The following is a 131,950-nucleotide window of genomic DNA, read 5'->3' on the forward strand; positions in this document are numbered from 1 at the left end:
AGTCAAAAATCTGGGAAAGTGAGGGGGAAAGTATCCAGAAAAGACAGAAAATAAAAAGGGATTTGAAACCTGGACGCCTACAGTTAAATTCCTAAGTACATAAGTAAACTCCAAAAACAAGTTCTAAGTTATCAGCAGAACCTATTAATTCATGTCAGTAGTAGCTGCTGGGCGGTTATTGTGATTTTTAGATCAGAACACTTCCAGGCACCTAGGAATAGATTTAGAAACCAAGTTCAGTCTCATAGACAGTGTTTCTCAACCAGTGGTACGAGCAGGGTCAGCCCGAGCCATTTGTGCACTCCTGGCCCCGGGAGCGCAGCACCGCCCCCGGGAGTGCAACACATGCACAACCCCGCCCCCAGATGTGTGGCGTCCCCCGCCCCCAGGCTCCCAGCACATATGCGGCCCCGCCCTGGGCGCACTTTTTACACCCAAAATTTTAATCACCCACCTGGCTACAATTAAGTTGTTTAAACAGATGTATTGCAACAGTAGAAAAAAATTTATGTGTCTGAAAACTGTAGGTACTGGGGGTATTTATAATTTTTTTAAAGGGGTATTTTATTTAAAAAGAAAAAGGTTGAGAAACACTGAATTAGACTAACTGATTTCCCCCACCCCCCGCCCCAACAAGTTAAGTGTTTAATAAACGATAGCAGTGACTGAAATAAAAAAAAAATCCATTCTTTCATCCCTACGAAAGAAGTGGTGTGGATCTTTTGTACACATGGCAAGTGCTGCAGATCAAAATATAGATGAGATTACCTGTCAAAGTGAAACTTGTGTACCCAGAGGCAAAAAAATCAGTGATCAGAATTGCACTGAAATGGCTCTTGTTGCATCTATGATTCAAATGGGAAAAGTGAAAGTACAATGATTTTTAAAACCTGGGAAGGTAAGCTAACTTCTAACCCACTGGCCATGGAATGGAAATGTTAATAGCAAGTATTCTAACTTTCACAAATCTTTGGGATCCTAAAGGATCAAACTGCTTTGTTAAGGGTGGGATAATCTAAGAAGAAAGAAGACAACTTTTGAGAGGACACTAGATTCTAGAATTTATGCTCCTTTCTCAGTGGTGAATGGTGAATAAAAGGACCCCTCATGCAGAAGAGAAACTTGAATTCTCTCCATTTTCTCAGATGGCACTTTGCCACTGTTTGAAAGAAACTGCATGAATAAGTGGTAGTGTGGAGGAGTGTTTCCCCTACTTGCATTGCTCCTCAATTCTACAAAAGTGACTCCCTCTGTTATGAAAAGCCGTCCTAGAGTGAAAAGTATAATGCTATGGCCTGTGGGGTTGCCAGTTCCAAACAGATCTTAGACAAAAGTCTGTCAGTAGGATAGGGTACAAAAACACACCAAATTTTACAGGTGGGGGGGGCAGGAAACAGGTCACTGCTGTTCGATTGGTTTCCCATCTGAGCCAATGAAAAGGTGACTAATGGGATCCTTGGTTTGCATAAAAGTAACAGAGGCGTTCCATATTCGAATGGCGGGAGGAGGCCTAGAAAAGGGGCGGGGAGGGGAGAAAAACTCAGTCTTCATTCAGGTCGGACACCAGTCTATATAAAGAAGAACTCCAGCGTTATCTGCGCTAATCGCGGCGAGAGAAGAGGGTCGGTCGAGATGTCTACGCGGGTGCCGAAGAAAGGTGGCAAGAAGCTGATTGGCGAGGGCGCGAAGAAAGTGGATAAAAAGCGTAAGAAGAGCCGCAAGGAGTCTTACTCCATTTACGTCTACAAGGTGCTGAAGCAGGTGCATCCAGACACGGGTATTTCTTCTAAGGCCATGAGCATCATGAATTCTTTCGTGAGCGATCTCTTCGAGCGCATTGCTGCTGAGGCGTCACGCTTGGCTTTGTACAACAAGCGATCGACCATCAGTTCGCGAGAAATCCAGACCGCCGTGCGCCTGCTGCTGCCCGGGGAGTTGGCCAAGCACGCGGTGTCGGAAGGCACAAAGGCTGTCACCAAATACACCAGCTCGAAGTAAAATGCAAAGAGGAGAGGCAATGTCGTCAACTACACTGAAACCAAAGGCCCTTTTAAGGGCCACCCACTTGTCCTTAAAAGAACTGCTCATTATGGTTGGTTAGCATCTTAATGAGCAATTTAAATGCTCATGTTTATTTTCCGGCCTGAACGACATGGAAAGAAGCCCTTAGACTTATTATTAAACGTAAATAAAAATCCACAGAAACAGGCAGGTTTTCTTATAAAAGGCGCTTATAGCCTATATGTTAATTTGTACACAAAATGCAGTGATGCCTTTAATACTAAAATAACAGGAATTCAAGCACAGCTGGGGCGGGGATAAAAACACTTGGTTAGTCGTTTGTGAATAGTGTAGACTTATGACAAGGTGTTAAACTAGCAAAAGTAAGACTTGGAGACCAAAGAATCCTCCGTTTTTCAAAACCTGGCATTATGGGGAAGCCAGCAGCCCCAAGGTTCTAAGAAAGCAAACGCAAAATCCTAAATTAAAGGGGGGGAAGGAATAACATGTAAACTAAGCTACTTTTTGTCTTTCCAAATAATCTAAAGTATCCGGGTTCTTATCTCTCGCAAACCCTTCCGGGCTTTGGGGTGGTAAACAAAACTCGCTGATAGAATGTGTTTTTCTAAATAAACGAGGCCCGTTTTCACTCTGTAAAAAAATACCTTCAGCAAACCAGGAGCTGTTGTTCGTCTGTGGAGCTAGCGGGGGAGCCCGGGCGTAAACACAGTGCTCAGGCAGCTACCTGCTTGTAAATCCATGTTTAAGGAGCAGACAACTCGGAAATTACAAGGAAGCGCGGTACAAGATCCCCTTATTGCCTTTCCAGCAGCGAGCCTGCGTGAAAACCGCCGCTAACAGAAATATACAGAGCGGCTGGTGGCTCTTGCTGGCGACTAGTATCTAATGGGAAAAGGGGCTGCATTGTGAAAATCTCTTTCCAGACCCGTGTGGAATTTGATTTTAAATTAGAGTTTCCACAGGTCCGGACACAACCCTTATTTTTCTTGTCACTTGTTTACTTCTGATTTTTCACACTTGTTCCCTTCACGGAGAAAGCCTCGTTATATTTAAAAATCTGATGGAGTATGGGGGGGGGGGGGGAGAAGACCTAAAAGCCTTGTTCTGGTTTGCTAGAGCACCGGCTATTTTTCGTTGAAATCCAGGGGAGGCTTGCTAGATCAGAAGGCAGTATTTGGGCCTCAACAATGCACAGGAAACATCAGGGCCATTATGCTTAAAGCTCTTCTGGGAATGGTTTAAGGTGGCTCTTAAAAGAGCCGTTTTGTTGTGTCGTTGCGGCGAATTAACAGACGTGTTAAGTTTTCCGCTTGGAGCAGCGAGCAGAGGAGGCCGCGGTTTTCCCCGCTCCTTTGCCTTCGGCCACGCTCCTCATTTTCCCGGGGTCCTTTTTTGGCCCCACGTGTAGGTTTTTCTTCTTGACCTTTCTAGCGTCTGGGTTGGCAGGCGGCTTGGTATCCACCTGTCTCTTTTGCTTCGGCGGCTTCTTGGTCTTGGGCAGCTGCAGAGCGAGCTGCGTTTTGCCGATCGCTGGGTCCTTGCAGAGCTTGTAGGAGCCGGGAGCCCCGGTCACTCCGGGCACCTTGCACAGGATGTTGTTGGTGACAAGCTTCTTGAGCGCCGCTTTAATGCGGCTTTTGTTCCTCTGGACGTCGACCCCCGTCGCGACCAGCTCCTTCTCGATGTCCGCCAGGGAGAAGCCCTTGCGGTTCTTGGAGAAGTCCACGCTCCACAGGATGAGCTGGGCGAAAGCCGGCCGCTGTCTTCGGGGCGGCTTCTTTTTTCTCTTTTTCTTTTGGCTGGCTGGGGCTGCAGATGCCGCGGGAGCCGCGCCCGGTTGCGCTGCATTCATCGCAACGCAAAGGGGGCGCAGTTTCTCCGGACGCCAGCAATTCCCGCTTCTTTTTCTTTAGAAGCCAATTGGCTCTTCACTGCCAGGCGCTTCAAGCGGAGCCGCTCTCGCCCCCTTACGCCACCCACTGGAAGCCAGAGCTGCTGCACGCTGCTAATATAGCCTAGACCCCGACGCAACCGAATCAACCTCCCGGCCCTCCTGCCTCTGCATCTCTGACCCTGGCTCTCCTCGAAAAGTTGTGTCTGCAACACCGAAATCCCAAGAGCCACCCGAGGCCTCCCGTTATTCCACTGCAGCCAGGCATCTTGATCCGAGCCGGAAGGATCTAGCCTTGATCCTAAAGAATGACTAATCTCTTGCTTGGGAGGAAGGTGAAGGAGGAAGAAGGAAAAAAAAAATCAGAGCTTTGCGCACACCCTCATTTCTGCGCTCAGACTGGACCAGTATTTGATTTTCTTCTGTCCACGAATGTTACATTTCCCCGCCTTATCTCTAAGGGAAAGAGAACGGAAATGAATTAACAAGTAAATCGATTTATGAAGGAATTCAATAGATGATTTGGTGCGGGGAGGAATTGTTTCTAAACGGAGCGGGTGAATTTATCCCCATGATTATCAGGGATCCAACCCCATGTTCTAGAGGTCCCTAAACTCTGGATGCCAGATGCTGGGACTAGAGGACAAGCGATAGATCACAAGGCAAGTGCCTTGTTCTGTTCATGCCTGCTGAAACACCGGGCACAGGCCTTTTCAGCTGTTTGTGTTGACAGTAGAGCGTAAATAGAGCAAAAGAAAGAAAAGAGGTTCTCTCATTGGTTTATTTAGAATCCTCATTCTCACTGGGTCAGCGGAGCTGTACTCCTATCAGCCAATCAGGATGGAGGAATTGCTCAGCTCTAGGGTTATAGTAAAAACACTGAAATATTCTATTTTGTTGAGATAAAAAAAGAATATAGAAGGTATTTTATGGCTGGTTGGGAGGAAAGGAAATTGCATAGGTAAAGTCTTGTTCATTTTGGGTGGAGCTATACGTTTTCTGTGGTTAGGCTGTATAAGCTGCTACCTGAAGAGTTGCAGAAACTTTGCCTGTTGATAATTTGGTTTGTTGTACTGAAATATCTGAGGACTAAGAACTTTTTATGGGGAGAGGAGTCCTGGGGAGCCTGAGAAGAGCCAAACTGTGCTGTGCCATCTATGGCTCTAGAAAGACTGAAGACCTGAACAAGCTGTTGAGAGGTTTTCCTCTTGTGGGGTCTTGCACTGAGTACTAAGGCAGTGTTTTATGTGAGAAAGCACCACCTAGCAACAATAATTACTAATGCCAAATATAATATCAGAGGCTACTATTGGTAGAAGGAATCAGGAACGCAGAAGTCTCCTGCTTGCTATGCAGGGTGCGGGAAGAAAGGAGGGTGCTGATGTCACGGTGCCCCTCCCCCTACCCTATGCCCCAACTACACAGAGTGGCAGGGATGGAGAGAGTTTGCTGATTGCTTTTGGGAGTGGTGCAGGGCCAGGGTGAGCCTGCCTTAGCCCCCTGCACCACCACCCAGTAGCTACCTCAGCCGTACCCAGCTGAAGCCTGCATTCCGAACCCTGGCCCCAGTCCTGAACCCCTCCTGCCCCCCAAACTGCTGCCCTAGCCCTGAGTCCCCCTGCACCCAACATTCCCCCCCCCTTGCACCTCAACTTCCTGCCCCAGACTCAGCTCAGAGCCCCTCCCACACTCCAAACCCTTTAGCCCAAGACCAGAGCCTGCATCCCCCACAACCCAGCCCTTTGCCCCCCCCCCCCAGCCTGATCGAAGTGAGTGAGGATGGGGAAGGATGGAGTAAGGGGACGGGGACGCAACTGCGTTTGGGTTTGAGGTAGATCAGGGATCGCACTTCAATTAAAAAAGGTGATCTCGTGCTTAAAAAGGCGGGAGACCCCTGCTTTGGTGCTTTCAAACGCCGCGACTTTACCAGGGCCCCAGGCCTAAAGGGGATGTCTCCCTATGGACCTGCGGCCCAAACCGATCGTTCCCAAACCAAAGGAGGCCTGATAAACGGATGCAACCGTTTCGAATCCTGCACCTTGTAGAGCCCAACCGCGTAAAATGGATTCCGCTTTGCTTTGTAGTGCTGCTGCTTCCGAGAGCGGGAAGCTAACTTTTTTCCCCGCCCTTTTTAGTGTCGTTAAAACACCCTAAACAATAAAGAAACAAGCCACGAGTGTTTGTTTGTTTGTGGAGGGTGTGCGTGGTGAAAAGCAGCTGTCCCCACCTTCCCCGCCCCCAGCAACTATCCAATCCTTCACTGCTTCCTCCAGCCAGCACACGCTAAGATGCCATCAGTTTGTCTTCTCATTGGTTTATTTAACACCCCTCCCCCGGATCCTCTTCCTTCTTCCCTCCCTCCCAGCGGGTTTTCTCCGATTACCCAACCCCGCTGTCAAAAAAAAAATCAGAGTGGAAATCAGATACATCTCACCTTTTTATAGCGATCGAAATTTTAACATCGCAATGACAAAGCTGCGACGTGTCTAGCGTAACGGGAGAGCAATGATAAAATACTACTTATACTGCTGGTAAGGGAGCTCAACTTTTATTCCGAGTCCCACTCACGATCTGTGTCCATCCTTTCAGCGAAAAATAGGGAGTTTTTACTAATCCACAACACACGCACCAAAGACACTCCCCCACCCCCAAAGCATTGCGCAGTTAAGGCTGTAAGGATTTCTTGCTTATCAAACATCCTTAAATAAATAAAATCGTTCTCTTCTATAAAACCTGTGCGTGACTCTTCAAACAATGTATTGCCCCTGAGGTAGGGCGATCCTTGCTCTCCTCTCTGAGCACAAGGTATTAGCTGGTCTTTTCACAGCTTTAAAAGTTTTACTTCTGGGCTATTGTTTAGCGGTTTTCTTAGCCACCATTAGATTCATGGAGAAAAGTGATTTTACCCACAAAAGCTTATGTTCAAATTAATCTATTAGTCTTCAAGGTGCCACAGGACTGCTCCTTGTTTGTACTCGAGACCAACAGCTAACTATACTAAGGCACCAGCTCCAATACCAGCACCAAATAGCCCTTACTGCACAATTTCCGTACCCTCTCCGCAACCACACCCAAGAATAATAGGAGAGTGTTAGTCGGTACATTCCCACAAGTAAGCCTCTTAGAACAACATAGAGCCTCGATATAGGAATATTGATGAACAAGTCTACGAGTTATCCTTTTATAGCCTTGGACTAGAAGCATTCTCCACTCTTGATTGGCTAGTCGGAGACACCTTCCCCCCCTGGAACCAATGGGAGCGAGGGTCCCTAAGAGTACCACTGAGAGACCCATGTTCTTTCATCCTTGTTTGACACTGACACGCTCCACATAAGGAAATCATGTAACGGGAAAGGTGGCTCTGAAAACTCAGTGACCAGAAAAGGAAGGCATATTTTTTACACTCAGCTAGGGACAATTCTGTCACTCATTCAGCACATCCACGTGCAGTTCATATTTATGTAGTTTAGCCATTAATTAACTTTGTTGCCATTCTAATCGTTAACTCCAATTAACTCCAATGTAACAAGTCCAAGTGCTAGAGTTTAAATTAGGTTGTTCACCCCCATTTCCCTTCCAGTCTTGCAATGAGTAATATCACAACCTGTATTTTCTCCCTCTTAAAACAATTCCGAAATCTTGCAAGAGAGAACGTCACTGAGTGAGATGGTCCTTTGGGTATTTACAGACAAATGTTGTTTAGCTAAATAGCGGGAGCTGATAGAAAATGGAGGGGAGTATTTAAAAGGGGCTACCAACCCAGATCAGAGAAATGCATTTGTAAAGGCTGTCATATAGATTATTTTAATTTTGGTGACTCTCAATGAATCGGGTGAAAAAATGCTCCTTTCATTCTTCCTGCCATTAAAACACCCCCTGCAAAAATGCGTTCTTAGAAGAAGTTTAGGAGAGACACCTGAGACTTTTAAAAATTAGCAACAAATGTAATAAATTATGATTTAATTGCTAACCATATGAACAATCAAGCATGCAACTGACAAGAGTTACCAACCTAAAAAGTATAGAAACAGTACTTCCTCCTTCCTTTATTCAAACAAAACCGCAAATTATCAAAATGGCAGCAACAACAACAAAAACTAGCTCTTGATGAAAGATTTGCTGAGGGCCTTACTAGTTATTTAAAAACTGCTAATGCCTCATCCTCTCCTATACAAGAATATAAACCAATAGAAAGATCTTTTATTCCAATAGGAATGACGTAGTTTGATTCCACTGTCTTCGCAAGCAACTAGAGAATGTGGATGTGTTTTTAAACTTTTTAAATAAGATAGTACCAGAAAAAATAAGTTAAATACTTTGCTCCTTGACTCTGCCTCGCACCCTCAGCCTGTCCCAGTAAAATCCAGAGGGGGCAGCTGTAGGGAGTATCGTTTTAATTTTACAAAAAACACGAATTCTCTTGGGAACAGAGGAGCCAAATGGGCGGGCGCAGCTCAATTTTGTGACATAAAAGACAGACACTGGTTAATATGTCGGATCACTCCAGCAGAGGAAGCAGCCCGGTGTCCTCGAGCGGGCAGGGCTAAAGAATTGTGCAAATCCGCGCTAGGCCTTGTTCAGGGGCAACACGATTGGGACAGAAGAAACACAGGCCGAGAGGGGAGGCAGCAGGGAATTGATTCGGCTGCGTCGGGCTTTGCTCTCTATCTGGTCCGGATCGGCGGCCGCCCGGCTCAGTGTGAAGGCGACGGCTCCACGTGAGGATCTCAGGGCCAGCAGCGGGGACTGATTCGCAGGGGCATGCCGGGTTCGCTTCCTCTTCCCGCGACTTCTGCAGCCTCTCGCGTAACTGGAGAGAGTCCCGCGCCCAAGAGAAGGCGGAAACCAACTCTCAGCCAGCTCATCCTCCAGGCGGCTGCTGGTGCCCCCGCCGCCAGCAGGGGCGCCTCCCTAGCCACCATCAAGAAGATGCTGGCGAAGGAAGGGTACGACGTGGGCAAAAACAAGGGCCGCATCAAAACCGTGCTCCGTTACCTACTGAGTAATGGGGCCCTGCTGCGGGTCAGCGGCAGCGGCGCCTCGGGCTCTTTCAGGCTGCAGCGGGGAAGCGGCGCCCCGAAAGCAAAGAAGAAACCAGCCGCGGTTAAGAAGCGCAAGAGCTCGGCGAAGAAAAGCACAGAGGCTCCAAAGCCCCATGACGCCCGAGGGAACATCAGCCCGGCTGCTTCAAGAGCCAAGGGGGTTAGCAGGAGTCCGGGCAAACCCAGGGGGACGGTGGCAACACGAAGAAAGCAAATATTAGATGACATTATTAAGGGCACTTTCCTTATGGAGTGAGAACTCAGAGCAGGGGGCGAAAAACAAAACGGTTCTTTTCAGGACCATCTCGCAGGGCTCATGGAAAGAGCGAATCTCTTTGCTTGCTCTCTCGCGTCCTGTTTTGTCAGGCTGCGCTTTCAGAGGTTCAGGAGAGCTATGTGTTGTGGAGTTGTCAGTGTTCAGTGGTGCAATTAATGAGGAATGCAGTTAAGTATAGGCCACGAATTCCAGCAACAGCATAAATCAGGGAGCTTTTGAAGTAGCTGTGTGGAAGGGGTTTATGGTAATTTTATTGGCTTTGTTTTTTGACTTGGGTGAAGAAGTCAAAAGAGCGCGCGTACGTGCTAACGCTCTTTCAGGGAAAGCTTTGGAGTGGCTCTTAAAAGAGCCTTTGATTTATTTATTTTTTTCCATTCAAATGACTGAATATATTTATTTCTGCCTTTTAGGACTTGCCCTCGGGAGACGTTTCCCACTGCATAAAGCATACAGACGAAGTGGCAGTGTCTCCAGATTCCTCTATCTGTTCCCCAGGCTCTTCTGGTTTCTTGCCTTTTTTCTTCACTTTTTTCCCCTTCTTGATGTTCTCAGCCTCCCGCTTCTTCGGCGACTTGGCTTGGTTCACCAGCTGAGGCGGCAACGTCGTTTCTCCGATGAGTCGGTAGGAGCCCGGGACCTTGAGCAAGATATTCATGGCCACCAGCTTCCGGAGCCCCGCTTTGATGCGGGCTTTGTTCTTCTTGACATTGACCCCCGCTGCTGCCAGCTCTTTCCTGATGACGCCCAGGGAAACCTCCCCGGACTGCTTGGAGAAATCCACGGTCTGGAGAATGTAGTGGGCGAAACCTTCGCGGTCTTTTCGAGTTGCCAGCACCTTTTTCCGCTTCGTTCTCTTGCTGGCTGGAGCCTGGGACTGGACAGCCGGCTGATCCGTGTTCATCTGGGTAGATACAAGAGGCGCTGCCGTGTTTTCTGGTTTTGCTGGCTCAGACTGTTTTCTACTTGCGACAGAGCAGCTTGAGTTGCCTCCTGAGCCTCACGGAGCCGCATACCGAAGCTAGCGGCTGCAACCAGAGCAGGGGTAATTATACTCCAGTGTCTGACGCAGCCGAATCAACCTCGTTCCATTTCCCCGCCTCTCGAGAGTCCTCAGCATAAAAACCTGCCCTTTTAACTCCAACGAAAACTTCCTAAGCCCTTCACTTTCGCGTGTTATAGTCACGGTGTGTGTGAGACTGTTTCTTTTACCAGGGTTTGGTGGGGATCAGATCAAATAAAACCATCTCTGGCGAGGAAAATATACAAAACTCTCGGGTTTGCTCCCCAACTAAGAAGAAGCGAAGAAACAACATTCGTGATCTTCCCCTTCAAATTATTGCTAAAATGTCACCGGCTATGTCTCTAGAATAAGGTTAAGAAAAGGGTTTACCCATTATGGGGTTCTAATTCCCTAACTAATACTGTAAAGAGGAGGCAGCATTGGTTCTGTTTTTGCTTGGCTTCCCTAATGAGCTAAAGAAAAGAATAAATGTTTGGATCCTTAATTTGCATATCAAGGGAACGAGATGTGATGACTAGGTGAAGAAGTGAAGTGTGAGAGCTGTACTAGCTGCAGGTTAGGCGATAGGCGGTTTCAGTCTTCTGTCAGGTCCGATATGGCCTAATAAAGGAGAACTCGGTTCGGCTAGGTGCTATTTCTCTGAAGGGAAACAGATGCAGAGAGAGTTTAGCGCTTGTATGATTAAACAACCTAGGTTTATACTTATGGGTGATGGTGTGAAAAAAGATGTTGAAAGAGTAGGAAGAAGGTTTATTCTGCAGAAGTAGGCTCATGGGGGTGCAGCCCTGTTTTCACAAGCATCCCTAACTTTATCGCGAATCATCTATCATGACTGTTCATATACAATAAGTTCGGGGGAGTCGGTCCTAAGAAAGTTGAGGCTGTAGTGTGTTTATTGCTTGAGAAAAGGGTTAAGGAGACTACATCCGGTGCACTCCGGGTTAACAGACCACTTCTAAATAAAGTTTGCTGCCTGACTGGGAGAGGGAGAAAGCAATGGATAGCAGATCCTGAAGGGCCACCCACTTTTCCATAAAAAGAGCCGCTATGTAGCGGAATCGGAATTTGTTTAAATTATGAAAGTCAGTACAGATTTGGGGTAAAATGGAAATTTTGGTTGACGGTTAAGCGTCCTTTCCCTGCAGCCGGCTCCGCTGCTTTTTGGATCGTTCTATGATGTTTTTCTTTCCAGTTCAGCCATATGCACACAGAATCAGTTCTAATGCTAGTAAGTCTGCTTATGTGTTAAATTCGGGGTACAGAAGGAGAAAATTCAGGTTTACTGTAAATATGCAGCCCACTGGGGATTTCCCTTCTAGCAGCAGCCAGTTACTGCTGGGATCTTGTCCTCAGAGAGTGATTTGGTTTGTCCTTTTTAGAGATTTTCCCCTCCATTTCTTCCCTCTCCCTGTAGTGCTAGGTGTAAATAATCTTCTTTATATAACTATCCCAGCCTAAAGTATTGTCCTCGATAATTTTGAATCCTATTGGATAATTATTGCGTAAGTCATTGTCCGTTTTAAAGGTATTAATTTTTATTATATGATTATATTGACTGTCACCTTAGTCTTATAATGTGAAACAGCAACTGTAGCACCTGAATTATCAACTTCAAATAAAAAGCTCCTCCATATTCTCATGCTGTGAACTTGACACTTGACTCATCGATAGCTACAGGCCACACTTGGAAATTATAGGTTAATACCTTTACCGCAGACGCATAAAACAACCGCGTTCTAAATTATTCACAGATATGTTTCAACAATACATACTTTAGATTTTACAGAAGACATTTTATTGTATCATATATATTTTTAGTAAAGGGAGATGCTAAATATATATCTTAAAACAAAATAATGATTTATCAAACACAGGCAACTAATTATTCTTGGTCTGTTACATTTTTTCTGTGTTTGTATTACATAGTTCCTGCAATTTTTGCTCTTCCTACGGAAATTTATTGATGTTTTGACATTTAATTAGTCAGATCACGAGAGTAGGATGCAACCTCATGTATATGTATGTGCTTACATTTAACGTCTTTTGTAATGCTCTACTATGACAGAAAACTAGAGATTTATTTTCTTTTGAAATTAGACAAATCCTGTCAGATTCCCCTAGGTGAGCATAGGAAAGCCTACGTGTGTTTCTTGTTTGTTTTTGGAAAGGCACTGCATAAAAAAGAAAGGAGGAAATAATTTCATTTCTTAATGTAGGATACCTCACTCCCCATCAATGCTGTTCCTTCGATATCTTGAGAGCAGGTACAGAAATGAAATTTTAATTTAAGATTAAACCCAAATGTTCTTGACTGTCGGGGGATAAATCGAGGATTTGTGGATTTCTGCCACCGGGCGCTTGTTCGCAGGATCAAAAACATGCAACGAATGAAAACATGTAACAGACCTAGGCTGGGAACGTCCACTTTAATTGAGCAAAAAGCCAATGGGACTTTTAAAATTAGACATAAATGGAGTTGTAGAAACACAGATTGTGAGGCGCTGGGGGAGGCAAGAGGAGGCTGATTGATTCAGTTGCGTCCGCTGCCAAGGCGCTAGGCGCGCGAGCGACGGGATGGTTGAGTCAGTTGCGTCGGGTTCTGCTCTATATAAACTCGGGCAAGGCAGCCAGACAGTTCAGTTTGGAGAGCTCCTGGAAGCGGTGGGTGTGGTTGGTTGCGTCGCAGATCCGCAGGAGGCGCCAGCGGCTGGAGGAGGCGGCGGCGAGGTGGAAGTGGCGGCGGCGGCCTGACCAGTCTTTTGCCTGTGAATGCAGCAGGGGAGAAATGCGAAAAATAACCTCGGTTTCCCACGCTTCTACAGAAGTAGCTGCAGCTACTTCTGTGGTGCCCAAGAAGAGAGGGAGGCCGTCTCTTCCAGATCTCATTCTCCGAGCTGTCTGCTTCGCCACAGCCCGTAAAGGCGCCTCTCTGGTTGCCATCAAGAAGGCGCTGTTGACGGACGGCTACGACGTGCAGAAGAACAACGGGCGCCTGAAGGCGGCGCTCAGCAATCTTGTTAGCAAAGGGCTCCTGCAGCGGGTCACGGGCAGCGGCGTCTCGGGGTCCTTCAAGCTCAGCAAGCAGCAGAAGGGAGGCGCCCTGAAAACCACGCAGAAAAAAACGGCCGTCAAAAGACCCAAACCCCAGATCGTGGCCCGGAGGACTCCGAAAAAAATTAACCTGCCGGTAGCTAGAACGGCAAAGGGAAGTAAATTGGCTGTTAAGAGACCTAAAGCGCACAGGGATCCGGCCAAACCCAAGGAGAGACCTGCAGTCCGCGGTAAAGCCGCTGTCAAGAGGCATTAATTTGAACTAACATAAAACTCAAAGGCTCTTTTAAGAGCCGCCCTCAATCTTCATTAAAGGAGCTAAGGTTCCGATGGGAGGGAATGAAAACTGCCTTGAATTTAAGATACAATGGAAGTTTGTAGCGGGGGCAATTTTACTTGGTTTTAGTCTATCCTATTCAAGAGTAGGAAGATAACATAATGTAAACAAATAGCGAACGTTGCTATGGGGCAATTAAAAGTTTATTAACATATCGATTACAAGAACTGTCCCTGGGAAAAAAAATGCTTCATAATATTCAATTTTATATCCGCGTTTCTTCACAACTGCGGGATTCCAAAAAAGAATTGGAGCCCGGGTTTTTCAGTGCTGCCTTTCCTAAGGCACAGTGGTAAAGTGCCGCCCAATGACAGTTCAGGCCACCTTCCCTTGCCCAGTCCTTGTCCTCCCCCACAAACTTTACCAATGTCTTCTCAAATTCGTACCCTTGCCTCTACCACTGAGCGCAAAGCTGTACAGTAGTTCCCGTTTTGTTGGGGGTGGGGAGGGTTGTTTTGGCCCTATAGCGGATTGTGAGGCTTTCGCAGTCTTGCCGTTGGAGCGAGGACAAGACAGATTTCTGGGGAGGTGCCACAGCAGCAGCTGGCGCCTAAAACGGTTCGGAAGAGAGTGATCTTGCTGCAAGTGAGATCAGCGGCGATCGATTTAGCACGGTGGAGCTACAGGTGGTTTGCTATTGTCCCTGCTTCCTAAACGCGCCTTTCGAGCGCCTGGTCAGAAAAGTCGCTCAGGATTTCAAGAGCGATCTTCGTTTTCAGAGCTCCGCTGTCCTGGCCCTGTAAATAAACTAATGAAGCTTACCCCGTGGGGGTCTTATTGGGAAACAATAGAAATTGGTGTGCTATTCCAGTGAGCGAGGCACCTTCCTCAGGTAGATTTCCAAGCGATCTTCTTTATTCTTACTACAGTAGGAGCTCATGCAGCTGGACCCTATCCCGTGAACACTAGAATTATGATCAAGGCGCTGTGTTCTTGCTAGCACCTGGGAGAGGAACGTGGGAATGAAACAAAAAACTTTTCTGGCTCACAGCTCTTCCCTTGTATTAAGGGAACAAAACAACATTCCCCCCCCCCCACACACACACACACTCCTCACACATTATTTTGGGTGCTCCCTTGTGATTTTCCCAAACAATCCATGTACCAAAAATAAAAATAAAATCCCCGCCCAGCTTTGTAAATAGATCGAAGTTAAATGAAGAGATATTAGCAACTATTTCATGGTAGCACGATATCAAACTGAAACCCCAACCAGGAATGATAACCCCACACACCTCGTGAAAGAGTAGGAGCAAAGTCACTTCCCCCTAGTTTGGTTGGTTGGTTGTTTTGTAATGAAGCCATTCCCTATTTTCCTTCAATAGTCGGTGCCGTGTGACTGGTTTCCAAAAAAAAACCAAGGACAAGGCGGATCGGCGAGACGTTGTATTTACATATCCGGGGAGCGAGGAATGGGTGTTGGCTGTTGAATACGCCAGGGGGCAGTGTTAGCTGAGGACCTGACAAGAAGTCTCAGTCTTCATTCAGGTCGGCTTCACACGAGGTTCAGTTTCGAGCCAGGAGTGTTTGGTTGCCTGCATAGCGAGGTAGTTAATTGGTGGCTTCTGGAGTCCCGTGATCGGGCTCTCAGCTCCCCATCCTCCCACCTCTGAGGTAGAGGAAATGCTGCTGGTGAGGTTAGGGTCCCCCAGGGAGGGTAGTGTGGACGTTAGTTACTGCAAAAACAAAAAAAATGGTCCCAAAATGTATAGATCATGAGCTTTCATGGGCAAACCCCACTTCCTGGGATCAACTGGAGTGGAAATAACAGAAACCAAAAGAGAGATGGGTATAACAGCAGAAATATCTTTGACTTGTGGGAGCTGTGTTAACAAGGCTAATTACATGGTCAGGCTGCCTCCTATTATATGTAGCATTTGATGTGGAAATACAGATGTTAAATGGCAGGAGAAATTGGGTTTGTAATGGGCCAACCAGTTAATGTCTTTGTTTAGGCCCAGGGTACGGTATCAAATCTATAGATCAATTCCAGTTCTGCAGCCTCTCTCTGTAATTGGTTAGTGAAATTCCTTTGTGGAAGGATGGCTACTTTTAAGTCCATGATTGAACATAGGCGGGTTAATGGCTCCTAAAATGTCCCCCCTCCCCTCTAGTTTCAAAGCAAAGGGACCCCTGCAGCCACAAGGTGGGCGGGGCTGCAGGGTGAGCTGAGGACCTGCCTGGTGCTCCCTGCTGCCTCTGCGGGCCAGATCTGGTGGCTTGGCGAACTGGATTTGGCCTGCAGGTCGGATTTTTCCCAGGTCTGCTCTAGCAAGACTGGCTTCCCTTGGGGGGCCCTCTGGGGTCAAAGGCAAGGCCCTTGAGCACAGCCTGGCAATGCCTGTAGGGTGGGCCACTGCCTGGTTCCCCTTTTGTTACATGCAAAGCACAAGGAGAGGCTACATGAGCTGGCACCTGCATTGGAGGGTCCCAGCGGCCCTGTCTGTGGGTGCTTGGTGGCTGCAATTGTTGCAGAAGCTGCTCCATTTCACTTCTCCTCGCAAGGTGCTTAAGGTTCCTAGTTTTCCCTGAGCCAAAGGCAAGGCCCTGCCCCATCCCAGAGCAGACAGGCCCCACCCCCAGAGTGGGGAGCTGTCCCCAGCAGGTAGGGACCGTGAGAACGATTTCAGGGACACGCAGGACAAGACGCTCAATGGGCACCCACAGGGCACTGCTGTGGGGAATGTGGCTCCAGCCGTCACTAGGCACCTGGGCAGAGGGGTAAGCAGGGCCGGGAGGGGACACAGCATCCAGGATACGGAGACTGGAGGCCGCGGCTGCCTCTGGGGCCACATGGAAACAGATGTTGGGAAACAGGAGCTGGGGCAGCAGAGAGCCCCCTGTTTTGAGGGCTGAGGAAAAACACCTTCGGTTTAGCGTCTGCCAAAGGAGGCTGAGGGGGGACATGTCTCAGGGCTCCCCGCAGAGCAAACATTCGGGATCAAAGGGCTGGTTCCTGTTGCAGAAAAAGGCAGAACAAGGCCCGTGGCTGGAAGGGGCAAACAAACAAGCCCATTGGAGAAATGAGGCACAAATATTTCCCAGGGAGCCTGATGCACTGTTGGCACAAGCAGCCTAAACCTGTGAGGGATTCTCCGTTGCTTGGTGCCCTGCAGGGCAGAGGAGCTGCCAGTCTGGTGTGTGCGGGGCTCAGAACGTAGCTACTGGGAGATACAGGAGCTGGGATGTGCGGGGGGCAGATCTGATGCTCTAATGGGCCCCTCTGGCCTTACCCTCTGCTAAGGACTGACAAGCTGGGAGGGGCCGAGGGAGCAGCCCCTGGGGCGTTACTGCCCAGCCCGCTCGGCTCCAGACCCAGCTGTGGTTCAGTGGGGCTCCAGGGGAACCCCTCAAACATCCCGAGGGGCTGACTAGGACCAGGACACCAGCTTAGCAGAGGATGGGTGGGCGGTAGGGGGTGGCGGTGACATCACAAAGGCCTATTGCATGACCGCAGCCTATTGGGGGACAGCGATGACCTCACAAAGAGACCCTGGCAACAGCCATTCAGGACAGAGGTGCCAGGCTGGGGCCAGATCAGGGTTTCCCGTGGCTGGGCAGCAGCGTGGTGCCGTCCCAGGGTCCCTGCGGGGGCCGGATGGAGAATTAGGACTGATGGGCGGGGGCGGGAGGAGCCTCGTCGGCGTTTTCTCCTTCCCTACGGCCGGTCGTGTCAGGTCCAGTGAGATGGTCCGAGACTCAAAGAGGTTTGGAGCCTGCTCCGTCTGGTTCCTCTTTGCCTCCTCCCTCGGTCTCGCGTTCTCCTGCATCTTCCCCCCTTTCGCTGCCCCCCGTCCCACCAAGCAGGGTGTGTGGGTGTTGGAGGGTTGGGGCGGTGGGAGGCCTCACACAGAGCTAAGGCAAGCAGAGCGCTGAGAGTCAGAAGTGACGTAGGCCCTCTGATTGGATGACTACTCAGACCTCCCTACCACCCAGCTCCCAGAGGGTATGGCTACACTAGCCACCCTAGTTCGAACTAGGGTGGCTAATATAGTCATTCGAACTTGCAAATGAAGCCCAGGATTTAAATATCCCAGGCTTCATTTGCATGTCCCTGGGCGCCGCCATTTTTAAATGCCTGGTAGCTCGAACTACCTGCCCAAGGCTACATGCAGCAAGAACTAGGTTGTTCGAATTAACGCTCTTAATTTGAACTACCGTTACTCCTCCTGCAGTTGTTGCCACCTTTCCCTCTGTGTTACTGCTGTCAGGGCTGCCTTCTCCACTGGGGGACCACAGAGCAGCGTCTGCGCCGCTACTGGCCAGGTTGGGTGGCACAGAGCAGCTGCCCCTCCAGCCGCCCAGCTCAGAAGGGCAGGAGAGATCAGGGACATTTCTTCTTATTTCCAAACTCCGTCGGGATGGAGACCTGGGGACTGAAGAGGAGGCCACAGCCGGGAAAGCCCAAACGTCCGGTGCCCCCGCGAGCGACCCTCCAGCCCTCACGTTGCCACCCCCGTCTGGGTAGGGACCCCCAGGGGGAGATACGCTGCACTAGGGGATTCCTCTATGACCCGGAGGGCTAACACGGCCAGGAGTTCCCCGCAGCCCCTTTCCCACCACTTCCACGGAGGAGGCGGCAGGTTCTCGGGGGAGGTTTCCCCAACTCAGAGATCTGCCTGGATGAAGAGTGGAGGAGCAAAGGGAGGGCCTGACCAGTAATGCGCAAGGCCAGGACAGGGCTCATACGGCAGCCCTCCCGGCAGGGAGTGACCAAAGACTCGTGGGTACAGACTGGGGTGTTAAGAAACCTGCTGCTCATCCAGGTACCAAACACTGTCTGCCGGCCCCTGGGACCTGCCCAGATGTATCCAGCCTCCCGCTGACTCCCAGGATCCCTGCTGCCTCCTCCTGCGTAGCCTGGAAGAGCAAAAGTGAATCGTGGCCTCTGAGAGATGTTCTCGCGATGCCAAAATCTCCACCCACCTCAGGTGCAGCAACAGCAGGAGCCAAATAAAAACATTGTGGCTGTGTCTACACTGGCCACTTATTCTGGAAAATCAGCCGCTTTTCCGGAATAACTTGCCAGCTGCCTACACTGGCCCCTTGAATTTCCGGAAAAGCACTGACGATCTCATGTAAAATCATCAGTGCTTTTCCGGAAAAACTATGCTGCCTCCTTCTGCAGAGGGAATAGCAGAAGCTGGAACCCCAGGGGGCCTTTTTAAATCACGGGTCCTGGGACAGCTGCCCCGTTTGCCCCCCCTTCCCTCCCCACACCCTTCTGCAGGCTTGCTCTCAGGTACCCAGTCTCCCACACACACTCCCCCAACACAGGCACCTGCTCTCTCTCACACTCACACACTTGCATTCTCTCTCTCTCTCACACACACACTTGCATTCTCTCTCACACACATACACACACATGCATTCTCTCTCTCTCACACACACACTTGCATTCTGTGTCTCTCACACACACACATGCATTCTCTCTCACACACACACACACTTGCATTCTCTCTCTCTCACACACACACTTGCATTCTCTCTCTCACACACACACATGCATTCTCTCTCTCACACACACACACTTGCATTCTCTCTCTCTCACACACACACTTGCATTCTCTCTCTCACACACACACATGCATTCTCTCTCTCACACACACACACTTGCATTCTGTCTCTCTCACACACACTTGCACTCTCTCTCACACACACATGCATTCTCTCTCACACACACACACTTGCATTCTCTCTCACACACACACACACACCCACACACTTGCATTCTCTATCTCTCACGCACACACACACACATTTGCATTCTCTCTCACACACACACACTTGCATTCTCTCTCACACACACACACCCACACACTTGCATTCTCTATCTCTCACGCACACACACACACATTTGCATTCTCTCTCACACACACACACTTGCATTCTCTCTCTCTCACACCCACACACACACACACACACACTTGCATTCTCTCTCTCTCACACACATACACACATGCATTCTCTCTCTCACACACACACACACACTTGCATTCTCTCTCTCACACACACACACACACACACACACACACACACACACACTTGTGCTTTTGTTGTTACTTCTTGGTACTGGCTGTCAAAATGCCAAGGCGCATGTAGTCTCTGCCATTTTATTCCTTCGTAGTTCGTGAAGGGTGCCAGCGTTGTTCAGTCATCACATCAACAGGAGTGAGTTTCCTTGTAAACAACCCAGCAATCAAGTTGCAGGCGCCTAGAAGACACTAAGGTGCTAAATCACAGCCAGCACAAATTTATCAAGAACAAATCATGTCAAACCAGCCGGATAGCTTTCTTTGAACAGGATACCAAGCCCCGTGGATGCAGGGAACTGGTAGATGTGGTATCTCTTGACTTCAGTAAGATTAAGGCGTTTGATATGGTCTCGCATTATCTCCTGATGGTTCTAAACTTCCACGTACCCTTCCACTGTGGCTTCAGCTGGTGTCTCCATATCATGTTTTGCTTTCTTCCAGTGGGAATTAGCACCAGTGGTCCGGGCAGCTAATTTATCTGCCCTCGCTCCCCCCAGAGTTTTCAGGTGCCTAGGTAGTCTCTGGAACCGCCAAAAATCTGAAATGACTCCCCTGTTTTGGGGCTATGGGGTGGGGTGGCCTTGAAGTATCTTCCAAAGTGATGGACTGCCCAGCAGCCAACCCTCTGAGCTGGCCAGCACTTTCCGTCAGAATCCTGCTTGCGATTGAGCTAAAGTCTCTCCTCCCGAACACGGTCTTGGGACGTTTGCGGGCTCCGCGAAGCAGCGTGTCCCAGCAACACTGGTTTGGCAGAAAATGTCAGACCAACCCTACAGCCTATTGTGTGATCACTGCTGGTCCAGCCTTGCCCCTCCAGGGTCCAGAAAGGGGGACCCACTAGAACTAACAGTCATTCAGCTCCACAGCTGGGGCTAGAACCATCTCCCAACCTCGGTGGATCAGTACGGAGCATGACCTGGAATGCCCCGACCAGTGGGTTAAATGATGTAAACTCAGGACACAGGGCAAAACTCAGCACGCTGCCATCAGTCCAACGGGTGCAAGAACAGATCCTTTGACATTCGTATCAATCTCATGCAGCTTCGGGGTGGCCCAAAAAAGACTAGGAGACGCCACGTTTCTTAGGGGAATAATGTGAGCTCGGAGCCTGTGTCCCCAACCCAGAAGAAGGGGAAGAGTTTCTCCCCGTGGAAAGAAGCCGTCGGGAAAGAGAAGATGGGCATGTTCTTCTCCGCATTGAAAAACGCCACCTGCCCTCCTTCGTAGTCCAGAGAAATCCGGATGTTCCTGGGGTTCCCGTTCACCGTCAGGCGCGTCACAGGGTTGGTGTAGGCCTGTAAAAAGCTCCCCCGGTGCTGCACCGCCCAGATCCCCATCGCAGAAGTCCATTTGTGCCAGCCCTTCCTTGCCACCGATTCTTTGACCACCCCCATGGCCGACCAGCGCCCCCTGTGGCCCACCTCCACCTCCCAGTAATGCCTCCCAGCGATGAATCCCTCCCGGCCCAGCACACAGCGAAACGTATCAAACCGCTGGGGGACGTCAGGCAGATTTTGCCGCTCGCTGCCCAGCCTCACACTTTTCCGATCCTGGTGCACGACGAGTTCGGGATGCGCCGTCTCTGCATCCAGAGTCACCTTCGCTGCATGGGGGGAGAGAGAGAATTGGCCTCTTAGAGGCCGGGCTCGGCCCCGGGGGAGGGTTCTATCATCCCAGATCCAAGCTCTCAGCACAAGGCAGCATGGGCAGCGGGTAATGGAGGCAAGGAAAGGCATTGGCTTCCCAAAACTGCCTACTCTGCCCAGCCACCCAGGAGGGGTTTAGACCACTCTGCATGGCAGGCAGCCCGGCAGCTGGGGTGGGCGGGGCATGGCTGGGCTGGGGTTGTTGAAAGGGCCTGGTCTCAGGAGGAAGGGGCGGGGCTTTGGGTGGAAGAGGCGGGGCTTCGTCTTGCCTTCCCCAGGTGGGCATTCACCCACCACCCATGAAAAGCAGGGACAATCTCTTCTGGCAGAGATGGGGCACGGATGAAAGGACTGGATGGGTCAGACCTGAAACTCATCCTCATTCCCTTTCTGAACTCACCTCCGCCCAGGGCAAAGCTAGAGACTCGTATCACTAGGTCATTTTCTCCACTCGTGTGCAGAATAAATTTTGTTCCCTGCACCAAGGCATGTATACATGGGCACCACCCAATCAAACACCTGCTGGCGGCGGTGGGTACACTGCTAATCAGTGGGGAGCACTGGACTCTCTTCTGGGTGGCTTACAGGGAACACCTCGGGAGCCCCGATGGATTTATGGGAACTGAATTCCCACCACTCGCTGTTGATTGATTCCACGCACCCCTACCTCGCAGTGCTACCTCCCACATAGAAATCACCTCGCGTCCCCCGCTGCCCCAGGACTGGACTTCCCCACTGAAACATGCTCTTCCTGGCATGTCACTTCTTGGAGAGCCTCCAGCCCTCCACCAGCGGCCGCACACATGGCCGCAGAGAATCTGACAGGATTGGGAATGAACACATCTGCCGTGGGCAGAAATGACAGTGTCCGGAGCCCAGCCCCGGTATCTATTGTGCCAGAGCGTTTCAGAAGAAAGGCAGGATGGGACAGAGCCACCCGGAGCCCGTCGCACGGCACTCCAGCGGAGATTTAAAGGGCCAGATGCTCTGGCCGCCACCTCTGCTTTGGTGGCAGCAGCTGGGAGCCCCAGGTCTTTTTGAATCACTGGGCCTCAGGGGGGCTGCCCCCTTTCCTCCCCCTTGGCTTGGCCGCAGAAGGAGCGCACGGCTCTCGCTGTCAATTTTCTGTGCAATCAGCACGCCCCCCTCCCTTCACGTGTGCGTCACTTTAGCAACACCAGGACCTAAAAAAAAGATGCAGATGGAAACCAACAAAACGGGGCAGCCCTGTGCGTGGGCAGCAGGAAACAAAGTGTCCTGCAGGCCACAGAGAGAACCCCGATGGGCCCCCATGTGTCCCACAAGCTACAGGTTGCCAGAGACTGAAATAGGCCATAACCTAACAAGGCTGGGGGGCTGGACTTCCTGACCTCGCGAGGTCCCTTCTAGTCTAGCGTTCGAGGATTCTGACTGGGTTCCGGGCCTGTCTGTCACGGCGTCGACCAGGGAACATTGCCTAGCGTTCGAGAAACGGTGCGACGGAATTGACCCAGCTCACAGGACACGAGGGCATTCCATCCCGCCCGCCCCCCCGCTGGCCACCCCCGGCCGAACGCTCCCTCCCCGAGTCACCCATGGGCTGTCAGGCTTCCGAACGGATGGGGGAAAGGGTCCGTACTCACCGGCTTGAGCCAGGGCCTTTCTCCACCCTGAAAGCAAACCCAGAAGCAGAGGTGAGTTTCCTCAAGACTTTAACAGGGAGCCAAAAGACTACAGATCGATTCACGAAGGTTCGGCCCATACAATGGCTATTAGCCAGGATGGGTAGGAATGGGGTCCCGAGCCTCTGTTTGTCAGAGGACTCCGGGCTGGGGGGGGGATGGGGCACTACCCTGGGGCAGGAAGGATGCAAGAGCCAGTGGTCATATTGCAGGAGGAGGACGTAGGGGGCAGGCTGGGTGGGCAGGGGCTGGGGAAGCCTGGGTTCTTGGGGGTGGCTGTGGGAGGGTTTTCCTCCCCAAGCTATGGGGTCACCCATCGCCCGTAGTTTTCCTCAGGCTGTCTGCTGGGGGCACACAGGTTAACTCACTCGCGGTCCCATTGTCCTCCAAATGCTTCCCACGCCACAAAGCATCGTGGGGCGTGGAAGCCCTAGTGACACCCCAGCGGGACTGCCGTTCCCGTGGGGACCCAGCAGGACTGGCCTTACCATGAGGAGAACTGAGGCGGCTGCCAGACTGTGATGGGGTGCCACTAGGACACAATTTTCTTCCACTATTTGATCTGAGGAAGTGGGTCTGGCCCACGAAAGCTCATCCCCTAATAAACCAGCTTGTTAGTCTTTAAAGTGCTGCATAGTCCTGTTTTTTGTTTCAACTAGGACCCAGAGGGTACGTCTAAACTACATGCCTCCGTCGACGGAGGCATGTAGATTAGACAGATCGGCAGAGGGAAATGAAGCAGCGATTTAAATAATCGCGGCTTCATTTAAATTTAAATGGCTGCCCCGCTCTGCCGATCAGCTGTTTGTCGGCAGATCGGGGCAGCCTGGACGCGCCGCGTCGACAAAGAAGCCTTTCTTGATCGGCACAGGTATGCCTCGTGAAACCAGGTTTACCTGTGCCGATCAAGAAAGGTTTCTTTGTCGATGCGGCGCATCCAGACTGCCCCGATCTGCCGACAAACAGCTGATCGGCAGAGCGGGGCAGCCATTTAAATTTAAATGAAGCTGCGATTATTTTAATCGCGGCTTCATTTCCCTCTGCCGATCTGTCTAATCTACATGCCTCTGTCGACGGAGGCATGTAGTCGAGACACACCCAGAGTGTAGAAAATTGTGTCTGCTGCTCGTGCAGCAGTAAGCAGAAGAGCAATCCCAGGAGAGGAGTAGAACAGGAAGACGGCAGAATTGAGACCTTGCAAAGTTCTGGCCCAAGCGAGGGGACACGGGGGCTGCAATTGAGCTCCCCGCCTCAGGTGCCAAAATGTTGTGGGCCGGCCCTGAGACCCAGTAACTCTGGTCTGGTTTTGTGCCCTGACGGCTCACTCCCCTGGGTTTGAGTTCACCCCGCGGCGAAGACAACCCCTAGGAGCCCGTGCGCATCAGCCCCTGTCGTAGCAGCGTTCTCATTTCCGGCCTCTCCCCTGGATTTTCCCCGCCCAGCATCTTCACCCTCATGCCGGCAAATACTTTCCTGCGGCTCCGACTCTGTGCAAAGCGCTTTACTGGTGGGAAAAGCGAACGAGACTTACCGATTTCCAGAACAAGCTTCCCTGAAAAATAAATCAACACAAGGGCGCTGTTACGTGGTTTAATCACAGGAGCTGGTTTCTCAAATGCGTCTGCGCTTCAAGGACCGTATATTCTGTCTACTCATTTCCACCTCCCGAGTAATTCGTCACTTTTTTTTATACTGAACTACTCTGATTACACTGCGTTGCAAACACCCAGCTTTGGTCACGGATAACTATATCCAACGACCTTTTTAGGCGACATTTCTCATTGTCCACAGATGTGTTTGCTAGGCTTAAAAAAGAGGCAGCTTTTCCAAAGGGCTCAACACCCATAATGGAGACCAGTGTTTCAAAAGGGCTTTGCTCCTACTAAGGCAGGAGTGAGCAAGAGGCTGCCAGCGAGCTGGATCTGGTCTGCCACGCCACCAGATCCGGCCCGCGGCCGCCTTGCCAGATCCTGCAGGCAGAGATCAGCTCACACTTTAAAAAGCCAGCTGTTCTCTGTTTCCGACAGCTGGGGAAGGAAGGAGGGAGACTTCTCATGCTGTGCCCACCCCCCAGCAAAAACTCTTAGCTCCCATTGGCCAATCTCTCAGTTTCTGGCCAATAGGAGCTGAGAATTTTTGCTGGGAGCATGGACATCGTGGGAAGCCTTCTCCCTCCCTCCTCGACCCTCTCCCCCTCCCGGAGCAGAACCATTTGGAGCAGCAAGCAGCCTATAACACACAGTCTGCTTCAGGTTTCTGCAGGTAAGCGTCTCCCAGTCTGAGCCTGCCTCTGGCACCCCAACCCCCCCTTCTCCAATCCTCTGCCCTCCTGCATATACCCAAATCCTCTGCCCCCTCCTGCACACATACCCCCTCCCAAATCTGGCACCCCAACTCCCTGGCCAGATCACAATCCCCTCCTACCTCCTCCTACTCTAGGTCATATCCCAAAACCCTGCACCCCAGTCCCCTGCCCTAGGTCACAACCACCTCCTTTGCCCAAACTCCCTCCCAGACCCCATTCTCCCTCCTGTACCCCAATCCCTTCCCCCAAGCTCCCTTATGAAAACAAACTCCATCCCAGACCCCAGAATTCCATTAATGTCCTGGAAGAGTACGGCCCTTGACCACTTTAAAAAATCTTAGAGTGGCCCAAATAAAAAATTATTGCCCACCCCTGTACAAAGGGCTTGTCTTCATTTACCCCAAGATCACCAGAGATGGATCACCCGGGGTTCAATTTAGCGGGTCTAGTAAGGACTCGCTACATTGAACACTGATGATGCCTCAGTTGATCCCAGTACTCCACCAGGTCAGGAATAAGGAAAGTCGACGGGAAAGTTTGACCTCCCACAGTGAGGATGCTGCAAAAATTCGACCTGAGGCCAGGTCTATACTAAACGGGAAGGTTGAATTAAAATATGCAACTCCCACTACGTTAATTACATCGCTGGAGTCGACACACCTTGACTTGAGTTCCCACACCCTCCCCACCATCTCCTAGAGATATGGCGAGGTATTCATGGGATTTTCAACAGCACCTAAGCAGATGAAGGGCCTAATTCTAATTGATTATACTGGGCCTAGCTAGTTTAGGAGCTCGTGGGAACTCCTCTAGTGCCTCTCTGCATGTTTAGGCATCTGAGGGTATGTCTACATTACCACCCTAGTTCGAACTAGGGTGGTAGTGTAGACATACCCTGAATGCCTTTGAAAATCTGGCTTCTACAGTCTGATTCTGCACCGTGACAATCAATTGGAATTTTGCCTTTGAATCCAATAGGAATAAAATCAAGGCCCTCGTGAGAGGTTTTCAGTGAAAACCAAGCACTTTTGAAAATCCAGCTAGAAAAAAAGTTGAGATTTTGAAAAAAAAAATCCTTGTCTAGAACAAGGACAAGAAGCCAAACGGTCAAAAAAAAAAACCCAAAGAAAATATAAAAAATAAATACATGCATTTTTTGTCCATCAAAACATTTCACTTGGATCATTTTAAACCATTTTAATATGGATGTTGATCATTTTACATGATTTTTTTCCAATGTTGTTTACTAGCACTAGCTTAAATTTTGACACAGTTTCCTTCTGCACAGGAAAAAGCCATTTTTTTAAAATTTATAAAGTGCAGAAAAAGGACATGGGATTGTTTCAACCCGGACTTTTTTACCCTAACAGTTTATTTGAATCAGGAAATGGATAAAAACCAACCCCACCCCCGAAAAAAGGTACCAGCTTTAAAACAAACAAGAGGAAGTATTTCTTCACACAACACAGAGTCAACCTGTGGAACTCCTTGCCAGAGGATGTTGTGAGGGTCAAAACTATAACAGGGTTCAAAAAAGAGTTAGATAAATTCATGGAGGATAGATCTGTACATGGAAGGAACTAAATTTGCCTGCACATCTGAAGTGGTCTGATCCAGTGACCTGATCCAAAGGGCACCGAAAACAATCAAACAATTCGCACAAACTTCAGGAAGCTTTGGTTTAGTACCATTGTCAGTCTACTGCCTCCCTTTCTGATCTGTACCTCTGTCTTTCTAAAACATATTGTCAGATGAATATCTCTTTCAATGCATGCCATATTTCCCCCTTTTTAATTTATTTACCTTTTCTTTTAAGAACACAAAGAGCAAGTACAGAGAAGAACAAAATCGACAGGAGCAGATACAGACATACCACTTCAGGAGAGACCCTTGGGAAAAAGGAATCTGAAAAACAAATGCCCAAGGCTCTCATTAGTTTGTATGAAGAGACAACATTCAAATTTGTTTTCTGGGGCTGCTCGGAAAATTTCCACGAAACCTTTTCCCGGATGGAAAGTTGAATTTTTGCCATTTTGCTCCCATCAGGAACATCTGCTTTCTACCTCTCTTTATATATTTTTGACAGTAACCTGAAAAAAGCAAACATGATCCATTGAGAATGGAATTTAATTTTAATTTTGGGTTCCTGGGAATTTGGCTTTCTGGTTTTGGTCCTTTATTTGAAATTCAGTTTTCTGCACAAGCTCTGAGATTGTGACCCCTCCCTCCGAATCCATTTTCAATAAAATGTCAACAAATTCCAAGACACAAAAATCCCATTTTTCTGAACATTTTTACTTAAAACATCAGCAAGCGGTGAGTTCGAGACTCCCAACCTCCAACTACAGAACCACAACCCCGCCCACCCCGTATTCAATGCACTCAACTCATAACTTAAGCTTTTCAAAAGCAACCAGCATTGTTCTAACTCATCTCCTGATGAAGTCAGTAGTAAAACCCTCCAATGGCTTTATTGGGAGTGGAATCAGATGATGAGTGCAGAACCTCTTTAAGAATCAAACCCATACTGTGTAGGTTGTAGAGAACTTTATTTATTTACTGCAAAGAAGCTCATGGAATCGACATTTCTGTTGGATGTTGTCTTTGTATGCAATGGTTTAAAAAAATTGCTGAAGTTATAGTTATGATATAAATATGTAACTAACTCTTGGCAGTGTCTGGATCTAGGGGCAGAGTTAAGGGGATGTTTATATTTATTTTTTATTATGTGATGATATAGTTACTTAAGAAATTATAAGAAATCTGCAGAATACATTGACCTGCCTTTCCTTAAACATTTATTTCTACATTTTCATTTTTCAGGTTATTAATTTCATTGTAACATTCATTGGCATAGGGGCATTTTTACTATAACATTCGGTAGCCTTCATTTAGTGAACTAGATAGTTACTGACCTGCTATATGGATCGTTGCTTCCTTTTCTTGGTTGAGGCGCTGGCTCTGTACACAACATGTCAAGTTCTGGTGCGTGTTCCTCTTTACAATGATAGAAGTTTGTATTTCAAACAGGCCGCTGTCCCCTTTGGATTTTGTTTCGGAGAGTGGCGATAAAAGCTGCCCTCTAGGGTCTTTCCACAGCATCTCAGGCTCCGGGTACCAACCTGCTGTTCGACAAACCACCCGGATCCCTCCTAAGTGGTGATCCTCAACAGAGATGAAAGGGGAAGAGCCCACACCTAGAAAACAGCATACACAATAATGTCAATGCATGTCTGAGAGCAGTGAGCGTGCCTGGCTGATTTTCACAGGCACTTTTGAAAATGTAAGCCTAAAATGTTAACAACCTCGCCAATCTGCGCCCAGCATCACAGCGCCCAAGCTCATAGGCGCACGCACTTTAGGGCCAAAAGGAACGATTAGAGCAGTGGTTCCCAAACGTTTCGAGCATAAGGGACCCCTTTTCAATCTATTAAAATGGCATGGACCCGCCCCACCCCCATCCCTGTAGGAGGAAAAAAAAAAGAGAAAGAGATAAAAAAAGAGAAAAAAGAAAAGAGAGAAAGAGCAGAAAGAGAGAGAGAGAGAGAAAAGAGAGAGAGGGGAAAAGGACAACAGAGAAAAAAGAAAAAAGACAAAAAAGAAAAAAATGAGAAACAAGGGAAAAAAGAAAAAAGAGAAAGAAAAGAAAGAGAGAGAGAAAAAAAATGCAAATATCAAAAGGGAAGAGGATGGTCTCATGGTCAGAGCTCTAGTCTGGGACACCAGTGATCATGTTCAGTGCTCTGCTTAGTCCCAGACTTTCTGTGTGATTTGGGTCAAGTCCATTTCTTAGAGTGTCTCTTCACTGCCACGGGGAATGAGTCTCCTCGCGCAGGTGGACAGATTCACCCCAAGTGGGGCTCATGGAATCGACATTTCTGTTGGATGTTGTCTTTGTATGCAATGGTTTAAAAAATTGCTGTTAGTTATAGTTATGATATAAGTTATAGTTATGATATAAATATGTAACTAACTCTTGGCAGTGTGTGGATCTAGGGGCAGAGTTAAGGGGATGTTTATGTTTATTTTTTATTATGTGATGATATAGTTACTTAAGAAATTATAAGAATTTCTTGTGAAAAGCTATCTTGTGAAAAGCAGCAGTGTGTACGCTGGCGTGTGGGCTCTGTCTTCCTATCTGTGTGATCCCAGAAAGGGGAAAAAAAAGAAATGTAATTCACGGAGCGCATGGCTTTCTTTACACCTGCAGGCTGGAAACTTTTCTTATTGGCTAGATCAGTGGTTCCCAACCTGTGGTCCGTGGACCCCTGGTGGTCCACGATGGTACTGCAGGGGGTCTGTGGCAAGTTTAAAAAAGAAGCGGATCCTTACTTTTCTTTTTGTTTTTCTTCCCCAGGCTGCGTCTACACTGCGGTGTTCTTCCAGGAAAAGGTACGCCAATTGCGAACTGCAATTGGTGTACTTTTTTCTGCTTCTTTTGTTGGAAGAGGCTCTTCTGACATTTGGCCTGTCTACACGGCCAAATGTCGGGAAAAAAACTTTTTTTCAGCACATCCCTTCTTCCTCATGAAACCAGATTTACAGGAATGTTGAAAAAACACGTCTGCTCTTTTGAAAAAAAATTCGGAAAAGCAGACGCGTTCCTCGGACACGGCAAAGTTTTTCTGGGATACCCAGTATCCCAGACAATCTCTGTAGTGTAGACATAGCCCCAGGGAGGGGAGGGTCCATGAAATTTTAATAGATTGAAAAGGGGTCTGTATGCTCAAAAAGGTTGGGAGCCATTGGGCTAGATTAATCAGAAATATAACCCTGGTGGGGGTTTTTTTTTCTTCAAAAGATCCACTAAGGGTAAAGGTTCCAGCTTGAGATGAAATCCAATTAACACCAGTAAAATTCTGCTGAAATGAAACTGCAGACCGACTGACAAACTGCAAAAACTAAACTATAAATATGTGTTGCTCTTTCAAACTCCGCACCATGTTGGTGAGTTAGAGGTGTGAAAACCAAGATACAAGTTATGCCCAGAGAGGGTGGGGACATGGGACGGGGGGGGGGGGGCTGCTCTCGGTCTCCCCCTTCCCGGGCAGATGGAGATGTCTGGGGACATGGGTTTGGCTCCAACTTCTGGCTTGGCTGAGGGAGGGGCTTCAAGGGAAGAGGAAGAGGCGGAGCCACAGAGAGGACAGGGCCCCTCCCCTTTGGAAGGTTCCGTAGTCTTGCACTGACATAGAAGTGACGGTGGGGAAAAGCCAGAAAAATGCAAACCTGCAACTGTCAATTCCAACGTGGCATCGGCGTAAAAGGAACTCGACCGCACAAAGCAGGTGTACTGTCCTTCATCGGAGGCGCGGATGCCACGTAGCCTCAAGGCGACGCTTCCGTTAGCCATCCCGGCCTTCGAGAGCTCCGTCCTCCCACGATACTCTGGCATCTGGCCATGGGCGTTGTCTGTCCCATTCAGATACAGGTGCACAAACGGAGAGTGCTGAGTGCGGTACCACAGCACCTCCATGCTCGCGGCGCTCATCGGCGGGGACAGGTGACAGGGAAGCATAATTTCCCCGCCCACCATGGCAGCCACAGGGACGCCAGGGCCAACCACTTGAAACCAGGCTGTGAAATGAACCAGAAGACCAAAGAAATCATCTCGAGGGCTGAAACCGAAGGACAAACGAGAAGATTTAAGAAAGCCTTTTTTCCTTCTGTTTGACCAAGTCAGCTTTGGACAGGTTGAACCTCCCCCGGCATCCTCGGGACCTGACCGATGCTGAACCAGAGAATTTTCCGGACCACAGGAGGTCAGTATTGTCTAGCAGCATGGCCAACACTTCCACTGCTTATTGGGCTGTTATAGGACGTTTAGGGGTGAATTGGAGCTAAATTCCAGCACAGAACCCTGACAGCCAGGACGGGCAGCTATAAACAAACTTTATGGGACCACTGGAAACTTGGCCACACCCATAATAAACGGACATGCAGTTTACTAAAATCATGCCGGACCATGGAGGTTGCCGGACCAGAGAGTTCTGGAGTAGAGAGGTGCAACCTGTAGCTAGTTTCCAGAGACAAAATGACATTTGACCAGTGGCTCAACCTTTGCAAGTGACTGGATGATTTGTCCTGTCTAAGTTTCACCTTGCTTAAAAATTGCCTGTTTATACAATCGTCTGATTGTATAAAAAAAAAAAGCGTCTCAGCCACACAAGCACTGGAAAATAGTTGACTTTCTCATTTTTACCTCGGGAACTCCCTGCCAACCTGTGGAACTCCTTGCCAGGGGATGTTCTGAAGGCCAGGACTTTAACCAGGTTCCAAGAAAAGCTTGATAAATTCATGGAGGATAGGTCAGGTCCATCAATGGCAATTAGCCAGGAATGGCCTCCCCCTGGTCTCTGTGATTCTATTTTGTTTCACTTCCAAAGACCTTCTCAGAGACTCGCCCATGCAACTTATAAGTTCTCCTTCAAAGTCAAGAGATTGACTCATTTCTAACTGGCCATCACCCCCTTCCTCCTTGTGACATTTTCACCTTTTTTGCTTTCTCCCTTGTAATGGCCTCCTCCCTGGGAGAAGCTCTCAGTAAACCACCAACTTGTTAGCTTCCGCCACAAACCTCCTCCGTTATGGGGCCTACAGAAATCTTCCCAATGGCTAGCTGCTGGTGAGTTCAGAACACAGCCTCTCTTCCACTGCTGTCTCACAGGTTTCCTTATATTCCCCCATCTATCTGTATCAGATCCATCTGGCCTTACTTGTCTTATACTTAGCTACTAAACTCTCCTGGACAGCACATAGTGTAACCACCACTGGGTGGATTTGAACCTAGGACCTCAAGAACTTAGTATCGGAGCCTCTATAGCTTGAGCTACAAAACCAACTAACTCAGAGCTTAGGCCGTGTAGCTCCCTTGTTCTGATCACTCCCTGTAAGTGGTCTAAGTGCCACTACATGAGACAGCGACCCACACGAGGTGTGAACCACACGATAGACGCCAGATCCATGACTCCTAGGTACGGCAGAAGAATGAGTCAGACCAATGGCCTATCTAGCCCAGTGTCTTGTCTTGCTGCAGTGGCCAGTGCCAGGTGCTCCAGTGGGAATGAACAAAACAGGGGAGACTCACGTGAACCATCCCATTGTCTAACCCCAGCCTCTGGCAAACAAAGACCAGGGACAGTATCCCTGCAACAGCTCAAAAAATTGTTCCTTAGAAAGCCAGAGAATGGAGATTTAAGGTAGCTCCTCTTTTATATGACCACAGAGGCCTTGTTTTTGGAAAGCACTTTGCTACATGCTTAGCTTTCATTCAGGAGATGTGGGTCAGGCAAAGTATCATGATGGGCACAGGGTAATTTTATTTTATGTCAGAACAATTCTGAAGTTATTATTATTTGAAGTTATGTGGGTGAGCAGGGGATTAGTATAAACTTACTTTCTTTCTTTCTTTCTTTCTTTCTTTCTTTCTTTCTTTCTTTCTTTCTTTCTTTCTTTCTTTCTTTCTTTCTTTCTCCTACTCTCTGAGGCCATGTCTAGACTGCAGAGTTAAATCAGAAAAAGATAACCAATTTGTGGCATGCAAATTGCACATATTTTTCTGCTTTACTGTCGAAAGAGGTTTTTCTGAAATTTGGCGAATTTACACGGCACCAAACTTTGGAAAAAAGTCCTCTTTCAACACATCCCTTCTTCCTCATAAAACAAGGTTTACAGGGACGATGAAAGAACACGTCTGCTTTTTCAAAAAAAAATTCTGATAAAGAGAACGTGTTCCTTGGACGTGGCATTGCTTTTCCGGGCTATCGAAGGTATTCCGTAAAAGCAGTGCAGTCTAGACATAGCCTGAGTTTTTCTTTCTTTCTTTCTTTCTTTCTTTCTTTCTTTCTTTCTTTCTTTCTTTCTTTCTTTCTTTCTTTCTTTCTAGCGTAAGTGTCAGTATTTACCCTCAAACAGTAAAATAGATGCATTTTCTAAATCACATACAAATCCGCTTAGGGTGTGGGGAGGCAATGGAATTTCTACCTGAGTCCACTCCGAGAGCCGGGAGCAGGATGAGGAAGATGCAACCAGGAAGGGAAGAGGCTGCAACACTTGGGAGCCGGAGAAAAAGGCAGCGTCTTGCCTCTTCGTGATAACTGAAGAGGCACAAAAGGAGAAATAAAATGAGTGGAGATTCTGAGTCTGCATCCAACGCTCAATAAACTCAGTGGAAAGACTCCCCTCACCTCTGCATCAGGACATATCATCTCCACAGAATCTTAGCATCTTATGGTCATTAAAGTGTCAATTCCCACTGCTGCCACCATTAGTCTCATTTTACACTTGGGGAACTGAGGCAGAGAGTGCTAGACTGACAAAGGGATTTAGGTCGCTAAGTGCCCTTTTAGGCATCTACATCCCAGAATCAGGTGCTGCTGGGAATGGTGTCCTGTCCCATGGGGTGACGCCAAGACCACTTACAGAGGGCGCGTTTACACTGCAGGGCAAAAGGCAGATTAAGCTATGCAACTTCAGCTATGTCAATTGCAGCTTTTAGCGCTGTCTCCACAGCAGGTAGTCAAAGGAGAGCACTCTTCCTCCGAATTCCCTGGCTCCTCATGAAATGAGGGTTACAGAAGCCAGAGTAAGAAGTCTGCCATTTTGACATTATTTTGAAATAATGGCTTGCTGTGTAGATGCACTCTTTGTTATTTCAAAACAATCCTGCAATGTAGGCCCAGAGAGAATGAGTCGCCTTTACAGCTAGGGTTGCCAGGTGTCCAGTTTTCTCCCGGACTGTCTGGTAAAAAAAACAGAAAATACCGGAAATGTAAAAACGTCTGGCAGGGGCAGGGTGAGCGTGTGGATTTAAAGGCGCAGAACCCCCTGTTTTTTTCTCAACAACTTTGGTCCCATGGGGTTTTTTTCCCCCTCAGTCAATTTTTTTCCCTGACATGTTCAGGATTTTTTGTGAACAGTCTGGCAATCCTATTTACAGCCCTTAGTTGAGCATCAGCGGCCTGCACAAGAGGCTTGTGCACTAAGTTCCAGAGGTCCCCGGTTTGGTTCCTCCTGTCGGCGTTACATTAGTATTCACCACTCCGGTTCAGACCAAATCTGTGGGCACCTAATTTTTTTGCAGGAAAGGTTCCCTAAATATCTATGTTTCTACCTCTGTGCGCACCGCTGCCTCTGTGTCGTTTTCTGGCTGCTAACGCCCCAGTGCAATTGAGGGGAAACCACATGAGCAGTGTGTAAAGTTTCCATTTCACTGAGGGGCTAGACCCCTTTCCTGCCTCTTCCACCCGAGGCTCCTACTCTCCACCTCTCCTGCTCTCCCACGGGGGTTAGAGGAGTCCCCAACTGTGGCCAGGGATCAGATGAAGCTGCTCTCAGCTGCACCCGCCTCCTCAAGCTGCCTGGCACCCCAGCTGACCTTCCTGAACCATCCTGGCCCATCGACCCCTTGCTCAGCCCCCCCCCCTCAACCCACCGCAACAGTGTTCCCCGTACAATGAGAATGTGGGCAGCCACCCAGGAGAGATTCAAACACCACCCAGCTGATGAGCAGAGCTCCCACAGCTGGCAGCTTGTATGTGTGTTGGTGGTGCACATTGACACATACCTTGGTGCATGTAACAAAATTTATTCCGCACACATATGAACAAAATTACAGGGAACCCTGCACCCTGAGCCCTAGCCGCCTGCAAGAGCTCAGAGCCCTGCCACAGCCTGGCCCCGGGGCCACGGTGGGGAATATTAGTAGAAGTTTAGGGAGGTTTAGCCTCCCCCAGACTCCATTTTGCACTGCCCATGGAAAACATATTCCTCTGCCTAGCTCATGCGTGGTACCCATGCCCTTAAGTGGGTTCTGAGCCCGCTTACTGGACTGGGCCCATGCACCACCTCACCCAAAATAGCTGGGCCAGGCCAGCCTCATCGCTTTAGCCCAGGGGCTCCGGATCCCAGCTGAGGGTGTTTGTTCAGCGTGGAGGCAGGGCACTCCCATTTCTTCTTTAATGCACGGCGCCCCGTGTTAAAAGTTTCACGATCCAAAAAAACCTCCCCCAAAACTCTAACACCTTTTTCCCCCGAATCTATAGCCACATCCTTGTTCTAGGCCCGTCACGTTTGGGACCGTGGGGTTTGCAGGAAAGAAAAGGGCTCTCAAGGGATATGCAACTTGACCCTCTATTTTGTTATCAAGATTTCCACCAACTCGATGAGCTGAAACGGGGACTCAGGGAGGAACAAACAAATCCCTCTGGTTATGCCCTAACAGGTGACCCCATTGAAATCAGGGGCACTAGGGCCTGCCCCCCTCATGGAAGTACCAAGCACCATCTAGATCGGTGTTTCTCAACCTTTTTTTACTAAGTTCCCCTTCTAAAAAAAATTATAATTACCCCCAGTACCTACTGTTTTCAGACACGCACTTTTTTTTTCTACCATTGCAACACACTTGTTTAAACAACTTAATCGTAGCCGGGCGGGCGATGAAACTTTTGGGTGTAAAAAATACAAAAATAAGAAAGCGCTGGAAAACTTACAACAAAAATTCAGTTTTCTCCAAATTTCACTTGTGTTGACTATCCCTCCCCCCCCCCCAGGACTTCTCTCGAGTACCCCTAAGGGTCCTCATACCACTGGTTGAGAAACACTGGGCTAGATCATCCCTGACAGGTGTCTGTTCAACCTGCTCTTAAAGATCTCCAGGGATGAAGAGTGCACAGCTTCCTTTCCTTGTACCAGTGGCTCTCTCCCCTCCCACTCCCAGGTAGCCCCCACACCACTGTGCTAAAAGCATCCCTCCTCCACCTCTCCCTTCTCGTGTGGTACCTTGGGGGATGGACCGATCCCGGCAATTATGCGAGAAACAGTTTGCACTCCCCAACCAACCCTGCTTCTGCAAATCAGCTGCCCACATGCAAAGCCCCAGATGCTCACCGCATGTTTGGCCAGCCGCCGGCCTTGTTTGGAGATGCGTGTGCGCAGGGTGAACCAGGCTCCGCAAGCCAGACCTGGCCCTGCTATGGATTATCTAATCCTGGTGTCCTACGGGAAGAGGCCATGGAAAGAAATCAATGTTTTTCAGTCCAGCCTGTCCTGGCTAACTACCCGAGATTTCTTGTTTAATGCGCGGAAACCCCTGTGTTAAAAGTTTCATGATCCAAAAAAACCTCCCCCAAAACTCTAAAACTTTTCCCCCCCGAATCTATAGCCACATCCTTGTTCTAGGCCCACATTTGGGACCGTGGGGTTTGCGGGAGAAAAGGGCTCTCAAGGGATATGCAACTTGACCCTCTATGTTGTTATCAAGATTTCCACCAACTGGATGATCTGAAATGGGACTCAGGGACAAACAAGCAAGTCCCCCCCGGCCATGCCCTCAGTGAAATCAGGGGCACTGTGGCCATGCCCTCCCTCACTTTTAGCCGTCCTCCCCCCACACATTTTAGTGGCCATAGGATGAGTGACAGGCAGGGTTCCCTGCAAGCCAGGGCTGGGCAAAATGCGGCCCGGGGGCCGGATCCGGCCCGCCAGCCACAGGATTAGGCCCGCAGACGCCCCCTGCCGGGAGCCTCAGGCACACGCAGCTGCTGCGTGTCACACACACTCTCTGCTCTGCAGGAAGGGGGAGGCGTCATGCGATCTCCCCGCCCCCAGCCCAATCCTCAGCTCCTATTGGCCAGAAACAACCAGCCACTAAGAACTGACCTCAGCCCATCTCTCAACGCGTATTGGCTGGAAACAGCCAGCCAATCGGAGCTGAGAGATTGGCCTGCGCGACTGGGGCAGCCGGTGTTGAGAGCCACGTGGAGGGATTTTTTCAAGCAGGCTGGTGCTGCCTGGTAGGAGCCAGTTTGGTAAACTCCTCCCAGCCAGCCCCTGCCTCTGGCACCCCAACTCCCCCCCCCCAGATCCAAACCCTATGCCCCAAGTGACAACTCCCTCCCAGACCCCCCTCCTTCACCCCTATCCCAGGCCAGAATCTTCTCCTGCACCCACACCCCCTCCCTGACCCTACACCCCAGTCCCCTGACCCAGGTCACAACCCCCTCCTTCACCCAAACTCCCTCTCAGACCTCACACCATCTCCTGCACCCAGTCCCTTACCCCGTATGCCCTTCTGCACCCAATCTCCACCCTAGATCCTGCACCCCTCCCCCCACACACACAGACAATGAACTTGACCACTTACCAAATCTTGAAGTGCCCCCCTCCCAAAAAAATGATTGTCCACCCCTGCTGTAAGCTGAGCGCTTGGGCAGACACCCAGGAGAAAGTCGAATGCCACCCAGCTGATCAGCCAGCAGCCTGTTTCTATGGGTGGTGCACATCCACACATGCCTTGGTGCACAGAACAAAATTTATTCTGCACCAGGAGGGAGAAAAATTGGTGGGAACATTGTTGATGGAGGTGGGATGTGGAGGCGGGGGGAATGAAGAGGCGGTGAGGGGGTAAGATTTTGGGGGAAGAGGCAGCATGAGGGCGGGGCCTCAGGGAAGGGGGCAAGGTGAAGAAGTGGGGCCACGTTTCAGCGTGTCTACCATGCCTGATGGCAATTACGATTCTCTAGCTATTTCGGATTCACATGGCACCTCCCTTACCCACGTGCCCTCGGCATGACACCAGGCCCATAGTCCCTTGTGACGCTGTATTCCACTGGGGGCCAAGCGGGATGCACGCCAGCTCTGAGGGCTGCGGCCCCTAAATCCCTTAGGGGAGCCAGGCCTTGGGGCTTGAATAGGAGCAAAGCTCCTTGGAAAACAGCCCTTGGGCCCAGAGAGGGGAGATTGGCATTTTGCAGATGCTGGCTCCGCGGTTCTCAAACATCTCTGCACCCCACTGACAACGAAAATGACAACACAACCCCCAGGATGGGGGACTGAGGCCAAAGCCCGCCATGTGTGTGTGTGGGGCGGGGCCAAGGCAAAGCCCGAGCCCCACCACCTAGAGCTGAAGCCATCGGGCGTTGGCCCCAGGCCCCAGCAAGTCTGAGAGAGTCCTGGCGACCCCGTGAAAATGGGGTGGGGTGCTGGGGATCCCCTTTGGGGCCTGACGGAAAGGAGCCCCTCCCTGCCAGCCCCACCACAGAGCTGCCACAGCTGGAGGAAAGGGGCCCCTCTTTACTGTTCCCAGCAGGGAGGCACCCAAGTAAGCCTGAGCCCCATGTCTCTGCCCCACCTTGAGGCCCCCTCCAGCCCTGAGCCCCCTCCTGCACCCCAAAGCCCTACCCCAAAGAACACCCCCCAACCAGCACCTGTGCCCCTTTCTGCATGCAACCCATAGCCCCAGCGCCTGTGTCCCTTTTTGCATGCAACTCCCACACCAAAGCCTGAACCCTTTCCTGCACCCCAACCTCCAGCCAGCGCCTGTACCCCTTCCTGCACCCAACCCCCAGCCAGCGCCTGTACCCCTTCCTGCACCCAACCCCCAGCCCAGCACTTGTATCCCTTCCTGCACCCCAACCCCCAGCCAGCGCCTGTACCCCTTCCTGCACCCAACCCCCAGCCCAGCACCTGTACTCCTTCCTGCACCCAACCCCCAGCCCAGCGCCTGTACCCCTTCCTGCACCCAACCCCCAGCCCAGCGCCTGTACCCCTTCCCGCACCCCAACCCCCAGCCAGCGCCTGTGCCCCTTCCTGCACCCAACCCCCAGCCCAGCACTTGTATCCCTTCCTGCACCCAACCCCCAGACCAGCACTTGTACCCCTTCCTGCACCCCAACCCCCAGCCAGCGCCTGTACCCCTTCCTGCACCCAACCCCCAGCCCAGCACTTGTACCGCTTCCCGCACCCCAACCCCCAGCCAGCGCCTGTACCTACCTCCTGCACTCCAACTTCCAGCCCAGTACCTGAACCCCCCCCACACCCAAGACCCTCATTCCCTGCCCCCCCAGAGCCAGCACCCCCAGCCAGAGCACTTGCACCCCAATCCTTCTGTCCCAACCCTGAGCTCCTCAAGTCCAGCCCCAGCCTAGAACCTGCACCCCAACCGCCAGCTGGAGCCCTCATATTCCTGCTAGGGATGTAAACAACTAGCCAACTAGTCCTTCGACTAATCGCTTCCCCCCACCACTGCTTCTATCAGAGGCAGCAAGGGGGGAGCAGGCCAGTACTGGGTCTTGGCAGGGACCAGGGGAGTAGCGGGGACCTGTGGGCTCTTAATACATTTAAAAAGCTAAAGCGCACCAGGGGGGCGGGTGGGATCAGCTGATTCCCGGCTCGCATCCAGTCCCAGACACTGTGCCTCTGCTTTTTAACTATATCAAGAGCCTGCCGCTTTAAGATCAGAAGCGCAGTGGGGGAGGGACCTGGTGCAGGCTTGGGTTCCCTCTAAGCTTGTTCATCCATGTGCAGAATGAATTTTGTTGCGTGCAGCAAGGCATGTGGGGATGTGCACCCACATACAAGCTGCCAGCTGTGGGTGCTCTGCTCATCAGCTGGATGTTATTTGAATCTCTCCAGGGCTCTCAATATTTAAAAGGCAGAGCCGCAGCGGAGTTAGTTCCTGCAGTGGGGAGCGAACCCCACTGTGGCTCCCCTGCTTATCGACTACTTGACGGAAAATCCATCGACTAGACGATTAGTTAATTAACTTGTATTTAACATCCCTAATTCTTCCACCCCGACTCTTTCTCGCAGGCCTGACCTCAGCTACCCCCACTAAGAGCCTCTTGGCCCCACTCCCAGCTCATTAAGTTAGATATGTGCACCCCTCTGAAGGTACTGTGTGTCTCAGTCCCTCCATGTCACATGCCCCCCTCTGGGTCGTAAGTCCCCTGCACACTGGTGCACAGAAGAAAATTCATTCCACTCGGGATTGGGGGGGGGCGGGATAGAGGGAACCTTGGTCCCAACCCACCGAGAATCCTGCATTCAGATCCCTCCAGGCAGCTGTCCCCTCAAGATAAACCAGACTCACACACCGAATTGCAGTACAGATCCACGGCTCCATTTAAAACCAACGTAAACGGCTTCTCCAACCTCCTGGATCTGGAAGACACTCTTCATATGCCAGGACCTTGGGGGACAGGGTCCCCCCCCTCCACCTTCCACTTACAGCCAGGCCAGGAGCTGCTATTTTAATACAATCTTTCCAGCTCTGGGTAGTTTTCTCCAGGCTCTTGGTGCATCTCTCTGGGCTCACACAGCTTTCGGACGCGACGGATTTCTGATCGCCCGCCCCTTTCTGCAGCCAGCGCTGGTGAGGCAGCAATGCAGAAGGTGATTATTATTCCATGGGGCCAGCGGTATAGGATCTGTCCTTTTGGCAGGAAAAAACAGGAGGCGTCTCCGGGCCTGGGCGCTCGGCTTCTCACACAGCCTGGAGAAAGCAGAGTGTGGCGCTCAGCACTGTGGGATAGTTTTTGGCTGGCTTTCCCATGGGCATAGTTTATAACGGTTTTCCTCCAAGCCCTCCTCCCGCCTCCTTTTCTTCTCGTTGCTAGGCAACAGCGAGCAGGAAGCCAGAAACATCCTCTGACTTCCATGGGCTGTCTGCCGTTCCCTACATTTGGGCCAGGAAGAGAGCCGGGCAAGTGGCTTTAATCCAGGTTTGCATTCTCTGCCTCCCTTCTCCTGCCCCACTAGGGCTAAGCCAACCAAGGTTCCCGCTAACTGTTTCCATCTCGGTGTGGGATAAATTTTGTTACATGCACCCAGGCATGGGAGGATGTGCACCACCCATAGAAACACAAACCTAGCAGTGGGCACTCTGCTACTAGGCTGGTGTCATTTCAGTCTCTCCTGAGTGACTAGCCAAGCTTAGACCGAGACTCGGCTTACAGGGAACACGGACACCAAAGGCAAGACAGAGCAGCCTCAGGGCACGTCCAAATTACAGGGGAGTTTTTCGAAAGAGGGTATGCAAATTCCATGTGTTCTGATATCACTTTCAAAAGTGAAAGTAGTCTGGATGCAGGTTTTTCAGGAAAACCCCCCTTTTTCAAAAAACCCGCTTAAACCTCCTTTTTTAAGGAAGAGCGTGTTTTTTTCGAAAAGGGTTTTTTTTCCCTACAAAAACTGTGTTCGGACTACTTTCATTTTCGAAAGTTCCTCTTTCGAAAGTGAGATTGGAAGAAGCTAGGCACGTTCCCAGGGAATTTGCATATCCTCTTTCGAAAATTCTGCGTAGTCTAGACGTAGCCTCAGTGTCTCCGCTTGAACTGTGGTGGCCGTTTAAATATTTTGGTGGCCACGAAGGTGGTCTTCTTGGCAAGCCAGGGCTGAGAGCAGGGAGCAAGTGGGGGACAAGATTGTCCTGGGATCCCCCAAACATCTGCAGTGTCTGTGTCGATGAGTCCCATGGGTGTCCGGTAACCGTGGCAGGGGAAGGCTTTGCCTTCCCGAACCCCCAGCCTGGCATACCGTAGGCGTACTGGAGGCAGAAAGTTGCTGCCCCAGCACCCGCCCTCCTCGTGCTCCAGGGCTGGGGAGGCGGGGACCGTGTGCTGCTCACCCTCCCCATGGTGCCGTGCAGGGGGGGCAGCTTGGTTCTTGTGGAGGGGTGGGGGCAGGCCTGGGGCAGCGTTGGGGGCTTGTGGAGGAGGAGGAGTCCTGTGCCACCTTACGGACTGACATTTATTTGGGCATCCGCTTTGGCGGGTGAAAACCACTTGCTCAGAAGCAGGGCCGAAGTGGCTTTGGCCCCGTAACACTTGTTGGTCCGTAAGGTGGCACAGGGACGCCTCGTGGCGTTTGCCTCCTGTCCGACATCCCCACTGCCCCTGCGTGTAGGGCTGGCTTGAGCCGCCTGCAGGGGCGGGGCTGCTGCTTGTCGCCCCACACACATGCCTCTGCGCCCCGTCCGAACCAGAGGCCCCACTTTCTGCTCTGGGCCCCCGTGGCCTGGGGTTTTCACACACCCGAATAAGCGAGTTTACTGAGGTGCGGGCTGCGTCTACGGGCCACAAAGCAGGCCTGGCCGCATCCCTGCCCCACAGCCACTGTTGCGGCTCTGCTGAGTGACCCCTTACCAAGGCTACAATTTTATAATTTCCTGGGGGACGCTCGACCCCCGACTCCAGCCCCAGGGCCCTGCCCCCATGCCAGTCCTTGCTCTGCCCCATGCCTTGCCCCCACTCCACCTGCATCAGCGCAGAAGTAAGGGAGGCACAGTATGGTATTGCTACTGCTGGCAGGGTGCTGCCTTCAGAGCTGGGTACCTGGCCAACCGCCGCTGCTCTCCAGCCTCACAGCTCTGTAGGCAGTGCAGAAGTAAGGATGGTAATACCACAAGCTCCCTAAAATAACTTCGCGAGCTCCCCTGCAACTCCCTTTTCGGACAGGCCCCCCAATTGGAGAAATACAGGTCGGTCTGTGGAATCCGCCTAGCATAGGGTTAAAGCACACAACAGTTCAGATTTCCTGGGGGAGGCTTAAATTTCATGATCCGTGAGCCATTTTTCATGGCTACGGATTTGGTAAGGTGCTATTGATAGTACTAGACGGATAAGCAGTGCGACCCACAGACTTTCAAACATAAAATGAATGTTTGGAGACAAAAAGTGGTGTTGAACTGCAAAATGAAACCTTTTTTTTTTTTCTGAAATCATCGAGACGGCTCATTTTGGCACTTCCAAATGTTTACTATTTTCCCAAACACCAAAGCTTCATAAAAATGAATGCCGTTAATTTTAAAAAATGCCTTGAGATGAAAAGCAATTGTTCAAAGCAAAATTGTTAAAACAAAAATATTTCTTTTAGGTCAATTAAAGTGTTCACATTCAATACCTTTGAGGTGTTTTCATTTTGATTTCGGCTGCTTTTCTTTTCTTTTCTTTTCTTTTCTTTTCTTTTCTTTTCTTTTCTTTTCTTTCACTTTCAGTTGAAAGGAAGATGGCGTTGAAACAAGACGGAATTTCAACGTGAAAAATCAAAACTTTTTTTGTTTTGAAAATATAAAAAATGGGATATTTATACAGTACCTGCCCCTAACTTTTTTTTCAGCTGGGGCATTGTACATTGTAAGCACCCAAGCAACAATTTACATGGAGGTCCTTGTAGGCCCCCAGCTCCACCTGCGTAGAGGGGATGGGTCACAGAATGGGAGTCTTTCTTGACTTCAGAATGTGAAAATCGCTACAGGACATAGGTCTTTTGACTTTGTCACAGGTTCCCTGGTTAGGGGAGGTCAAACGGTGACTTTCTCTGTTGTCCTTGTGGCTCACTATGATGTTCAAAATGCAAAGCCAACTTCAGTTTATTTTAGGAGTCACATTTACCTGTGGATAAAATCCATATTTTTAAATATACATATTTTCTGTTATGCTCCCCTGCTGCCTATTTATAAAATTGGGGCTGTCTGGGGTGGGAGTAAATAGGGTTCCCCTGAGGGGTCCATGACTCAAACTCAAATGGAGAACAAAGCAAACACATCAAGGATCTCTTTGCGGAATATGGGTAGGCGAGGGGGAGGAATGATTCTGATCAAAATTTGACGTTTCCTCCAAAGCTGAAAAAGTTTCAGCACTTCTGATCACAGGGCAAGACACAATGGGCTTAAATTGCAGCAAGGGAGGTTTAGGTTGGACACTAGGGAAAACTTCCTAACTGTCAGGGTGGTGAAACACTGGAATAAATTGCCCAGGGAGGTTGTGGAATCTCCATCTCTGGAGATATTTCAGAGCAGGTTAGATAAACGTCTCTCAGGGATGGTGTAGATCAGTGTTTCTCAACCTTTTGTTTTATAAAGTACCCCCTTTTCCAAAAAAAAAAAAATGTATAAGTACCCTCCAGTACCTACAGTTTTCAGACACACACATTTTTTTTAACCATTGCAACACATTTGTTTAAACAACTTAATCATAGCTGGGTGAGCGAGGAAATCTTTGGCTGTAAAAAATTCAAAAATAATCAAGCGCTGTAAAACTTACAATAAAAAATCTGTTTTCTCCAAATTTCAGTTGTGTTGACGTACCTCCCTCCCCCGACTTTTCTCAATTATCCCTTAGGGTACTCTTTGAGAAACACTGATCCTAGATGGTGCTTGGTCCTGCCATGAGGGCAGGGGACTGGACTTGATGACCTCTCGAGGTCCCTTCCAGTTCTAGTGTGCTATGATTCTGCGATAAAAAGTCATTGTATGAAATTTAAGTTTGCCCTGACTTCACCAGTGCTTTTTATGCAGCCGATTGTAAAACCAGGCAGATATCTAGATGAGCTGACGTCCCTTCGTCCCCTGGAAGATCTTTGTATATCCCAAAGATGTGTGTATCCCAGCCTGAGAACCTGTGGGCGTCAGCAACGGAAGATTTTTCTCTTCAGATCCACTTTTCAGTGGTCTCTCTCCTGAGCCTCCCAAGGTCTGGCCCGCCGACAAAATTACATAAAGAAACTCCAGATGTAAACTTCAAAACAACACGCTGCCAGCCAAGAAACACAGTAAAGTTCACGGTAAACATGGTAAGACCAGGCCATGTCTGGGACCAAGAGATTGCAGCTGATTTTCTCTGTTACGCAGAAGGAGCGGTGGCTTCTGAGAATCCAGCCGAAACTCTCCAATGAGACGCTGCTTGCTTCATCCTTGTGATTGCTTATAAGGTCCAGTGTTCACAGGTTGGAGAGAGAAAATTTGCACGCACACACACACACATCCCCCCGGTGCTTAGAAGAATCATCTCTCCTCCGGGTGGATTGTTGTAGAACTGGTTGGACCGTTCATTCGGCCATCGGGCAAAAGAGGCAGACACAGAGAGGGGGTGTGAGAAACACCAAGAGGGGTTTGCTTTCTGAAGACCACAGTGATCTGCACGGAGCACGGAGAAACCCCAACCGCAGATCCCACAGCTGCTGAGCAGCACGAGGTAGGACATTGCGAGAAAAAGAAACACCGGTAGCAAATCAAGTACCTCTCTAATCCAGAACTCTCTCAGCCGGAAACATCCATCATCCGGTGTGATTTTAGTTAACCAGTTATCCACTTTTCATGGGTGTAACCAAGTTTCCCACGGTCCCATAAAGTTCGTTTACAGCCACCCATCCTGGCTTTCGGTGTTCTGTGCTGGGATTTAGCCCTAATTTACCCCTCACTGTCCTCTAACAAGAAGTGGAGGGGTTGTTGATGCTGCTAGACAATTTTGACCTCCTGTGGTTTGGCAAATTCTCTGGTTTGGCACCCGTCAGGTGCCGAAAGTGCCAGACTAAAAGATTCAACCTGTACCGGTAACTACATAGGGGCTTCGCCAAACATTTAAAACAATCTCTGAATGTGTACAGTGTTGCTTCTCTTATCAAAGCTAGAATGATGGGATTGCTAGGATCCAGGGATGAAAGTAACTTCCATTTCTTAAAGGTCCTGTCGTATCACAACCCCTCTTGGGGCAGGTCAGAGAAGGAGCCTGGGGGGCGCAATAGGATGGTACCTGTAAGAAATTTAAGTGTGGAATGGAGTGCTGAAAACACATGGAAGAGGTGAGGGGGGGGCTTAAGGCAGGGATTGGGGATGTGGAGGGGGTACAGGAGTCAGGGCAAGGGGTTGTGCGGGCTCAGGGCAGGAATTGGGAATGTGGGGATGCAGGAGTTAGGGCAGGGGGTTGGGTTGGGGGTACTCAGGACAGGGGCGTGGAAGGTGCAGGAGTCAGAGTTGTGCGGTTTGGGGGCTCAGGATAGGGATTGGGGATGGGGGGTACAGGAGTCAGGGTAGGGGGTTGGGATGGGGGGCTCAGGACAGGGGTGTGGAAGGTGAGGGGGTACAGGAGTCAGGGTAGGGGGTTGGGATGGGGGGCTCAGGACAGGGGTGTGGAAGGTGAGGGGATGCAGGAGTCAGGGTAGGGGGTTGGGATGGGGGGCTCAGGGCAGGGGTTGGAAGGTGAGGGGATACAGGAGTCAGGGAAGAGGGTTGGAATGGGGGGCTCAGGGCAGGGGGGTGGAAGGTGAGGGGATACAGGAGTCAGGGAAGAGGGTTGGAATGGGGGGCTCAGGGCAGGGGGGTGGAAGGTGAGGGGATACAGGAGTCAGGGAAGAGGGTTGGAATGGGGGGCTCAGGGCAGGGGGGTGGAAGGTGAGGGGATACAGGAGTCAGGGAAGAGGGTTGGAATGGGGGGCTCAGGGCAGGGGTGTGGAAGGTGAGGGGATACAGGAGTCAGGGTAGGGGGTTGGGATGGGGGGCTCAGGGCAGGGGTGTGGAAGGTGAGGGGATACAGGAGTCAGGGTAGGGGGTTGGGATGGGGGCTCAGGACAGGGGTGTGGAAGGTGAGGGGATACAGGAGTCAGGGTAGGGAGTTGGGATGGGGGGCTCAGGGCAGGGGTGTGGAAGGTGAGGGGATACAGGAGTCAGGGTAGGGGGTTGGGATGGGGGGCTCAGGACAGGGGTGTGGAAGGTGAGGGGATACAGGAATCAGGGTAGGGGGTTGGGATGGGGGGCTCAGGACAGGGGTGTGGAAGGTGAGGGGGTACAGGAGTCAGGGTAGGGGGTTGGGATGGGGGGCTCAGGGCAGGGGTGTGGAAGGTGAGGGGATACAGGAGTCAGGGTAGGGGGTTGGGATGGGGGGCTCAGGGCAGGGGTGTGGAAGGTGAGGGGATGCAGGAGTCAGGGTAGGGGGTTGGGATGGGGGGCTCAGGGCAGGGGTGTGGAAGGTGAGGGGATACAGGAGTCAGGGTAGGGGGTTGGGATGGGGGGCTCAGGACAGGGGTGTGGAAGGTGAGGGGGTACAGGAGTCAGGGTAGGGGGTTGGGATGGGGGGCTCAGGACAGGGGTGTGGAAGGTGAGGGGATACAGGAGTCAGGGTAGGGAGTTGGGATGGGGGGCTCAGGGCAGGGGGGTGGAAGGTGAGGGGATACAGGAGTCAGGGTAGGGGGTTGGAATGGGGGGCTCAGGGCAGGGGGGTGGAAGGTGAGGGGATACAGGAGTCAGGGTAGGGGGTTGGGATGGGGGGCTCAGGACAGGGGTGTGGAAGGTGAGAGGATACAGGAGTCAGGGTAGGGGGTTGAGATGGGGGGCTCAGGATAGGGGTGTGGAAGGTGAGGGGATACAGGAGTCAGGGTAGGGGGTTGGGATGGGGGGCTCAGGGCAGGGGGGTGGAAGGTGAGGGGATACAGGAGTCAGGGAAGAGGGTTGGAATGGGGGTGCTCAAGGCAGAGGTGCAGGAGTCAAAGCTAAAGTGGGGGAGGCCGGAGTTTGGGGGTACAGAAGTCAGAATAGGGGTTGTTGGATGTGGGGGGCTCAGGGCAGGAGATTGGGGTGTGGTGGGAGCTCAGGGCAGCTGGTTAGCTTCACCTTTGCTGGGATTAGCCTTTCACCGATTTAAAAAAATTCCCCCAGTCCCTGCTGTCTCCCCAGCAATCCAGAATTTAGAAACACTCTGCATGATGCAGCAAGTTTCTTGTTCATTTCCCTTTGAACTGGCCTATCTCCTCACAGCCATCTGCCTTGGTTGCTTTTCATATCCTATTATTTCCCATATACCCTTTGGTCTGTTCTTGATCAACGGGACTTTTCACTTCCGTGCTACCTGCTCTAACTTCTTCTCCATGCCTTTAGCGGGGAAGGAAGGAATCCAACCGCTCCGCTGTTTTTGAACCCTCATTTATGTAGAACTACAGGTTGAGCCACTCTAGTCTGGCACCCTGACCAGTGCTGAACCAGAGAATTTGCCAAACCACGGGAGGTCAGTGTTGTCTAGCAGCATCAACAACCCTTCTGCTGTTTCCTGGGCTCTTCGAAGACATTTGGGGTAAATTAGAACTAAATAAGAGCACAAAATTCTGACAGCCAGGAGTGGTGGCTGTAAACAAACTTTATGGGACGGGGAGAAATTTGGCCACACCCATGATAAGTGGACATTGGACTAACTAAAATCATGCTGGATCACAGAGGTGGCTGGGCCAGAGAGTGCCGGACTAGAGAGGTCCAACCAATAGTTGAATCATTCAATGTCTATAAATATAACCTCTATTTTTTCAATCAGGATTTATGCAATAAGCGCTGTGTTTTCTATGAATCAGTTTGTTATTTAATTTCCATAGATTCATAGATACCAAGAAACTACTGTGATCATGTCTACATTGATGGAACTTCCCTGAAACAATTTCTGTTTGAGCTAACTAAGGGTGCGTCTACACAGCGGCGTTCCTTCGGAATCACGTCCGTTTTTCCGAAAGAACGATGAGAGCATCTACACAGCGAGGCCGTTATTTCTAAATACTTTCTAAACAGCAGTGGCTTATTTTGGCGTTTGCAAACCTCCTTCCACGAGGAATAACGCCTCTTCCAAAATAGCTCTTTCAGAACCGCAGTCGGGTAGACGCCCCACGGCTGCTATTTTGAAATAGCGCCTCCTGTTGGCCATTCAAAGTAATGCTTTCTGGGGTTCTAAATTGGGGTAGCACGTCCACCTTAGGGGAGGCTGCCTCCGATACATTTCCAGGCTTCCCTGTCATGTGGTTGTGCTATCATATCATATATATATAGTAGCCCAATGTCTGTGATGCTGAAACGCTGACTGTTAAATTAAATTAAAAAAATTAATGGAGATTGCCTATCTCCTAGAACTGGAAGGGACCTTGAAAGGTCATGGAGTCCAGTCCCCTGCCTTCACAGCAGGACCAAGTACCTTCCCTGACAAATTTTTGCCCCAACATCCCTAAATGACCTCTGCAAGGATTGAACTCACAACACTGGGTTTAGCAGGCCAATGCTCAAACCACTGAGCTATCCCTCCCCCTTGCTCCCTCTGGGTAGCTCTGTTGCCTCCTGCTGTGGCACTCGGCTGACTTCTGTGCTGCTCCGCCAGGCCACCGCGTGGGAGCAAGCGCCATTTGGGGTCCGTGCTCCCCATGCAGCACAGGGGAATAGTTTCATGTGCACTGAGGCATGTGCAGATGTGCACCACCAATAGAAACCAAAAAAACCTGCCTGGATCCGTGTAGCGCACCAGATCTCAGTGCCGTGCCCCGGGGCCAGCTTCCTGTGGGAGGGCCTGGCGGCTCCTGTGCATTTATCTCTGTGAGACACATTTTGAGGGGGGCCTCGGCCCAGCTTGTCAATTCCTGCACCAGGCCCAAATTTGCAACCTCAGGTCTAATTGTGCGCTCGGGCCTTTCGCTTGCTAGGAGTAGGCAATGCGCATTATCTGCTGCTGGCAGAGTTGTCCCGTCCATAGGACGAATTGAGGTGGCTGCCCCAAACTTTGCACTTTTGGGGGGCCCGGGGTGGTTGTCCCAACCGTCCTATGCACGGAAGGGACCCAGGGGATTATGGGAGTGTGGCACAGCCGGGGTCACCCGCCTGCACTCACTACATGGGCAGCGGGAGCCAGAGCGGCCCAGACACCTGCTCCGTCCTGCCACCCTCCTAGCCCACTGTGTCCTGCTTCTCCGCAGTGGCGGGAAGCAAAAACTCCGACCCCAAGGCACTCCTCTTCCTGCCACCAAGGAGAACTGGCAGGGAGCGGGCCAGGAGAGGGTGGCACCGGGGGGCAGAACAGGCTGCCAGGCCGCACCTGCCACCCATGTGGTGAGTATGTGTGGGGGGGGACCCCTGCTACGGCCATGCCAGGCCCCTGTAATCCCCTGAGATGTGATGCTCGGGAGAGGGGGAAGGGTGGAGACACCCAGGAGCGATTCAGGTGCCGCCCAGCTGATTAGCAGAGCGCCCGCAGCTGATAACAGCCGGCAGCATGTGTTTCTATGGGTGGTGCACCTCTGCACATTCCTTGGCACACAGAACAAAATTTATTCCACACATAGATGGAAAAACATAGAGGGAGCCAGGGCGGGGCTTGGAGAAGGGGTGAAGCGGGGCAGGGGTGTGGGAGGTTTTCCCTAGGGGTTGCCCCAGACCCTGCCCCCCCCCCAAGACAATCCTGACCGTTGGTACCTTGTGATTGGATGCAAAACCTCACAGGGCTTTCTTTCCATTCCTGGGGTGATTTGACACCCTCTGGTTCATAAAAAGGGGAGTTTCTATTTTAGGGGGGGGAGAAAAGTTTCCCCCAAACTCTCATCGCTGGAGTTCAGAGAATTGGCAACGAGAGGCGGAAGCCGTGGACGGGGATTGAGTGAGCCACCGGTGTGAAACTGAAGGGGTAACCCCAAAATTAGTTTCTTCGGGAGCAAGAGGAGTCCCTAGTACATGGCATGTGGAGCTAGGCTCCTTTTTCTCCTTCTCTCTCTCACTTTTAGGATGCCAGAGGCGTATTGAATCAGTACGTGGCTTCTTCGCACCTCCCCCCACTGCACACACACTTCACAAGGAAGGACACATCTCCAGTGTTACACATCTGGGGGCGATACACATCTGTATGGCAGTGGGTTGGTCAGTTGAGGTTTCTATCACAATCTCATCTTTTTTTTTTAGCTCGCTTGTGGTTGCATAAAAAAGCATCAAAATACGCCCTTGAAGGGCTGAAAAATTAGAAGACAGGGAATAAGCAGAGGTCAGAAGAGACCAAGGGAGGAAATTTTGCCCAGTCCTTGTGTGAGAATGGTGGTGAAAATCAAAGAATCATAGAACTCTAGAACTGGAAGGAACCTCGAGAGGTCATCAAGTCCAGCCCCCTGCCCTCATCACAGGACCAAGCACTGTCGATATTATCCCTGATAGATGTCTATCCAATCTACTCTTAAATATCTCCAGTGATGGAGATTCCACAACCTCCCTTGGCAATTTATTCCAGTGTTTAACCTCCTGGAAAGTAGGAAGTTTTTCCTCATGTCCAACCTAAACCTCCCTTCCTACAATTTAAGCCCATTGCTTTTTGTCCTATCCACAGAGGCCAAGGAGAACAATTTTTCTCCCTCCTCTTTATCACACCCTTTTAGGTACTTGAAAACTGCTAGCATGTCCCCTCTCTGTTCTCTCCTTTCCAAACGAAACAAGCCCAATTCTTTCAGTCTTCCTTCATAGCTCATGTTTTCAAGCCTTTAATCACTGTTGTTCTCTGGACCTTGATCCAAATCTTTCTTGAAATGTGGTGTCCAAAACTGGACATACTACTCCAATTGAGGCCTAATCGGCGCAGAGTAGAGCAAAAGAATGACGTCTCGTGTCTTGCTCACAATATTCCTCTTCATGCAGCCCAGAATCACTTTTGCTTTTTTTGCAACAGTGTCACACTGTTGACTCATATTTAGCTTGTGGTCCTCTATGACTCCTAAATCCCTTTCTGCAGGACTCCTTCCTAGACAGTCAGGGTACGTCTACACTACATGCCTCTGTCAGCAGAGGCATGTAGATTTGTTTATTCAGCAAAGGTAAATGAAGCCGCGATTTAAATGATCGCGGCTTCATTTAAATTTACATGGCTGCCGCGCTGAGCCGACAAACAGCTGATCAGCTGTTTGTCGGCTCGCGCACTAGTCTAGATGTTCCCCCTGTCGACATCAAAGCCCTTTGTCGGCAGCCCCGGTAAACCTCATTCCACGAGGAATAACGGGGCTGCCGACAAAGGGCTTTGATGTCGACAGGGGGAACGTCCAGACTAGCGGCGAGCCGACAAACAGCTGATCAGCTGTTTGTCGGCTCAGCGCGGCAGCCATGTAAATGTAAATGAAGCCGCGATCATTTAAATCGCGGCTTCATTTACCTTTGCCTACAACCCTAATCTACATGCCTCTGCCGACAGAGGCATGTAGTCTAGACACAGCCTCACTTCCCCATCTGTATGTGTGAAACTGATTGTTCCTTCCTACGTGGAGCACTTTGCATTTGTCCTTATTAAACTTCATCAGGTGCGTCTAGACTGGCAAGATTTTGCGCAAAAGCAGGTGCTTTTGCGCAAAAACTTGCCAGCTGTCTACATTGGCCGCTTGAATTTGCGCAAGAACACTGACGTTCTAATGTAAGAATTCAGTGCTTCTTGCGGAAATAGTTAGACGCTCCCGCTCAGGGATAAGCCATCTTGTGCAAGAATACTTGTGCAAGAGGGCCAGTGTAGACAGGCACCTTAATTTTTTGTGCAAGAAAACTCGATGGCTAACATGGCCTTCGGAGCTTTCTTGCACAAAAGCGCGTCTATAGTGGGCACAGATGTTTTTGCGCAAAAGCATCCGTGCCAATCTAGACGCTCTTTTGCGGAAATACTTTTAACGGGAAAACTTTTCCATTAAAAGTATTTCCGCAAAATCATGCCAGTCTAGACGCAGCCATCCTGTTTACCTTAAACCATTTCTCCAGTTTGTTAAGATCATTTTGAATTATGACCCTCTCTTCCAAAGCACTTTTGACCCCTCCCAACTTGGTATCATCTGCAAACTTAATAAGCATCCTCTCTATGCCATCATCTAAATCATTGATGAAGATATTGAACAAGACCGATCCCAAAACAGAACCCTGCGGAACCCTACGTGTTAGGCCTTTCCAGCATGACCGTAAACGGTTAATAACTACTCTCTGAGTACAGTTATCCAGCCAGTTACACACCCACCTTATAGTAGCCCCATGGAGATTGAAAGATTACCATGCACCAGTGTTCCCTGTAAGGTGAGCATGTGGGCAGCTACCCAGAGGAGATTCTGGGGTCACCCAGCTGATTAGCAGAGGGCCCATGTGTTTCTATCAGTGGTGCACATCTACATATGCCTCAGTGCGTGGAACAAAACTTATTCCACACATGGATGGAAAAAAAATAGAGGGAACATTGCCATAGGCCTATGAGCCCAGCTGAGATCAGGCCCCATTGACAGAGGCAACCCCTACTCTGCCTCCATTCCACCCTTGTTGTGCTCCAGCTCTTCCCCCAACCTAGGTGGCCTTGGGAACTAGTGGGTCTGGGGGCCTAGTGCCGCTCACAACACACACTCACTGGCAGCAACCAGGGAAGCAGAGCAAAGCAGCCCCCACCAGCTCACTTTGCTCCCCTGGCCGCAGACCTCTGCTTCCCCTTTCCAGTGAGAATGGGGGGGCTGGACCCCATCCCCCTGCCACTCTCCCCCCCACACTGGCTACTGGCCGGCCCCTTCCACTCACAACGTTGGGGCACGTGACCCCTCCTGTTCCCCCCTCTCTCCCCCATGCACACACCTGCCCTTTGCAACCCTCACAGCGAAGGACAATTTCTGCCCAGGACAGTGGACAGTCCAGACCAGGCAGCCGGAAGACAGGAGGGGACGTGACGTCCTTTCAGCCACACAACCGGGCCCGTGGCAGAACAGGGAGCTGGCGCCCCGAGTCCAGTGCTCTTCCCACTGCCCTACACTGCCCCTTGTGGGTCTTTCCCCATCACTCCCCCAAGCAGCCGCAGACCCATGCCACACCTAGGCACGTACGGGCCCCTTGACCTTTATCTACCCCCTGAGCCGAGCAGTCGGAGGAAGGGGAATAAACGCGTGGCTGGTGTTTTTCCTCCCGTAGCGGTGAGACGAGGAAGGTGCGGCCGCAATGGCTTTTTCTCCCGAACCCAGGCGGACGACGCCAGAGCTTCCCCTCCGTCCCCAAACTCTGCAGCAATTCAAAGGTAAGACTGTCACGGAGGAGTGGGGGGAAGTCACCCAGTCCTGCACCCCCATCCGCAGCCTGACGGGACTCTCAGGCAGCAAGTACAACAGAAGCTGTATTGGTTCACAGGGACACAGTGTAGCACTGTTTTTGCCAGGGGGAGTGAAACACTGGAATAAATTGCCTAAGAGGTGGTAGGGAATCCTTCATCTTAAAATGGCACGTTTTACAGAGCCGGGAGGGATGGAAGAATAGGTGCCGGAGCTGGGGTTCTGCCGCACCCCCTGTCTTGGAGTGGTTCCCATCACTGATGGTGTTTATGGTTTGGTTCAGTAGCTCTCAGCACTCCCACTGTACAAATTGTTCCAGGACCCTTGGATAGAAGAAGGGAAAGACAGGAGAGTGAGTACACCGAGGGGCAGAGTTAAGGTTATTCGAGTGTTCCTCGCTTCAGATGTCCTGTCTTTTCAATGTTTCTTGCTTTTAAAACACACATGTAAAATGTCCTTGTGTCTTGTCCATATGCTCACCTCTGAACGTTCTAGTTTTTCAACATTGGACATCGGTCGCTCCAGCAACCCTGGTAGGCTTTTAACATCCACGGATTTGGTGTCACAATCAGCCTTTACTTTTCACCTAGGAAAACGACATTGTGGTCAGAGGGACACGGAGTATATCCAGTTGCAGAGGATTATTTTCTGCCGGCATCTGACCTCTTGAATATTCTATCCACCCTTTCCCCAGTTCTGGTCTCAGACTCTCATGCTCTGATATTCTCTCTGTCGTGCAGTAAACGTGACTCTGGATCCGGACACGGCTGGTCCTGAACTCATCCTCTCCGAAGACCTGAAAGACGCCAGATGGGGAAAACCAAGTCAGGAGATGCCTGACCGTCCTGAGAGATTTGACACTGATCCCTGCATCCTGGGCTGTGGAGGATTCACCTCGGGAAGACACTACTGGGAGGTGGAAGTGGATGGATTGTTCTGGACTGTGGGTGTGGCCAGAGAATCGGTGAGGAGGAAGGGACCCATTATCTTTCGACCCCTCACGGGGGTCTTGGGATTGCAGAAATATTATCACCTCTGCGTGGCGCTCACCAGCCCTTCCTACACCTACGTGCCCCTCAAAGACAACCACAATGAGATTGGCGTCTATCTCGACTATGAGCAGGGGCGTGTGTCGTTTTATGACCTCAGCAGTGAGGATCTGCTCTTCGCTTTCCCGCCAGTCTCTTTCAACGGGGAGAGAGTTTTCCCTTACTTTTGTGCTTTTTTGTCCCACCTAAAACTCTCCCCCAGAGGGTAAGGCGTGGTTGTGATCCCAAGAAACTGGAATCTCTGGCCTTTGGTGTTATAGTCTCTATGGGTATGTCTACACTACCACCCTAGTTCGAACTAGGGTGGTAGAGTAGACATACCCATAGATCCTAGAGGTTCTTGCTGAATGTCTTCTAGCTTTCATTGCCCTGGCTCTATGACCGTGGAGGGTTACAACGTTCTTGCTAAGCCTCTTCTATCTTACATTTCTCTACACTCGTTGCACAAGGCATAAGGGATCGGTCAGAAAAGGCTTTCCTTGTCGACCGATCCCTGTCTTGACTGCCGGCAAATTGCCACGTCAGCAAAAACCAGTGGCCATTTTTATTCTAATGAAGCACGGGATATTTAAATCCCCACTTCGTTAGCAATTTTGGTATGTCTAATTTACATCCCTCTGGTGATAGAGGGATGTAGTCTAGACATAACCTCTATGACCTTGGAGGGTTACAATGTTCTTGCTAAGCCTCTTCTATCTTTGATTTCCCTACACTCTATGACCTTGGCAGATTACAGTGGTCTTAATAAGCCTGTTTTTAATAATCCTGAATATCTTCTAGCTTCCATTGCCCAAGCTCTGTGACCCTAGAGGATTACAATGTTCCTGCTCAGCCTCTTCTATCTTCCATTTCCCTACACTCTATGACCTTGGAGGATTACAGTGTTCCTGCTCAGCCTCTTCTATCTTCCATTTCCCTACACTCTATGACCTTGGAGGATTACAGTGTTCCTGCTCAGCCTCTTCTATCTTCCATTTCCCTACACTCTATGACCTTGGAGGATTACAGTGTTCCTGCTCAGCCTCTTCTATCTTCCATTTCCCTACACTCTATGACCTTGGAGGATTACAGTGTTCCTGCTCAGCCTCTTCTATCTTCCATTTCCCTACACTCTATGACCCTAGAGGATTACAATGTTCCTGCTCAGCCTCTTCTATCTTCCATTTCCCTACACTCTATGACCTTGGAGGATTACAGTGTTCCTGCTCAGCCTCTTCTATCTTCCATTTCCCTACACTCTATGACCTTGGAGGATTACAGTGTTCCTGCTCAGCCTCTTCTATCTTCCATTTCCCTACACTCTATGACCTTGGAGGATTACAATGTTCCTGCTCAGCCTCTTCTATCTTCCATTTCCCTACACTCTATGACCTTGGAGGATTACAGTGTTCCTGCTCAGCCTCTTCTATCTTCCATTTCCCTACACTCTATGACCTTGGAGGATTACAATGTTCCTGCTCAGCCTCTTCTATCTTCCATTTCCCTACACTCTATGACGTTGGAGGATTACAGTGTTCCTGCTCAGCCTCTTCTATCTTCCATTTCCCTACACTCTATGACCTTGGAGGATTACAGTGTTCCTGCTCAGCCTCTTCCATCTTCCATTTCCCTACACTCTATGACCTTGGAGGATTACAGTGTTCCTGCTCAGCCTCTTCTATCTTCCATTTCCCTAGGCTCTATCACCCTGGAAAACAACGTCTTTCCTGTAGAGCTGCTCCTAGCTACCTTATTAGTTTCTAGGGCTCGTGAGGACCTTCATGTTGTCTCACAGAAAATCCTGGACTCGCAGTCATGGCCTGTATGGTTCCAGAAGGAGTACAATGTTCTTGCAGAGTCCCATCTAGCTTCCTGTCTTCCAGACTGTCTGATCCTATCAGAGTCCTTCAGACCCCCTGCTCACGCTCTGTCTGCCGCCTGGATTGTTTTGAAGTACAGAACATGACACGTTTTAATGGCAGAAATTAAGGAACGAAAACCCTGAGCTAAAACTATTTATTTTAGCCATGTTACACCAGCAGTGATCCCGCCTGAACACACGTTACCAGTGTGGCAGATATTGCAAACACATGTGGCCTCTTCAAGGAACCGTTGTTTCCACCTGATAAATGTTATCTGTATGCTGCACCCGGAGCCTGAAAGTATGAAACCTGCAGCGGCTACTAACTTGAGATGGGTCAGACAAAACAGGCCCAGAGTACGTTCACAGACCTTTGTATCAGTGTGTGTGTTGTGTGGTCCCCAGCTCCCTGCGTGGATTTCCTGGGGGATCTGGGAAGATCAATCCCTATGTGTGGTTACGCAGATTCCCAGCCTTTGAAACCTTGCCTCGTGGAACAGCTGATTTTACCTGCTTGGGAACAAATCTGGGGGGTAGATAAGGTGAGTTTAAACAGACTCACTTATTTTGATCCAACAAACTGACATGAATTTTTAAACCATAGGTCACACCAAGAACTTGCCGGGGTCTCTGTGGCTGTGTCCAGACTCCGGGGTTTTTTCGAAAAAACTTCACCTGCGTCTAGACTGCAGCCGCGTTCTTTTGAAATTAAATCGAAAGAACGCGGCTTTTCTTTCGACGGTGGTAAACCTAATTCCACGAGGAAGAACGCCTTCTTTCGAAAGTGCTCTTTCGAAAGAAGGCGTTCTTGACAGCAAACAGGCTTTTTAGAAAGAGAGCATCCAGACTCACTGGGTGCTTTCTTTCGAAAACGCGGCTTGCTTTTTCGAAATTCCGCGTGCAGTCTAGACGCGCTCTTTCGAAAGAGGCTTGCAGTCTAGACATAGCCTGTGAGACAGACGGGGGGGGGACGGGGGACGACCTCTAAGCAGCAAAACTATGCATTTCGACTTGTGACTGTGTCATTGCGTTGTTTCTATAAATGTGCCGTGCAAACCACCTAAATGTTAGAGGCCCTTCTGTTTTTCCCTGCAGGATCATAACTGAAAAGACAACGACCACAGATAACATGCTGGTGCAATAATAATATTCAGCCATTACACGGTTCCCTGCGCTGCAGGTTCCGCAGTATAAAACTTAGCCTTCTGCTAGGGAGGTGAAAGTGTCACCGAGTACACGGTTGACCGATAAGCCGGAGCTCGCTGGTGAACGGTCACGGTGACCCAAGGGGTCCTGATATGCGCATCCCAGCTCCCAGGGAGCTGCCTGCCCTGCCCCACGCTGCTACCTCAGGTGGGAGCCAATACGTGTGGGGAACCGGCTTAAGAGCCTGCTCCCCCGTGTGTACTGGCTCTGGGGAGCAGCCTGCCCCCGTGAGTAGAACCATGTAACCACTGAAAATGTCAGCGGTGACACGATTATTTAATTAAACACATTTTACCGTCCCTAATTTATGCTGCCTCCCCAGGAGCAGGGCTGGAAGCCCCGGAGGCTTCACTGCCCGGCCACTGTGAAGCCGCCTGCCCAGGAGGTTGAGTGTCACCGACAAGTTGACACCCTGATCGCTCTAGCTGGGACCCTCAGGCAGGGTCCTAATGGGAGCTGCGATGATCGTTCTGAGGGGTAGAGCACAGATTGCCCCTTCTCTCCCCAACCCATGTGGCACAGGGAGGCACCTGGAGGGAGCAGCCCGATGCTCTGAGCTTTGGCAGGCAGGGAGCCTGCTGGAGGATCCCGCTGGGCTGCTGGCCGGGAGCTGCCTAGGTAAATACCTTCCTGCCAGAGTCGGCATGTGGCACCCACCTCCCTCCCACACCCCAACTCCCCGCCCCAGGTCATAGACTCATAGAATCAGAGAGCTGGAAGAGACCTCAAGAGGTCATCAAGTCCAGCCCCTTGCCCAACGCAGGACCAATCCCAACTCAATCATCCCAGCCAGGGCTTGGTCAAGCCGGGACTTAAACACCTCTAGGGATGGAGATTCCAGCTCCTCCCTAGGGGACCGATTCCCAGGGCTGCACTCCCCCACCCCCTCCCCGCCAGGGAAATAGTTTTTCCTGATATCCAACCTAGTCCTCCCCCACTACAATTTGAGACCGTTGCTCCTTGTTCTGCCATCCGTCCTACTGAGAACAGCCTCTCTCCATCCTCTTTGGAACCTCCCTTCAGGAAGTTGAAGGCTGCTATCAAATCCCCCCTCGCTCTTCTCTTCTGCAGACTGCATAAGCCTAAATAAGTCACCACCCCTCCTGCCCCAAATCATCACCTAACTCTCTGCACCTCCCTCTGCAACTCTGCCCCAGGTCACAACTCCCTCCCAGACCCTGGGCCCCCTCCTGCACCCCTCCCCCAGGCCAGAATCCTCTCCTGCACCCATAGCCCCCCCCCAGACTCTGCCCCCCTTCTGCACCCCTCCCCCAGGCCAGAATCCTCTCCTGCACCCATAGCCCCTCCCAGAACCTGCCCCCCTCCTGCACCTCTCCCCCAGGCCAGAATCCTCTCCTGCATCCATAGCCCCTCCCAGACTGCCCCCCTCCTGCACCTCTCCCCCAGGCCAGAATCCTCTCCTGCACCCATAGCCTCTCCCAGACTCTGCCCCCCTTCTGCACCTCTCCCCCAGGCCAGAATCCTCTCCTGCACCCATAGCCCCTCCCAGACGCTGCACCCCTTCTGCACCTCTCCCCCAGGCCAGAATCCTCTCCTGCACCCATAGCCCCTCCCAGACGCTGCACCCCTTCTGCACCTCTCCCCCAGGCCAGAATCCTCTCCTGCGCCCATAGCCCCCCCCAGACCCTGCACCCCCTCCTGTACCCCTTCCCCAGGCCAGAATCCTCTCCTGCACCCATAGCCCCTCCCAGACCCTGCACCCCCTCCTGTACCCCTTCCCCAGGCCAGAATCCTCTCCTGCACCCATAGCCCCTCCCAGACCCTGCACCCCCTCCTGTACCCCTCCCCCAGGCCAGAATCCTCTCCTGCACCCATAGCCCCTCCCAGACCCTGCACCCCAATCCTCTGCCCCAGATCACAACCCCGTCCTGCCCCCAAACTCCCTTTCAGACCCACACCCTCTCCTGTATCCCTGCCCCTTATCCCAAGCTCCGTTCTGCACCCAACCTCTGTCCCAGACTCCACACAGAAAAGTGCCACCCTTGACCACTTACCAAAATCTTGGAGTGCCCCCCCCATCACAAATTATTGCCCATCCCCGATATAGACACCACCTGTGCTGATGGGAGACCCCTGCCCAATAGCGTATTTAACGCCTCCAGGAGAGTAAGGCTACATCTAGACCGCAAGTCTCTTTCGAAAGAGGCTCTTTCGAAAAAGCGTCTAGACTACAACCAGTACTTTCGAAAAAGCAAGCTGATTTTTCGAAAGAGAGTGCTCAGGCAGTCTGGATGCTCTCTTTTGGAAAAGCACAGTTTGCATTACATACGCCTTTTTTCGAAAGAGCACTTTTGAAAAAAGGCGTTATTCCTCGTGAAACACGGTTTTTCACGGTCGAAAAAACTGCCGCGGTCTTTCCATTTACTTTCAAAAGAACGTGGCAGCAGTCTAGACGCAGGGGAAGCTTTTTCAAAAAAAGGCCTCTTTTTTCGAAAAAACCCTGTAGTCTAGACATACCCTAAGGCTGTGTCTACACTGGCCACCTATTCCAGAAAATCAGCCGCTTTTCCGGAATAACTTGCCAGCCGTCTACACTGGACCCTTGAATTTCCAGAAAAGCACTGACGATCTACTGTAAGAAATCAGCCGCTTTTCCGGAAATACTACGCTGCTCCCATTCGGGCAAAAGTCCTTTTTCCAGAAAACTGTTCCAGAAAAGGGCCAGTGTAGACAGCCCAGTAGTGTTTTCCGCAAAAAAGCCCCGATCGCGAAAATGACGATCGGGGCTTTTTTGCGGAAAAGCGCGTCTACATTGGCACGGATGCTTTTCCAGAAAAAGTGCTTTTCCGGAAAAGCATCCTGCCAATATAGACGCACTTTTTCCGGAAATACTTATAATGGAAAACTGTTCCGGTTTAAGCATTTCCGGAAAATCATGCCAGTGTAGACGTAGCCTTCCAGTTAATTCCTCCCCTGTCCCACAGGTGTTTTCTATTTCATTCCGTTTTCTAAATCCATAGAGAAGCAAGAAGCTTCACTGTACAAGCCTTCCCGGACTCCGGGGCGAGGGAGGCAACAGATTTGCTGGGTCCCTAGCCCAGGGGCTTTCAAAGGATGGGTTTCCACCCAGGACTGGGCGGTGGAACGTGAGCAGGGCCAGATTAAGCAGGGGGGCTAGCCGGGCAGCTGCCCAGGGTGCCAACCTATGGGGGGAGCCTGGTAGCAGATGTAAGGGGTGCCATGAGCCCGGCTGCGCAGTGCCCCCTAGAGCTGCCATCAGGCGCCGTGTGCCCGGGGTAGGGGGCTATGTAGCACCCCCTAGAACTGCCATCAGGTGCCACGCGCCCCATTGCAGCTGTAAGGTGCACAGTGCACCGGGGGGCAGGGCCACGCATGCACCGTGCACCCAAGGGCAGAGCTGCGCAGGCATCACGCACCCGCTGCCCAGGGCGCAGGAATGGCTCAAGCTGGCCCTGAACGTGGGGTCCTGGGCCTAGTTGCTGCCGGGGGATTAGGTGAGCAGTCAGGGGGCTAAGGCAGCTCCCTGTCTATCCTGGCACTGCAGACTGCACTGCACCCTAGAAGCAATCAGCAGCAGGCCTGGCTTCTAGGTGGGGGGGGGGGGCGGGGGGGGAGCGCACAGGGCTCCACCCACTGCCCCTGCCCTGAGCACTCACTCTGCACTGCTATTGGCTGGGAACCTGCAGCTGGCTACTTTTGGGGCGCAGCAGGGTCTGCGGTCCCAGGAGAGGCAGGAAGTTGCCTTAGCCCCCCCCCGCTGCGCCGCTGACCAGAAGCTGCTGGAGGGCAGCCCCAGCCCTGCCCCTGCCCAAAGCTGGAGCCCCTCCCCCCCACTCACAGACACCCTAAAGTTCCCCTCCTCAGCCCCACCCCAAAGCCCACTCTCCAGTCACATGATGTCGGGTCGCGGCGTCCACGATTTTCTTCAACGGGGTCCTGAGCGGGAGGGGAGGGGGAAGAGAAAGTTTGAAAACCACAGCTCCAGTGTAAGGGGGGGGGGGATAGCTCTGTGCTCCCAGAAGGGGCGGGGCCATAGGTGAAAGGGGCAGAGCTAAGGGCAGCCACTCACCCTGGTCCAGGCCTGGATCTCTGGCTGCCACTGCTGCTTCAGTAGCGACCCCAGGGCCGCTGTCTGGCTGGATCCATCCAGCTCTCTCGAGCCACCTCAGCTTGGCTGGTGTGGGAGCTCCCGGCTCAGCAGGATGGTGGCTGTTTCTTTAAGAGAAAACTCTAACCACACCCCCACCCACACTACACACACACACATGACTGGTTTTTTTGAAATAGCTGCATCTTTCCAGAAACAGACTGACTTTCGCTTTCCACCTTGGCAAGAGGAAAGGACATTTCTCAGCCTGGACCACAAACTTATTTCTTCTCAAAAATGCGCCGGAAAGCTTGCAGGAGACACAGAAGCAATTTTACAGCCGGAGTTAGTCGGCCCTGCAATTTGATGGAGTGAAACAAGCAAACAAGCAGAAGGCCCGTGAGGGATGTGCCAGGCCCTGAAGACTGTGACACGTCTTGGAAGGACAAATCAAGTGGGTTAACAGCTTCGAAATGACTCTTTATAGAAGGGGGTTTCAACCTGTGATCCATAGATCGCTGGGGGGGTCCGCAGGCTCTGAGTAAGGGGGCTGTAAAAGTCGGTCGTTGTAGCAGAATGGTCCTTGCCCTGCGGTTTGTGGACCTCGTGGGGGGGGGGAGCGGTCTGCAGACTACATCTCAGATTTCCAAAGGGGTGCACAGTTCCTAATGAAAAAAAGACTGAAGCCCCCTGCTTTGTAACCCCTAAAACACGCTGCGTATTGTGTGGGCAGATTTGTAATGTAAAGCGGGAATGATGAAATGCTCCTTACAGTGAATATCATAAAATGATGCTGGTCCCGGGTCAGAGTTCCGATCGGGGGTGGGCAATAATTTTTAATGCGGGGCAAGATTTTGGCTAATGGTCAAGAGCCACACTTTTCTATGGAGGGACTGCAGGGTCTGGGAGAGAGGTTGGGTGCAGAAGGAAGTTTGGGGTAGGAGACAGGGATGTAGGAGGGGGTGTGGGGTCTGCGAGGGAGTTTGGGTGGAGGAGGGGGTTGTGGTTTGTGGCAGGGGATTGGGGTGCAGGGTCCAGGAAGGGGTCCAGGTGCAGGAGAGGATTCTGGCCTTGGAGAAGGGGGTCTCGGAGGGGGTGCAGGGTCTGGGAGGGAGTTGTGATTTGGGAGAAGGGGGTGCAGAGCATTTGGGTGGTGACATGGGGCAGGGGTCAGGGGCAGGGAGGGGGTAGGGTGCAGGAGAGGATTCCGGCCTTGGAGAGAGGGTCTCGGAGGGGGTGCAAGGTCTGGGAGGGAGTTGTGATCTGGGAGAAGGGGGTGCAGAGGGTTTGGGTGGTAACATGGGGCAGGGGTCAGGGGCAGGGAGGGGGTAGGGTGCAGGGGAGGATTCCGGCCTTGGAGAGGGGTCCTCAGAGGGGTGCAGGGTCTGGGAGGGAGTTGTGATCTGGGAGAAGGGGGTGCAGAGGGTTTGGGTGGTGACATGGGGTAGGGGTCAGGGAGTGGGTAGGGTGCAGGAGAGGATTCCGGCCTTGGAGAAGGGTCCTCGTAGTGGTGCAGGGTCTGGGAAGGAGTTGTGACCTGGGAGAAGGGGGGAAATGGGTGCAGAGGGTTTGGGTTGTGTCCTGGGGATGGTAGTTGTGGGAGAGGAGGGAGTGGGGTGCCAGAGGCAGGCTCTGGCTGGGAGGCGCTTATCTAGTGGGCTCCCAGCCAGCAGCCCTGCAGGAACCTGAAGCAGGCTGTGTGCTGTGGTCCCAGGCTGGTCGGTTGTCCGCTCCACGTGGCTCTGCTCTGGGCATGGGAGTGGAGATAGGGAGGGAAGCTTCACACACTGCCCCTGCCCCCAGCAAAATTTCTCAGCTCCTCTCGGCCAGAAATTCTCTGGTCCAGCAACATCCGTGGTCCGGCATGATTTGAGTGAGCCGGGTGTCCGCTTGGGCATGGCCAAGTTTCCTGCAGTCTCATAAACTTTGTTTACAGCCACCTGTCCTGGCTCTTGGTGCTCTGTGCTGTGATTTAGCTCTAATTTACCCCTAAATGTCCCCACAGAGCCTAGGAAGCAGTGGACGGGCTGGTGATGCTGCTAGACAATATTGACCTCCCCATGTCTGGAAAATTCAGAACCAGGTGGGTCCCAAGAGTTCCTCACTAGAGAGATGCGACCTGTGGCAAAATTAATTCACTTAACTGTATAAAACATGGTCCTAGATGGTGTCTTTTTTATTATTTTCCCCCTACTCCTGGTGCACAATTCAACTACAACAACCGTTTTCTCGTTCTGTTGCAGCCCCAGAGCCAGCCCCTCTCAAATGGGCTGGATCATTTTCCTCGTTCTTTGTCACCTCCAGAGGCTGGAATCAGGTAGGAATTCCACATGGGCAGGTAGTTAAGTTCTGCTTATAAGAAGCACATGGGATCTTTCTCCAGGGCGGGGAGGGGAGAGAGGCAATAGGCCAGTTTGTTGTGAAAAACAGCATGTGGGTGTTCAGCATCTCCAAGTTTCTCACATCTTCCTGACCACCTGGCTACGTCTACACTGGCATGATTTTCCGAAAATGCTTTTAACGGAAAAGTTTTCCATTAAAAGCATTTTCGGAAAAGCACGTCTAGATTGGCAGGACGCTTTTCCGGAAAAGCACTTTTTGTGGAAAAGCGTCCGTGGCCAATCTAGACGCGCTTTTCCGCAAAAAAGCCCCGATCGCCATTTTCGCAATCGGGGCTTTTTTGCACAAAACAGTCCTGTGCTGTTTACACTGGCCCTTTTGCGCAAAAGTCTTTCAGAAAAAGACTTTTGCCCGAACGGGAGCAGCATAGTATTTCCGGAAAAGCACTGACGATCTTACATGAGATCGTCCGTGCTTTTCCGGAAATTCAAGCGGCCAGTGTAGACAGCTGGCAAGTTTTTCCGCAAAAGCAGATGATTTTGCGGAAAAACTTGCCAGTCTAGACACAACCCCTGGGTATTTGCGATGGCTTTCACACGCAATCTTCCCTCACCCCAAACAGTTTTACAGAGAATGTCAGGCAAAGGGTTACAGAGTTACTAACAAAAGATCTTTAAAAGCTGCAGAGGAGTAGCCCAGTTAGTCTAACTGGAAAAACTTAAAAAACAACTAATAGTCTCACAGCATCTTAGGGTACGTCTTTTTCAAAAGAACCCTGTTCACCTCTTTTTTTAAGGAAGAAGGGTTCTTTCAAAAAAGGGGGATTCTTTTGGGGGAAAAAAAAACCATCTAGACTGCGTTGACTTTTGAAAAAAAACCACTTTCGAAAAAGCGATTGGAAGAAGAGATGCAAATTAGCACCGAATTTGCATAGCTCCTTTCGAAAAAAGAACGTAGTCTAGATTTACCCTAACATGGCTCCCCCTGGGAGACTTTTAAACGTGCAATTGTACATAAAGCATTTCTTCAGGTTTGTGGCAGCTCAAGAGTTTGTCTTTCTCATCAAGGCTGTGTCTAGACTGCAGGGTTTTTTCGAAAAAAGTAGCCTTTTTTCAAAAAAACTTCACCTGCGTGTAGACTACAGCCGCGTTCTTTCGAAATTAAATCGAAAGAACGCGGCTTTTCTTTCGACAGCAGTACTCCTCATTTCACGAGGAAGAACGCCTTTTTTCGAAAGTGCTCTTTCGAAAAAAGTGGCACCTTAGAGACTAACCGAAGTGTAGGAGCATAAGCTTTCGTGGGCAAAGACCCACTTCGTCAGATGCATGTGATTCAGACTAACACGGCTACCCCTCTGATACTTTCGAAAAAAGGCGTTCTTGAACGCAAACGGCTTTTTCGAAAAAGAGCATCCAGACTTCCTGGGTGCTCGCTTTCAAAAAAGCGGCTTGCAGTCTAGACGCTCTTTTTCGAAAGAGGCTTTTTCGAAAGTATCTTTCAAAAAAGCCTCTTTTGAAAGAGGCTTGCAGTCTAGACGTAGCGCAAGAGAAGTTGGTCCATTAAAAGATAATACCTCACTCAACTTATCTGTCTAATATCCTGGGACCTACAGCAACAACTCTACATACATGTGTTATTTTAATGGGGAGGGTGTATGTGTAATAAACGATATGTGTTCTATAAACTACTGAGGGTATGTCTACACAACAGAGTTTTTTCGGAAAAATGGGAGTTACATTCACACTGCAATCATGTCCTTTCAAAAGAAAATTGGAAGAACAGAGGGGTTTTTCTGGCATTGGTAATCCTCATTCTATGAGAAAGAAGGCTTTTTGCAAAAGAGCTCTTTCGGAATAAGGCGTATGTGGACGGGGAAGAGGGAGTTCTTTCGCAAGAAGAGGAAAGAGGAAAAAACACAGATGCCTTGATGGCCACTCCACCCATAGTAATCACAGCTTACATGCAAGATAGCGTCCATTCAGTGTGGACACTCTCTTTCGAAAAAGCCATCTGCTTTTTCGATGCGCTTTCTCAGTGTGGACGCTCTTTTGGAAGTTTTTTCGGAAGATCTCTTCTGGAAAAGCTTCTTCCAAAAGAAGCCAGCAGTCTAGACAGAGCCTGAGGCTACGTCTACACTGGCACCCTTTTCCGGAAATGCTTAAAACAGAACAGTTTTCCGTTATAAGTATTTCCGGAAAAAGAACGTCTACATTGGCAGGATGCTTTTCCGGAAAAGCCCTTTTTCCGGAAAAGCGTCCGTGGCCAATCTAGACGCGCTTTTCTGGAAAAAAGCCCCGATTCTCATTTTCGCGATCAGGGCTTTTTTCCAGAAAAGACTACTGGGCTGTCTACACTGGCCCTTTTCTGGAACAGTTTTCCGGAAAAAGGACTTTTGCCCGAGCGGGAGCAGCATAGTTTTTCCGGAAAAACACTGACAATTTTACAGTAAATCATCATTGCTTTTCCGGAAATTCAAGGGGCCAGTGTAGACAACTCGCAGCTTATTCCAGAAAAGCGACTGCTTTTCCGGAATAAGTGGCCCAGTCTAGATGGAGCCTGAGTGTCTTATTTCAAAACTGTGTCAGGTTATTCCATTCTTTCTGAGTTGATGTTCTTTGTCTTCTGGCACATTTCACAGCTCAGTTTGCCGTCGTGGTGCCCGATCATCCAGTCACTGCTACCGTGGGCGAGGCATTTGTGTTGCCCTGTCACCTCTCCCCGAGGATGGACGCGGAGGCCATGGAAGTGAAATGGTTACGACCCGATCGCTCCTCAGTTGTGCATCTGTACCGGGACGGGAAGGACCAGAACGAGTCTCAGGCCCAAGAATATCAGGGAAGGACGGAGTTTTTGAAAGGAGGCCTCTCCACGGGCAGTGCCGACTTGAAAATCCACAGGATCAGACCCTCCGATGAAGGGCTGTACCGATGCTTCGTGCGGTCGAGCGTCTTTTATGGAGGAGCTCTGCTGGAACTGAAGGTGGCAGGTTAGTGGTTGGGTGGAGGCAGCCTTTCCAAACATTTCAGTGGCTTTCTTGGCATTTCCTTCTGAGGCGGCAGTTTGTGGTGGCTGTATTTGTTTCTGTGCTCTTTGTACTAAAGCTGCTCCAGTATCCACTGATTTCCCATCCCACCCTACCCCACGGAAAGTGACTGTTTTTGTCACAATGGATATATCTGCGGGGGATGCCCGTATGCAAAGACGTTTTTGATCAATTTCATGGCCAAATTGAAAACAAAAATCAAACTCTTCCACCCCTCCCTTCCATCCCCCCAAAAAGCTGGGAAAGTTGAGCCAAACTTTCAAAACACGCACACACAAAAGCCATTAAAACGGATCTATTTCACGGACAAATGGAAAACAAAAATAAATTCTTCCACCCCCCCAAAACAGCTGTCTAGGTTAAAAAGTTGAGCCAGACTTTCAAAACACAAACCAAAAAAATCCATTGAAACTGATCGATTTCAGGGACAAATTGAAAACAAGAACAAACTCTTCCACCCACTCCCCTCCACTCCCCAAAAAAGCTAGCTAGGTAAAAAGTGGGTCCTAATGGCAACCCATCCCACTAGAGTGAAGGGAACACAGAATCCTAGGGCTAGAAGAGATCTCAGTAGGCCAAGGAGGTCAACTCCCTGCCCAAAGCAGGACCAACCCCAACTCAATCATCCCAGCCAGGGCTTTGCCAAGCCGGGACTTAAAAACCTCTAGGGATGGAGATTCCACCCCCTCCCTAGGGAACCCATTCCAGTGCTTCCCCACCCACCTAGTGAAATAGTTTTTCCTAATCTCCAACCTAGACCTCCCCCACTGCAACTTGAGAACATTGCCCCTCGTTCTGTCTCTTGTCACTACTGAGAACAGCCTTTCTCCATCCTCTTTGGACCCCCCCCCCCCTTCAGGAAGTTGAAGGCTGCTCTCAAATCCTCCCTCACTCTACGCTTCTGCAGACCAAACAAACCCAACTCCCTCAGCCTCTCCTCGTAGGTCATGCGCTCCAGCCAGTCTTTTTGGTTGCCCTCCGCTGGACCCTCTCCCATGCATCCACGTCCTTTCCATAGTGGGGGGCCCAGAACTGGACACAGGAGTCCAGATGTGGCCTCGCCAGTGCCGAATAAAGGGGAATAACCTCAATCCATTCTTCTTTCTCATATGGTCACATCATTTACCACGGCCGTGGTTGCTGGCAAGCTACCGATGGCTTAAAACGGTAACATTTGTGCAGACTATGTATCTAAATGACAGGGGCAGCGGGTAGCCGAGGCAAACGGCCATGAGTGGCCCCGCCCACACTTGGCCCCGCCCCCCCCCCGGTTCAGCCTGGCTCCCGGGCTGCCCCCAGGCTTCAACCATGCTGAGGCTGTGACCATGGGCCATCCACTCTCCCATGCTCCGGGCCCAGGGAGGCTGGGGCTGCACGCCTGCTCTGTGTTCCAAGGCTTGGAGGGGGCTGGAGACCTACCCCTGCAGTGGAGGGTGGGTTGTGGGGGAGGGGAAGAAGGGTAGCTGGAGCCCTGCCCCTGTGGGTGAGGTCTTGGGGATGGGGCCTCGGGTGGAAGAGGTTTCTTCCCACAGCCCCAAGTTCACCCACCGCCGCTGCAAAAGGAGCCCATTGAAATAAGCGCTGTATCCCATTCTCTTCCAGGGTTAGGCTCCGAGCCTCACCTCTCCGTGGAAGGCTACCAGGATGGAGGGATCCGAGTGCTGTGCCTCTCAGAGGGGTGGTACCCGGAGCCTGAGGTGCTGTGGCAAGATCTCCGAGGGCGCCGTTTGCCTTCGGCCTCCCCGACAACCTCCCGAGGGGAGGACGGCCTGTTCGAAACGCAAACCGCTTTCCTCATCATGGAGCGTTCCAGCCAGAATTTGTCGTGCTGTATCCGGAACACCTTCCTCAACCAAGAGAAGAAATCCACAATTTCCATATCAGGTCAGTCACCATCGGAGCCACGCCCCAGCTGTCAAGAAACATAGACCCCATACATAACTGGTTATCGAAAACGGGAAGATTAAAGAGATGGCTAAAAAAAACAAGCCAATTGCTTACACCAGTGGCGCTCCACTTTTCCAGGTAACTGCACTCCTAAAGTGTATGCTAAAAATATGGAACTGGAAAGGAAGGGACGGAAGTTACAAAAGGAAAAACTGTCCTATAACTTTGCCTTTAACTTGTAACTTTTCCAAAGATGGAGAAGTTTCATAAGAACGGCCACACTGGGTCAGACCAAAGGTCCACCTAGCCTAGTATCCTGTCTGCCGACAGTGGCCAATGCCCCAGAGGATGTGAACTGAACAGGTAATGATCAAGTGATCTCTCTCCTGCCATCCATCTCCACTCTCTAACAAACAGAGACTAGGGACAACATTCCTTACCCATCCTGGCTAATAGCCATTGATGGACATAACCTCCATGAATGTATCTAGCTCTTTTTTGAACCCGTGTTAAAGTCCTAGTCTTCACCACATCCTCTGGCAAGGAGTTCCACAGGTTAACTGTGTGACAGCTAAAGTGGGGAAAAGGGAAAGTATGTGGGAGAGAGGAAGGAAGGATCCCAGGATGTTTTATCATAGCCAGTGGCAAAAGCTTAGGGCAAGAGAGGTGAAGAATGCAAACTGGACTTTTCTGAAAATAAATTTGGCGGGGGCAAGAGGGATTGGGGACCTATGAAAGAAAAATGTGCATTTTCAACACTGGGAAAATGCTTCCGAACCTCACTGGTGCAGAGTCACCCATCTGTTATAAATGGACCCCACCTTTTGGATCCCTTGAGCTTCCAAACAGTCTGTGTCCAGGTAAAGTCCAGGCACTGGCTCTAGCTCTGGGACTCGTGTCACACCCCTAAGTGTAGCTGCTTTGCCTGACACCTTTCCTTCACCCTAAAAAAGAGTTTACAACTAAAAAAGTGTTTAAAATTTGCCCCCAGTCTGTCACCAGCTCCACTGTCTAAACATCCGATGTCGTGTAGGCCTCATATTAGAATGCTACCTCTAAGCACTGAGATATTAATGTTAAACTCTAAAAAGGATGTTTTAAAGGGGCAGATTCACTTAGGGAATAGGGATCCCCTTCTGCAGAATTAAGCAGGGGGAGCCATGAAGGAAACCTCCTCAGAAAAGTCTGTTAGGGTACATCTAGACTACACACCTTTTTCAAAAGAGGCTTTTTCGAAAGATACTTTTGAAAAAGCATCTTTCGAAAAAGAGCATCTAGACTACAACCAGTACTTTCGAAAAAGCAAGACGCTTTTTCAAAAGAGAGCGCCCAGGCAGTCTGGATGCGCTCTTTCGAAAAAGAACAGTTTGCATTACCTAGCGCCTTTTTTGGAAAGAGCACTTTAGAAAAATGGCATTCTGCCTCTTAAAATGAGGTTTTCCGCGGTCGAAAAAACTGCTGTGTTCTTTCGATTTACTTTTGAAAGAACGCGGCAGCAGTCTAGATCCAGGGGAAGTTTTTTCAAAAAAAGGCCACTTTTTTCGAAAAAACCCTGTAGTCTAGACACATCCCTTACTGTTCAAAGTAATGTTCTTGAACTTTGAATACTATCTCCCGGTACAAAGCAGGCCTCTTGATTTGAATATTTACCTCCCTTAAATCGCTGTAGAAAACCCGTTTCTGATCTTCTGTGTGATCAGACAGAGACATTCATGCAAGCGCCTCTCAGAGACACCAACCCTTCTTTGGATGTTATTGACTTGCAATTAAATCAGGTGACTTTTGTGCAAGGCTGCTCACGTAAGGAAAATTCCCGGCGTTCTATTTTTCAGATTCTTTTTTCCCCAAAGTCTCCGTTTGGATGGTGTTTCTGTGCATGAGCCTGGTGGCTTTCTTTGTCTCCATTGGTCTTACTCTCTACCTCTTCAAAGTAAAAGGTAAAGTGTCACTGAATGAAATACCGTACAGTACCATGGGAAAGAGGGCAGTAGAATTCCATTGAGTCAGCTTAAAGGGTTTGGGTTCATTTACGTGTCTCGCTGGGTGCAGGTGGGGCAGAAATTCAGGTTCTAAGCCACGTGTCCCTCAGCTTTGGGGGTCCCCAGATCCTGGGGAGGAGGGGCCGTGAGTACCCTAAACATCATTCACTCCATAGACAAAATGTGTCTGTTTCCATTTTAATGCTTACCGGGCAGTACCGTCACAAAAAAAGCACTGGTTGATTAATCTAATTTTAACATCCCTAGCCTACACAAGACCAGGCAGGTCGGCTTAAGGTATGCCATCCAGATACACAAAATGCCAAGCCACCAAAGGGTCTACCCTGCAGGGGACTGATGGGAACACACTATGATTCTATGCTTCCTCACAGAATGAGGAGTACAAGACGCCAGCAGGGGCTGCTCTCGGCGTTCGATTTGGGGGCCTACACTAAGGCCTACACGCTAAGTTGAACACTAGAAGATCGACCGCCGGAGTGTCGGTCTTCTCTGTAGTGTTGACATACCCATACTGATTTAAGGAAATTCCTTGTTCCTACATGTGGCTTCAGCAGTGTGGAGAGGCATGGATACATTTTGCCAATGAAGGACGCAGTCCTTTAACTGTGGAGAAGAAAAAATAACACACACTGCTCAATAACGTGATTCTGTTTTGGTTTGCTTTTCAGAGACTCTTGTCGCAGAACTTAGTAAGTCTCAGTCACCATCAGTATCTTTTGTGCTAATGTGTATGCATGCAGTGGTCTTTGTTGGCTTTGTGTACGTCTGTGTGGCGGGGGGATAGGGAGGTATTTAGGGAGTTGGCTGGGGCTTTGTGATATATCAGGTGATGCATGAAAAAATTCACACCAAAAGCAAAAGTCTTATCTTATTTGGCTAAAAGCAACACATTTGCCTCAACTTGCATACTGACCATGTCACATAACATAATAAAGGCATTGGATAAAACATGTAAGAGAAAGGAAACAACCAAACTTTGCAACTTTGCAGTAAAGACACGAAGGCTCACAATTGTTTCTTTGGCTCAAGAGATGTTCAAATGTGCTTAACTATTTAAATCCAGGCTGGGTATCTCTCTAAGGGTACGTCTACACTGCACTGTTATTTCGGGATACCGGAGTATCTCAAAATAGCTATCCCACGTCTTCACAGCAAGCCCGTTATTTTGGGCTCACTATTCCGACATCCCTGTAAACCTTGTTCCACGAGGAATAAGGGACGTGTCAAAATAGCGGGTTATTTCAAAATTTGGCGCTGTGTAGATGCACCCTAAAAGAGCTTCTTCTAGCTCACATGGATGCTACAGGCTTGACAAAGGAATAACTGAGGAAAATTATCTGGTCTATGGAATGCAGATGAGACTAAATGATTACACTGGTTTCTTCTGGCCCTATAATCTATAAATAAGGAATGCAGGACTTTCACTGGGGATTCTGCTCTTAATTTGCTTAGGGGGATTTGAAAATCCCAGCCCAAGTAAACAGTGAATGCATGAGGAATGTATTCAAATAGTAATATTTTCCAGTACAAATTGAACTTCTCTAGTCCAGCACCTTTGGGCCGAACCAGAGAATTTGCCAGACTACGGGCGATCAATATTGTCTAACAGTATTACCAACCCTTCCACTGCTCTTAGGGCTCTTAGGGTACATCTGCTCAGCAGCGAATAACTGACTTTTTCCGAAATAACATAGTGCGCGTCTGCACTACAAGCCTATATTTCAAAATAATGTCCAGCTGGAGGACTTCTTACTCGGACTTATGGTAACCCTCATTTCACAAGGAGTAAGGGAAGTCGGAGGAAGAGTGTTCTGCCTTCCACTTCCAGCTGTGTAGCTAGCGCCAAAAGCCGAATGAAGCTATTTCGACTTCAGCTACGCAATTGACATAGCTGAAGTTGCATAGCTTAATTCGACTTTAGCCCTGCTGTGTAGACGTACCCTTAAAAGACATTTAGAGGTAAATTAGAGCTAAATCACAGCACCGAACATTGAGAGCCAGGACTGGTGGCTGTAAAAAAACTTTATGAGACCACAGGAAACTTGGCCACACCAATGATAAGTGTACACCCGGCTAACTAACATCAAGTTGGACCACACATATTGCCAGACCAGAGAGTGCCAGACTAGAGAGCTGCGTCTAGATTGGCATGATTTTCCGGAAATGCTTTTAACGGAAAAGTTTTCCGTTGAAAGCATTTTCGGAACAGAGCATCTAGATTGGCACGGACGCTTTTCCGCAAAAGCACTTTTTGCAGAAAAGCATCCATACCAATCTAGACGCGCTTTTCCGCAAAAAAGCCGCGATCGCCATTTTTGCCATCGGGGCTTTTTTGCGGAAAACAAATCTCAGCTGTCTACACTGGCCCTTTTGCGCAAAAGCTTTTGCCTGAACAGGAGCAGCATAGTATTTCCGCAAGAAGCACTGATTTCTTACAGTAGGAAGTCAGTGCTTTTGTGGAAATGGAAGCGGACAGTGTAGACAGCTGGCAAGTTTTTCTGGAAAAGCGGCTGATTTTCCAGAAAAACTGGCCAGTCTAGACACAGCTGAGAGGTTCAACCTGCATTGCTCTAAATCGTTTAAAACAAAGATTAAGGATTTTATGCTACTTCTACTGACTTTAACTAGACCACTATCAAGCCCTATTCCTCATGAAATTGTAGTACATCAGTCAGCAAACTATGATAACCATTTATTAATACATAGTTATATAGTTAATGCAAACTCTGATCCTGAAACCAGTCTGTTTAAATGTGTAACCTTTGAGAGAGAATTGCTGGTTTCACATCGGACATAATGAGGAATTTTTCATGAAAATATTTTTGATGAAAAATTCTGGGTTCAAGAAAATTTCACATTTCCTATAGAATGGGGTCAATTCTTGTTTGTCTTTTCCCACCAGACAATCAAAAGAAAGCATTTTATTTTGAGTTGGGTGTACATTAGCCTGTGCACCTCTCATCCCCCTGCACCACTACAGTACTCTGTGGGATCTGTTGTTCAGAAACATTATGTCTCAGTTCTCTCCTATGCACTACGTCTCCCAAGATACATTGTGCTCTTTCCTCTGGCGGATCCTGGAGACACGAAGTACCTGAACTACAACTCCCATGAGCCAGTGTAGCAGCCCAAGCAGACAGATTAATATGAAGCCCACCAGCATAAAAACATAAGAACGGCCATACTGGGTCAGAACAAAGGTCCAGCGAGCTTTGAATCTTGTCTGTCGACAGTGGCCAATGCCAGGTGTCCCAGAGGGAGGAAATAGAACAGGGGATCATCACCCTCTCCTGTCACCTGTTCTCAGCTTCTGGCAAACAAATGCTTTGTTTTGGATCAGGGATGTGAGGATAGTCTGTTCTGCAAAACACTGGCATGTTTCAAACGTATTGGTCCCAACTCAGGACAAAAACAAAGTCAAAACGAGCGGAACTTCCCGTTGGATGGAAATTCCATTTCAAAACCAGTTGTACTATTTATATTATGGTAAATGTTCAGGGACGTTACATTTCCCGCCAATGTATCATTTTCGGCAGTGTTTATTACATTGCAGAGGGGTAGGTGTGTTAGTCTGTAACTTTAAAAACAATGAGTGGTGTCGTGGCACCTTAGAGTCTCACCATAATATATAGGATCCCGAACTTTCATGGGTAAAGCCCACTTCCTCAGATGAATTGGAGTCACAGAATCACTGGGCTGAAAGAGACCTCAGGATGTCATCGAGTCCAACCCCCTGCCCAAAGCAGGACCAGCCCCAACTAAACCATCTCATCCAGGGTTTTGTCAAGCCAGGGTGTCTCCAATTCATCCTCATGTGTGTTTTACCCACGAAAGCTCAGGATTCTATATATTTTGGTTAGTCTCTAAGGCTATGTCTACACTGTGGGGTTTTTCCAGGGTACCGGAAAACTGCCGTGTCCAGGGAACGCGTTTGCTCTTCCGCTTTTTTTCGCAGAAGAGCAGGCGCGCTCTTTCGAGGAGCCCTGTATACTTCATTCTACAAGGAATAAGGGCTTCTCTGAAAGAGGAGGCTTTCTCGCCATTTGACCCCGTCTACGTGGGGCCAAATGTCAGAAAAGCCTCTTCCGGAAAAGCAATTGGAAAAAGCTATTGTGTAGACATAGCCCCAGGGTACGTATACAAAGCAGGGGAAAAGTTGAATTAAGATACGCAACTTCAGCTGAAGTCCACCCCTTGCTTAATTCGGTGCTGTCTACACAGCAGGAAGTGGAGGCAGAACACTCTTCCCCCGACTTCCCTTACTCCTCGGCTGTGTCTAGACTGGCAAGTTTTTCCGGAAAATCAGCCGCTTTTCCGGAAAAACTTGCCAGCTGTCTACACTGGCCGCTTGAATTTCCGCAAAAGCACTGACGATCTCATGTAAAATCATCAGTGCTTTTCCAGAAATACTATGTTGCTCCCGTTCGGGCAAAAGTCTTTTTCCGAAAAACTTTTGCGCAAAAGGGCCAGTGTAGACAGCATAGTATTGTTTTCCGCAAAAAAGCCCCAATCGCGAAAATGGCAATCAGGGCTTTTTTGCGGAAAACCACGTCTATATTGACCACGGATGCTTTTCCGCAAAATGTGCTTTTGCGGAAAAGCATCCTGCCAATCTAGACGTGCTTTTCCAAAAATGCTTTTAACGGAAAAGTTTTCCGTTAAAAGCATTTTCGGAAATTCATGCCAGCATAGACGTAGCCTTCATGAAATAAGGGTTACAGGAGTCGGAGTAAGAAATCCTCCATTTCGACCTTATTTCAAAGTATTGGCTTGCTGTGTAGACGTGCTGTTTGTTATTCCGAAATAACGCTGCTGTATAGACGTACCGTAAAGTGCCACAGGACCAATTGTTACATTATTTATGTAGAACCCTGTTCAGTCAAATTTCTCATCTCTAATTCTGTTTTTGGTTTCAGAATGGCGAAGAGTCCTCACACATCCAGGTAATGGACGTTAATAGAGAAAATGTTCCCCCTGGCATGTGTGAACGGAGCAGGGTGGGACGCATTGTTATAGGACACTGTGAGGCCAGATGGGTTGTGTAGCTGGGGCCAATCAGACAACAGCACGTCTGTCTGTTATAGCTGCTCTTCTTTCTACCCTCTTCTTGTACGTGTGCTGCCAGGTAGAGTGCTGCAGGGAGACTGGGAGCCTGTAGTACCTACTAATGCAACAGCGGGTAAAAGGGTCTTTGTTGCAGATGGACAAAACTAACCAGCCTGCAGTCATGTGCAGGAAAACACATAGGCTATGTATACACTGGCATGATTTTCCGAAAATGCTTTTAACGGAAAAGTTTTCCGTTAAAAGCATTTTTGGAAAAGCACGTCTAGATTGGCAGGACACTTTTCCGCAAAAGCACTTTTTCTGGAAAAGCGTCTGTGGCCAATCTAGACGCGCTTTTTCGCAAAAAAGCCCCGATCGCCATTTTCGCAATCTGGGCTTTTTTGCGGAAAACGGTACTGTGCTGTCTACACTGGCCCTTTTGCGCAAAAGTCTTTCGGAAAAAGACTTTTGCCCGAACGGGAGCACCATAGTATTTCCGGAAAAGAACTGATGATTTTACATTAGATCGTCAGTGCTTTTCCAGAAATTCAAGCGGCCAGTGTAGACAGCTGGCAAGTTATTCTGGAAAAGTGGCTGATTTTCCGGAATAACTGGCCAGTGTAGACACAGCCGGAATCTCTTGCCAGTTTGTCGTAAATAGAATGGCAATAGAAAGCAAGTTTTTTCTCCTCCCCCCATTTGATACACTGTATCCTCTGTGCTCTGGGGTCCCTAATTCGGGAACGCTCGTGGTACGGACCCTAGCAGGGGGAGGAGAAAGAGGCCCTGCGTGCTGCCTCTCTCCCACCCCCAGCTGGGGGAACAACAGCGCAGTAAGCCCTCTTCCCCCGCCGCTCCTACAGCAAGCGGGCGGCGGTGCCTGGGAATGGCAGGGAACGCAGAGTGCCGGGTAAGCGCCCTCCCCCCATGCTCCTCCCTGCTTCCCTGGCCCAGCAAAATTTTTCATGGAATCCTCAACTCCTAGGACTGGAAGAGACCTCAGGAGTCATTGAGTCCAGCCCCCTGTCCAAAGCAGGACCATCCCCAACTCAATCCTCCCAGCCAGAGCTTGGTCAAGCCGGGGGCTTAATCTGGCCAACGCTGAGGATTGAAGAGATTCAGGTGTACTGACATTGAAGCAAGAGACAGGCAGAGATTTGATAAAAGTGGTTTTGACACGGTGTAAGGGAGATTTGTCTTATTCTTTTAGGGTGTGTCTAGACTACAGGGTTTTGTCGATATAAGTGGACTTTTGTCAACAAAACTATACCTGCGTCCACACTGCCTTTGAGTTATGTCGACATAACGTCGACAAAACTCAGCAGTTTTGTCGACGTATGTAAACCTCATTCTACGAGGAATAACGCCTTTTGTCGACAAAGTTCTGTCGATAGAAGGCGTTATTGCATCTACACTGTCCTTTGCATCCACACTGTTATGTCGACAAAGCGGCTTGCTTTGTCAACAGAACTGGATGTAGTCTAGACGCTCTATGTCAACATAAGTTTTGTAGACAGATTCTGTCAACAAAACTTATGTCGACATAAACCTGTAGTCTAGACATACCCTTAGAAGCTGGGAACGAGCGACCAGGGAGGGCTGGCTTGAGAATTCCCTGTTCTGTTCCCTCCCTGTGGGGCATCTGGCCTTGGCCACTCTCCGCAGAAGCTACGTCTACACCGCGGGTTTTTTGCAGAAGAGGAAATGCAAATGGAGTGCTCATGTGCATATGCAAAGAAATGTGCAAAGAAATTTGCGTATCTTCTTCCGCTCCTTCTTGCGGACGAGGTTTTTGCATTAAAAAGCCCCGTGTAGACTGGGCCATTTGTTGGGGAAAACCCCTTTTGCAGAAGAGCCTATAAACCTCATTTTTGGAGGAATAAGAGATCTTATGCAAAAGGGGTTTTTTCCCGACAAACGGCCTTGTCTACATGGGGCTTTTTATCGCAACAACCTCTTCCGCAAAAACGGAGCAGAAGACAATATGCAAATGAGAGTACGAGATATGCAAATGAGCACTCCATTTGCATTTCCTCTTCTGCAAAAAACCCGCAGTGTAGACGCAGCCAGACAGGACACTGGACTAGATGGACCTTTGGTCTGAGCCAGTGTGGCCGTGCCTACGTTCTGTTCGTTTCCCCACCCCCATGAATGCGGGCACCCCGCACCTTTTCTTCTCCGTCATCCCTTTCAGAGACTCCTTATTGTGCTTGTTTTGTTTTTTGATCTTTCCTCGCCCCCCTCCTTACCAGAGGGGTACGCTCTGAGCCATTAGCCCTTCAAGCCTATGGAATGTAGGCCCGCTGCCGCACGGTGAAATCCTGGACAGCACAAAAACCCTGGCCCCAGGGGCACTGTTGCTGTCTTAAGACTGGAGCATTTCAGATGTGGCATTTTTTTCCAAGCAAGCCAGGTTCAGAGGCGCAGGGCACTGACCCAGAGTCCAACCATGGGATGACTGGGAGGCAGAGAAAGGAGGGTTGTGGCTGAGGTGGTCATTCACGTCAGCTCGCAGTGGGAAGAAGGGGTCATGGTTTCCCTAGATGAGGATGTGTCTACACTGTGGGGCTAATGTTCAATTAAGCAACACCACTTCAGCTGGGTCTGGGATGGAATGGGCGGGGTCTGGGATGGAATGGGCGGGGTTTGGGATGGAATGGGCGGGGCTTGGGATGGAATGGGCAGGGTCTTGAATGGAATGGGCAGGGCTTGGGATAGAATGTGCAGGGTCTCGGATGGAATGAGCAGGGTTTGGGATGGAATGGGCGGGGTTTGGGATGGAATGGGCGGGGTTTGGGAGAGAATGGGAGGAGTCTGGGATGGAATGGACGGGGCTTGGAATGGAATGTGCAGGGTCTCAGATGGAATGGGCAGGATCTCAGAGGGAATGGGCGGAGTTTGGGATGGAATGGGCAGGAATGGGCGGGGCTTGGGATGGAATGTGCAGGGTCTCGGATGGAATGGGTGGGGTTTGAGATAGAATGGGCAGAGTCTGTGATGGTATACTCGGAGTTTGGGATGGAAGGGGCGGGGCTGGGTCAGCCAGTCCTGAATGCTGCTTGGAATGTGCCACGTTACCCACCCCCGGACAGCCCTCAGAACCAACCGGAGCATGCCATGCGACGCTCCGGTGGCCAGGAGTCCCAGGCCTTTTGGTACCTCCGGGCCCTGGGGCAACTTCCCCCTTCACCCCTCATCCCGCTCCCAACCCCCATCGGCAGGCCAGCTCTCAGGGGAGTGAATGTTGTCTGCACTGTGCTGTGATCAGAGCTGAGGGGTAAATCCTGGAGGAAGGAAATTTCCTGATTCGTGCCGCAGCTGGGGCAGCTCCTGTCACTGACACCATCCAACCCTCCCCCAGGGCTAAGCACTGCCCCCTCACGCTCTGATTCTCTCTCTCTCTCCCTCCCCTCCTCCCTCCAGCGAAGGTGACTCTGGATCCGGACACGGCTCATCCCCGCCTCATCGTGGCCGAGGATGGGAAAAGCGTGAGACAGGGAGACACCCAGCAGGATCTGCCTGACAACGCCGAGAGATTCGACTATGAGTGCTGTCTGCTGGGCCATGAGGGCTTCACCTCAGGCTGCCATTACTGGGAGGTGGAGGCAGGGGCTGGAAAGTACTGGGCCGTGGGGGTGGCCAGAGACTCGGTGAGCAGGAAAGGAGAGTTCATGTCTGACCTCAACCCCGAGAGGGGGATCTGGGCCATAAGGCTGTACGGGGGCCAGTACCACGCCTTCACCTCCCCAAAGACTCCTCTGACCCTGAGGCACAGCCCCAGCCGGATCCGGGTTTGTCTGGACTGCGACCGGGGCCAGGTGGCATTTTTTGATGCTAAGAACCAGGCCCCCATCTTCACGTTCCTGCCAGCCTCCTTCACTGGAGAGAGGATCCACCCCTGGTTCTGGGTCAGAGGGGGATCCCAGCTCAGCCTGTGTCATTGAGGCACAGAACGTAAGAACGGACAAATTGGGTCAGATGAAAGGTCCATCTAGTCCAGTATCCTGTCTGCTGAGAGTGGCCAATACCAGATGTGCCAGAGGGATGGCACGCAACAGATAATCCTCATGGGATCCCTCTCCTGTCACTGATCTCCAGACAAACAGAGGCAAGGCACACCATTCCTACCCATCCTGGTGATTAGCCATTGATGGACCTAACCTCCATGAATCTATATAGCTCTTTTTTGAGCCCTGTTAAAGTCCTAGTCTTCACAACATCCTTTGGCAAGGAGTTCCACAGGTTGACAGTGCGCTGAGTAAAGAAAAACTTCCTTTTGTTTGTTTTAAACCTGCGGCCTACTCATTTCATTTGGTCACCCCTAGTTCTTGTATTGTGGGACTACGTCAATAACTCTTCCTTATTCACTTTCTCCACACCAGTCATGATTTTATAAACATCTATCATCTCCCCCCCCCCTTAGTGTCCTCTTTTCTAAAGTTGTCAGTATTGAGTAGAATGCTTCTTTGGATCTGATTTACCTGAATTAAATTTTTGCCTGTAAATTTTAGGATCACTCCTTAGGTCTGTGGTTCTCAACTGGTGGTCCATGGTGACTTTTCCGGTGGTCCACAGGAACATTGTCCTAAGTCACACGGTGTGAGCAGGCGCCGCCGTGAGGCTGTTTTACGCCGTGTTCACAAGCACGCGTTGCATCATCCATAGTGGTCACCTAGGACGCAACTGCGTTGTGTTGCCAGTAACTTCCGTCTGAGGCTCTGAGCGTCAGTGTAGCTGCTGCCGTCGTGCTGAGCGGTTGCTGTGTCATTCGTCCTGTGCTACGTGTGCTGGAGGTGGTCCACAAAAACGTTCTGATCGGCCTGGTGGTCCGTGGACTGAAACGCGTTGAGAACCACTGCCTTAGCTAGAGTTACAGTTTGCAGGCACTGAAATCTTTGCAGGCTATTGCTTTCCACACTAGTGCTCATTCCAGGCCGGCAGAGTGGTTCCTGCCAGCTAGGGCAATGCCCACTTTCTGATGCTGAGGGGCGTGATTTTAAACAAACTGCATCTGTGACGCTATCCAGAAGGAGCCAGAACTGAAAAGAGCCCTGTAAAAACGGCTGCAAGAGGATGCTGCAAATTCCACCCGGCTGCATGGTTGAAAGGACCGCCAACTGGCATTCCCTGTAAGCTGAGCGCTTGGACGGCCCCCAGGAGAAGTTCGAATGCTGCCCAGCTGATGAGCAGAGCACCCTCGGCCGGCAGTGTGTGTTTCCTTCCAGTGGTGGTGCACATCCACACATGCCTCAGTGCACATAAGATTTGTTCTGCACGTGCATGGGAAAAGTTAGAGGAAACTTTGTGGTTCGCTGTAGATACAGCTTCTTTTGGGGCTGCCGGTGTCCCTGTTGAGACAGTGAGCTGAGCCCAAACACAAAGATAACAAAAAAACAAGCGGCTCCGTTCACAGGCAGCAAGAGGGGATAATGCATATCCAGAGCAAAGGATGCTCCTTAAAAAAGGAGGAACCATCCGTGCCTAAATTGTGGCCTCACCCCCCCCCCCCCCCAGGCTTTGCCCCTTTTCTCTGAACTCCTGCCATCATAACATCTGTTCTTTCCAAAGTCCTGCCCTTTCTAATATGTATAGTTGGGATTATCCGTATCAAATGATGGGGAATAAATTAGCTGTTACCACTCAAGAGAGAGATCTTGGCGTCATTGTGGATAGCTCTCTGAAAGCATCCGCTCAGTGTGCAGCGACAGTCAAAAAAGCAAACAGAATGTTAGGAATCATTTAAAAAGGGATAGAGAATTAGACAGAATATCTTATTGCCTCTGTATAAATCCATGGTAGGCCCACATCTTGAACACTGTGTACGGATGTGGTCGCCTCATCTCAAAAAAGATATCCTGGCATTGGAAAAGGTTCAGAAAAGGGCACACAACCATCTGGATGTGCAAAGGAATGATGGACATGCAGAGCACTGCTTTTCATTGGTCTTATCAGTGGCCAATCAGAACTGATGTCATGCTGACATGTCTATAATTATCCACGTCACCTGTTTACCCTTTTTTAATGATCGCCACAAAAATAACTTTCTTCCAGTTTGCTGGAACTTTCTCATTGCTCCAAGACTTATTGAAAATTAGCATTAATAATCCAGTGAGCTCCTTGTCAGCTCTTTTAAAACTCTTGGTTGAAAACCTGCTTACTTAAAAAAAATTGTTTTGCTTTAATAGCTTCTGTTTAACATCCTCCAGAGACACTGATGGCATGGAAAGAGTGTTACCATCACTGAACAATGAGACTATATCCTCTGACTACCAGTGAGAGAAAGAACTCTCATTATGCAGCTGTCAAAAAACACTACGGCTGTGTCTAGACTGGCATGATTTTGCGCAAATACTTTTAACGGAAAAGCTTTTCCGTTAAAAGTATTTGCGCAAAAGAGCGTCTAAGCTGGCACGGATGCTTTTGCGCAAAAGACATCTTTTGCGCAAAAGCATCCGTGCCAGTCTAGACGCTCTCTTGCGCAAGAAAGCTCTGATGGCCATTTTAGTCATTGGGCTTTCTTGCGCAAGAAATTAACTTGGCTGTCTACACTAGGCCTCTTGCGCAAGAATACTTGCACAAGAGGGCTTATCCCTGAGTGGGAGCGTCAAGAGTATTTGCGCAAGAACCACTGATTTCATACATTAGAACGTCAGTGTTCTTGCGCAAATTCTCGTGGCCAGTGTAGACAGGTGGCAAGTTTTTGCGCAAAAGCAGTCGCTTTTGCGCAAAATCTTGCCAGTCTAGACACACCCTAAGGGAGATTGCCTATCTCCTAGAACTAGAAGGGACCTTGAAAGGTCATCGAGTCCAGTCCCCTGCCTTCACAGCAGGACCAAGTACCATCCCCGACAAATTTTTGCTCCAAATCCCTAAATGGCCTCCCAAGGATTGAACTCACAACCCTGGGTTTAGCATTAGGCAAACTGAGGTGGCTGCCTCGCCAGACAGGGGGGGCACCACTAGGACCCAGAGAATTGAGACCTTTGAAAGTTTTGCCCCAAGTGAGGGGAATGGGGGCATCATTTGAGCTCGCTGCCTCAGGTGCCAAAATGTTGAGGTGCCGGGGGGGGGGGGGGGGAGACAGACATGCTCAGCTAGTTAACTCCTCCCCATTAGTCTGCATGGGTCATCTCTGCTTGGAGGGGAAGCTGTAATCGGGGCCAAAATTGGAAGGGGGTTGCACCCTGGATGCTGGGCCTAAGGGGAGCTCCCCGAATTCTCTAGGGATGCTCCTAGTGAATGGCACCTCCTAGTGCAGTGTTTCTCAACCAGAGGTACCCTTAGGGCAGGGGTGTCCAAACTTTTTTCAAAGAGGGCCAGATTTGATTAAGTGAACATGCGTGAGGGCCGACCATTTTGCCTGACATTCTTTGAACCATTAAAATTAAATGCAAATTAACTATTTTATGCAAAGTTTATTGCAAATGGCATACTTTTCATTTCGTCACATGGATGACAAATCTAAACAGGTGTTAAATCACTCTGCCTTTCATATCTGAAGGCCAGATGAAAAAAAAATCCAGGAAGCTGAAATATATGTCAGGAACATTGTAAAGTACATGACATATTATTGGTAATAAAGGTTGTCTGTCAACTTTTAAGTTCAAAAAATATGAACAGGAACATAACACCAAGTATACATGTTGTGTCCAAATATATTTATAACTGATTTAGACCAACTGACATTAACTGAGATTTTACAATGTATTCATCTCAATACATATGGGGGGGGGTACGTCAACACAACTGACATTTGGAGAAAACTGAATTTTTGTGTTTAGTTTAGTGACACGCATCTGACGAAGTGGGTCTTTGCCCACGAAAGCTTATGCTCCTACACTTCAGTTAGTCTAGAAGGTGCCACAGGACTCCTCGCCGCGTTTGCAGATTTAGACTAACACGGCTCCCCCTCTGATACTCGTCTTTAGTTTGACAGCCCTTTATTATTGTTGGCCTTTTAACGCCCAAACATTTCATTGCCCGCCTGGCTACGATGAAGTTGCTTAAACAAATGTGTTGCGATGGTAGGAAAAAAATGTGCGTGTCTGAAAACTGTAGGTACTGGGGGGGTCCTTATAATTTTTTTAAGGGGTACTTTATTTTAAAAAAAAAAAGTTGAGAAACACCGTCCCGGTTCTCTGGTTTTCCAGCCAGGGGTTGTGACCCAGGACTGGGAGTGGAATGTCAGACCCTGGGTCTCCTTGCTGCAGGCGGATCAGGTGAGCACAGGGGGGGACGGTGTCTAAGTGTTGCAGGGGCTGGATACAGGCAACTCACTGCCTAGAGAACATGAGTTGCCCGGCGGGCGTGGGGACTGGCTGGGAGGGGCTCAGGGAAGCTGCCTGGACTGGAGGCCGAGGCTGCTTCTGGGGCGGCGCGGCGGGTGTCTCGCTAGGACCCAGCAGCAGCAGCAGCAGCAGCAGGCGCGGGGGGAGCGATCGCTGGCTCCGGCCCGGCCGCAGGAAGCGACTCGCCGCCGCTGCTCGCGGGGACTCTGGGGCCAGGCTCCGGGCCGGATCCCCGAGCCCCGGCGGGGGCTGCTGCGGGGCCCCGGAGCCCGGGCTGCAGCCGGGAGGGGGAATCTCCGGCCGGGCCAGTCCCGCTGCTCCCTCCCCAGGAGCCTCTCCCCGGGCAGCGCCCCCAGCCCGGCCAGGCCCTGCCCGGCCCAGCCCCTGCCCCAGGGCGGGCAGCGCTTGGGGGGCAGGTAAGAGAGACCCCCCGGGAGCGGCGCCCCGGTGCCCCCGGGCTGCAGGGGGAGGGGTTGGCCCCGGGCTGCTCCCGGCGGAGCTGGCTGCGAGTCCCCGCCCGGCGCAGGGCAGCCCGGATGGGAGGAGGGGCTCACACCTGGGGTGGGGGGGACCGGGGTCACGTTACCATCTCCCCCCCCCCTGCTTTGTGCATCCAGGCCGCGGGGGGGGGGGGGCGGAGGCTGCTGCTGCTGCTCAGCGCGATCTATTGCTCTCCCCGCGCCCGCCTGGGGAAGGGAGAGAAATCAAGGGGGGGGGGGAGCGCTGCTAGAACAATGCGGGGGGGGGGGGCTGAAGCAAGCCCCTCCCCCCTCCCAGTTCCTGCACTTATGCAGACAGGGCAGTGGGGGAAACTCAGGAATAGAGAGGGGCGGGGGGGGAGGGTCAGCTCCCTCCCCCCTTGGGCTGAGCCTGCTGCCGTGGTTGCAAAAACAGGGGGTGGGGCAGAGGGGTTTTTCCTGCCTCCCCTCCCCCCCCAGGCTCTTAGCTCCCCTTTTCCAGGGCTGGGTCCTTCCAGTGCACCCCAAAGCCTGGCCAGGGCCCCTCTCGCCTCTCCTGTCAATGGGGCGTTCTAGGCAGCCGCCCTGGGGGTTCCCCCTGCAGAGGACGTATCCTTCGCTCCCAGCTCCCAGCTTCGTGGACTTGGCCATCGCAGCTTCCAAGATGGCCCCCAGTGCCTCCCCAGACCCCTTTTTGTCATCCGTGGGCCCGGCAAAGGGCTGAGCCGGGCCCCGCTTCTCCGCGGGGTTATTGCAAAGGGAGCAGTCCAAGCAAAATACCCCTCGGCGCCCCACCCCCATTCCAGAGCCTGGCTCCTTCCCACTGGCCCCAGTGACCTTTCCCGGCTGGCAGAAAAGCGCAGCTCATCCTGGTTACAAAAGCAGGCCCAGAAAAGTCAGGGTGCTGGGGTGGGCAGGAGCCAGAGAGGAGGGCCCAGCTCAGCCTTGGGGGAGTGACAGAGATGGCTTCCACTGCCCCCCGGCTCCAGTGCTGTGGCAAATGGGGAGCTGGAGCGAGGGGGAACCAGGCGCTAGGAGGTCAGATTCCTCCTCTTCCTCCCGACTCAGCCCTCCAGAGCAGTTCGGCTTCAGGGCTGGCCCGGCACACCCCTGTGGCCCCGGGGGAGGTGTGTGTAGAGATGTAGGATGGTTCGCAGCAACCGCTCCAGGCCCCATGCTTTTGTGGGGAACGTTGCGGTGGCTGCCCCAACTATCCCATGGGTGGGACAGGCCCAATGTGCCCTCTAATTTTTTTTTCCATCCATGCATGGAATACATTTTGTACTTTTGACACTCAAAAATTTTGTCACCCGCCCGGCTATGATTAAGTTGTTTAAACAAATGTGTTGCAATGGTAGAAAAAAATGTTGTGTGTCTGAAAACTGTAGGTACTGGGGGTACTTTTTTAAGGTGTACTTTATAAAAAAAAAAAAGGTTGAGAAACACTGATCTAGAATAGGAAAGGGGGCAGAGGCTCAGTTAGCCCTTTTTCCCAGTCCGAACAAACCTACCTTCCTGCTGAAGCAGAAGTAGGATTTCTGGGGCTCCCCAAAAAGGCCCTGTGGAAATCAGTCCTTCTTAGGCCAGGACTTGCCCCATGATCAATGCTCCAGCGATTGAGCTCACGGAGTTTGATTTAGCGGGTCTAGTAAGGACCCACTAAATCAACTGCTGATGGCTCCTCCATTGACCGCTGTCCTCCACAGGGGTCGTGAGGAGTAAAGGAAGGTGCCTGGAGAGTTTCTCCCGTCAACTTCCCACAGCGGGGAGGCCGCAGAGTTGTGTAACTTAGGTTGCATAGTGTAGACTTGGCCTTGGTGCTGCTTACTCAAGGCAGAGAGACAGAGAAAAAGGACAGAGTGGGGTGAATAAGTCACAAACTCTCCTGCTCTCCCCCCCCTCCTGCTGCTTATCTATATGATCCCTAAACATACAATAGCCTCCCCACACACACAGTTACTTCTGATTCCCAACCCTATCGTCCCCCAGTTCTCTGCCCAACACCCATCCCTCCCAATCCCTTCACATTTGATCTCCTACAGTCCAGCGCTCTGGGGGAGATTTGGCCAGGGGAGAAGTAACCAGTCCCTCTGCCCAGTGGAGCAACCTGTAACCTTGTGCTCCCTGTATGCTGGGCGCTTGTGCGGCCACTCAGGAGAGATTCAGCTGATTCACATCCGCAGCTGGGGTTTGTTTGTTTCTATAGTGGTGCACATTCACACCTGCCTCGGTGCACATAAAAATATTCCACACATGGTGGAAAAAATCTGTACATGGATGGAAAAGATTGGTGGGGCCTTAACAAATGTGTCTTATCTTCCCATTCCCTGATTTTACCTCCCTTTCTTGTAATCCACTGTAGATAAAAGTTTCACTCCTTTACATTATTCACTTTTTTATTTGTATTCCTCTAGGCCAGGGGTTTTCAAACTCTGCGTTTGCTCATGAGGGCAAACCCTTAGCTGGCCATGAGACACTTTGTTTACCTGCGTCTCCACAGGTATGGGCGATCACAGCTCCCGTTGGCTGTGGAAGCTGCGATCGCCCGTACCTGCAGAGGCACTGGTTGACAAAGCTTCTCGTGGCCAGCTAGCAGCTTACCCCTTCAAGCCTCCACTCAGAGTTTGAAAAACTGTGCTCTTGGCAGTTTGTCAAGAACTATATTCGCATTGTGCACATGGTCGTTGTGCTGTTTAATTTACATTTTTAATAACAAATAACCAAGGAAAATAGTAGTAATTGCTAGTAGGGATGTCAGAAATCAGTTATTTTAATAACCGTGTAACTGCTAATATTCAGAGACAACAGCGTGGGGTGGCAGCCGGCTCTCCTGCATGCTCTTCATTTAAAACTTGGACTGGCAAGCTGGGAGTGAGCCAGCCTGCCAGTTCGAGTTTTAAATGCAGCGCATGCAGGTGGGGGAGCTGTTAACTGGAACTGTTAATCAATAAGCAATCGCTTATCAATTAACCAGTAACTTGGGTAACCATTAACATCCCTAATTGCTAGAAGTTTCAGCAAAAAGATCTCTCCGTGTATCAGTGTTAACATTTCCTGTTTCTATTGCAATACTTTAAGTGACCGTTTTCAGTTATACATTTTTTTTTCCTGTTTTTTGAGAGTGTTTATTCTTTGGGATCATTTGAGTTCAAGGTAGACTGATTTCCTGGTTTTGGTGTCAAGACTCTTTCCGTTTCTTTTGATCCGCCAGCGGGAATTTGCTTTAATTCACTGTTGTTTTGCAAAGTGGTTTTTCATATGTCATCGCTTGTACGTAGAATTCCTCATTGTGCACTAAAAGCCAGAATTAAAAGTGCCCCTCAATCCTTTTAAAAATCCCTCTGGGAGTCAAAATACTCTTTAAAAACCTGTCTGTTGGGGCATTTGTATGAAATCGTTCTCAAAAGGAAACTTCTGCTATATTTTTTTTTTTTTTAACTAAACATACAACCCCAAGATGGACTGACGGTCACAAGAATTGAAAGCTCAGGAATTTAAAAAAAAAATGCAGTTTGCATTCGTTCTATTTGCCTTTCTGTTTCTGCACCTGTAGACCGCATTCCTATTTTTGCTGTGAGTTTTTTGAAAGGACCCATAGATCTAAAAGGGTTGTGGTATCTTGTAAAATTCTGTGCCGTTTTGGACTTCCAGTAACAAGTGATTTCCTCTCTTTTGTCATTGAAAATTTCTGTAAGTAATCCCCCATCCTGTGCACGCTAAAATGCCCACTTTACCCTTCTGTGCTCACTGCAGATCTAGATAGTGGTTTTTCTACTGATCGCTTTCTACAAGTTGGGCTGCTCAAAACGGCAGTCTGATCCGGCTGCCCTCCTCGGTTGCGGGAGCGGGGCTGATAGCCAGTAGGGATGTGAGCTATTGTGGTTTTCTGTAAATGTGTAACCGCTTGAATTTTTATCAGGCAGGGAGCCAGTACTCTGAAAAAGAGGCAGCGGTGCAGGGAGCAAGCGGCTCCGTGGTGCATATGGGGAGCCGTCTTTTAAGCCTGCCCTCCTCCCCCCCCCCCCCACTGCCTCTGTGTGGCCATGGAGAGTCGGCTTAAAAGCTGGCTCCCTGCGTGTATCGACTCCTGCCTGCCCTCTCTTCCCCGTGCTGCTGCCTCTGCTACAGAGGCAGCAGCGCAGGGAGGGAGGGCAGGTAGCTCCGTGGGAGCCCATATGTGCGGGGAGCCTGCTTGAAAGCCAGCTTTCCGCGTGCACCTGCTCCCGCCCACCCTCATCCTCTGTACTGCCACCTCTCTATTGGAGACATCCGGTGGGGGGAGAGATGACACCGAAACTGGCACATATGGAACACTGGCTCTCCCCCGCCCCCATTGTATCAAAGGCAGCAAAGGGGAGGTATAATTGTTTGGAGTAACCGATAACCCAGGCTTATTAGCTTTTTAAATGAATAACTATTCATAACACTGGACTATGTAGCACTTTAAAGACTAACAAGATGGTTTATTAGATGATGAGCTTTCGTGGGCCAGACCCACTTCCTCAGATCAAATAGTGGAAGAAAATAGTCACAACCATATATACCAAAGGATACAATTTAAAAAAAATGAACACACATGAAAAGGACAAATCACATTACAGAACAGAAGAGGGATGTGGGGGGGGGGGGGGGAAGGAAGGTGAATGCCAGTGAGTTAATGATATTAGAGGTGGGGAAGGGGAAATGTCATTAACTCACTGGCATTCACCTTCCTTCCCCCCCCCCACACATCCCTCTTCTGTTCTGTAATGTGATTTGTCCTTTTCATGTGTGTTCATTTTTTTTAAATTGTATCCTTTGGTATATATGGTTGTGACTATTTTCTTCCATTATTTGATCTGAGGAAGTGGGTCTGGCCCATGAAAGCTCATCATCTAATAAACCATCTTGTTAGTCTTTAAAGTGCTACATAGTCCTGTATTTTGTTTCAGCTACACCAGACTAACACGGCTACATCTCTATCACTATTCATAACACTAACATCCCTAGTAGCCAGCCTCTGACCCACCCCATCCCTGCTGTGGTCCCAGCCACGGCTTCCTCATTCCCTCCTGCCGACCAGGCTGTCCCCAATTCTGGCTCAGGAAGGGGGCAGGCATGACCCTGATAAGTTTGGGGATCACTGTCTTAGCGCCTTTGCTTTTTATGATTCTGTTCTTAGGCACTCCTACTCATTGACTCCGCTTTGTGGATCACCCTGACTCGCCGTGACTCTCTAGGGCTACATCTACACTGGCAGCGTCTTGCGCAAGAACTGTTTTGCAGAAGAGTTCTTGTGGAAAAACTCTTCCACAAGAGCGCGTCTACACTGGCATGTGCTTTTGCACAAGAGCATCCGTGGCAGTGTGGACACTCTCTTGTACAAGAAAGCTCTGATGGCCATTTTAACCATAGGGGCTTCTTGCGCAAGAAATTCATGTTGCCTGTCTACACTGCCCTCTTGTGGAAGAGCTCTTGCACAAGAGGGCTTATTCCTCGTGGGAAGAGGAATAACTCTTCTGGAAGAAGCCCTGTTTTACAATGCTATACTGTAAATTTACTTGCGCAAGAACGTGCGTGCAGTGTAGACAGCAGGCAAGTTTTTGCGCAAGAACAGCTGGTTTTGCACAAGAAGCTGCCAGTGTAGACATAGCTTAGGCGTCTAACAGATTAACATTGTGGCAGTGTTCCCTGCAAACTGCACTTGGGCATCCCCTCCAGGAGAGTTTCTAATCCACCCAGCTGATTAGCAGAGCGCCCACAGCATGTGTGTCTACTGAGGCCCATGCCTCAGTGCACATCACAAAATGTAATCCGCACATGGATGGGAAAATTGAGAGGAATATTGCTTGTGAGGCTCAGCAGCATAATATCCTTTGTGAGTCTCGCCCGTAGGCCTTTCCCCTCGCTGTGGAGAGAAGTGGTTTCCGTACTTCACTAAGGAGCGATTCGCAGGTGAAAACACCATGAGGAGTAGGGATTTGAATGGTTAAGCAGTGGGCTGGAGCAGTTAATCACAATGTCTCACCAGTTAATTGGTTAAACGGGATTTTACATCGCTCGTGAGAACAAAGCACTTCGGTTTCAGTAATGAGGAAAAGGCCTGAGAAGATGGCCATCCCTGTGCCAAAAACTGTCGTGATAGTGTTTTGCGCTGCTCTCCGTGTTGTGATAGAAATGTAGCCGTGTTAGTCTGGTGTAGCTGAAACAAAAAACAGGACTATGTAGCACTTTAAAGACTAACAAGATGGTTTATTAGATGATGAGCTTTTGTGGGCCAGACCCACTTCCTCAGATCAAATAGTAGAAAAAAATAGTCACAACCATATATACCAAAGGATACAATTAAAAAAATGAACACATATGAAAAGGACAAATCACATTTCAGAACAGAGGGGGGATGGTAAATGTCTGTGAGCTAATGGTATTAGAGGTGATAATTGGGGAAGCTATCTTGGTAATGGGTAAGATAGTTAGGGTCTTTGTTGAGACCGACGCGTAGAGTGTCGAATTTTAGCAAGAATGACAGTTCAGAGGATTCCCTTTCAAGTGCAGATTTAAAAGGCTTCTGAAGCAGGATGCAGGTAATTAAGTCGTTGAGACCGTGTCCTTTCTGGTTGAAATGGCAAGAAACTGTTTTTTCTTTGTGATCCTATCTAATATCTGTTTTGTGGGCATTGATCCTTTGGCGAAGTGTCTGAGACGTTTGTCCAGTGTACATAGCAGACGGACACTTTCGGCATATACATGATTGCATAAATTATATTTCTGGATGCGCAGGAATATGTATTCTTGATCTTATAACTCACTTGGTTAGGTCCAATAATGGTATCAGCAGAGTGACTATGTGGACAAAGCTGACAACGGGGTTTGTTTCAGCTACACCAGACTAACACAGCTACATTTCTATCACTATATATACCAAAGGATACAATTAAAAAAAATTGTTGTGTGCGCCTTAAAGGATTGTGTGCTGCAGAAAGTCTGTGCCCTATTTGCCAATGAAAAGAGACAAAGGCTACGTCTACACTGTACCGTGATTCGAAATAAGCGACACAATTTGAGCGACGCAAATTGTGCATCTTATTTCGGTCTTATTTCGAAATAGCTTATGTCGCCATTTGGCCCTGTCTACACAGCGCCAAATTTCGAAATAACCCGCTGTTCTGAAACTTCCCTTACTCCTCGTGGAATGAGGTTTACAGGGATGTCGGAAGGGCAAGCCCAAAATAATGGGCTTCCTATGAAGATGCGGGATAGCTATTTCGTGAGACTCTGGTATCCCAAAATAGCAGTGCAGTGTAGCTTAATACAGAAATACCCCCACCTTTCCTTCTGTTTTTTACATGACAGGGCTGCTGGGGGCCTCGCTCGATTGCTGGGCAAGATTTAGATCTCGCTACATCGGTGTCAAACTGGAGTCACTGCTGGTTCTGGCAGGGGTGTGTGTAGATGGGCCAGTGGGATGAGCCTCTGCCTGCTTGACTCTGGGGCCTGCAGAGCTGGACAGGGAAGTTCAGACAGGAGCTGCTGCCAGCAAAGGGCTCCGGGGATGGCTCGGGGAGCGGAGAAGCTTGGGCGTGTCTCTCTCCCTACTCCTGTTATCACAGCCCTGGGGGCAGAGTCCTGAGTCAGAAGCTGCAGCCGCCTCCATTTTGACCTGGGATCCCAGACTGAGACTCTGCTTCTTAGACAGCAGGGAAGAGACCTTTGTCCCAGCCCCTCTGGGCCCAGCTGGCGCCTGGAGAGTCTGGAGGGTGAGACTTCGGGGGGCGGGGGGAAGGCTGGGACCCGACAGAAAAAGGACTCTGGAAAAACAGCCGCTTCTTGCCGCATTTCTGCTCCCGGTGGTCTGCGGGGCTCCTGCTGCTGTGAGCATCGGCAGTCACAGATCAGATGAGAACAGTCACCTGGCAGAGGAAATGGGAGAGAGGGAAGGAGATAGGAACCAAGCGTGACCAGACTGAAACAAGCTGGAGCAATAAGTGTGGAGGGAGGTTCCCAGCTCCCAGCCCGGCCCGGATATATATCCCTGCACCCCACCCTGGTAGACCAACTCTCCTAGGGGAGAATCTGAGAGAGGAAAAGCCAGGTCTGGTCCCGAGCGAGTCCCCATGCTGCTGGGGGGACACCCTGCCCTTGGGGGACAATGACAAAAGGATTCCCCAAAGCGGCTCCTTCGATTCTGGTCTTTTTCTAGCATTCAGCTCAGAGATGCTGTTACGGGAAAAGTTTAAAACTACTGCTGGAAGGAACCTGACCTGGGTGATGATACACTAACTTCACACAGTCATCAACCTGTGGAACTCCTCGCCATAGGATGTTGTGAAGACCAGGACTTTAACAGGGTTCAAAAAAGAATTAGATAAATTCATGGAGGTTAGGTCCTTCAATGGCTTTTAGCCAGGCTGGGTAGAAATGGTGTTCTTAGCCCCTGTTTATCAGAGGCTGGAAATGGATGACAGGAAAGGGATCATGTGGGGATTACCTGTTGTGTTCCTTCGCTCTGGGGCATCTGGCATTGACCACTGTTGGCAGACAGGATACTGGGGTGGATGGACTTTTAGTCTGACCCAGTGAGGCCGTTCTTATGTTCTAAACTGGGTTTCTTTTAGAGCTTCTGTTTGCTGGGGGAGAGCCCGTGAGGGATTAGCATGTGAAATAAATTCAGTCTCCTTCTATAACCTCCTCCATCTCCCCTCTCGCTCCGACAGGCCGAGGAGACACGTCGAGAATTCGCCCCAGAGCGCCCGTCTGCCAGGGGCCGGGCAATGGCTGGGATGGAGTCCGCTCAGGTAGGGGGTTTTCAGGTGTGTTTGCTGTGCAAGGGGAGGGGGAGGAAACACGCAGGAGGAAGAGGCAGAGAGGAGACAGGATGTGATAAATCTGCTGGGACATATTCAGCCCAGGCCTGATTTTCTCGGCGGGACGTGGCAGGGGTGGGAGAGATATTCCCCCATTTCTGAATCAGGACCCTCCACCGTGGGCAGGGCTGGGTTGGGGCCTGATGCTGCTGGCCAGAGGCTGCTGTGGAACATGAAGGGAAGCTCTTGGGGGTCCCTATTCCACAGGCTGACGAGTAGGGCTGGGAGGGACGTGGCACATGAGAAGACCCGAGGAGGCAGAAGGAGCTCTCACCTTCTCCCCACCCCCTGAAGCTACCTGGCTGCTCAGAGCAGGGTGAGGGTGGGATCCTGCATCACTCGCCTTTCTGGTTTCAAATGCAGGTGACCTTCGAGGAGGTGGCTGTGTATTTCACCCAGGGGCAGGGGGCGCTGCTGGGCCCCGCTCAGAGAGCCCTCTACAGGGACGTCATGCAGGAGAACTACGAGGCGGTGACCTCGCTGGGTAAGGGTCACCTCGGGGATTAGGAGCCGTGGGGTCTGCGTGTCCGACACGGGTCAGGTTCTTCCCTGCTCAGGTGGCCTGGACAGGAATGGGTTCCATGGGCACAGCTGCCGGGGGAGAGCAACTTGCATCTCTGTGCCCTGTGCAGTGAGACCAGGGTGTCAAACCCTAATGGACGTGCTAAATCATCCCCACCCCTCATGTTTTCAAGAGAGAGAAGCTGTGCCTTGTTTCTTAGTTGCACACAGAACCCATTTTCTCCTCTCACCCCCTTTTGAGACTTCCTTCAGCCGTGGGGAGGGCTTTAACTGCAGAGCTGTGAGTGGCAGCAAGGTCCCCAGACTGCCCAGGGCCTGCGAACTCCTAGGGAGGGTGTAAAAATTCCCCTCACCTGCCCAGACGTCGGGGCCTCTCCCCAGGGGGCTCAGTGACCATGTTCCCGTCCTCTTGGGTTGCACATTCCCCAGCAGAGCCCGGGGACAGGTTCCACTCACGGAATGTCCCTTGGGACAGATGCTCTCCCCACCCTCTACACGCCCTGAACTGCTCTGATTTCACCCCCTGCGCAGGGTTTCCCGTTCCAAAACCTGAGCTGATCACCCGGCTGGAACGAGGGGAAGAGCCCTGGGTGCCCGACCTCCAGGCCAGCGAGGAAAGAGAGATCCTGAGAGGCACCCGCACAGGTGAGGACTGACACAGAAACCAGCTGGGGAATGACGGAAAACGTTGAGAATCCCCAAAGTGTGGTGTGAGTAAGCGCCCTGAGTTCTGCCACTCACGCAGGGCAGGGCTGTAGCCAGCAGATATTGCTCAGGGCGGTGAGTTGCAGGAGTTTCCTTCCCTGTGAGTGTTTGTGTGGGAAGTGGAGGCAGAATCCCATTGCTCAGCCTGTGCAACTGCAGAGTATTTTCCCGTGGTGCTGTTCGTCTTTCTCCTCAGCTCACCGACTCCTCTTGGATTGTGTCTCTCTCCCAGCAGGTGATGAAACAGAGAGTGAGAAGCAGGAGGGAAATGATGAGGAACTTCCTAGGCAAGTGGAACCATGGGGAAATGTTGCAGGAAGACCTGAAAAGCTCTTTTCCCAGTACTTGGAACAGGGAGACGCCTGGGGAAACTGGCACAGGCCAGAGAGGCTGCTGGGAAGCCACCCAAGGAAGAAAGCGGATAAATCTATTCTGTGTAGGGAAGGAAACAGAGATCCCCCCGCCCAGCTGACCAGTCTGAAGGAAGAGGAACCCTATCAGTGCCTCCCGGATAGGAAAGGCTTCATTCTGAGATCACACCTTATTACACATCAGACAGCCCGTAACAGCGCAAACCTTGACCTCTACGGGAGCATTGACACAGGGGAGAGACGCTACCCCTGCCTCGAATGCGGGAAGTGTTTTAATTGGACGTCGGCGCTTCTGACACATCAGGCCACCCACACCGGACAGAGACGCCATAAGTGCTTGGAGTGTGGGAAAAGCTTCAGCAACAGCTCCAACCTTACTAAGCATCGTAGAATCCACATGGGAGACAGACCCTATAAATGCCTCCAGTGCGGGAACTGTTTCAGTCAGAAGACCACCCTGATTATGCATCAGAAAACCCACACGGGAGAAAAACCCCACAAGTGCTTGGACTGTGGGAAAAGCTTCACGCAGAGATCGGCCCTGATCACACATCAGACGATCCACACAGGAGAGAGACCCTATAAATGCCTGGACTGTGGGAAAAGTTTCATTCAGCGCTCACACCTTCTTAGACATCTGAGAATCCACACAGGAAATAAACCTCATAAATGCCTTCATTGTGGGAAAAGTTTCATTCAGAGAACAAACCTTCTTTCCCATCAGACAATCCACACAGGAGAGAAGCCCTATAAATGCTTGGACTGTGGGAAAAGTTTCAAGAACAGCTCCTATCTCACCAAACATCGGACCATGCATACAGGAGACAGTCCCTATAAATGCCTGCCCTGTGGAAAGAGTTTTGTTCTCAGTTCCGACCTTATTGCTCATCGGAGAATCCACATGGGGGAAAAGCCCTACTTATGCTTGGACTGTGGGAAGTGCTTCAAGAACAACTCCTACCTTACTAAGCATCGGAGAATGCACACAGGAGAGAGACCTTACAAATGTTTGGATTGTGGGAAATGTTTCAGTCAGAAGTCATCCCTGAGTACCCATCATACAATCCACACTGGAGAGAGACCCAATAAATGTTTGGAGTGTGGGAAAAGATTCACTCAGCGATCAGCCCTGATTATACACCAGAGAATCCACACGGGAGAGAGACCTCATAAGTGCTTGGACTGTGGCAAAAGTTTCACACACAGATCCGCCCTCCTAAGACACCAGGCGATCCACACGGGAGAGAGACCCCATGAATGTTTGGAGTGTGGGAAAAGTTTCATTCAGAGATCAACCCTGGTTAGACATCAGGCTGTCCATACAGGAGAGAGACCCCACGGGTGTGTAGAGTGTGGGAAATGTTTCACAAACAGGTCGTCCCTTATTAGGCACCAGGCGATCCACACAGGCGAGAGACCCCATAAGTGCTTGGACTGTGGGAACAGTTTCATTCAGCGATCGAACCTCATCATACATCAGAGAATCCACACAGGCTATAAACCTCATAAATGCCTGGTCTGTGGGAAATGTTTCAGGAAGAGCTCCTACCTTACTAAACACCTGAGAACTCACAAAGGGATAGGCGACCCTAGGAATACCTTGATTGCGGGAAAAGACTCAATGCAAGCTCACACATCAGTGATCCACACAACAGAGAGTCTTTGAATGTGGGGGAAGCTTCGCTGGGTGCTCCCGGAGTATCAGGCACCTGCAAATCCGCACAGGGAAGTAACCTCTGAGCTGTTCTCAGTGTGGAAAACGCTCCAAGTGGCGCTCACACCATGTTAGACATCAGAGACTCCCCCCACAGCAGGGACATTCAGGGCCCTGGCTGGGGCAGGCCATGGTGATAGACCCATCCCCTCGTTCTCACACCCATTAGGGGCAGGGGGCTCCCAGCTGCCCGGGGCTGGGGTAAGGATCCAGCGGCAGCTGGTCAGTGACCCTCTGGCTCTGCCTGGTCTCAGCAAACCCCAGGCAGAGGAAGGGACGCTTCCATCAGCTCCACCTCCCTGCTGCCACCCTGGCTGCTGAGCTGCTGGGCCACAGATGAGGGGAGGGAGAGAGAGAAACTCCTCCAGCTGCTTCCTCTGCCTGGCTGAAGTTCCCCCCTCTCCCTTTCCTTCCCTTCCCTGCCAGGATCCCCCCGCCATGGAGATGAGGAGAAGGACACGTGGACCCGGCTTCAGCTTCACTCTAAACACCTGTCCTCCTCCCCCATCTTCCACCAGCCCCTGAGCCGGGCTCCCCCACTGACCTGGGACTGCGCCCTGCAGGGGTTGTTCCTGGAGCTGCTAACTCCTCCCCTCCCCAGTTGCCCCCCAGGGTGGTGGAGAATGTCTGGGGAATCAGACATGAAGGGACCAGGGTGATGGGTTCTGGGGGGGACACTGGGAATTGAATGGTGGGGGTTGTGGGAGCTATCGAGTGTTTGGGAGTCAGGGGATAAGAGGTGAGGGAGAGTTTGGGGTAGAGAGATGCTGCCTCTCCTCACTCACCCCCTCTGCCTGCCCCATCGGCATTCTGACAGGGCCACTGAGAGGGGCTGATTCCCACAGGGCCTTTGATGGGAGGCCTGGAGATCCCACCGCTGCCTCCACCACTTCAGCCTCTGAGTTCTATGATAAGTTCTATGGGATTAGCTGGCCCCTCTCTCGAATCTTCCACCAGGAAGATCAGGTGCCAGCTCATGCCAGTTCACTTGTGTGTTAGGGTAGATCAAGGTGGTGTTCAATGTGTAAGTGTGTAGTTGGCGTTTAAACGACACGCATTGTTTTCACTTCTCTAGTTGTCATGTAGCGAAAGTTCACATTGTGTATAGCCCTCTCTAACCCATCCAATGAGGAAGAAGCCGAGTGGAAAGCAAATGAAGAACCTTGAAAGAAAAGATCTCATTTCAAAGGAAGTGGAGGTCAACACTGCAAAGTGCATTCCTCGCTGTCTGACATTAGAGAAAGAGCCAATGTGGGTACTGACCCTGTTGTCCTGTTTTCTGTCAGAAGAAGCTGTAAGTATGGAGTCTGTGGTCATAGGTCAGACGCCAGGGATCTGGAGAAGAAAGTGTCACAGAGCTGGAAGGGAATCCAAATGAGACTGAAGGCCCAGTTTGATCTTTTTCATCTTACGGCGCCGTTTTCATTTCTTGGTCAGATTGCTTCCAGTGTCTGTCTAGTCCAGATCATTTGTAGATGGGTTGTTGGTTTGGTTTGGTTTGGTGACTACGATGCTAAAACTCTTGTAACGAGTGACCACATAACGAGGCGAGAAGGGAAGCAGATTAAGCCCCTTCCGAAGAAAATGGGAATATTTCTTTTCCGGATCTTGAGACTTTATGAATGTGAAAATGTTTTCTAGCCTGCCCTAGATTGTGGGGAGGTTTTCTGTTCCCAAAGGCCATTTGGTCCCGTATTTTGATATGAGATAGTCTGTGTGGATGTCGCTTGGATTTTTCATGAGGCAAAATGTTGATTTGCCAGAACAGTCCTTTTTAATTTAATGTGAACCTTTCTCTTTTTTTCTTTGAACAATGACAAGGATTAGTTTCCATCGCTGCAGCAGTGCCCAAGTGTAACAGGAATTACCCTGCAAGTGTTGAGTCAAGCTCAGTGTTCCCTGTAAGTTTGAGTGTTTGGGCAGCTGCCCAGGCAAGATCCAGGTGCCTGCCCAGCTGATTAGCATAGCGCCCACAGCTAGCAGCCCATGTTTCTATTGGTGGTGCACATCCGCACATGCCTTGGTGCACAGAAAAAAATGTATTCCTCACATGGAGGGAAAAAAATTGGAGGGAACATTAGTCAAGCTATGCCTGAATTGTAGAGTGCTGTGAATCATGCCCAAGAGGAATGTTGTAAGGAGGAGGCAGTCTCCTTGGTTGTTGAGAAGACGAGGCTGGGCAGAGGAGAGAAGGAGGCCAGAGAAGTCAGGGGACCTGGGCAGCTTGGAAACCAGGCAAACTCCCATCATGGAGGCCAGAAAGAGATGAGGAACCTGACAGCCCAGCTGAGCGCCCCTTCCCTCATCTACCGCAGTGTCCTGCGTGAAGATGGCAGCGAATGTGTCCGCCCCGCTCACCCAACACTGCATCTCTCCTACCTGAGCTCTTTGCAATCCCTGCTCTCTCTCCCCCCGCGTAGGGTTAGTGTTGCTAATTTATGAGAGAGTCAGGCGCAGCAGCGGGCTGGGCTGGGGGTGGGGAAAGGAGTCTGGCTTTTGCTTGTCCTTTGCAGTAATAAAGTAGCATTTAGTTCCTCCCACTTCCAGCATCCTTTGTTTCACATTCAATGACAGCCCAGTGCAGAGGGAAGGTTGAAACAATGCCCATGTGGTCTGGAATGGAAAAGCCCAGTGAGGTCACCCAGACCTTCTGACCTTTCCTAGGCGCCTCAAACTTCCCACTCAGCTAAAACTCTCTGAAATCTTGCCTCCGTCTCCCTGTCCCTGGTACAAATCAGAACTCCTAGAATTAGAAGGGACCTCGAGAGGTCATTGAGTCCAGTCCCCTGCCCTCATGGCAGGACAAAGCTCTGTCTAGATCAGGGGTGGGCAATCTTTTTTGACCAGGGGCCATTTCAGAAATGTTTTAAGTGGCCCCGGGCTGCCCCAGAAGGGGCGGGGCCTCAGGCGGAAGAGGCGGGGCCAGAACACTCCCGCCCTTTCCCACCCACAGACCCTGATTGGTTTGGGAGTGGGAGAAAGCGACAGGGCCTATCTGGGCTGGATCAACTTGCGTGGGGGGGCGGAGTTCCACAGGCTGACTGCACTGAGTGAAGAAAAACTTTTTATTTGTTTTAAACCCGCTGCCTTTTCATTTCATTTGGTGACCCCTAGTTCTTGTATTGTGGGAGTAAGTAAATCACTTTTCCTTATTCACTTTCTCCACACCACTCATGATTTTATAGTCTTCTATCCTATCCCACCTTAGTCTCCGCTTTTCTAAGCTGAAAAGTCCAAGTCTTTTTAATCCCTCTTCATATGGGACCAGGTATCATATGAAGTCTTCTGTGATCTTGACAAATACCACTTTTCACGTGATCACCCTTACGTCTGTGAGGGTGTTGGTGCTGCTGCTGCCTTCAAAGCTGGATCATGGTTCATGTTGGCAGGGCGGGGTGGGGGGGAAGGAGGGTGATAAGCACAAGGAAGATGAACCCAATGAAATAACTTTGAGAACTACGGGGTCAACACTATGATAGAATCATAGAACACTAGAACTGGAAGAGACCTCAAGAGGTCATCGAGTCCAGTCCCCTGCCCTGACAGCAGGACCCAGTACTGTCTAGACCCATGGTGCCCAACCAGTTCTGAAGCAGTAGTCACTAATGTGGCAAACTAGCCACATTACTCGGAAAATGTTAATAATTGTGTGAGCTAACTAGCCACACTCAACCTGCCAAAAGCCACATGTGGCTAGTGTGTTGGACACCACGGATCTAGACCAACCCTGATAGGTATTTATCTAATATCTCCAATGATGTCCACAACCTCCCTAGGCAATTTATTCCAGTGCTTAACCCCCTTGACGGGAAGTTTTTCCTAATGTCCAAACTATGGTCACCACTTTCTAAAAATTACGATACACTTTGTACAACGCATGCCTTGTGAGGTTATCCATGAAAAATTCATCGTCTGCTGAGTATTATTGTCCTGATAAAATGTGTGTCTCGCCATTGTGCATGGAGTTCTGAGATTTTGCTCTATGTTTGTTACTGAGATTTGTCGGAAATGTGGAAGACGTCCAGACTACCTCCTCAGAGCCACGCGCCAAATGGCCATTAATTGCTTCACCCAGCATTTATCAGCAGGGGAGCTGTGAACAAGACAATTACAATTCAACAGAAGGATGGATGGAAGTTCATGTATGCTACAGACTGATTGTCGCCTGCCCCTCAGCTGGGGGTAAACATCAATGAAAAGAGGGGGTGGAAAAAACTAGGGACCATTTTTACCTCTTCTCCCCCATCTTTAAAGCCCTGCGCAGATACAAAATTTGTATCTGCAAAACTGAATCACGGATATCATATCCACATCCATGGGTGCGAGTATGACTATCTGCAGATTTGCAAGGTTCTAGATACAAAATTTGTATCCGCCTCTGTATCTGCAAAAATGTGCCATGGATATCCACATTCCTATCTGTGGATGTGGATACCTGCAGATATCTGCTGATTTACAGGGTGTTCTCCCTCTTTTCTGAAGGCAACAAGATGGCTTGAAAAACAACAGTGGGGTTGGCCTGGGGAAGGTGGAGCGAGGTTGGAAGGAAATCCAGCCTGCGTACTAGGAACTGTGAACTGCCCCCCAATAATGGGTGGAATGAAAAAAAAGGTGTTTGCTCCAAATCTGACTGAGCTTGGTAAAATTGGGGATTTACAATGGGGCTGTGTCTACACTGGCATGAATTTCCGGAACTGCTTAAAACGGAATACTATTCCGTTTTCAGTTTTTCCGGAAAAGGAGCGTCTACATTGGCAGGCTGCTTTTCCGGAAAAGCCCTTTTTCCGGAAAAGCGTCTCTGGCCAATGTAGACGCGCTTTTCCGGAAAAGACTACTGGGCTGTCTACACTGGCCCTTTTCCGGAACTGTTCCGGAATAAGGACTTATGCCCGAGCGGGAGCAGAATAGTTTTTCCGGAATAGCGGCTGATTTTGTACAGTAGAGCATCGTTGCTTTTCCGGAAATTCAAGGGCCAGTGTAGACAGTTCGCAGTTTATTCCGGAAAAGCGGCTGATTTTCCGGAATAAGTGGCCCAGTGTAGACACAGCCTGGGTGTTTAACTTTTGAATTTTATTGTAACCAATTTGGACCTTTCTCTCTTGTAATCTCACTTAAAAGCTACCTGGCTCTTGTTAATAAATTGGCTTTATTGTTTGGTCTCAACCCGTTTGTGTTCACTGAAGGATGGAAGCGGGGGGATTTCGACTTGCAATAGCGAGGCTGTGGCCCTAATCCACGCCCTTTGTGGGAACGAGGAACTCATTATTGAGTTGGTGCAGCATAGTGAATGGAACAGCCAGTACAAGATGCGCATTTCCGAGTTGCAAGGCTGGGACTAGAAAACTGATTGATGTTGCTGTGCCGTTTACTTTACGCGTGGCTGGCTAGTGGCGCTCAGTGCAGCCGGGCGTGACTTTGCAGACTAGTGGCTGCCGGGCTGCGGTGTGTGGAGGCAAAGCAGCATAAAAGATGCCCTGGGAATGGAGAATGAAGCAGTACAACAGATCGGGTTGTGCCCCTGGGGCATGTCATACCCACCATTTCCTGGGACCCAGCGTGGCACCGGTGGGTATTAGGATGGCTCGATGCAGGGGCTTGTGGCAGCTACAGGATGCTCTCCCATGTTAACCTCAGGGCCCAAGGTGTGTTGAGGGGTAATCCTGGAGGCAGTGTTCCCTCTAAGATGAGCATTTCTGCAGCCACCCAGGAGAGAATCAAACGACCTCCTGGCTGATTGGCTGAGCACCCACAGCCGGCAGCGTGTGTTTCTATTGGTGGTGCATATCAGCACATGCCTCAGTGCACATAACAAAATTTATTCCACCCATGGATGGAAAAAAATTAGCGGGAACACTCCCTGGGCAGTGTCTGGCAGGGGTCAGCCCCTCTCTCCTCCCTCCCCCACCCCAAACACACACTCAGTGAGGTGGCAGGAGCTATGGGGAGCAGAGGGAGTGGAGGAGGTTGCCTGGTCGATCATCTCCCATCTAGGTCACTGTTTCCCATGGCTCCCTGCACCACGGTGAGTGTGGAACCCTGAATGCTGCTGCCACCTCCCTGCACCTGGCTCCCTCCTCCCCCCAAGTAATCAGTCCTCTCTGGAAAGGGTTGTAATGGTGATGGGGCAGGGCTGGGGCTTGAGGGCAGGGGTGAGGCAAGCTAAGACGAGGCAGGGCCTGGGGCAGAGAGGGGTACCCTGGGCCCCTCACCTGCGGAAAAGGGGGGTGCCCTGAGCCCCACACTCATAAGGACAGTCACACTAGGTCAGTCCAAAGATCCATCTAGCCAAGGATCCTGTCTGCTGACAGTAGCCAATGTCAGATGCCCCAGTGGGAGGGATCAGAACAGGGAATCATCGGTGATCCGTCTCCTGTCACCCATTCCCAGCCTCTGACAAACAGAGGCTAGGGACACCATTCCTACCCATCCTGGCTAATAGCCATTGATGGACCTAACCTCCATGAATCTATCGTGCTCTTTTTTGAACTCTAACAAAGTCCTAGTCTTCACCGCATCCTCTGGCAAGGAGTTCCACAGGTTGACTGTGTGCTGAGTGAAGAAAAACTTCCTTTTGTTTGTTTTAATCCTGCTGCCTATTCATTGTATTTGATGATCTCCCAGTTCTTATATTGTGGGAATAAGCAAATCACTTTTCCTTATTCACTTTTTCCACACCAGTCATGATTTTATAGACCTCTATCCTATTCCCCCTCCCCCTTAGTCTCCTTTCTAAACTGAAAAATCCAAGTCTTTGTAATCTCTCTTCATACGGGACTCATTCCAAACCCCTTATCATTTTTATTGCCCTTTTCTGAATCTTTTCCAAGGCCACTATATCTTTTTTGAGATGGGGCGACCACATCTGTATACAGTATTCAAGATGTGGGCGTACCAGGGTTTTATATAGAGGCACTAAGATAGCCTGTGTTTTATTCTTTATCCTTTTTTGAATGATTCCTAACATTCTGAGGCAGCTCAAAGCAAGGCCTTAGCCCAGAGGTGGGGAAACCTATGACCTGGTGATCAGCTCTGACCCCTGGCTTGCCTGACTCCGGCCCATGAGGTTCGGGCCTCCCCACAGCATCAAGGAATCAGAGCTGGTGCTCCAGCCTTCTCTGTTCCCTGCTCCGTTCTCTGCCAGCACCAAGTCCCCACTGTGGGTGCAGGGAGCCTCGAGCATCGCAGGCTGGACTTAGGTAAGCTGGAGCCAGATCCGACCCACGGGCGCTGCCTGGTGAGGGGAGGAAGCTGCTCCATGCCCTGTTGCTCCTCCTCCCCTTTCTCCCCGGGAAACCGCAGTGCAGCAAAGTGCAGCCTAGAGGCTTCACACACACACACACACACACTACTGGGATTGGCTGTAATCACGGCCAATAGGAGCAGCAGAGGGTGGTGCCTGGGAGTGGTGGGGAACAGGGAGTGATGTGCATCCTGGGGCAGCTGTGCCAGATAAGTGCCCCCCCCCCCCATAGCCCAGACCCCACACCCCCACCCTATTCCTGTGCTCTCCCTCTCGCCCAGGCCTCTGCCTCACTCCTGCACCCTACCTCCCAACCAGACCCCCCCCCATCTCAGCCCATTTCGGCACCCCCTTCACTCCTGCACCCTACCTCCCAACCAGACCCCCCATCTCAGCCCATTTCTGCACCCCCTTCACTCCTGCACCCTACCTCCCAACCAGACCCCCCCCCCCATCTCAGCCCATTTCGGCACCCCCTTCACTCCTACACCCTACCTCCCAACCAGACCCACCCCATCTCAGCCCATTTCGGCACCCCCTTCACTCCTGCACCCTACCTCCCAACCAGACCCCCCATCTCAGCCCATTTCTGCACCCCCTTCACTCCTGCATCCTACCTCCCAACCAGACCCCCCATCTCAGCCCATTTCTGCACCCCCTTCACTCCTGCACCCTACCTCCCAACCAGACCCCCCCCATCTCAGCCCATTTCGGCACCCCCTTCACTCCTGCACCCTACCTCCCAACCAGACCCCCCCCCATCTCAGCCCATTTCGGCACCCCCTTCACTCCTGCACCCTACCTCCCAACCAGACCCCCCCCCATCTCAGCCCATTTCGGCACCCCCTTCACTCCTGCACCCTACCTCCCAACCAGACCCCCCCCCATCTCAGCCCATTTCGGCACCCCCTTCACTCCTACACCCTACCTCCCAACCAGACCCACCCCATCTCAGCCCATTTCGGCACCCCCTTCACTCCTGCACCCTACCTCCCAACCAGACCCACCCCATCTCAGCCCATTTCGGCACCCCCTTCACTCCTGCATCCTACCTCCCAACCAGACCCCCCCCCATCTCAGCCCATTTCGGCACCCCCTTCACTCCTGCATCCTACCTCCCAACCAGACCCCCCCATCTCAGCCCATTTCGGCACCCCCTTCACTCCTGCACCCTACCTCCCAACCAGACCCCCCATCTCAGCCCATTTCTGCACCCCCTTCACTCCTACACCCTACCTCCCAACCAGACCCCCCATCTCAGCCCATTTCGGCACCCCCTTCACTCCTGCACCCTACCTCCCAACCAGACCCCCCATCTCAGCCCATTTCTGCACCCCCTTCACTCCTGCACCCTACCTCCCAACCAGACCCCCCATCTCAGCCCATTTCGGCACCCCCTTCACTCCTGCATCCTACCTCCCAACCAGACCCCCCCCCCACCTCAGCCCATTTCTGCACCCCCTTCACTCCTGCATCCTACCTCCCACCCAGACCCCCCACCACCACCACCAATCCCCAGCCTGCACCCCGGGCCCCACACCACCTCTCTGCTCCTGCAGCTCACCATGGCCCCAACCCCCTCCTGCACTTTTCCTCCTGCCCAGATCCCACCCCTCAAGCCCGCTTCCTGGCACCCCCTGTCATACACTGAATCCCTCGTCTTGGCCTCACCCCAGAGCCTGGGCAGCCACCACATCTATCAGCCCGGTCCCCCCTAGGGTTTGGGGGTCCGGTCGAATAGGGGGAGGGTCTTTCTGCTTCTCGGGGGGGGCCGCGCCAGTGAAGTGTTTTCGGGTTTCTTATGCGGGGGGGTCGGTTGCTGCTCACTTTTGTGCCTCCCAGACCTAGAAAAGGTGGGTCCCCCCCGTCACCCTCCCCCCCGGGGGGGCTGCTCTGGGCTGGGGCCGCTGGGAGGCGCAACGCGCCGGGTGTCTCGCTAGGACCCAGCAGCAGCAGCAGCAGCAGGCGCGGGGGGAGCGATCGCTGGCTCCGGCCCGGCCGCAGGAAGCGACTCGCCGCCGCTGCTCGCGGGGACTCTGGGGCCAGGCTCCGGGCCGGATCCCCGAGCCCCGGCGGGGGCTGCTGCGGGGCCCCGGAGCCCGGGCTGCAGCCGGGAGGGGGAATCTCCGGCCGGGCCAGTCCCGCTGCTCCCTCCCCAGGAGCCTCTCCCCGGGCAGCGCCCCCAGCCCGGCCAGGCCCTGCCCGGCCCAGCCCCTGCCCCAGGGCGGGCAGCGCTTGGGGGGCAGGTAAGAGAGACCCCCCGGGAGCGGCGCCCCGGTGCCCCCGGGCTGCAGGGGGAGGGGTTGGCCCCGGGCTGCTCCGCTGGCTGCGAGTCCCCGCCCGGGCCCGGGGCAGCTGCCGCCAGCCTGGGTGGAGGGGGGGGGGGGGGGCTGCGGAACGGGGATGCATTTGAGGCTGGGGCGATGCGGCGGGCGGGGGGGGGGGTCAGGCGGCAGGGGCGATTAAGGGACTTGAATAGAAGGAAGAGGGGGGGCTGTGGAGGGGGGGACTGAGAGAGCAAGAGGAGACTGGCTGGGGGAGAGAGTGGGGAGAACCAGGAGACGGGGGGGGGGGGAGACATGGGGGCTGCCCCTCCCTAGCAGACAGTGGGGAATTTTCTTCTGTAACTGGTCACACAAGAAGGGGGGCAGGTGACTGACCTCTCCCGGCTCAGGAACCACGAATTCCATGATCCAGATCCTTGCCCCTTCATGGAGCTACAAGCCAGGCCGTTGAAGTGCTGTTGGTCAGGGCTTTTGCCACCGAAATTTCTCCACCCCCTAGGCATGGGGGCTGCGTTGCCAACAGGAGAGCGCCCCTGCCTCCAGCCAGCTGCTGTCACTTGCCTTGGCCAAACTGCTGCCTTTGGGGAGGGGGAGGGGCTTTTTAAGCGCTGTGACATGACAAAAGTTTTGTTGGTCAATTGTCAGCATAGATCAGGGCAAAAGAGCCTCCCTGGTCCAGATCCGGCCCGCTAAGCCGGTGGATCCAGTCCTGCCGCTCTCCAGCCCCCCAGGCCAATGGAGATCTGGGGACGGGGCAGCACCCAAAATCTCCTCCTCTGACCTGGGACGTGCGGCATCAGAGGGAACTGTCGGCTGTTTTAAAACAATCAGTGCTTCTCTCTAGCTGCCGTGTGCCCCTGGCAGGGGTACAGGGGTAAGGGATAAGGGACTTGGGTGCCCACCCTCAGGCCTGTGGGGCAGGGGAGCGCATGAAGTCTCTTCCCACTGTGGTGCCTAGAGGAAACTGACAGCTGTTTTCAAACAGCTGGTGATTCTCTCCAAGGGGGTGGGAAAGGCTGGTGGTAAAGACTTCCTACACTCCCCCACCCCTGGGCCACTCTGGGCCTGTGGGCATGAGAAATCTCTTGGCCCTGCCCCTTCCAGAGCAGCCCCGGGGCCACTTCAGAAATTTGTGAAGTGGCCTCCTTTTAGAAATGATCAGGGCTCGCCAGCTGCGCTGTCCAGCGATCTGCACATGCTCAGATCACCCAAACCCAGCTCTTCTGGGTTACAATCTACTCACCAGTGGTGAGTAGATTGTATTATTTGGTGAGCCCTGGAGGTAGAGGTAGCCCCATCTAATAAGGCTGAGGGCTGAGAATTCAGATTTTTATATAATGGAGATTGCCTATCTCCTAGAACTGGAAGGGATCTTGAAAGGTCATTGAGTCCAGTCCCCTGCCTTCTCAGCAGGTCCAAGTGGGGCAAAAACACTGATGAATTTTTGACCCAAATCCCTAAACGGTCTCCACAAGGATTGAACTCACAGCCCTGGGTTTAGCAGGCCAATGCTCAAACCACTGAGCTATCCCTGCCCCCAGTGCATGGTTATGTTTTCTTTTCTGTGGGTAACTTATTCTGACTTTTCGCCTATCCCTGCGGGGAGGAAGAAGTCAGGATTTGATGAACCTGCCGATTCTCTGAACAGGCACGTTGGCCGGAGGGGAAATTACCCCTTTTCTGCAAAAGGAAACAGCCCCCCTGGCAAAGGGCTGCGGACGTTCTCCAGACTCCCAGGGCGGGGGGGCCTAAACAGACTGCCCGGAGGCTGCTGTGCTCTCAGGATCCCTCGCCCCAGCTCAGAGCTCAGCTTCCTATGACAAGCGCTGGCTGACAGGTGAGTGGGGACTGAAACGGCCCTTCCCTGCTCCGTGTGCTGGGTGGGAAAAGGAGCCCTCCTCTTCTCCCACCCCTGAACTGCCCTAACTTGTGTGGCGAGGAATGGGCAGGACTCCTGCTACGCTGGTCCCCCTAGACTGGCTTTGGAAATTTATTTTCCCCTTTCCCGTGACGACTGGGATTGTGGCTGGGGCCGCAGGCAGTGGGTGAGGGACTCTTGTTGTTGCAGATGCTGGTGACCTTCGAGGAGGTGGCTGTGTATTTCACCCCGGGGCAGGGGGCGCTGCTGGGCCCCGCTCAGAGAGCCCTCTACAGGGACGTCATGCAGGAGAACTACGAGGCGGTGACCTCGCTGGGTAAGGGCGTCCTGGCCCCTCGGGGATTAGGAGCCGTGGGGTCTGCGTGTCCGACACGGGTCAGGTTCTTCCCTGCTCAGGTGGCCTGGACAGGAATGGGTTCCATGGGCACAGCTGCCGGGGGAGAGCGACTTGCATCTCCGCACCCTGTGCAGTGAGACCAGGGTGCAAAGCCTAATGGACGTGCTAAATCATCCCCACCCGGCCCCTCTAGATTTCAAGGCGAGGGGCCATGTATCCTCCTGTCTGGGTTGTTCCTCACTCGCACCTAGAATCTCTGTTTCCCTCCCTCCTTGGGACGCGCTGCAGCCATAGGGCGGTCTCTGAGCTCTGCAGATTTAGAAATAGGCAGGGGTTTAATTGCACCAGATAGACCTCTCCCTTCCCCCAGACTGCCCAGATCCTGGGAACTCCTTGAGAGACTGGAACATTTTCCCTCACCTCTCCAGATGTTCACCTCTGCAGGTTTAGAAATAAGCAGGGGTTTAACTGCAGAGCTGTGAGTGTCAGCAAGGGCCCCAGACTGCCCAGATCCTGGGAACTCCTAGGGAGGGCGTCACAATTCCTCTCACCTCCCCACACATCTGCCTCCCCAGGGGGCTCAGTGACCATGTTCCCGTCCTCTTGGGTTGCACATTCCCCAGCAGAGCCCGGGGACAGGTTCCACTCACGGAATGTCCCTTGGGACAGATGCTCTCCCCATCCTCCATGCGCCCTGACCAGCTCTGATTTCACCCCCTGCGCAGGGTTTCCCCTTCCCAAACCTGAGCTGATCGCCCAGCTGGAACGAGGGGAAGAGCCCTGGGTGCCCGACCTCCAGGCCGGGGAGGAAAGAGAGATCCTGAGAGGCACCGGCACAGGTGAGGACTCACACAGAAACCGGCTGGGGAATGAAGGAAAAAGTTGAAAGTCCCAAAAATATGGTGTGAGTAAGTGCCCTGAGTTCTGCCATATCTCACCCCGAGGCAGGGCTGTGGTTTGCACAGCTGATACTGTTCACAGCTTCCCGCCCGTCCTGTTAGCAACAGAAGTTTCCTTCCCATCTTTCCTTCTCTGTGAGTGGTTGTGTGGGAAGCAGAGGCAGAATCCCAGTGCTCGGTCTGTGCATCTTCAGTGTGTTGGGTTTTCCCTTGGTGCTGTTCCTCTGTCTCCCCAGCTCAGTGACTCCTGCCTATATTGTCTCTCTCCCAGCAGGTGATGGGACAGTGCATGTGAAGGAGGAGGAGACTCAATATCAGGAACTTCCTGGGAAAGCGGAACCAGGGGGGATCTTTGTGGGACCAGCGGAAGGGAATTTTCCGCCGTACCTGGAACAAGGAGAAGCCGGGGGACGTTGGCAGAGGTCAGAGAGGCTGCTGGGAAATGCTCCAGGGAAGAATGTGGATGAATCTGTTAAATGTGAGGGAGAAGACCAGGATCTCACCATCCAGCTGATCGATCTCAAAGAGGAGGAACCCTACCACTGCCTCCAGGATGGGAAAGGCTTCATTCAGAGATCGCCCCTTGGGACACCTGAACCAGACCACACTGAGGAGAAACCCCTTCATGGCTTGGACTGTGGGGAAAGTGTCAATAATGGCTCAGACCTTCATAACCATGGAACATGCCCCACTGGAGAGAAACCAATTCAGTGCCTCGACCGTGGGAACTGTCTGAATTGGAAGTCCGCACTAACTACACACCAGAGAGGCCACGCAGGAGAGAGACCCCACAAATGTTCAGACTGCGGAAAAGGTTTCAAACGACGGTCAGAGCTCACAAAACATCAGACAACTCACACAGAAGGGAGACCCGATATGTGTTTGGACTGTGGGAAAAGTTTCATACAGAGGTCGGACCTTGTCAAACATCTGGCTGTCCACACAGCTCAGAAATTCCATAAGTGCCTGGACTGTGGGAAACGTTTCACGCGGAAATCGGGCCTTGCTACCCATCAGGCCGTCCATACGGGAGAGAGGTCTTATAAATGTTTGGAGTGTGGAAAAAGTTTCAAACTAAGCGCGTACCTTAAAAGACATCAGGCAGTCCACACGCGAGAGAGACCGTTTACACCTTTGAAGTATGGGAAAAGCTCCAGTACTAGCACAAACCTCACTACACATCTGAAAATCCATGATGGTGAGAAACCTTATAAATGTCTAAAGTGCGGGACCACTTTCTATTGGAAGTCAGCCCTTATGAAACACCAGCTAATCCATACAGGAGAGAAACCCTCTAAGTTCCTGGACTGTGGGAAAAGATTTAGTTGTAGCTCACAACCCACTCAACATAGCAGGAGTCTCACGGGAGAAAGACCCTATAAATGCCTCGAGTGTGGGAAAAGTTTCATTGGCATCTCTCGTCTTATTGAACATCACAGAATTCATACTGCAGCCAAACCTCACAAATGCCTCGACTGTGGGAAATGTTTCAGGTGGAAGTTTGCCCTGATAACACACCAGAGGGTCCACACAGGAGAGAGACCCCATAAGTGCTTGAACTGCGGGAAAAGTTTCAGAAACAGATCAGCCCTTACTTTACATGAGGGAATCCACACAGGAAAGAGGCCTCATAAGTGCCTGAACTGTGAAAAAAGTTACATACGGAGGGGAGACCTTGTTAAACATCAGGCGGTCCACACAGGAGAAAGACCTCATAAGTGCTTAGACTGTGAAAAAAGTTTTATGCGGAGGTCAGACCTTGTTAATCATCAGGCAATTCATACAGGAGTGAGGCCCCATAAGTGTTTGGATTGTGGGAAAAATTTTGTACAAAGATCAACCCTTCTTCAACATCAGAGAATCCACACAGGAGAGAGACCTCATAAGTGCTTAAACTGTGAAAAAAGTTTCATATCGAAGTCTGACCTTGTTAGACATCAGGCTATCCACACAAAGGAGAGATCTCATAAGTGCTTGGACTGTGAAAAAAGCTTTAAACGGAGGTCAGATCTTGTTAAGCACCAGGCAATCCACACTGGCGAGAGACCTCATAAGTGCTTAGAATGTGGGAAAAGCTTCGTACGGAAGTCAGCCCTAGTTATACATCAAGCAATTCACACAGGAGAGAGACCCCATAAGTGCTCAGACTGCGGGAAAAGTTTCATAAACAGGGCAGCGCTTGTTTCACATCAGCGAATCCACACAGGAGAGAGACCCCATCAGTGCTCAGACTGCGGGAAAAGTTTCATAACCAAGGCTGCCCTTGCTTTACATCAGAGGATCCACACAGGAGAGAGACCCCATCAGTGCTCAGACTGCGGGAAAAGTTTCACAACGGGATCGGCCCTTGTTATTCATCAGAGAATCCACACAGGAGAGAGACCCCACAAGTGCTTGGACTGTGGGAAAAGTTTCACACAGAGATCACATCTAATTAAACATGAGAGAATCCATGCAGGAGCTAAACTTCTGTGACACTGGGCCAGAAAGTGTTAAGCAGCTTGCAGGATAATTGACCCAGATTCAATCTTCAGGGCAGGTCTACACTAAAGAGGTTAAAAGGTGTGTAATTGGCTAATTGTGTAGTCAATACATTTTGTATCAACTACATGATTAGTCGATAAGGGAAGGTGTTTGTTCTGGCTCATGGTGGTCCAGAGTTACCCCCGCTGCGGCGCGCTGCAGTTTAAATGTAGTACAGAGGGTCGTCGCTATAAATCCAAGATATATTCCAAAAAACTTGGACTTCTAGTGAAACAACTTCAAGCGAGGAATTTTTTTTCCGTGGCTGACTTCCATTTAAGCAAATTGGGGGGGGGAAGTGTTTCGCGTCATTTATAGCGGGGAATGGGAGGACTTATAACACATCAGTTCCTACAAATGTCAACAACTTTAGTATGGAAAGGATGTATAGCAGGATGACTTATAGCGGGGACCCTCTGTAGAAGCCAAGCACACAGGCACCGTACAGCGGGGGTGGGTTCCAGACCTGCGCGAGCGGGGACCACTGCAGCTCTGACAGCCTGGGCCACCACAGACAGGGCTGTTTTGTGACAGCCTTCCTTACCCCCACCCTCCACTGCTGCCTCTGATAAAGGCAGCAGCATGGGGGGGGGGGAGCAGGCAGCACGGCAGAGACTGTGTTGGGGGGGAACCAGCTTTTAAACCGGCTCTTCCCAGCACTGGATCCTCTTCCCCCATCCCTTGCTGCCTTTGATACAGAGGCAGTAGAGAGGAAGCGAGTAGTCAAGTATAGGACTCGACTACTTGCTTCCGTTGCTAGTCGACACTATGAGAATGGATATCCATCTAAGTTACACAATTTCAGCTGGGTGAAGACTGTCGCTGCAGTCCACATACTGAGATCTACTTGCCACAATGTCTTCACTGCAGTGTGTTGACAGGAGACCAATCAGCGGTTGATGTATCAAGTCTTTACTAGACTCGATAAATCAACCCCCGCTGGATCGATCGCTGCCCCATTGCTCCGGCTGGTAGAGGAGACGTACTTTGAGACACATGTTGGATCCATTTGTAAATTGTAACAAGGGCCATTCTATGGCTAAATCCGTGAGATGTACAATTAGGCCGTGTCTACACTGGCCACTTATTCCGGAAAATCAGCCGCTTTTCCAGAATAACTTGCCAGCTATCTACACTGGCCCCTTGAATTTCCGGAAAAGCACTGACGATCTACTGTAAAATCATCAGTGCTTTTCCGGAAAAACTATGCTGCTCCCGTTCGGGCAAAAGTCTTTTTCCGGAAAACTGTTCCGGAAAAGGGCCAGTGTAGACAGCAGAGATTTCTTTTCTGCAAAAAAGCTCCGATCGCGAAAATGACGAACGGGGCTTTTTTGAGGAAAAGCGCGTCTAGATTGGCACGGACGCTTTTCCGCAAAAAGAGCTTTTCTGGAAAAGCATCCTGCCAATCTAGATACGCTTTTTCCGAAAATACTTTTAACGGAAATTCCGTTATAAGCATATCCGGAAAATCATGCCAGTGTAGACGTAGCCTTAGAGTCTTAAAGAATTGGGAAAAGACAGTAACTGTGATGACCTGTATCTTGTGAGCTTTGTCTACACTGCAGGGTTTTTGTGCAAGAGGGTTTTTGCAAAAACTTCCTGCGCAAAAGCTCATCCAGACCTCAAAGCGCATCGCAAAAGCGATGTGCTTTTGCGCAAGAGCGCATCCACGCTGCATGGAGACTCTTGCGCAAGAAGAGTGAATGGCCATCAGAACACCTGTGCTTTTTCCCATCAGGGTTTCTTGCGCAAAAACCCTTCCAGAGCCGTCTACACCTGCCTCTTTGCTCAAGAGCTGTAGCACAAAAAGGAGTTATTCCTTGTGGGGAGAGGAATAACTCTACCGGCAAAAGCCCTCTGTCCTGCCAATTTTTTTATTTTTTTTTTTGTGCGAAAATGCACTTGAGGTGTGGACGCTCCGCCGGTTTTTGCGCAAAACCTTTGGGCTACGTCTAGACTGGTATGATTTTCCGGAAATGCTTTTAACGGAAAAGTTTTCCGTTAAAAGCATTTTCGGAAAAGAGCATCTAGATTGGCACGGACGCTTTTCCACAAAAGCACCTTTTGCGGAAAAGCATCCGTGGCCAATCTAGACGCGTTTTTGCACAAGAAAGCCCCACTCGCCATTTTCGCAATCGGGGCTTTTTTGCGCAAAACAAATCTCAGCTGTCTACATTGGCCCTTTTGCGCGACAGTTTTGCGGAAAAGGGACTTTTGCCCGAACAGGAGCAGCATAGTATTTCCGCAAAAAGCACTGATTTCTTACAGTAGGAAGTCAGTGCTTTTGCGAAAATTCAAGCGGCCAGTGTAGACAACTGGCAAGTTTTTCTGGAAAAGCGGCTGATTTTCTGGAAAATCTGGCCAGTCTAGACACAACCTTGGAGTGTAGATGTAGCCTCCGAGATTCACAAAGTAATGAGAAGGTTCTCGTCTAGGATTGTTTTTTTCTTGCTAGAAGACTTACCTGGTGTTTTCCAGGTCCATCAGGGCAGGGGGTGCAGGAGTCGGGACAGGGCCATGTGGATGTGGAAGGTTCAAGGCAGGAGGCCGGAGAAGGGTGCTGGAATCAGGACAGGAGGTGGGGCTGACTACTGGCTTCTCCCTGGGGGGTGGCCTAGGGCAGTGGACTGTGCACCCAGTGGACACTCTGCAAAATAGCTCTCCCCTGAGGGCTCGCTGCCCCCTCTGGCCTCTGTCAGTATCGCATCCCTCCGACCAGCAGCCCCTCCCTTTGCATGTTATGGAAAACAGTCCCTTTCCTGGGCCTTCCAGTTGTCCTGGCACAACCAAACCCTGACCTTGCTGTAAGTTAGGAGAAGGGGAAGCAGCCTATCAAATTTGGTATCTCTAAGCTCTTACAGCGTAGGAGGAGTTCTTGAACAAACGGACTCACAGACAGACACACTCTAAAATAGATTTCAGAGGTGAAAAGTACATAGTAACAGGTAGCGGAAACTTCGGTGTAATAATGCCCTTCTCTGTATGTCTCTCTAAAATTTGTGGTAAACTGTCTACGTCCTACTTTATGGATAATTACCTCATGTTTAGTTAATTACCGGTGATGTTTGGGAAGTAGTTAACTTTTAAAGCTTAGTTCCCTCTTCTCCCCCCCCCCCCAAAAACTGCATGATGTCAAGAGGCTTCACAAAACTGTATTAAAAACTCTTGGGACTAGTGTTCTCTGTAAGGTGAGTGCTTGGGTAGCCACTAGGGAGAGATTTAAATGCCACCCCGATGATTAGAAGAGCACCCACAGCTTGTGTTTCTATGAGTGGTACACATTTGCATCTGCATCAGTGCATATAACAAAATTTATTCCACACACGGATGGAAAAAGTTATAGGAGACAGTGGTAAGGGATGCCCCCGAACTCCCAGACAGATACTCCATAACTGCCCGGCCACTATGGGACCTCAGAGTCACAGCAGCGATGTGAGATGATATTGGGAGGGGGAGAATGAGAGGGGAGCAGATCTGGGTTTGTTTCTCAGAGCCAGACAGCTGAGGCTGAGAACCGTGAACTTGCTGCATCAGAGCCAGAGCGTGACTAGACTTGGCCTGCAAGCGTCCTGTGAAGCTGCCCCTGGAATCTAAAGGGTCGTAAATGACACCCTAAGACAAATAATATGGGGTGGGGGAGCAGCCCCCCATCTTCTGCAGTGTTCTGTGCTGGGATGACAGAATCTCCCTTTGCCCCACTCATCCCACGCCGATCCCTCTGGGGGCCACCCCCCTGTGCTGCATGTTCCCCACTTGTGTCGGGTTGTGATGTATTATGTATGAAGTATGCCTGGTGCGGCATCACCGGCTAACTCCTGATCCACTGAACATTGTGCTGATTAAATGCACGTCACTTTGCTGCAGGTAGAACGGTGGGATTTTGCTCTGTTTCTTGCTGGGTATCTGTATTCCAGCATTTTTTGAGGAATGAGGGCTCTCGTGCTAAAGGGCTTTTTTGCGACAAACGGCCCCGTCTACAAGGGGCTTTTCAACGGCAAAACCTCTTCTGCAAAAAGGATCAGAAGAGGATATGCAAATGAGAGTGTAAGATATGCAAATTTGTGCTTCATTTGGATGTCTTCTGCTGGGTGAAAAAAGCTGCAGTGTAGACATAACGTAGGACCAGGTGGGCAGGTTCTGACAGCAATCCATTAGCTGTGGATGCCAGGGAATGGACCAATTGGGAAGCCACCCCATTGGGGCTGTTTCTGAGTCTGCTCTGCAAAGCCCAGGGATCTTTGCTATCGGGGCAGTCAAAAAAGTCAAATAGAATTGTAGGAATCATTAAAAAAGAGATAGAGACTAGGACAGAGAATATCTTATTGCCTCTATAAAACCATGGGACGCCCACATCTTGAATACTACATACAGATGTGGTTGCCTCAGCTCAAAAAAAATATATTGGCATTGGAAAAGGTTCAGAGAAGGGCAACAAAAATGATGAGGGGTTTGGAACGGGTCCCGTATGAAGAGAGATTAAAAGGACTTGGATTTTTCAGTTTAGAAAAGAGGAGACTAAGGGGGCATATGATAGAGGTCTGTAAAATCATGCCTGGTGTGGAAAAAGTGAATAGGGAAAAGTTATTTACTTATTCCCACAATATAAGAACTAGGGCTATTTCTACTCTCCCCTACTCTAGGGCTATTTCCTGAAAAGTTATAGGTGTAACAGCATTGTGCAAGAGGGTTTTTCTTGTACAAGAAGGAGCAGTGTAGATGCTCCTTCTTGCACAAGAGCCTCTTCTGAAAAAATGGTGGCTCATTAGGTATGCAAATGAGACTCTGTGATATTCCATGCTTAGCCTCATTTGCATATTACTCGCGCAAGAAGCCACGAGTGTAGACATAGCCTAGGGGTCACCAAATGAAATTAATAGGCAGCAGGTTTAAAACAAATAGAAGGACGTTTTTCTTCATTCAGTGCACAGTCAACCTGTGGAACTCCTTGCCAGAGGATGTGGTGAAGACTAGGACTTTAATAGGGTTCAAAAAAGAAGTAGATAGATGAATGGAGGTGATATCCATCAATGGCTGTTAGCCAGGATGAGTAGGAACGGTGTCCTTAGTCTCTGTTTATCTGGAAATGGGTGACAGAAGAGTGATCACGTGAGGAGTGCCTGTTGTGTTCCCTTTCTCTAGGACAGTGTTTCCTTAATGGTGTTCCGCAGATGTCCAGGGTTCTGCGAAGTGAAAATAAGGGTTCTGTAAAGAAATTCCATTACAATAACATTTTATGATTTTTAAAAAATAAGTAATATTTAAGCATTTATTATTTTTATTGAAAACAAGTTTCATTTGTGTTGATCCCATGACCTTGTTTAGCATTTGTTTATTATTATCCTGACTTATTTGTGGTCTACTTTTTCAGCTCCATAAATAAGACTGTTGGTAGAGGTTCCGCAAAATTCTTTCAAGTTGAAAAGGGTTCCGTGGCCAAATAAAATGGGGAAACACTGCTCTAGGGCATCCCCTAGAGCACAGGCATTGGCAACTGTTGGCAGACAGGACATGGGGCTAGATGGATCTTTGGTCTGACCCAGTATGGCTGTTCTGTTTAGGGGATAATCCCATTCAGCACAAAGACGTTCCAGGAAAAGTTGGCTGCTTGGCAGCCATGGATGTTCTGAGGCTCATCCACAGGCCAGCTTCTGAGAGACAGCAAAGGACTGACGGTTGGTGTTAGAAAACTAATATCTGACCATTCATCACCCACGCAAAGAAGGGGATAAACAAATTTACAAAGCAGCGGACAGACAGTTTGGAGGTCCCTTATGCCACGAAGGGGCCTAATTCCATGACTCAACCAAGACTTTTCTGGAGTGTAAGAAGGGGGGAAGAGAGCAACAATCCTTCAAAACACAGTAGGAACATTGTTGAGCTGGGAGGCTTTCCAATAAGTATGGGTGGCTGAACGGTTGGGCATTAGAACAATTCTTTGGTGTGCAAGTGTACGTCTATGTTCCAAACAGGTCGAGCTCCATTAGGCTGACTTCCAGCCAGGGCTGTCCCTGGGGAGGGTGCGGGGCCCGGGACAAGCCCCCCCCCCCCATCTCTTCCTGGCTACAGGAAGTGGAGCAACTCGGCCTCCGCCCACTGTGTTCCCTGCCTTGCGGCCTGCGGATGAGGTTAGAGCAAACCTAAACAGGGCAGGTGGGTGGCATCGCTGCTGTGAAGCCTGGGCCCAGATACAGCCGCTCCGAGCCATCCTATGGACCGAATGGTTCTGCCCACGAAATTCCTGCAGCCCAGCTCAGCCTGGCACTGGGAGGAAGAGACAGTGAAGTGCCCTCACACTGCAGAACAGGGGGGTGTTGGGTTTCCCCTGGGCCCACTGAGCGGGATTACTTCTCTCCTGTAGCCTTCCCCGTTTTCTCCATTAAGTGCAGTTTAATCCGGGGGGGGGGTGCTGAATGGGGTGGAAGGGTTGGGGAAATGGGTGGAGTGGGGCCAGTGCATAGGAGGGGGACACCCTGTCCTGCCTGAGCACAAAAAGGGGGGGCAGTGCCCCTCAGGAATTCAGGACCCAGGGTTTGGTGTGGTTTTGTTTTTTGCAGTTAAGGGGCTTAAAATGGAAGGGGAGTGGAGTCCTCCAGGCCAGGCAAGCTCTGTGAGGGGAAAGGGGGCCGGGAGTCATCCCTCAGGAAGCCAGTTCCACCAGCCTTGTGTGTAGACCAGGAATATCCCCTGCAATAGCAGGGACCCTCCCCTTGGCCTCTGGGCATATCATAGAGTACTAGGACTGGAAGGGCCCTCAAGAGGTCATCGAGTCCAGCCTCAGGACCCAGTACTGTCTAGACTATCCCTGATAGACATTTATCTAACCTGCTCTTACATATCTGCAGGGATGGAGATTCCACAACCCCCCTGGGCAATTTATTCCAGTGTTTAACCACCCTGACAGGTAGGAACTTTTTCCTAATGTCCAACCTAAACCTCACTTGCTGCAGTTTAAGCCTCTTGCTTCTTGTCCTGTCCTCAGAGGCCAGTTGTCTCCCTCCTCCTTGTGACACCCTGTTAGATACCTGAAAACTGCTCTCATGTCTCCCCTCAATCTTCTCTTTTCTAAACTCAACAAGCCCAATTCTTTCAGCCTTCCTTCGTAGGTTTAGTGGCTTTATCCTAATATGAATTAAAGAATGTTAGGAAAAAGTGTCCGAGAGGCCCCCAGCGGGCGGGGCTGCCCCATTCTGCGGCCACCAAACATCCCCCAGGGCTGGCTGCTCCCGAGGGGTCAGTGAGCGGGGCAGAGCCAGGCGCAGGGGCGCAGCGCAGCGCGGATGGCGGGTGTCTCGCTAGGACCCAGCAGCAGCAGCAGCAGCAGGCGCGGGGGGAGCGATCGCTGGCTCCGGCCCGGCCGCAGGAAGCGACTCGCCGCCGCTGCTCGCGGGGACTCTGGGGCCAGGCTCCGGGCCGGATCCCCGAGCCCCGGCGGGGGCTGCTGCGGGGCCCCGGAGCCCGGGCTGCAGCCGGGAGGGGGAATCTCCGGCCGGGCCAGTCCCGCTGCTCCCTCCCCAGGAGCCTCTCCCCGGGCAGCGCCCCCAGCCCGGCCCGGCCCAGCCCCTGCCCCAGGGCGGGCAGCGCTTGGGGGGCAGGTAAGAGAGACCCCCCGGGAGCGGCGCCCCGGTGCCCCCGGGCTGCAGGGGGAGGGGTTGGCCCCGGGCTGCTCCCGGCGGAGCTGGCTGCGAGTCCCCGCCCGGGCCCGGGGCAGCTGCAGCGGTCGCAAAAATGGGCGGGGGGGGGGGAGCAGAGGGGTTTTCCCTGCCCCCTTTCCCAGGCTCTTAGCTCCCATTTCCCTCCAGGCTCGGTGCATGGCAGGGCCCGCCCAGTGCCGCGCGCCCCGCCTGTGTCAGATGTTCCTGAGCTGCTAAAGGAGCCACGGGCCAGGAGTTACATTTCCCCCCCGGGTTAATGTTTGAAATAATTCCGGTCGCAGCTCATGTGTCTGCATAACTCCCCCTCCCCCCGCAGCCTTTGGGTCCCCTCTTCATCCCCTGTGTGCAATTTCACACCTTTCCCAGGAGTTACTTATCAAAATGTAGAATAGTAATAGAGATGTAGCCCTGTTAGTAAAGTCTAGCTGAAACACACACAAAACAGGACTGTGTAGCACTTTAAAGACTCACAAGATGGTTTATTAGGTGATGAGCTTTCCTGGGCCAGACCCACTTCCTCAGATCAAATTGTGGAACAAAATAGTGATTGTATCCCTTTGGTATATATGGTTGTGCCAATTTTCTTCCACAATTTGATCTGAGGAAGTGGGTCTGGCCCACGAAAGCTCATCCCCTAATAAACCATCTTGTTAGTCTTTAAAGTGCTGCATAGTCCTGTTTTTTGTCAAAATGTGATTCTTGTGACTCCCTGCACTTCAACTTGATTGAGGTTTGAGGGAGGGTTAGGGTCAGGGTCGTTGTGTCATGGAATTAATATGTGAATGGCAAATAATCATGGAAAATAATAGTTGCTACTAGCTTCCAACCACATCTCGCAGGGGGCCTAGGGTAGCTTTCCTGTTTCTAGCGTTGTGGCCTCATGAGGGGTACAGATCCATTGCCGCCGATGCCCACGATTAACAGAAATAATTGTTTTTTTAAAATATGAGCCAGGACTAATTGCAGGGTTCAGCAATCAAATGCCAACTGGCATGTGTTACATATTTTTGGAGGGTTTTTCCTGCCTTTTTCAAATCTGTGGATTTCTATTTCAAGACGGCCACATACTGAACCATGTAAAGAAATGGCGTTCTGGTGTTGTCTCACAGCGCAATTGCATGATGAATTGAGATGGATTTGAGAATGAATCGCAGTTCAGTTTTTTACAAACCCTGGTTGTAATTTGACTTCAGTGCTGAGTTCACGGGCTTGCCTGGAAAAGCCTTCATTTTCCTTTGCCCCAACAAAAGGGACGGTCGTCTTAAGGCAGGCATGTCCAAAGTCCGGCCCGCGTTCCGGTTTAATACGGCCCCCCAGGTAATTTGGCAATATCTATCTTTTATGGCCCCCAACGAATCCATATGTATTGAGATGAATACATTGTAAAATCTCAGTTAATGTCAGTTGGTCTAAATCAGTTATAAATATATTTGGACACAAATATACTTGGTGTTATGTTCCTGTTCATATTTTTTGAACTTAAAAGTTGACAGACAATCTTTATTACCAATAATATGTCATGTACTTTACAATGTTCCTGACATATATTTCAGCTTCCTGGATTTTTTTTTCATCTGGCCTTCAGATATGAAAGGCAGAGGGATTTAACACCTGTTTAGATTTGTCATCCATGTGACGAAATGAAAAGTATGCCGTTTGCAATAAGCTTTGCATAAAATAGTTAATTTGCATTTAATTGTAATGGTTCCAAGAATGTCAGGCAAAATGGTCGGCCCTCACGCATGTTCACTTCATCAAATCTGGCCCTCTTTGAAAAAAGTTTGGACACCCCTGTCTTAAGGGGTTCCAGGATCCACAACTACAAGGGTTGCAAGTTACAGGATTGTGCAGTGCCATTGGGCACTTCTGGGAACATGCGATTCACTTGCAATTGAAAACTGATTAAAATTTATTTCAGTAAGTAAAACCTCGTCCCGCACACACTGAAGTGCCCACTTTACGTTTCTGTATTGCATGCATCCATGTTAATTTTTCTACCACATTGTTTACACCGCTCATTGCCTACAGTAAGTTCCCAGCGTTTTATGTGTGTTGTGCTGCATTTTGTGGATGGGCTTCGGCCCTCAGCACTGCCCAGACTGTGGCTTGCATCTCCCGTCAGCCCTCAAAGCCGAGCGAAGCAAGCGATCCAACACTCTGGCAGCCACTCAAAGGGGTCCTGGGCAACAGAAATGGCCAGGAACCCTGGGTCCCTTTGATTTGCCAGATCCCAGGGTAACTGCTCCCTGTGCTTCCCCTGTCGGGATGTCTTTTCCTGCCACTTTCCAAGCACCTGGGAATCATGGCTTCCACCAGTAGCTGCCCCTTTCCCAAAGCAAGCTGGCTGGGGCTTGAGGACAGACACCAGTATCCAGCCACACAGAAGCAAGCTGTTTGTGGTTCAGCTTCCTTGTGTGAAGCAGCAGCACCGGGTCGGGGTGGAGTGGAGTAGGATTTGTGCCTCACCTCTCTTCCTTAGCATGAGGAAGCCTGCGAAACAACCGGTGGGGTGCCAAAGGAGCACTCAAAGGTGATAAGCTCATTGCGGAGAAACTAAAGACTTTCTTTGCTTCCGTCTTCAAGGCTGAGGATGTGAGGGAGAGTCCCATCCCTGAGCCATTCCTTTTAGGTGACAAATCTGAGGAATTGCCCCCAGATTGAGGCATCTTTAGAGGAGATTTTGGAACCAATTGCTAAACGAAACAGTAACGAGTCATCGGGACCAGCTGGCATTCACCCAGGAGTTCTGAAGGAACTCAAATGTGAAACTACTAACTGGTTGTAGCCTGTCCTTTAAATCAGCTTCCGTACCTACTGACTGGAAGATAGCTAATGTGACGCCAGTCTTTAAAAAGGGCTCTAGAGATGTTCCTGGCAATTACAGACCAATAAGTCTAAGGTCAGAACCGGACAAATTAGTTGAAACTGTGGTGAAGAATAGAGTAGTCAGGCACATAGCTGAACATAATTTGTTGGGGAAAAGCCAACATGGATTCTGTAAAGGGAAATCATGCCGTACTTATCTACTTGGCTGTGTCTAGACTGGCAAATTTTTCTGCAAAAGCAGCTGCTTTTGCGGAAAAACTTGCCAGCTGTCTACACTGGCCGCTTGAATTTCCACAAGAACACTGACGATCTCATGTAGGAAATCAGTGCTTCTTGCAGAAATACTATGCTGCTCCTGTTTGGGCAAAAGGGCCAGTGTAGACAGCTCAGATTTGTTTTGCGCAAAAAAGCCCCGATCACGAAAACGGCGATCGGGGCTTTTTTGCGCAAAAGCGCGTCTAGATTGGCCGTACCAATCAAGACGCTCTTTTCCGCAAATGCTTTTAACGGAAAACTTTTCCATTAAAAGCATTTCCGGAAAATCATGCCAGTCTAGACGTAGCCCTAGAGTTCTTCGACGGGGTCAACAAGCATGTGAAAAAAGGGGATCCAGTGGCTATAGATTTCCAGAAAGCCTTGGACAAGGTCCCTCACCAAAGGCTCGTAAGTAAAGTTCATTGTCCTGGGATAAGAAGGAAGGTCCTCTCATAGACAGATAACTGGTTAAAAGACAGAAAACAAAGGGTAGGAATAAATGGTCAATTTTCAGAGTGGAGAGGGGTAACTAGAAGTGTCCCCCAAGGGTCCGCACTGTGACCAATCCTAGTCAACTTATTTATAAATGATCTGGAGAAAGGAGTAAATAGGAGAAAGCAGATGATACTGCTCAAGAGCGTTAAGACCAAAGCAAAAAACAGGACTGTGTAGCACTTTAAAGACTAACAAGGTGGTTTTTTGGTTTCAGCTGCACCAGACTAACACGGCTACATTTCTACCAAGACCAAAGCAGACTGTGAAGAGCTTCAAAAGCATCTCATACAGCTAGGTGATGGGGCAACAACACGGCAAATGAATTGTAATGCTGATAAATGCAAAGGGATGCACATTGGAAACAATAATCCCAACTATTCATATAGAATGATGGGGGCTAAATTAGCCTAATGAGATCAAAGGCCCATTGCAAAGGGGCAGTCACCGATTCTCCCAGGGAAAGGGAGGAGGATGAAAAGGGGCAGGGGCAGGGGAGGGACTGGAAGGGGCACCAGGAGCAACAAGCGAGAAGGGAGGCTCTCAGCCCTGCCCGGCTCCATCCCTGCAGCCCCTGGGCAGCCTGACTCTGTGGGGGCCCAGGGAGGAGCTGAGAGAGGAAAAGCCATTTGGTGCCTCTGCGGAAGCATCACCCTGCTTGGGAGGGGGAGGGGGCACAGCCCAAAATGGCTCCTTTGATTCGGCTCTTTCCCCAGCGGGGCTCAGAGATGCTGCTATGGGTGGGGCTCAGAGGGGCTCGGTGGGTGTTGTTCTGGTGGGAGGGGCCGGGCCGGGGGGGTAACAAACTCACTGGGTTTCTTCCCACAGGGCAGAGCCAGAGAGTCCCAGCGTGTGTCTGCGGGGGCAGGGCCTGGGGGGACTCAAGCCCCTTCTGGCACCTCCCCCATCGCCCGACCGGCTGAGGAGACACGTCGAGAGTTCTCTCCAGAGCGCCCGTCTGCCAGGGGCCGGGGCCGGGCAATGGCCGGGATGGAGCCCGCTCAGGTAGGGGGGTTCAGGGAGCTGCTGGGTGGGAGGAGGGAGGAGACAGGGTGGGATAAAGCTGCTGAGTTTCTGAGCAGGCCCATGGGCAGGGTGTGACCGCGCCCCCATTTCTAACCCAGGCCCCAGCCCCCCTGGGCAGGGCTGTTAAAATGGCCCAGACTCCCAATGCTGGGACCTGAGCCCCCAGCCAGAGGTTGCTGGGAAACACAAAGGGAAGCTGCCGGGATTCCTGTCCCTGCCTGTGGCTCAGAGCTCGGCTTCCGCCTCAGCCTCTGGCTAGTACAGGGCTTGGCAGCCTATGGCCCTTTTCTTGGGAGTTCCCTCTCAGGTGCTCGTAAGGTGCTGCTGGTGGTGAGCTTGGTGTGGGGGGGGGGCAGGGCCGGGTGGTAGTTGCCCGGCTCCTCCCAGAGTGGGCAGCATGGACAAACAGGGTCTGGGGGGGCAGTTACCCTCGCCTGGCAACCTCCTCGCCTCCAAGAGATGCTGGTTGGTGGGGGGTGCAGTCGACCAGGACCCACAGCCCAGCTTCCCCCTGCCTCAGGACGCACTTTGGGACAGGGCGGGGCAGAAACCGCTACCCTGCAGAGTAGATGCTGGTGGGGCCAGAAACCGCCGTCTGACCCCCCTCCGCAGGAGGAGATGCTGGAGGGTCCAGATGTTTTGTCTTCTCCCCAGAACAGAACCATCTTGGGCAATTGTAGTAAACTCTCAGGTCTTCCATTCCCCAGCCCTTCAGCCTCCAACCCCTCCCCGGATTCCTACACCCCCTCTAAGCCCCACCACATACCCAACCCCTTACCCTGCACCTCCTGCCCTCAGCACCCCCCCCCAACCTCCTTGCTCTGACTCCTCCACCCCACCTCCTGCCCTACCCCCCAAGGCCTGTCCTGACTCCTGCAGCCTTCGCCCCCTGCCCTGAGCCTATCCACACGTCCAACCCCTTGCCCTGAGCCCCCCGACCCAACTCCAGTGGCCCCCACACTCTGCCCTGAGGGGCTCCCCCCCTCTCACCACATCCAAACCCCCGCACTAACTCCTGCATTCTTATACGGATTGTGTGTTGACCACATGGTCCGAATTTTGATGTAGTTTGGCTCTTTATTTTGAACAGTTTGCCTAGCCCTAGTCTAGTAGGGGAGTGTTGAGTGAGAAGGTCCTGTCCTTCTGCGTCTGCTGAGGGGAGGGGGACAAGGATGACTTTCCCCATCCTCTGAAGCCTCCTGGCTGCTCTAAACAGGCTGGGGATGGGATTCTACTTCTCCCGCCCTCTCAGAGTTATTTTTCCCCGTAACGACTGGGATTGTGGCTGGGGCTGCAGGCAGTGGGTGAGGGACTCTTGTTGTTGCAGATGCGGGTGACCTTCGAGGAGGTGGCTGTGTATTTCACCCAGGGGCAGGGGGCGCTGCTGGGCCCCGCTCAGAGAGCCCTCTACAGGGACGTCATGCAGGAGAACTACGAGGCGGTGACCTCGCTGGGTAAGGGCGTCCTGGCCCCTCGGGGATTAGGAGCCGTGGGGTCTGCGTGTCCGACACAGGTCAGGTTCTTCCCTGCTCAGGTGGCCTGGACAGGAATGGGTTCCATGGGCACAGCTGCCGGGGGAGAGCGACTTGCATCTCCGCACCCTGTGCAGTGAGACCAGGGTGTCAAACCCTAATGGACGTGCTAAATCATCCCCACCCGGCCCCTCTAGATTTCAAGGCGGAGGGGCCATGTATCCTCCTGTCTGTGTTGTTCCTCACTCGCACCCAGCATCCCTGTTCCCCTCCCTCCTTGGGACGCGCTGCAGCCATGGGGAGGGGTCGGGGCTCTGCAGGTTTAGAAACAGGCAGGGGTGTAACTGCAGAGCTGTGAGTGTCAGCAAGGGCCCCGGACTGCCCAGATCCTGGAAACTCCTAGGGAGGGCGTCACAATTCCTCTCACCTCCCCACACGTCTGCCTCTCCCCAGGGGGCTCAGTGACCATGTTCCCGTCCTCTTGGGTTGCACATTCCCCAGCAGAGCCCGGGGACAGGTTCCACTCACGGAATGACCCTTGGACAGACGCTCTCCCCACCCTCCCTGCGCCCTGATCTGCTCTGATTTCACCCTCTGCGCAGGGTTTCCCGTTCCCAAACCTGAGCTGATCACCCGGCTGGAACAAGGGGAAGAGCCCTGGGTGCCCGACCTCCAGGCCGGGGAGGAAAGAGAGATCCCAAAAGGCACCCGCACAGGTGAGGACTGACACAGAAACCAGCTGTTGAATGAAGGAAAAAGAGTCCCCAAAATGAGGTATCGGTAATTACCCTCGGTACTTCCTCCTCTCACACAGGGCAGGGTGTAGTCAGCTGACATTGCTCACAGTTTCCCACCAGTCCTGTTAGCTGCAGGAGTTTTCTTCTCTGTGAGTGGTTCTGTGGGAAGCGGAGGGACAATCCAGTGGCTTGGTCTGTGCAATTTCAGTGTGTTGGGTTTTCCCTTGGTGCTTCTCCTCTTTCTTCCTAGCTCAATGATTCCTGCCTGAATTGTCTGTCTCCCAGCAGGTGAGAGGACAGCGAGTGAGAATGAAGAGGAGAATCAACAGCAGGAAGTTCCTGAGGAGATGGAACTGCAGGCGACCTTTGTGGGAAGAGCTGAAGGGAATGTTTCCCAGTGCTTGGAACAGGGAGGAGCCTGGGAAAACTGGCTCAGGCCGGAGAGGCTGCTGGGAAAACACCCAAGTGAGCAAATGAATGAATCAATTAAATGTGGGGAAGGACAGAAGGATCCCGCAGCCCAGAAGCCAAAACTCAAGGAAGAGAAACACCAGGAATGGCTCGGTTATGGGAAGGGATTTCTTGTGAGCCCAGAGCTTATTACAGTGCAGACAGTAGGTGCTGGAGAGAAACCCCTTCAATGCTTGGGCCACGGGGAAAGCATCAGTAACAGCTCAGATCTTAATACTGACGGGAGAAGCCAAATGGGAGAAAAAGGCTCTGAGTGTCCCGAGGGAGGGAACTCTCTGAATTGGAAGTCAGCCCTGAGGACCCCTGAGACAACCCACACAGGAGAAAGACCCAATAAGTGTGTAGAGTGCGGGAAATGTTTCAAACGAATATCAGCCCTGATGAAACATCAATCCGTCCACCCAGGAAAGAGTCCTCATAAGAGATCAGATTGTGGAAAAAGTTTCCTGCTGAGGTCAGTCCTTGTTAAACCTCAAGCAGTGCGCACTGGAGAGAGACCCTATAAATGCTCAGACTGTGGGAAAAGTTTCAAATGGAAATCAGCCCTTGTTCTACACCAGAAAATCCACACTGGAGAGAGACCCCATCAGTGCTTAATCTGTGGGAAGAGTTTAAAATGGAGGTCATCCCTTGTTTTACATCTGAAAATCCATACAGGGGACAGACCACACAAATGCTTAGACTGTGAGAAAAGTTACATTCAGAGGTCCGATCTCATTAACCATCAGGCCATCCACAGAGGCGAGAAACCCCATAAATGCTTGGAATGTGGGAAAAGTTTCAAATGGAAATCAGCCCTTGTTTCGCATCAGAAATTGCACACTGGAGAGAGCCCATATAAATGTTTAGACTGTGGGAAAAGTGTCAAATGGAAATCAGCGCTTGTTTCACATCAGAAAATCCACACTGGAGAGAGCCCCTATGAGTGTTCAGACTGTGGGAAAAGTTTCAAATGGAAATCAGCCCTTGTTTCACATCAGGCAGTCCACACAGGAGAGAGACCACATAAGTGCTTGGAGTGTGGAAGAAGTTTCATACATAGGAGACACCTTCTTAAACATCAGGCCGTCCACACGGGAGACAGACCCCATAAGTGCTTGGAGTGTGAAAAGGCTTTCAAATGGAGATCGGACCTTGTTAACCATCAAGCAATCCACACAGGAGAGAGACCATATAAGTGCTTGGAATGTGGAAAAAGTTTCATACGGAGGATCGGCCTTGTTAAACATCAGGCACGTCATACAGGAGAGAGACCCCATCAATGCTTAGATTGTGGAAAAACTTTCATACAGAGGTCTCACCTCAATCAACATCTGGCAGTTCACACAGGAGAAAGACCCCACAAGTGCTTAGACTGTGGGAAAAGTTTCCTACAGAGGTCATCCCTTGTTTTACACCAGAAAATCCACACAGGAGAGAGACCCCATCAATGCTTATACTGTGGGAAAAGTTTCATAAGAAAGACCGCGCTTATTCAACATCAGGGAATCCACACAGGAGAGGGATCCCACAAGTGCTTAGACTGCGGAAAAAGATTCATGTATAAGTCAAGCCTTAATCAACATCTGGCAATGCACTCAGGAGAAAGACCCCACAAGTGCTTAGAGTGTGGGAAAAGTTTTAAAAGGAAGTCAGCGCTTATTCAACATCAGGGAATCCACACAGGAGAGGGAACCCTCAAGTGCTTAGACTGTGGAAAGGTATTCATATATAGCTCAAACTTCAAACAGCATCTGGCAATGCACTCTGGAGAAAGACCCCACAAGTGCTTAGAGTGTGGGAAAAGTTTCATAGTGAAATCCGCCCTTTTTACACATCAGAAAATCCACACAGGAGAAAGACCTCATAAGTGCTTAGACTGTGGGAAAAGTTTCATGAGGAAGTCAGACCTTGTTGTACATCAGAAAATCCACACTGGTGAGAGACCCCATCATTGCTTAGAGTGTGGGAAAAGTTTCATACGGCGGTCAGACCTCCTTAACCATCAGTTCATCCACACAGGAGACAAAAACGATAAGGGTTAAGCTGTGGAAAATCTTTCATATGGAGAACTGACGTTCTTAAACAACAGGCAATGCGCACAGGAGAGATGCCTCATAAGTGCTTCGACAGTGGGAAAAAATGTTATATGGATGTTAGCCCTGGATTCATATCAGAAAATCCTCACAAGAGAAAGATCACATAAGAGTCCAACTGGAAAACTTTCATGTAGCGCTCAACCTTTCTTGGTCATCTCACCATCCACACTGGAGAGTCCTCATCAGTACTTAATCTGTGCAACAAGTATCATGTGGAAGTAAGAGCTTCATAAACATCAAGCACTCCACAGAGGAAGGAGACCCCATTGGTTTTTGGAATGTGGGAAGCGTTTCACAGGAAGATGAAATGTTATAACTCTTCAGAGAGACCCCATGAGTGATCGGGGTGTGAGGAAAGTTTGATACGGAGATCGAGTTATCATAAACATGAGGAATCCATACAGAAGGGAAATCCCACATATGCTTGGATTGTGGGAAAAGTTCTATATGGAGTCGTTGGACTGTGGGAAAGTTTTCAGAAACAGATCAGCCCTTCTCAGCATCAGGCTATCCACACAGGAGAGAAACCCAGTAAGTGCTTAGACTATGGGATACATGCAGAAACTGATCACTCTCCATTTTACGAAAGGGACAACAGGAAAGTGACAACAATGGATTTTAGGAAGGCAGACTTTAGTAAACTCAGAGAGCTGGTAGGTAAGGTCCCATGGGAAGCAAACCTAAGAAGAAAAACAGTTGAAGACATTTCTCAGTTTTTTCCAAGGGACATTATTAAGGACACAAAAGTAAACTATTCCATTGTGTAGTAGAGATAGGAAGACAGGAGACCACCCTGGCTTAACTAGGAGATCTAACATGATCTAAAAATAAAAAGGAGTCATATAACAAGTGGAAAGGAGGTTAAAATACAAAGGATGAATGTAAGCAAACAACACAGGTTTGTAGGATCAACTTTAGAAAGGGGAAGGCACAATATGAGCTCAGTCTAGCTAGAGACATAGAGGGGAACAAGAAAACATTGTACAAAGGAAGTATCTGAGCCATTAGCGATCATCTTTGAAAAGGAAGTTGGGAGAGATTCCAAAAGACTGGAAAAAGGGAAAATCTAGTGCTCATCTATAAAAAGGGACATTAGAACAGTCCAATAAATTGCATTCCAGTCAGTTTAACTTCTGTGCCAGGAAAAATAATGGAGCAAGTAATTAAGGCATTCATCTGCAAACATCTGGAAGAGAATAAGGTGATAGGTAACAGCCAGAATAGATTAGTAAAGAACAAATAATCTGACAGCTTGCTTTGATGGGATCACAAGTCTTCTGAATAAGAAAGAAGCGGGGGATGCGATATACCTAGGTTTAGTAAAGCATTTGATACAGTCTCGCATGACCGTTTTATCAATAAACTAGGCAAATATAATCTAGATGAGGTTACTATAAGGTGGGTACATAACTGAATAATCATTCTCAGAGAATAGTTATTAATGGTTCACAGTCGTGCTGGAAGGGTGTAACAAGTGGGGTTCTACAGAGGTCAGTTTGGGGACAGGTTCTGTTCAATGTCTTCATTGACAGTTTAGACAGTGGCATAGAGAATACTCTTATTAAGTTTACAGATGATACCAGGCGAGGAGGGGTTGCAAGTGCTTTGGAGGATAGAGTCATAATTCAAAGTGAATTGGACAAACTAGAAAAATGGTCTGAGGTAAATAGGATGAAGTATAAAAATAACAAATGCAAAGTGCTCCACTTAGGAAGGAACAATCCATTTCACACATACAGAATGGGAAGCGACTGTCTAGGAAGGAGTACTGCAGAAAGGCATCTAGGGGTCATAGTGAACCACAATTACATATGAGACAACAGTGTGACACTGTTGCAGAAACAGCAAACATGATTCAGGGCTGCATTAACAGGAGTGTTGTGGCAAGACACCAGAAGTCATTCTTCCACTCTGCTCTGCGCTGATTAGGCCTCTGTTGGAGTATTGTGTCCAGTTCTGGGCACCACACTTCAGAAAGATGAGGAGAAATTGGAGAGGGTCCAGAGAAGAGCAACAAAAATGATTTACGGTCTAGAAAACATGACCTGGGAGGGAAGACTAAAAGACTTTTTTTTTTTTTAATTTGGAAAAGTGAAGACCGAGGGGGATATGAGTACAGTTTTCAAGTACCTAAAAATATTTTGCAAGGAGGAGGTGAAAAAATTGTTGTTCTTGACCTCTGAGGATAGAACAAGAAGTAAGGGGCTTAAATTGCAGCAAGGGAGGGTTAGGTTGGACATTAGGGAAAGCTTCCTAAATGTCAGGGTGGTGAAACACTGGAATAAATTGCCTAGAGAGGATGTGGAATCTCCATCATAGGAGATATTTTAGAGCCGATTAGATGATCTTGATGGTGTGTGGGCTGCCATTGAAAGCAGAGGACTCCAGTTCTAGTATTGTATGATTCTGAGAGTTCAGACGCGTGAGAGCCCTTTCTCCTCTCCTCAGCACTGAGTCCTGCACCCCGAGGGCCCTGCCCTGAGCCCCTCCTTCAGAACCTGAACAATGCCAGTTAAATAGGCTAGTAAAAAAGAAATATAAAGTGATCATTGTACTTTGAATTCTATGTTGCAGTTGAAATTTTTGAAAATGCATAGAACACCCCAAAATATTTAAATAAATGGTATTGGATTATTGTTTTAACAGCCCAATACATCACAGTTCATTTTTTAAATCGCTTTCCAGCCCTAGAAGATAGCAATTGTAGTAGTCCCTCTATATCTTGTTGCTGTCTAGGA

General features: G+C 50.5%; 9 protein-coding genes across 29 annotated transcripts; 7 read left to right on the forward strand and 2 right to left on the reverse strand.

Moving 5' to 3' along the window:
• The first annotated feature begins 1,589 nt into the window (after positions 1 to 1,589).
• LOC102444105 (histone H2B 7-like) lies at positions 1,590 to 2,062 on the forward strand. The gene has a single exon (XM_025177927.3). The coding sequence runs from the start codon at positions 1,633 to 1,635 to the stop codon at positions 1,996 to 1,998; it is 366 nt and encodes a 121-aa protein (XP_025033712.1). The 5' UTR covers positions 1,590 to 1,632; the 3' UTR covers positions 1,999 to 2,062.
• Positions 2,063 to 8,674: 6,612 nt separating this feature from the next.
• LOC149522072 (histone H1-like) lies at positions 8,675 to 9,211 on the forward strand. The gene has a single exon (XM_089771469.1). The coding sequence runs from the start codon at positions 8,675 to 8,677 to the stop codon at positions 9,209 to 9,211; it is 537 nt and encodes a 178-aa protein (XP_089627595.1).
• A 427-nt stretch (positions 9,212 to 9,638) lies between these two features.
• Positions 9,639 to 10,133, reverse strand: LOC149522073 (histone H1.5-like). The gene has a single exon (XM_089771470.1). The coding sequence runs from the start codon at positions 10,131 to 10,133 to the stop codon at positions 9,639 to 9,641; it is 495 nt and encodes a 164-aa protein (XP_089627596.1).
• Positions 10,134 to 13,038: 2,905 nt separating this feature from the next.
• On the forward strand, positions 13,039 to 14,113 carry LOC102443376 (histone H1.11R-like). Its single transcript, XM_075914128.2, has one exon. It carries the CDS (start codon positions 13,039 to 13,041, stop codon positions 13,558 to 13,560), a length of 522 nt encoding a protein of 173 aa, XP_075770243.1. The 3' UTR covers positions 13,561 to 14,113.
• Positions 14,114 to 19,740: 5,627 nt separating this feature from the next.
• LOC102463864 (butyrophilin subfamily 1 member A1-like) lies at positions 19,741 to 40,613 on the reverse strand. Of its 6 annotated transcripts, none has more exons than XM_089770842.1 (9): positions 40,296 to 40,611; positions 36,176 to 36,283; positions 33,272 to 33,384; positions 30,518 to 30,865; positions 28,204 to 28,485; positions 27,092 to 27,193; positions 24,515 to 24,535; positions 22,945 to 22,971; positions 19,741 to 21,279 (listed from the first exon to the last, which is right to left on the reverse strand). In XM_089770842.1, the coding sequence occupies exons 2-9, from the start codon at positions 36,178 to 36,180 to the stop codon at positions 20,759 to 20,761; spliced, it is 1,419 nt and encodes a 472-aa protein (XP_089626968.1). In that variant the 5' UTR covers positions 36,181 to 36,283; positions 40,296 to 40,611; the 3' UTR covers positions 19,741 to 20,758. The 6 variants fall into 6 exon arrangements, with proteins under 6 accessions (XP_089626968.1, XP_089626967.1, XP_089626966.1 ...); XM_089770841.1 differs by having other exon boundaries at positions 40,098 to 40,611; XM_089770840.1 differs by having other exon boundaries at positions 40,162 to 40,610.
• Positions 40,614 to 44,585: 3,972 nt separating this feature from the next.
• On the forward strand, positions 44,586 to 55,833 carry LOC102462393 (E3 ubiquitin-protein ligase TRIM11-like). 9 transcript variants are annotated; one of them, XM_075914119.2, is made up of 5 exons: positions 44,586 to 45,039; positions 49,556 to 49,688; positions 50,357 to 50,379; positions 53,526 to 53,628; positions 54,400 to 55,833. In XM_075914119.2, exons 4-5 carry the CDS (start codon positions 53,553 to 53,555, stop codon positions 54,915 to 54,917), a joined length of 594 nt encoding a protein of 197 aa, XP_075770234.1. In that variant the 5' UTR covers positions 44,586 to 45,039; positions 49,556 to 49,688; positions 50,357 to 50,379; positions 53,526 to 53,552; the 3' UTR covers positions 54,918 to 55,833. The 9 variants fall into 9 exon arrangements, with proteins under 9 accessions (XP_075770234.1, XP_075770236.1, XP_075770235.1 ...); XM_075914121.2 differs by lacking the exons at positions 49,556 to 49,688; positions 50,357 to 50,379 and adding an exon at positions 45,528 to 45,646; XM_075914120.2 differs by lacking the exons at positions 49,556 to 49,688; positions 50,357 to 50,379 and adding an exon at positions 48,200 to 48,283.
• A 5,927-nt stretch (positions 55,834 to 61,760) lies between these two features.
• On the forward strand, positions 61,761 to 80,550 carry LOC102462149 (butyrophilin subfamily 1 member A1-like). 2 transcript variants are annotated; one of them, XM_075914058.2, is made up of 9 exons: positions 61,761 to 62,277; positions 63,829 to 63,906; positions 64,067 to 64,140; positions 66,802 to 67,149; positions 68,809 to 69,090; positions 70,926 to 71,030; positions 71,762 to 71,782; positions 76,010 to 76,036; positions 79,563 to 80,550. In XM_075914058.2, the coding sequence occupies exons 2-9, from the start codon at positions 63,857 to 63,859 to the stop codon at positions 80,081 to 80,083; spliced, it is 1,428 nt and encodes a 475-aa protein (XP_075770173.2). In that variant the 5' UTR covers positions 61,761 to 62,277; positions 63,829 to 63,856; the 3' UTR covers positions 80,084 to 80,550. The 2 variants fall into 2 exon arrangements, with proteins under 2 accessions (XP_075770173.2, XP_089626971.1); XM_089770845.1 differs by lacking the exon at positions 63,829 to 63,906.
• Positions 80,551 to 89,694: 9,144 nt separating this feature from the next.
• On the forward strand, positions 89,695 to 115,317 carry LOC142823231 (uncharacterized). Of its 7 annotated transcripts, none has more exons than XM_089770767.1 (4): positions 89,695 to 93,659; positions 108,634 to 108,760; positions 109,507 to 109,620; positions 109,952 to 115,317. In XM_089770767.1, the coding sequence occupies exons 1-4, from the start codon at positions 93,636 to 93,638 to the stop codon at positions 112,153 to 112,155; spliced, it is 2,469 nt and encodes an 822-aa protein (XP_089626893.1). In that variant the 5' UTR covers positions 89,695 to 93,635; the 3' UTR covers positions 112,156 to 115,317. The 7 variants fall into 7 exon arrangements, with proteins under 7 accessions (XP_089626893.1, XP_089626894.1, XP_089626895.1 ...); XM_089770768.1 differs by having other exon boundaries at positions 109,955 to 115,317; XM_089770772.1 differs by lacking the exons at positions 89,695 to 93,659; positions 108,634 to 108,760; positions 109,507 to 109,620 and adding exons at positions 93,735 to 94,212; positions 94,782 to 94,895; positions 95,188 to 96,864 and having other exon boundaries at positions 110,420 to 115,317.
• A 7,813-nt stretch (positions 115,318 to 123,130) lies between these two features.
• On the forward strand, positions 123,131 to 129,860 carry LOC142823230 (uncharacterized). The gene is given in 6 exon segments (XM_075913870.2): positions 123,131 to 123,726; positions 124,257 to 124,433; positions 125,782 to 125,908; positions 126,529 to 126,642; positions 126,952 to 129,150; positions 129,153 to 129,860. Coding segments are annotated over 5 exon segments (2,631 nt in total). The 5' UTR covers positions 123,131 to 123,726; positions 124,257 to 124,409; the 3' UTR covers positions 129,320 to 129,860.
• Positions 129,861 to 131,950: the final 2,090 nt, after the last annotated feature.

The sequence above is a fragment of the Pelodiscus sinensis genome, chromosome 19, assembly GCF_052426305.1.
Source record: "Pelodiscus sinensis isolate ZL-2025 chromosome 19, ASM5242630v1, whole genome shotgun sequence".
Taxonomy (NCBI): domain Eukaryota; kingdom Metazoa; phylum Chordata; order Testudines; family Trionychidae; genus Pelodiscus; species Pelodiscus sinensis.

Bases quoted from the DNA above. Each gene is read 5' to 3' on its own strand.
- LOC102462393 (XM_075914121.2), top strand. From the start codon at position 53,553: ATGGCTTTTTCTCCCGAACCCAGGCGGACGACGCCAGAGCTTCCCCTC. The intron at 53,629-54,399 runs GTAAGACTGTCA...TCTGTCGTGCAG, and splicing joins AACTCTGCAGCAATTCAAAG to TAAACGTGACTCTGGATCCG.
- LOC102462149 (XM_075914058.2), top strand. From the start codon at position 63,857: ATGCTGCTAGACAATATTGACCTCCCCATGTCTGGAAAATTCAGAACC. The intron at 69,091-70,925 runs GTCAGTCACCAT...TCTATTTTTCAG, and splicing joins ATCCACAATTTCCATATCAG to ATTCTTTTTTCCCCAAAGTC. The intron at 76,037-79,562 runs GTAATGGACGTT...TCCTCCCTCCAG, and splicing joins AAGAGTCCTCACACATCCAG to CGAAGGTGACTCTGGATCCG.
- LOC142823231 (XM_089770772.1), top strand. From the start codon at position 94,086: ATGCAGGTGACCTTCGAGGAGGTGGCTGTGTATTTCACCCAGGGGCAG. The intron at 94,213-94,781 runs GTAAGGGTCACC...CCCCCTGCGCAG, and splicing joins CGAGGCGGTGACCTCGCTGG to GGTTTCCCGTTCCAAAACCT. The intron at 96,865-110,419 runs AGAGCTCCTACC...ACTGTCTGAATT, and splicing joins CTGTGGGAAATGTTTCAGGA to GGAAGTCCGCACTAACTACA.
- LOC102443376 (XM_075914128.2), top strand. From the start codon at position 13,039: ATGCGAAAAATAACCTCGGTTTCCCACGCTTCTACAGAAGTAGCTGCA.
- LOC149522072 (XM_089771469.1), top strand. From the start codon at position 8,675: ATGCCGGGTTCGCTTCCTCTTCCCGCGACTTCTGCAGCCTCTCGCGTA.
- LOC149522073 (XM_089771470.1), bottom strand. From the start codon at position 10,133: ATGAACACGGATCAGCCGGCTGTCCAGTCCCAGGCTCCAGCCAGCAAG.
- LOC102444105 (XM_025177927.3), top strand. From the start codon at position 1,633: ATGTCTACGCGGGTGCCGAAGAAAGGTGGCAAGAAGCTGATTGGCGAG.
- LOC102463864 (XM_025177924.3), bottom strand. From the start codon at position 40,190: ATGGAGCCGTGGATCTGTACTGCAATTCG. The intron at 33,385-40,161 runs GTGTGTGAGTCT...GTGCCTCTTCAG, and splicing joins TGGATCTGTACTGCAATTCG to TTATCACGAAGAGGCAAGAC. The intron at 24,536-27,091 runs GTAAATAAATTA...TTTATTTTTCAG, and splicing joins TTGTGTTCTTAAAAGAAAAG to GGAAGCTTGTTCTGGAAATC.